The sequence below is a fragment of the Carassius auratus genome, chromosome 16 (assembly GCF_003368295.1).
Source record: "Carassius auratus strain Wakin chromosome 16, ASM336829v1, whole genome shotgun sequence".
NCBI classification, from domain to species: domain Eukaryota; kingdom Metazoa; phylum Chordata; class Actinopteri; order Cypriniformes; family Cyprinidae; genus Carassius; species Carassius auratus.
Window position 1 is genome coordinate 6,336,832 of NC_039258.1, and position 144,179 is coordinate 6,481,010.

At 36.2% G+C, this 144,179-nt stretch overlaps 9 protein-coding genes, 1 long non-coding RNA gene and 1 other non-coding gene across 16 annotated transcripts; 3 read left to right on the forward strand and 8 right to left on the reverse strand.

Annotated features, from left to right (window-relative positions):
- Positions 1-4,054: 4,054 nt before the first annotated feature.
- Positions 4,055-11,443, reverse strand: tp53inp1 (tumor protein p53 inducible nuclear protein 1). Its single transcript, XM_026283659.1, has 4 exons — positions 11,207-11,443; positions 9,091-9,399; positions 6,845-7,196; positions 4,055-6,283 (listed from the first exon to the last, which is right to left on the reverse strand). The coding sequence occupies exons 2-4, from the start codon at positions 9,212-9,214 to the stop codon at positions 6,031-6,033; spliced, it is 729 nt and encodes a 242-aa protein (XP_026139444.1). The 5' UTR covers positions 9,215-9,399; positions 11,207-11,443; the 3' UTR covers positions 4,055-6,030.
- Positions 11,444-14,999: 3,556 nt separating this feature from the next.
- nagpa (N-acetylglucosamine-1-phosphodiester alpha-N-acetylglucosaminidase) lies at positions 15,000-29,058 on the reverse strand. Its single transcript, XM_026283660.1, has 11 exons — positions 28,884-29,058; positions 27,380-27,862; positions 25,656-25,795; positions 25,383-25,491; positions 24,371-24,499; positions 24,086-24,285; positions 23,472-23,519; positions 23,149-23,277; positions 22,461-22,592; positions 19,098-19,179; positions 15,000-17,973 (listed from the first exon to the last, which is right to left on the reverse strand). Exons 1-11 carry the CDS (start codon positions 28,952-28,954, stop codon positions 17,742-17,744), a joined length of 1,755 nt encoding a protein of 584 aa, XP_026139445.1. The 5' UTR covers positions 28,955-29,058; the 3' UTR covers positions 15,000-17,741.
- A 106-nt stretch (positions 29,059-29,164) lies between these two features.
- Positions 29,165-38,207, forward strand: LOC113115930 (NADH dehydrogenase (ubiquinone) complex I, assembly factor 6-like). Of its 2 annotated transcripts, XM_026283661.1 has the most exons (9): positions 29,165-29,521; positions 30,129-30,228; positions 30,395-30,517; positions 31,918-31,974; positions 32,165-32,267; positions 33,126-33,259; positions 35,035-35,136; positions 36,055-36,111; positions 37,591-38,207. In XM_026283661.1, exons 1-9 carry the CDS (start codon positions 29,358-29,360, stop codon positions 37,717-37,719), a joined length of 969 nt encoding a protein of 322 aa, XP_026139446.1. In that variant the 5' UTR covers positions 29,165-29,357; the 3' UTR covers positions 37,720-38,207. The 2 variants fall into 2 exon arrangements, with proteins under 2 accessions (XP_026139446.1, XP_026139447.1); XM_026283662.1 differs by lacking the exon at positions 29,165-29,521 and having other exon boundaries at positions 30,129-30,232.
- Positions 38,208-43,813: 5,606 nt separating this feature from the next.
- Positions 43,814-47,047, reverse strand: LOC113116813 (beta-2 adrenergic receptor). Its single transcript, XM_026285133.1, has 2 exons — positions 46,524-47,047; positions 43,814-45,817 (listed from the first exon to the last, which is right to left on the reverse strand). The coding sequence occupies exon 2, from the start codon at positions 45,697-45,699 to the stop codon at positions 44,638-44,640; it is 1,062 nt and encodes a 353-aa protein (XP_026140918.1). The 5' UTR covers positions 45,700-45,817; positions 46,524-47,047; the 3' UTR covers positions 43,814-44,637.
- Positions 47,048-47,843: 796 nt separating this feature from the next.
- LOC113115931 (uncharacterized) lies at positions 47,844-49,713 on the reverse strand. Its single transcript, XR_003293958.1, has 4 exons — positions 49,642-49,713; positions 49,369-49,436; positions 48,555-48,572; positions 47,844-48,018 (listed from the first exon to the last, which is right to left on the reverse strand). It is a non-coding gene; the product is annotated as an uncharacterized LOC113115931 (long non-coding RNA).
- A 2,225-nt stretch (positions 49,714-51,938) lies between these two features.
- On the forward strand, positions 51,939-81,017 carry plekhf2 (pleckstrin homology domain containing, family F (with FYVE domain) member 2). The gene is made up of 2 exons (XM_026283664.1): positions 51,939-52,136; positions 78,149-81,017. The coding sequence occupies exon 2, from the start codon at positions 78,160-78,162 to the stop codon at positions 78,883-78,885; it is 726 nt and encodes a 241-aa protein (XP_026139449.1). The 5' UTR covers positions 51,939-52,136; positions 78,149-78,159; the 3' UTR covers positions 78,886-81,017.
- Positions 81,018-92,296: 11,279 nt separating this feature from the next.
- On the forward strand, positions 92,297-104,633 carry LOC113115933 (T-cell differentiation antigen CD6-like). 4 transcript variants are annotated; one of them, XM_026283665.1, is made up of 17 exons: positions 92,299-92,617; positions 94,417-94,485; positions 96,457-96,747; positions 96,848-97,156; positions 97,962-98,024; positions 98,111-98,248; positions 98,861-98,977; positions 99,353-99,502; positions 100,673-100,762; positions 101,144-101,230; positions 102,017-102,103; positions 102,209-102,295; positions 102,424-102,510; positions 102,623-102,736; positions 102,825-102,905; positions 104,076-104,168; positions 104,325-104,633. In XM_026283665.1, the coding sequence occupies exons 1-17, from the start codon at positions 92,566-92,568 to the stop codon at positions 104,444-104,446; spliced, it is 2,037 nt and encodes a 678-aa protein (XP_026139450.1). In that variant the 5' UTR covers positions 92,299-92,565; the 3' UTR covers positions 104,447-104,633. The 4 variants fall into 4 exon arrangements, with proteins under 4 accessions (XP_026139452.1, XP_026139453.1, XP_026139450.1 ...); XM_026283666.1 differs by having other exon boundaries at positions 100,676-100,762; XM_026283667.1 differs by lacking the exon at positions 101,144-101,230 and having other exon boundaries at positions 92,297-92,617.
- Positions 104,634-104,820: 187 nt separating this feature from the next.
- Positions 104,821-108,522, reverse strand: cfap418 (cilia and flagella associated protein 418). Of its 2 annotated transcripts, XM_026283670.1 has the most exons (7): positions 108,171-108,522; positions 107,793-107,886; positions 107,602-107,660; positions 107,420-107,485; positions 107,125-107,220; positions 105,408-105,539; positions 104,821-104,946 (listed from the first exon to the last, which is right to left on the reverse strand). In XM_026283670.1, exons 1-7 carry the CDS (start codon positions 108,308-108,310, stop codon positions 104,934-104,936), a joined length of 600 nt encoding a protein of 199 aa, XP_026139455.1. In that variant the 5' UTR covers positions 108,311-108,522; the 3' UTR covers positions 104,821-104,933. The 2 variants fall into 2 exon arrangements, with proteins under 2 accessions (XP_026139455.1, XP_026139454.1); XM_026283669.1 differs by having other exon boundaries at positions 104,824-105,539; positions 108,171-108,520.
- On the reverse strand, positions 108,499-108,580 carry trnas-aga (transfer RNA serine (anticodon AGA)). The gene has a single exon. It is a non-coding gene; the product is annotated as a tRNA-Ser (tRNA).
- Positions 108,581-109,633: 1,053 nt separating this feature from the next.
- mettl6 (methyltransferase 6, methylcytidine) lies at positions 109,634-111,318 on the reverse strand. The gene is made up of 5 exons (XM_026283672.1): positions 110,810-111,318; positions 110,597-110,731; positions 110,309-110,479; positions 110,010-110,151; positions 109,634-109,909 (listed from the first exon to the last, which is right to left on the reverse strand). The coding sequence occupies exons 1-5, from the start codon at positions 111,047-111,049 to the stop codon at positions 109,752-109,754; spliced, it is 846 nt and encodes a 281-aa protein (XP_026139457.1). The 5' UTR covers positions 111,050-111,318; the 3' UTR covers positions 109,634-109,751.
- Positions 111,319-112,282: 964 nt separating this feature from the next.
- rspo3 (R-spondin 3) lies at positions 112,283-131,039 on the reverse strand. Its single transcript, XM_026283673.1, has 6 exons — positions 130,311-131,039; positions 123,969-124,163; positions 123,664-123,807; positions 121,223-121,366; positions 120,962-121,141; positions 112,283-113,165 (listed from the first exon to the last, which is right to left on the reverse strand). The coding sequence occupies exons 1-6, from the start codon at positions 130,402-130,404 to the stop codon at positions 112,972-112,974; spliced, it is 951 nt and encodes a 316-aa protein (XP_026139458.1). The 5' UTR covers positions 130,405-131,039; the 3' UTR covers positions 112,283-112,971.
- Positions 131,040-144,179: the final 13,140 nt, after the last annotated feature.

The window sequence follows — 144,179 nt, forward strand, 5'->3', positions numbered from 1 at the left end:
AATGGTGCAACAGATAGAATAAACTTTGATTTTGGCATGATTTTGCCAATGATTTTTTCCAAAACTATACAGTAAAAATAATTGAAAATTAACGCAGTAATGGTCAGAGTGACTGTGAATAGGAATCAAGTGAAAGAATGAGCAAACCTATAAAGCAAAGATTTTTGTAAATGTTTGAAAATGGGACATGGTGTTAAAAAGCTTATGTGATTAGATTCTTGGAGTTGAATTTGGCTTTAGTTTTCTCCAAAACTATACAGTAGAAATATTTGAAAATTAATATATCAATGGTAAGAGTGACTGTGAATAGGAATCCACTGAAAGAAAGAGCAAACCCATGAAGCAAAGATTTTTATGAGTGTGTGAAGATGGGTAACGGTGCAGGTGCTAAAATGCACTTTTCTGGAGTTATTTTGCCATTAATTTTCTCCAACGCTATACAGTAAAATAACTTAAAAAATTAATTCAGTAATATTCTGGGTCACTGTTAAAAGTTATCAATTGGAAAAAGGAGCAAACCTTTTAAGGAAAGCATTTTATGAGTAAGTGCTTTTTATGAGAAAAGAGTGAAAATGCACATTGACTTTTGGAGTGATTTGCCTTTAAATTGTACAAAAATTGTATAATAGTTTTAACTTGAAAAAAAATACAGCAATAGTCAGGATCACTATTAGTTGAAAGGTATACACACACAAACAACACACACATACGCATTACATATTGTATCAATGTTGATATATATATATATATATATATATATATATATATATATATATATATATATATATATATATATATATATATATAAAATGTATATTTAAAATATATATTTATAAAATGTATATATAAAATATATATATAATATATATAATATATGTATATATATATATATATATAAAATATATAATATATATATATATATATATATATATATATAAAATATATAATATATATATATATATATATATATATATATATATATATATATATATAATATATATATATTATACACACACACACACACACATATATATATATATATATATATATATATATATTTAAAATATATATTTATAAAATGTATATATAATATATATATATATATATATATATATATATATATATAATATATAATATATATATATAAAATATATATATATATATATATATATTATACACACACACACCCACACACATATATATATACATTGATAAATTATGTATATTAATGTAAAATAAAAATGTTAATGTACAAAAATAATGTATTCAGAAACATTAATTCAATGTTCAAGTCATTTAAAAAAATGCATTATTTATATCATGACATGAAATAGCAATACATAAATATTCTGATGTCCCTTTAAGTTCTTTTTATGGGTTAAATGACGTTTTATGCAGATTTTATTTCATTTATTTTTTTTGGGAGGGGGTGGGCACCCGTGAACTATTGAAAATATCAGAAAAAGTATAAAGGAAACGCCGTTACGACAGCTTCTTTACATCTATTTTGACCGCTCCCTGCACCCGTACCGTCAGTGCACGATTAGACGCACAAACAAAAAAAAAAGTGCGGCTGGCTTGACCGTGTACTTTCAAACCGCGGCTGGCTTGACCGCAGTGACTACAGCTGCCCCCCAAAAAACCCATCGAAGACGTATTTAAAGCGCATTAAGCACCAGTTTAACAGAAAATACAGTTAAAGCAACTCTTTGGTTACCCATAACGTTACCATTTGTCACAATAGCAGTTATTTTGACAATTTCAGAAGGTTACAAACGCACGTCCACGTACATACGAGGATCTAATCTGGCGCCTAAGGTTAGCAGAGCTGGCTAACTTTCAGCAACATCCCCCTCCGAGGTCGACATTACATTCAACTTTTGCTTACGAGATACTTCTAAACACATTCATTGCGCTTTCTGTCTGAACAATCTAGCTAAAACAGCTGCTTTAAGGGGTCTTCAACTTAAGTCGTAACTTGACCAAGTTAAAAGGCACAAATTTACGTTTTAAAGCAAAAGCAACATAAAACAACAGCACTTTGTCTGCTAAAACATGTTTACCAAACGATTTCAACTAAGTGAAATTTAAATAAAAAAAGATTACAGGTGAAAGAAGACTAAAGTAAGTGTCCTTACCGCAGTGTTCAGTGCAAATGAATGAAAGGATGGCGCCAAGCATTATATACCAGCGGTTCGCGGCTACTGCGCATGCGTCTCTTTTCAGCCTTTAAAAACAACCCGAAATATACATATAGCACTGTGTTTGGGGGCTAAAAATGACCGGACAGTCTCATGTGTGATGGTTTAAAAAACATCTGCATGGATTTAGAAACGACTATATTGATTGTTTGCGAGAAACCTACAGAAATGTCTGTGGTTTGTAGACTTGCTTTTAGCCGCGTCGACCTTTGGTTTAAATATGTAAAAAAACGCGCTTTCCTGCTTTCCCGGTTAAACGAATCCGGGGCTCGAGGAGCTAATGCATCATATGCGAATAGGTCTGTGTGTTAAAAGTCGCGTTTATATTAAATAATTACGGAGTTTTTGACTTTGAGGAGACGCTTCCTAGTTTGACAGCTTCTAGTGGGCGGGGATTCCAATCGGTTTGACCAATCCGGTTATTCTGTGAGAAACAACGTGCTCTTGTAAACAAACCCATGAGAGGATTCTTATTCTGACAGGCGTATTAAATAAGATACTTAACATTAATCTTATCATAATATTATTTGCATTTCACAAGCATAGATGTCAATTTATCAACCAAAACACTTGTTTGTTGTTGTTGTTCTTAAATTAATTATCTTGATTCTGTAATTATCATGTACAATTTTTTTGTGCCAAGGCGTTTGTATGTATTCTAGACCCTGGTTACATTGTTATATTTATCTGAGCATGAAAACAAAAATGACATGAATAGGCTAACATACATTTTACCGCTTTTGCACCCGGCAAGATAAACACTAAATAACACACAAGGGAAATACAGTTATATCGATACAAGATCAGTGTATCAGCTCTACTTAAACACGTAAAAAAAACTGATTGTTTTAACCTTTTAAAAAACTACAAAACTCCAGGAATAGTTTTTTTTGGAAAAGCGGAGCTTCAAACAGTAATCCCGCTCACTCTTTTGTTTTGTGTATGTTAAAATACGTCACATCCGGGGTGAGGGGAAATATTGCTACGTGGAATATGGAAATAAATAACTTCTTCTTAACGTTCTACGTCTTCAGAATGCAGACACCCTCAACATTCTATTTTCCATTAACTTTTTCAAACCAAAGTTATGAAAATTCTGAGGAACTCCAGTACAAAAGCTACTGCCACATTCAGAAATTAACTTTCTTATTAAGAATGTATTAAAATGCATTTTAACTTGTGAGGAAATAACATTACGTTTCCCTGGTCATATAAAACAGTATTAAGTACTAACTAAAATATTATATATCAAAATCAAGTCAAAAGCAAATATGGTATATTCTGATTTATATATCTGATTTTAGTCAATCAAAGCCATCATATTAACTGCACGTTCAGCATTGTTGAGAGACTATAAGACTATACATGCTACAGGTCACTAGGCACAAGAGGATTAGGAATCAATATAAAAAATATATCAAATGTTCCATAACAGAACAACAAAATGTATTATACTGACATTTTTACTCTAGCATTTTAAATATATTGGGCATTTTTGACCCTATGAGTAACCTTTAAAAGTACCAATGCATTAAGGAGAATAATGAGGAGGGCATGATTAAACTGGTACAGTTAGAAATCTTCTCTATTAAGGTTAATACCCACACTGGTACAATGAATAACAGGCTTGCAGTAATCATGGCTCGGGATTCTTTAGAGATTAGCTGAGTTGAGTTACAGGTTGGGATGAGTTATTGTAACGCTCAACTTTTCATTATAATTTGGTGTGGTGATTAAGTTAAAGTATAACTTACACATGATGCCTGAACATGCAAACATCGACCTAGTCTTTAAGACGTATGTCATTATATTTTAACATTCCTGTTCACTAAAAGAAAAGGCAGAAACCTTAATTTTATATTAAAATGTTTATTGAGAATGGAGTTTACATAATGACAATGCTACTCATATAAAACAGTCTGTGTATGACATTTATTCAAAACACATCAGTTCAAGAAAAAGATAAATAAACAATTGTAAATAATGCTAAACCCTACACTTTTGGCAAAGTGCTGTATTATTCCAGTAAACTCAAAAAAAAAGAAGAAAAAGAAAAAAGAAAATTCAACCAAAGCATAGTCTAAAACTTAGCAATGCCACAAAGAATTTTCTTCACACATTAAACATAGAAAACATTTGCTACATTTTGTGTAAAAGTTGACAGAGCAAGTGGCTCACAGAGACAAGGTAATCCTCTGTGCATAGTAAAATTACATTTGTTTGTGTCCCTTTGGACAAATTTCAAGTTCTTCACGGATGCATTGTCATACTGTTCACCTGGAAGGCACATGATCCCCAAATGCAATTCAAGGCTAAATCAAATCCCTGTTATGAATACCAAATACCAGGCATCTACTGACATAGTGAAAGAGGGCCTCTCCACTATTACTCAAGGAATCTGAAGAGAACCTTACGTCCCTTCCATTCCCTTCGTCCACAGAGAAAAATGTCAGAATACAATATACTGCTCAACACAGAATGCAGCAAGCGAAAGAAGAAAAGCTGTAGGTTTCCTTGAGTTGCTAATGCATGTAATATGCATTCAACTGAATGTCAAGAGTAACTGATTTCAGTTTCATTCATTAAGGGGAGACATTTACCTTGGCAGTGTCACTGGAAATTTACAACACCAGGTCACACGAGATGAAGGAATAAAGAGTAACAAACATAACCTACATAGAATTTTAAGTTTGTTGCTACTTTAAATATTTTGTTTAGCAAATACAATGTGTAACTAATCAAATAAAACATGAAAAAGGCATATAACACAAGAAGTCACTACATTGAAAAAAAAATGCTAACAGTTTCACTCCATTGTCAAAGGCTTTAACAGTCAGTTAAGAGAGTTTGTTTTCACAGTCCTTGGGGGAGCAAGCTTTCATTCAAAGTGTGAGACACGCATTATGTTAAAGATTTACATCAATCACAAATATTTCCACTAGGTAACATACACAAGTAAGAGGTTCTCCAGTATGTACAGAGACAATTTATTGTCTGCAAGTAATCTGCATTTTTAGCAAAGAGCAAAGGTGAACAGTGATGACCCTGAGACATGTACTGCAGATATAGAGCAAACATGAAAATTAGCATTACAACACTTGATGTCTTTTTTGTTTGTTTTTAACCTGTTGGAAAATTACCACTACACAGTCATACATCAAATCAGTCACTACAAATAGGAAAAACTGCTTACATACACATCTATGCAGATTACATACACTCTTATCAACTTCATACTGATATGTAATATATTCAATATTTTTTTCTTTTGAAAATATTTTGGAAGTTTTTTTTAAATATATTTTACATATTTTTATATCTACTGTGGAAACAAGGCTTTTAGTGATAATAAACCCAGTATATTTACAATTATTTAAAAGAGAAAAAAAAACTAAAGAGGAAGAAAGCACTGATCTACAGAATCACAGGCAGGTTCCTTCCTAACCAGAAAAGTGCTGCTGATGATTTCATCACTGATGTGACTGAACTTAGTATGGCTTTAAAAAAAGAAAATGCAAAGACAAGTTAAAGGCACTGAAAGTGCCAAGCTGCCTACACATGCTCCAACAGAGCACTACAACACCGTGCTCACTATAACAAGACACTTGGTTATTCAACCTTCATCACATATAACATAAGACAGAACCAGATGGAGCTTATAAAGGAAACAAGATGCAGACACATTCAGGTCAACCGGAACCTGCCGTGAAGTAAAGTGACCTATGGCATTGATTCTAAAGGACTCCGTTCCTTCTGGCGAAAAACTAAGTCTCCCAGTGTGGAAGGGGTGTCATGCAGGGGAGGACGGGGGAGTGCAGTGGGGACGGTCTCAGTAGTTGTACTGCCTCTGGCCCGGCTGGTGAACGTAGCCTCCAGTGGCTTTGGCCTGTCTGGCTCCGCCATCACGCAGCAGGTTGAGGCGGCGGAGGGCGTTGCGGGAAAGCTGCTGGCGCTCCATGTTTTCACGGATGCGCTGGGCCAAGCAGCCGTTCTTGGTCTGCTCCAGAAACCCAGCGTGAGCAGCAACCAGAGCAGCTGTGTAGCACCCAGAAGGGTGACTGGGCCGGCGCTGAACCTCAGATCTGCAAAGCCAAACAGGATCTCTAAGATTCAACTATTTCAGATTGTTATATAACAATTTAACACGTCCTCCTGACATTTTTGATTCTGGTGGGTCAGACGCAAGATTTTGAGTTCTGGTGGTTATGAGGAAGATTTGTTTTGTGTGTGTGTGAAGATTGTAATGAATTATAACAAGGACAGTTTCAATTTACATCAATACTTCATGTCCACATAATTATTTATTTGGTGAAATGCCATGTTATAAGTTGTCTGATTGAACATGACCCCAATTTTTTGTCTTGGCTCAATAAGTCTTAAGTAATTTTTGACCATTTATTCACTTATATGGCAAGTAGCCATTAATAAGCAAAATAATGTACAGCTAGAGCATAAACCCCTTCAGAGTGACAAAAATAAAAAATAAAAGGGGGGGGGGGCACAACGTTTTCCCTAAATGAGACACGTATAACAGTTTTTCTGAGTGTACAGCGGAATAATCTCCTGACAGGTTTTATTCTGCGATAACAACCAGTTGGATGTACATTAACACTCACAAGCAAAGATCTCAATCTGCCCTTTACCTTAAAATCGATGGCTCACGGGTGCTGTCCTTGGCAGGTCGTTGACGTGGGCTGTGAACAGCGTACACAGACATGCTGGGATGCTCGATCAGAAGGTTCTCCAGAGGACTGGTCTCCAACAGGACCGGAGCTCTGCCACCAGCCATGAAACACGGCGGAGGGGTGATGAACCAGCTCTCTTCCAGCCCACATGTCGCCTCTAGACTCAAGAAGTTGCCGTCCTCTGCGTCAGTGTCTGCCACCGAATCCAGAGAGGAGCAGGAGGAGCAGCGCACGGGAGAGTCCAGGGGAGCGACATCGTCAGAGCACACCTCCACCAGATCATCTCCACACGCACCGGAGCAGGCCTTTGCTACAGGAGCAGAGAGAATGTTATTACAGTAAAAAAACGGCTTCTATAGTAATCAGTTCATTAGATTTGAACAAAATACTGTCTGTAACATTTAAACATCAGTGTTCAACTTTTTTTGCATGGTTCACACTTTTTATAAAACCCCAAATTCAGCATGAAATGAAAATTGTGATAATTTTTTTCCACTATTGTGATGTTTATTCGGGTGAAAAAGCTTCTTGAGCGAGAAAAAATGTTGACGAGGGTACATGAAAAAAAAAAAAAAAAAAAAAAAAAAGAAGGAATGTACCCAGATAAATGTTTTACTATAATGAATTACTCACTCTGGAAGACAAAGCAATGAGGGGAAAAGTCCCATTGACACTGAAATAGTACTAGGCCTATATTTAATCCAAATCATATGTAGAGTGTAGAATATCACAACTTGGAATGCTGAGAAACCATAATTCCTCACTGTTTAACACTGAAAACATCTGAACACTTTCGAGATATCTGCATATATAATTTAAGTATCACCAGTTCTATCGAAAACAACTCCTATGTTTAGACAGAAACCGAGAGAGTAAATATTTTGCACACACTCCACTTCTGTTTGTCCTCTTCGTAGCTCCTGGCAGGGAACCAGAAATGGTGTAAACAGCTGGCTTTTTTGAGACGCTACACATTTAGTGGCCTCTAGAGGGCAGTGTAATCGAACTTTAAGTGAACTAACACTGCAGATCCTTGTCAGCCTTCACATGGAGTTTATGTGACAAATTTGAAATTACAGTGATAACACCTAATATTTACACTAAATGTAACACGACCAACTAGTGATTGGAGGGTCCCACACCCATAACATGGTGTTATAGAACACACAGAACTTCCCTTTCACAGAGCCACACCTTGTTTATCAGTAGCCTTGCAGCGTCCTGCCAGATGACATCAAACATATTCTCAACTCAGCTGCTTGAGAAAGCTTTTAACCCTCTTATGGCACTCTTCAATGTCCCTGAGTAGCCAGTTATCCTTTAGCCCTCTGACCATGACTTCCGTCAAGCTATATGGCTATGAAACAAGAGAAATGTTTTTAATATCCATTCCCTTCTTGTCTACCTCAGCCTTCAGGCAACGACTGATGCTTGTAATCGTTCCGTGTTCAAGGACGACAGACTTTATGTTCATAAAAGGTAACTTAATCTGTTCTATTTTTGTCGTAGACCCCATCATAGACACTTTTGTCTGACAGGCTAAAAGCGTTGTTGCCCATAAACATGTCTGTCCTAAAACAGGGAACTGGACCATCTAGACTGCCTTGCACCTGAAATATTCACACACATACACAATATGAGAAGGCCTGTATTTGGGCAGGCAGCTTATGAGAGGCATCATGTTAATGAGGGCATTGCGTCTGTGCCAGAGGTTACAGAATCTGTAATATGGCTCCTGCAGACCAAGTCATCAGTATCAACCGAGGTGATCTAGGGTCGTCTATTGGGAGAAATTAAGTGGAATTCTGTTTTTTAATGCATGTAAATTGATGCAGGTTGCAACCCCTTTTATGTACATAATAAGATAAATTTGAGAGTAAAATTGGATCTTCTATGCATGGTAAAAGTTGGCTATATAACTGGAAATTGATCTGATCCATTTCATGCAGACTTCAACATTATGATGGTATAGTAACATCAGCAGAAAATGAAAGTTGATTCAGAGAAAGAGCAAGTACATTTTAATTAGATTCTGAAGACACTTGTGAAGGACAATTAGACTAGCAAGCACCAATGTTCACAAACACCGTAGTTCTTTTGATGCAAACATCTTGTTCATTTCTGCATTTAGGGAGAAACTCTTACACAAGATCCATATTTCAGTTCACAAATCAGAAACAGGAAATGCAAGAAAGATCTCTCACCTAGATAATCTACCAAAATCCACTCATCATCTTCCTCCTTCTCGTTGAAGTCTGGATCCACAGGACATCCATTGTCCTCTTCCAGGGAGTCTCCAAACAAGATGCTGGTGAACCTCTGGAACATGATATTGCGCGAGGCTGGATAGTCCTGCTCGGTGTGGGCGAAGGCCGGGCTCTTTGGTCATCAGCTGCGGGAGCCGCTCACTGAGATCTTAGTAAAGGCGCTGAAGTGCATTTGTTACACCTTCTCAGCCGAGGAACACCTGATGAAGATCAGCCATAGCTCTTGTTGATTGTGCAAAACAGGCCCTGGAGGACAAGCAAGAAGATAACCGTGTTGTTAACGAAAATGTACACAAAAACTCACCAGCCTTCAAGTACAGAACATTTCCTGGTTCTGTCATGTTCTGCTGCGATTAGCCATAAATTACAGGTCATAAAATACAGACAGATATTCCTGAGAACAGACCAGCCAAAACAAAGCGGTCTAAAGTGTCTCTGCTGTCACAGATACTCTTCACACGAAGCTGATGCCTATGAAATCTGATCTTTGTACAGACTACAGATACACCCAGCCTCATTCAGGACTATGACTCATTAGGGTACCCTTATCCATTGTTTTGCTTCCAGCAACAAAGAGAGTCAGCTGTGAAGTGAAGGGCTACAAGCTGTTCTTCACCCCACTACATCATTAAAACAAGACAAACAATTCATACTCCCTTCCACCTGCTCATATAGTCATGGCAGCACTCTTTGTTTGTGTGTTTAGGGGGAGGGGGGCTATTATAGGGTCACATACATATAATAAGCACCCTTCTGAAGCCCAAAATGAGGATTATAGACTGACAAGCAGAGATAAGCAGGGCAGGGATGGCTTTTGTGTCAGCAGCCCAGAGGAAAACTGTATTGCTGAGAGGTCAATCTTTTATAGCTAAGGAGATATACATTAAACACACCAAGAACTCCATTATGTGTCTACTTGGTTTTCCATTAGATAGGAGATCTTCACTAAATACACATTTCTCAAAGGAAAAGCATTGAAGAGTATCATTTAATCTATCTGTTGCGATACACAACAAAAAAGCTCTAAATATAAATCATTAAAGATGTTAACAAAATTGAAATTGAACAAAAACCGTCTATGTATTTCATGTAGTAATAATAAAAATAAAAAAAATGCAAAGTGCAAATTAAGCTGCACTTGATGCTCATGCACATGACAATTAAAAACAATAAATAAATACAACTAAAGCAGAATATATTGGAACTGCACTTCCTTTTAAATAATCATCTAAATCCAAACCAGGTGGGATTCTACCCTGACCAAAATTGTATTCTGCTGATTTAGCTGGCTGAAAACTGGCCACCAATGAAAACAAGCTAACCATCTTAGACTACTGGTTTAAGCAGATATTTTAATATGCTATGTTTATTATTATTATTATTTATTTATTTATTTTTTCAGGCCCAAAACTGACCACTGACTGCACACATTTCAATATCCATTCACTGATATTGTTCAAATTTCTGGTCCAAAATATATATAAAATGGGAACAACATTTATTGTGGAAGCAAAGAACAAAACAAGGTACCTTACACTCAAGGTAATACAGTTAACTATCATCTTAGACTGTTAAAATAAAATTAATAACGCACCCATGCATTAAGAAAGCATGCACTGTCTCGCTTACTACAATCTGAATAACTGTACAGGTGCAAACATACATGAAAGCTGTATTTGCTTGTCATATATGATGGTTTGCTGACCCGCAGACAGAGCCTGGCCGGGGAGGGATGAGCGTAACCCTACACCGAGCGACTGGGCGGACCGTAAAATCCGAACATGCTCACATTGCAGAAACAAATAATCAACATATCAAATCGCCTGCAGGCTTTGACAGGTTGTGATATGCAGAATGTCTAATATATGCAAATACATTTTTCTTCCATTTTTAACACTGATCCTACATGTTCGATGAAAATGTCTAAATTTCTATTTTTTCCCCTACAACCTATATTAAGTAAATTGTGATAATACATTCATAGTATTCTTTAAGTCCATACGTTTCTATAACGTATTAATGCAGAATGTTCGTCGATGAGGTTTTAACTCACCTGCGGCAAAAAGTGATGTAAACAGGAAGAGGGTTGACTTCCAGAACAAAAACAGATCGCTTCAAGTGCTTGAGGTAGATTATTTGACGTGCGATATATAAAAATATATAAATACAATTCTTCCCGGAAGAAATTTAAAGTTTCTGGACCCTTCAGTTCGGAGTTTTGCAGTCGGTTCTTTTTTTCGTTTCTTCTCCGAGGTCTCAACTGCTCCCTTTGTTATTGTTGTGGAAAATTAACAGCTGATCGGTCGTTACGTAGCTGAGGACGGCCTATGGGCGGGGCATATCAGAACCCCCTCAGCCAATGAAATGTCGCCCCTGAGTATGACTGACTGTCACCAACGCACGTGACCTCATCCCGGGAAAGGCAAGACCGGGCAGAGCACTCCATGTTAAGGAGTGTCACTCGTTTAATGAGTTGTACTAAATTTCTGAAAATATTATTTAAAAATATAATGGTTTAATAAACCTTACATGTTGCCACCTTAACTTTTGAACCATTATTGGCAGAGCAGGATCAGGTCAGTGATAAACTAAGCATTTGGGACAATCCACTCACATTACATAACTGAAATGACTGGAATTTTTTCATGAAGTTTATCTTCAACCAGACAGTGCTAAAACATCCTGATGGCTCTAAAAACTTTTAACTATGTTAATGTGTACCTTAGTTTTCATCCAACTAAACAAACTGTTAAAAGAAAACAGCATAAGATTATGTACCGTCAGCTGGTAACCATAAACCATGACATAGCATCCTAAAAATGCATTTATTTACTTTAACAAATAAATAAATGCACATAAAATATAGAATTGATTATTGGAAAAGAAGATTACACAGCTTTAAAACTGGCCTATCTGACCACAGAACGCATGACTGACCAATCAGAATCAAGTGCATCTAATAATGATTAAAATACTTGAGTAAAACTGACGTTTTGGGGTAAATTGTAAGTAGTATCTTCTTTTTAGCTCTTTATTGAGTGAAATGTTTAGAACAAAACATTGAAATCCTCCCTATTGTAGATGTAGGTCACCAGTTTTTTGGGAACAAAGCACTCCACCCCCCTCAACCCAGCTCAGATGGATGTATTCAAGAAGGCTGTTTTGCTGAGAGGCCTGTAAAGATTTAGCCATGGCCCATTTTCTGCCCCCGCTAAGACACTATAGTTTGAACAAAAGGACTTGCCCTGGTGAGATCCAATAAAGCAAGCCAAACATGTTATTGCATCGTCCATATATTCAGATATTAATCTATATAGATAATTTATAAAATATTATAATTATTAATAGCTAATGATATTAAAATACATTTTAGGCTTAATGTTTAGAAATATTCATTTTACAATAAAGAAACAACAAATGAGAGTGATATGTAAGTGTTAAAGGATTTGAAGTATACTTAGTATGAATGTATTTTAAATAAATTATGAGATTTTTTAATTACTGTATATACTGCATAATTGAGGATAGAAATTCCAGCCCTACTCAATGCCGAATAGCATTTGTACCCTTTGTCCCCTCTTCCCTTGAAATGAAACAGATCACCTTTTCATCAATATTGAAAAAAAAGTAACTTTCTTTCCTGGTTTGGAATGATGTCTCTGACACTTTTTCTAGTTTACTATCTAATCAGGCAACTTTTTCAGACCACAACACTTGTCCCGATTATGTACATGAGGGAAATTTTCCTGTTGGATAAATATGTTATAACCCTTCATTTTCCCCCTGTTGGATGACATGAGAGTGAATCAACATTTCTTCTGTATCTGGATATTTCCTTTATTTACTCTCCAAAACAAGGTCGCACCTGCTCACTCTGGGTTAAACCAAAAAGATAAGCCACAATCCACCCTGACCTCGGCAGGCCTTGTCTGAAGTGCTGTCAGAACATCCAGTCATTTAACTAACTGATTAAAATGTCAGTCAAGAGTTTGACTAGTTGGAAAAGTAACTTTTTGGATGAAGTAAGAGTTTATTGCATGCTATTTATTATTTGAGCATTTTTTAAATAAAATACATTATTGTATTATAAATTATTTAAAAAAGCTCAAAAAATCTGAACAAAACAGATGCCTAATTGCACCCTAACTAGGCTTAAGATTTCTAATCTATTGTCTGAACTGATTTTTATCAAACCCTGCCATAACAGAACATATTGTCCATTATGATTTCACAGCATTCCTGATATAAACAACATATTATCCACCATCCACCGTTCAGAGGTCCACACTCTGATGTAATTCTGTTAATGTTTAGGGCATGTACCAAACCTGTTGTGCAACAAACCATAGTCAAGTTATTTAATTTGACGTAAAATGAGCGAATGAAAACAAGGCTGTGAGGGATAGTAATGCAATATAATAGTTTTTGTGGTGGTCTTTATACAGGTCCACACATATATTATCAGTGGTAACTTTTGTGAGTCATTCTTTGATGTAATTAATACAAGTGTCCATGGATGACGAAACTCATATGTCATCGAATCCTTGTGGCATTTCCAGAGCCTCTTTTTCTGACGCAGCTTGATGTCAAAAAAGGAGTATGACGTAAGAGTTTATTCACGAAAAGCACTATATACACAGACATAATCTCCGAAATGACCTGGTTTACTACCTGACACTTAGGTTAAACAAAGCAGTCTGAAAAATCAAACACATTGCATAAACTTACAATGGCCCCAAAATGTATTTGGAGGATATGTGACGCATGCATTAGATATATATTTAAAAAAAGACATTTACTTTCAAGAAATACTATCACCATCGCACCAAATCCATTTCAAATAATAATAAACCAACATGGAAAACCAGATTTGGGCACTTTCTGGCCATGTCAAATGTCATGAGCTACACCTGTGAACTTGAATTTAACTCAAAATGTACATGATTTAAACTGTGCCTTGAAAATTGTATCTACATTTTTAGTATACAGCAATTTGAAATTCTAATGCCATCCATGTAGACACAAATGTTACAAGAAAGCACTACAGTGAAGGAAAAATCTTCTGGAATGCATTTGTAATTGTAAACATACTTGCATGGCCACAGATGTCAATCTTTTGACTCCATTAACAAAGTTCACTTGAAAGCAAACTGGTCTTATACCATCCGTAATCACATTGCAACACATTAGATTTATATAATATGAAAAGGCAGAGTGAAACTTAAAGCACATAAGGCCCATGTGTGACTGTTAGGGTGGAGGGATATTGGGAGTAGGGATGATGATGCAAAGAAGCATAGTGTGACATCTGGATAGAGGATTGCATCATGTAAAGAGGACAGACATGCAGGTGGAGGCACGAGCGTGTTTGTCAGTGAGATGTCAATTATGATATCCTGTCAGTCAGAACCTGTATGTCTTGTGGTTGTGTGAGACTGCATTAATAATGAGGCTTGCAAAGAAACTGCAGTTAAAATGCCGTAGGAATCTTGTGCCTCTAGAAATATTCCTCTGCATACCAAACACCTTAAAGCATGTATAAAAAAGTGAACGCATCAAGTTAATGTCTGAAACAACGACTGAAAAGCCCTGAACAATTTTTTATATATGTCAAATGGAGAAAGATATACTTTGTCATTGAATATAATGTATTATATCACACTAGCATGCCTTGAGGTGTACAGTATTCCACTTTTACTGTTGTTAAGATCGTGTCGTATTTTAGAGCTGGAGAGGAAGGGATGATCCCATCCTTAATGCTAAATATGTCAGACAGATGAGTTGAGTAATGTAGTGGGAAAAAAGGGAAAATTCCAGACAATCATGAAAAACAATGACAAAGCACATGCACAAATGGCTTTTATTAGTTGTTTTGTTGGTTGGTAAAGTGACCTGTTTTGGGACCCATGGACTCGAAAAGACAGTCTCACATTTGCATTATGTTAAGAATAATGTTCCAAACATAATGCAAGGAGTTTAATAGAATAGCAAGTGACAAACAATGCTACTGACATGGCATTTAAATACTACTGACAAAGCAGCATAAAATTAAATGAAACCTGAAGAAGCACAAATATGTTCCTGAACACAATTTTCTATTGAACACACCCAGGAGAAACAGGCTTTTAACTTCTCTGGAAGAACACACCTTCCATTTGCAGTCTGTGCAATGACAACCAATTGTGTGTCCTTTAGTGACCTGACACATTCATTATCAATTCTATCTCAAAACAGATAAATCAGCAGCTGTGTTTGTTTAGCAGCCTGACATGTATGAAGCAGTCACTCTTTGTATATCCTCATATAACCTATAAAGTCAAATTTTAGTAACTAATTCAGTGTATAGAAAATATACATTAGGACTGTGAATGTATTTTGGGAGGGTGCTCAGTGGAAAACCAGCCATTTTCTGCACTAACATACATGCAATATAAAAAATAATTGCCATTTCTTATAGAAAAATCTCATAGTTCATATTTTTTTAGAATTTTATTTCATACATTCATTGAAATTCGAAAGGGTATCCACCAATGATCCTGCATGAACCCAAGACCAGAAATGGGTGAAAGTAATTAACAGGTCAAGAACATAGGTGAGGCTGTAACTAACCTCAATGTCAAGCCAACCTGAGAGCAACCAGACGATCTGAATTAGAGCGATCTAACATAACTTTAAATCAATCAAATACTTAATTGCACAAGGAATTGTGCAAACAAACTAGATGTACCATTATTCATTATTCACATGTTCTTTTTATAGCAATTACTATTGTTTAACAAAAAGACATGCAACATAAAATCACTCAGAAGAAGTCAGCAGCCTCAGACACTGATCAGCATAATCACCGAACAGTGGACAAACAAGTAACCTTTTTAACCTGAGCGGCATCTGCCTTGATTAGATTGAAATAAAATAAAAAATGTATTAAAAACCTGGATTAAAGTCTTTGTAACTGTCAATGCGATCAGCATGGAGGTTGCTCACAGTGAAGAAGATATGCAAAGCATGCAGTGAGCTAGGTGGAAGTCAATAAACGGTCAAATGTTTCACACCGCTGACAAACACCTTTCACTATTATATATGAAATTATATTTCTGTAATTCTGTAACTAAAGACATCACTTTGTGGGTGATTTACAAGCTATATTTCACCTCAGAATATCAACTAGAAAAATATATTTCGCAGAATAACATTATTTTTTAATTACAAGTGAGCAAATTTACCCCAAAATTCTCATTATCGTAATGTATCTAGGTGTTTTGCTTTCACTGTATTTTATTTAAATAAGCATATATTAAAGAAAGTACAAGCACTACCAAATTGAATAAATAATTACATTTTTAAGGGGAAAAATATGATTCTTTATTCGGCTGATTTGGGAATTTAATAAGATCTGGAACGTTTTGACAGGTTTAATGAAATTCATCCGTCCACATGTCTCTGTGTTTGCCAATGAAACTTTGAAACTCTTAAAACAAGACAAGCCTAGATCTATTTGAATGCTAAACAGGAAACAACAGAGGAACTACACACTCGAGTAAATGTTCCTCTTCCATAATATTCATGTCATGTTTCAGAGTGAAAACAGAACCTGAACAAAATACTTTACTCAAATCTCTTCCCAAAGCCTAGATTCACTGCTTTAGAATAGAGAAGGAGATAGAAGAAAAAAAGAGCATCTTTGAGCAAGGCATAAAATAAATGTCCTTCTCTTGCTTTTCTAGTGAGGGTGAGAAAACAGTCCAGGCCTTGATATATATATATATATATATATATATACACACATAGAAACACGATATGAAATATATATATATATATTTCATATCGTGTTTCTATAGCTGGTTCTAAGTGCCTAAGACAACACACAAAACTGGCAGGAGTTGGCAAGGCGTTTACAGAAACAAAAGGGCTGAGGGCTAGAAATCTAAATAAACTGAATGACCTCTAGAGCCACAGGAGGAAGAAAAATCATTCAATAAAACGGTTTCAAAATAGCAGTATGGCAAGTTCCTGCAGGAAGGATTTTTTCAAAATGAGTCCATAGTTCAAAACACGTCTGTTGCTACGGCAACAGGTGGGACAACTGGGCCATTCTGTCAATAAAAAGGCTTTGTGGTGATATTGCTTCTCTTCTCATCTGAAGACCAAAATAAAAGTCTCCAATGAGGTCAGTGAAATAGTATTTTAAATTATGAAGGATGTCACTTGAGGAACTGGTTCTTACATTGCTAGCAGCTAATATGAAAGTGTACAAAAAAACCCAAACAAACCAAAAAATTTGCAAACTGCACAATCAGGGCATTTGGCATGCGTGAGAACTGCCTTCTACATGTGAACGCATTGAGCCGCGCAGACAGCTGTTTGGATGCTAACACCCATCCCATTGTCCATCATCGCCAATTTGGGCGCCCCAATCCAAAGACGAAGAGGCGCTTCCAAAAGCTCATCGATTCACAGCAGGGGGAAAAAAAAACCCTGTCCTCATCTTCAGACTAATGAGGGCTTGTTCTGGCTAGCTAGCTCGCTTGCTCTCTGCTGGATGGCACACTTGCATAACCCTGCACAAATGCATACATTTTGAAACATGGTTATGAGGAGTCTTGCGAGTCAGAGTCTTCTTGCTGAAAAAGAACTTTCCCAGACTTCATCCCCTGTCCTCTGCTTCGCTCCATGGACCCGTTAATCTCACCAAGTGGCAAGTACGAGTAGTCTGCCTTTTGCCCGCGCGCTTTGCATTTTCTGCACGTCTGGATAAGATTACCGGCCAGGCTGGCCAGCAGCAACGTTGCCAGGATAGCGGAAACAACCAACCAATTTTGTCTGCAAACATAAACAAAACACTCTCAGGGGGAGGAGTTGCACTTTGACCTCTGACTCCACCGCTGCTGCCCGCAGCCTCCACAAAGCACTTGACTGCAACCAAGGCCACACTGTACAGTCCCTTTCTTACATGTGAAAGGCCGAGCTGACTATTAAATTAATCTGTGCCACTCCGCTGCTACAGAGCTGTTTAACAGTACAGTCGGGGGGAACTTGGTTCAGATTTGTCAGAAAGCCCGTTCTGTTAAACAAGGGCCAGGAATTTGTCAGAGTGAATTTCCATGGCAATAGTCAAGTTACTCAAACACGCAGATAGAGAATGGTATAAATGACAAGTTGTTTGAGTCTCATGTTGTGGAAACTGTGGCTTTAAGTCATAGGAAAAACATGTCCTATAATTGTATCCAACATTTAGTTTTTAAAATAGCAATATTCCCCCTATGAAAATTTACCAGAGAGGATCACTAGAATGTTCTAAACACAAACGCACCACTGTGATTTTATCAAAACCACCTGTCCTCAATCCACAATTCAATGCATTTCACATAGATTAACATATTTATATTAGGGTAAATGTATACATTATTTATAATATATATAAATATATATTTTATAAATATATATTATTTAGTATTATATATAGTAACAACATTATATATTACTAAATATAATATTATTTTGATAAATATTTTAGTCTTATCAAATACTGAGTTAGTCTTAAATTATATTTTCTGTTTCATATCATATCATAGCTCTATTTCAGAAGTTATTTTGGATTTTTAGACACATTGTCTCATTTAGACAAGGACTGATTATAAACAAGAAACACCAGAAAAACAAAACAGCTTCTGGATTCAATATACAATTGCTATGTAAAATTAGTCATATATTAATTCTATTTTTTTATTATAATTGCATACATGCTACACCTATAAATATTCATAAAAAGTTTTTTGCTCATGAAAGTACACATGGTTTTTGTATCTGACCGTACTGACTCAAAGTAAGTAATTAAGGTTGACAAAATTTTATGTTTTGTCTTATTGCTCATGAAGTGGTGAGAGGACACGTTGGCTGCTGTTATGGTGTGTGTGTGTGTGTCTGTGTGTGTTTGGAGCTCTTACTCAGATAAATATGGTTTTGGAGCATGAGCCTTCTCCTCTTGTCTCCATTCCGTCCACATCTGGGTAGCCAGGCAGTGACCAGCTGAAAGATTGTGGGAAAAAAACAACAACAACAACGTTTTTGACTCAAATCCCTTGTTAGGACAATAACCCTCCATTACAGGCATATTTCACCTCTCCCCCTTTCCTAACTTCAGCTCTAATTGTGGGAAACAGAAGCGCAAGTGCAACTAATTTTTTCTGTGTGTGTTGGTAAATCAGTGTAGTGTCTATTACAGTCAATAAAAAATATTTTTTTATTTTCGATAAACATCCAAATGTGGCTGTAAAGTGAAGCTGCAGTCACACTGATGATAATTCAGAGAAGAAAATTTGCAGATAAGAAAAATGTCCATCGTCTATGGCCAAGAGTGTAGTGATGTTTAGTGATGTAGCACAGCTCACACGGAAGACAGTTTCAAAACAAGCAGCTTTATGTTGGTCAACCCCCAAATTTAAGTGACCAACTTGAATAGGTTTCAAAATCTGCGAAGGGAAATCTTTCGCACACACATTAAAACCTGTTTTTATACAGGTCTATGATTAAAAAACACATGGATTCCTATTGGAATGACTTCATTTTGCCTGTTAAAATTTGCGGAAAGAGGCAAATGTGACCGCAAAGTAATTCATAATGGACACTGATTTTTAATATATAATATGATTTAAGATGTATCAAGAAAATATTAAGATCTATCATATATACTTTTTCTTTTAAAGTTCAATTATAATATCAGTCAAGCTTTTTGCACAACAACTATCTAAATGAAGCTTTTACGACCATTTGCAACATATTCGCAGAACCTTAAAATTAAACAGGTTTTCTGCACCCATTACTCTCTAATACAGGTCTAATACAGCCATGCACTGCCCTATTATTCACTTAGAGATTTTGGAAAGCCTGTGTTAGATTGTGCAAGACTGCAAAGATCAGAGACCTTGCTAAAAATAAAGATTCCTTTTTGCAGTTCCAAATTCCAAAATTTGTATTTACATTTGGAGTTCAGAAAATTATAGTACAGAACGCAACATTTTTTAAATGAAACATCAAGGAAAGATCCAACTGGATTTCAAATCTTTCACTTAGAGCAAACAATGGAGAAGGCGATCACCTAGAAGACCTAGAAGAGAATGATAAGCAGAAAGCGGTTCACGTGCACAGCAGATGGGATCGTTATGAGCCCGTGGTGTCAACGGATGGCCTGTTCCTGAACTCCAGTGAACCGGGGTTTGGGGTTTATTATTTCTCTGCAGGGAAGTCTGAGAATGCAGCTTCTTCTCATTTTAAAAATGACAGAGGTCAGAGAGTTGGGCTAGAATGAGTTGACAAGGTTTTTTTTCTGGTCTTGACACAAAAAGTTTCTCTATGGCACGGGTCATCAGTAACACGAGGGGCTGCTGGGTAGACTGCAAGGTCTCTTTTCTCAACACTCCCTCAGCAAACACCCGGCAGCTTTGTTTATCACAGACTGTTTGAGGATGTGAGTGAGCAAGAGAGGTTGCAATCATGTGAGAGTGAATGAGCAAAGAGAGAGAGAGAGAGAGAGAGAGAGAGAGAGAGAGAGAGAGTAATCATCAGATACTTTGGCTGAATAAACCTTTGGATAAATTAATTGGAAATAACTTCTTATTAAATAAAGAAAAACCCTGACAGTGTGTGCATATGTTACTATATACATGTTCCAAAATACAAATATAACTTGAAAAACTGAAGCCTAAATTTTTTTTATTGTGAATTATATTGTTATAAAAATGACATATCAAAATTGCCAATATATTCTTTTCAGGTTCAATTTTATCGGATTGTAGGAACAATTGGTTTTATGGAATTTGCATTCCGTATTTAAGCTTTTTTATTATATATATATATATATATATATATATATATATAAATATATAAAAATTCCAACGAAATCAGCCCAAAGTTAAGTGGAAAAAGGCTGGTGAGAAATTGAGATCCATTATAGGTCCCCATATTGTAAAATGTTCTTGAGTTTTATTTTAGATTTTGAGATTATATATTTGCAGTATAATTACATTTTTATATATATTTTACAGCTCCTTTCTCAGGAGGTCTGCTAAGAACAGGTCGATTTTAGACGGTCTAATTAATATTCATGCGCCTTTCTTCTGATTGGCCTGTTGTTTTCTGAGTGACACACGGCCAGGCCAACCACAGGTAACTAAAGTCAGCCGACATCACAGTGCAAACCAGCACAGATTCAGCTACGTAACGAGCTTAACATTATATTGTTGTGATGTTGGGTGCCAGAATTGACGTAATACAGCCTCAAATTAGAAATTTGATTGCATATCTGCTGCCACTGCCAGACAAACAAACCAATGACAGCTATGGTTAAAAGCGATAAAACCAGCGGACAGGACATAAACGTTCATCAAAAATGCTCGTGTTTGCAGTGCACACTTACTGAAAAGGTTCAATAAAGTATTGTCTTGTTGTTATGGACGAGTCTATAGATTTCTTGCCATATGTTTTTTTTGCATCTCACGATGTCGTGTATGACAAAATGTCTGTGAATGTGAATAAAACAACAAACTGACGATTAGCTGTAAAAATAGTTGCCTGCTGAAATTGAAATGTATATACATTTTCAACATGACGTGCTAGATAGACACGATGAGTTTGTCTTTACTATACACATCGTGATGTGATCTACCTCATAGTAACAATCCTGTCAGATCATCCATCCCTTGAGTGAGAGAGTAACGTTACGCTCGGCCAATCAGGTTTTGCTGTTAAAGTTAACCTTTTCGACATGTTTAGGTGCTGTTGTTGCTCAGTGCTCAGCAATGGCACGAACGCAATGTTGTCTGAGAGTTTGACAAAAGGAGGGTGGGACGGTGGGCGGTGCTCGGGATGGTGACTGAAGGAGGCGACTGTGTAGTTCTGACGTCAACTTTTTACAGAAATCACAACGGTTCATGAAAAATCACAGCTACTTTAAGCAGGCTGTGTGCATTTTACTGTGGACTGAATGTTTTGAAATTTATATGGTAGTTAAATAGCCCCTAGACCTCAGTTATCATGAAAAAAAGCCAGGAAATTTCAACTTTGAAAATATGGGACCTTCAAGGCTACTATTTCAGGCAACTTGCATGCAATGTTCTACAGTAGAGAACTGTGGACCGACACTAGCATACACACACATATAGAAAAACAGTGAGGAATGCTGATGGCCGAAGCTTGAAGCAGATAGAGTTATGTGCTGAGAAAGTGTGAACATTAAACGGATCTATAGAGACGTCACACGGGGTATGTGTTGTTTACATGTCGTGTGAGTGCTAATAGGGGCTGTCCGGCACCTCTGTGCAGGCTGATGTTTCTCTCTCCTTGGTATGTGGTGTTGCAGCTTCCTGTGACCGCATCACATGGGCACATGTCATGGCATTGGCACGGCTGCTTGCAGTTCAGCCCGTAGAATCCAAGAGGGCATTCTGGGACGACAAAGAGAGCAGAGACACAGTCAAGATAATTATATTCTAAAACAGCAATCTATGCATAATTCTAGAAGGCATTGAAAGAAAGAAAGGTTCCGGAAACATCACTTAATATTTGTGTGTGTGTGTGAAGTATTTTTTGAGCGTATTTGAGTATGTTTTAAGTTTTGTGCTAAAGTCAAACTGTTGGACTCAATGAAGAGCATTAGTTAAGTATTTGCTGAGATTAAGTTCCTGCCAATGAACAGCGTTTCAAAGCATTGCAGCAAAAGCAATATAATTTACATTCAACTGACACTTTCATCCAAAATATATAATTTATATATTATCTGTGTTTTATTTTACTTCTATGTATTGGAAGCTTGTGACACTCTAACACAAATTCCTTTTATGTGCAAATATACTTGGCAATAAAGCTCTTTCTGACGTACGTTTTATGACATAAGTTTAGGCAACTCTTAAACATACATTTGGAAACATAATCGCCCATGTTAAAATATCAAATGTGCATCTGTTGATATTTCCCGAAAACATTTGAGATTAGACTGCATACCTTTCTCACAGAAATCTCCATGGAAACCAGCAGGACAGGTGCACCGTCCGTGAACAGAATCACATGAGCCTCCGTGTGCGCATGCACATGTTTGATTGCAGTCATCGCCATAGAAACCTGCTGCACATACTGTGAGGATACAGACAGATGTTATTCATTGTAGAAGTATAAGCATTTTGGTTAAAAATAACCAATCACTGCTGATTTTAATAAATTCATATATAAGAGTAAATTACTAAATGTAATGATCTCCCAAGTAAAGAACCACTCAGATAGTTTGATCTTTAGAATCTGCATGACAGCCAAGCTGATTTTGCCCTTACCTTGGCTACAGTTTGAACCCATCCATCCAGCATCACACACACATCCATCTGTTCAGAGAGAGGAAAAACAGAGAGAGAATTGTAGTTAAAAAAAATTATACTACCTTAAATACAAGATAATTTTTACTGTTAAAAACATTAACTACAAACAATATGTATGTTTTCAGCAATAAATTTAATCTAGTGTAAAGGATGTAGTTTAAGCTATCAAATGTCAAAATCAAATGTCACCTTTATGTATCAATCATTAGAAAGGTATTCATCGTAATGCATTATAGATTTACTTAACTGTAACCAAAGTTAGAATGAATTATAATATTTGCAGATTCCTGGTTACATTTAAAATAGATCAATTTATGTGGCTACTTAGTCATGTATTTAGAGAAGCAGACAATGAATTTGTTATGATGAATAATTCTTAATGCGTTATATTTTCTCAAGATGTAACAATGAATAGAGGTGTTGAACTGTGGTTAGAATTATTCATGAGATCATAAAATGCATAACAGGGTGCATTACAAGGCTCAATCAATGTATTAGAAAAAGCTTCAAGTAAAGTGTGACCATAATGTCCTTTTGTGATATAAAGGAGTGTATGAGATAGAGCAACTCACTCTCAGTGCAGATTCCATGCTCTCCACATTCAGTCTGGCATGTGAGATTGGCACATCCTGGGCTGCTCCAGTCCTGCTGGCAGACACACCGGCCCTCCACGCAGTGCCCATGTCCGCTGCAGTCCTCCGGCTGGCACAGCCCCTCATGAACACACAACACGGTGGAAACCGGCCGTGGACAGCGCCACTCCGGAGTTTTGCTGAAAATGAAATGAGAATATTGTAACAAAAAAGCCAAACTCAGCACGCTGTTGTTGGCAAATGTGTAGTTTTGCATTTACACACCAGTGGTCTGAAGGGTAATTGGCCAGGGACCCGTTGAGGATATAAGTGGCCGAGCCGCCTCCATCCAGATTGATGGCGTTAATGACATTCTGTTCCTTCAAAAACTTTGCCACTTGCCAGAGGTTCATACTGCAAAGATAGCAGTTTAGTAAACATGTGTAAAAATAAACTGAACTAAACTGTACCTGAACTTCTGGTATGCATTAGTATGATGGATTTTAGATGGCCCACAGTGGTTTAAATAAAGGTTTTAAAACTAAGCTGAAACCCAAGTATTCTTATTAAAGTGACGTGACATTCAGCCAAGAATGGTGACCAATACTCGGAATTCGTGCTTTGCATTTAACCCATTCAAAGTGCACACACACACACTGTGAACACACACCCGATGCAGTGGGCAGCCATTTATGGTGGAGCACCCGGGGAGCGGTTGGGGGTTCGATGCCTTGCTCAAGGGCACCTAAGTCGTGGTATTGCCGGCCCAAGATTCGAATCCACAACCCTAGGGTTAGGAGTCAAACTCTCTAACCACTAGACCACGACTTCCCCGTGCATTGCAATAAGAAATGCTGAAAACAGCCGTGCTTATTAATGTTTGTGTGGAATCCATTATACATTTTTTTCTAGGATTCATTAATGAATAAAATGTTCATAAGAACAGCATTCATTTGAAACTGAAATCTTTTGTAACCTTATACAATTCTTTACTGTCAATCAATTAACATATCTTCACCCCAAACCTTAGAATTTTATTGTATATTATGATGTTTTATTGCAAGAGACATTGAGTTTCATTACAAGTGAACTCAAAGAAACCAAAAAAAGCTTGATTATGATTATACCCTCCCTGAATGAAAAAAAAAAAAACATTCTGCTTTTGCATTGTCTTCTTGAGCAAGGTTCATTTTGGGTTACTTAGTGTTGTAGCATGCACAGACAGACAGAAGGGGAGGAATCAATGTTTACAGTGTTAAACAGCTGAGATCGGCTCCGGTTTAAAGTCTATTCTCACCCTCTTACACCAGTTTGACCATCGACGTGGAAGAGGATGAGTTTGCCCTCTGCATCGTGACCCACTGCCGTACGGGCAGATATCACGTTCACAAAGTACTGGAATTGTCCTGCAATAGAAGATTAAGGACCTATTGAATGTTATAATATAATCTTGGAGCATAGATGAATTCAAAAACAACAGGACAAGTGCCTGAACTGCTGTTGAAAATACAGTTTTTTATGATATGGGGTGTATAACACTTTAGGGAGCCAGAATCTTGTCTAATCTTACCGGTCTCCTGTGTCTTGTCACATTCTGCCTGGATGCTCTCACTGATGTAGATCTCACCATTTCTCAGCAGCCACACCACCCCACTGATCAACTGCACGAAAGGGTTTACCTGATCCAGGATGTCATCCTCAGACAGGTAGCTAAGAAAATACACAAGAAAGAGATATAGCCTAAATAATGGTTACAAATCTAGGCTGGTAACTGAAAAGCTGTAGGTTCAGAGTCAAAGCATATAACGGGGTTGCTTTTAAATATGTTTTGGGAACAATTTTCTTTTCTGAGTTGATGCATCTCCTGGTGGGGTGGGATATAAGCTGCATTCATTTAATCAAAAGAAAGTAGTGTTTACTTAAAATAAGTGTTTTCTATTTAAATATTTTTAAAGCATAATTGATTCTTGTGGTGGCAAATTTTTAGCAGCAAATACTCAGTATCAAAGGCCACATGGTCCTTTAGAAATCATCAGAAATCATATTATGATTGCCGGACAGTTCTGCATAATTTCATGATGCGTTGAAGAACATGATTTTTTTCCCCATGTAACATTATGAATGTATTGTTAATATAAAACTGTATTTTGATTTAAAAAAAAAAAAAAAAACACACCTTACTGACTCAAGCTTTTGATTGGTTGTGTCCACTACACTAGATAGACTGCATGATGGACTAAAGCAATGAAAGGCACTTTCAAAACAAATACATTCTAGCAACTTCCTTTACAGAAGAAGCTGTCTGTTTGGAAAGGTAACGAAGTATAAATATTATCACAACCAAAGGCACACAAACCATGATTTGCTACTTACTACTGCTAGCCAGACACTATTTTGGTGTTAGAGAAAGAGCATTTCCTTTCTACTGCCAACTAAAAGCCACAAAAAATTTCTTTAACACCAGGCTGGTCCACAAGGTTTTACCTAATAATACCCATATTGTATTTCACACTGGATAAAAGTGAGAACTAAAGGAAAAATAGTAATTAGCAAAAAGCAAACATTAATAACCTCTTACTAAACTGGCTTACCAAGTGCACTATTTTATTCTCTATTGACTATAGACTGCTTTGAATTCCTTAAAGCTCATCAAGGTGAATGTCAACATATGCAATATAAACACCTTATCTAACGTCAGAATATTCCGGTTAAAGGCCTTTAACGTCATAATGAATGACTGACCATACACTCTGGGTACATAGTGTTCCAAAGTACTGCCTATTATTAAGCGCACTGGTGCATTGTGCAATATTGCCATGTTTTTGTAAAGTTTCTATTTTAGGAAACAGATGTTCTAGGGGCCCTGTATTCCCACGAACACTTCCTCCAAATTCTGCACCCATATTTAGGCTGAGGTTTGTTACAGCACCCTGCAGTGCAGGAAACCACTTTGTGCTTAAAGATGTAAGCTAACTTAAAATGTAGCAGTGCACTCAAGTAAACTCTACAAAATATCTTCTTTTGCATTCCACAGATGAAAATAAGTATCATATGGCTTCAAAAAAAAGATATTCAGAGAATTTTAATTTTAGGATGACCGATCTCTTTAAGGTTGTGATACAGATATAAAAGCACAGCTTAATTGTAGACAGGTCAAAAGTACACCAGCACCCAACCAGGAAAAGCCTATTGTTTCTTCAGTCTCCACACAAAAACAAACCATGTGGTATTGCAAAACATCACTCAAGCCAGGAGAAAGACTGTAGAGGATGAGACCTTTGGCTGTGTCCTTACCCAAACACTAGCGTCCCATCCTTTCGGATGCCAAACTGAGCATTTTGAATTCCTCCACTGTTCCTCACCAGTTTCCCATCACTTATGACATTCCCCAAACACTGTCCGTTTGCAGTGTCAAAGAAGCCTCCATTCTGGGCGACGAGGCACTTTCTAGTTTTGGCAGTGAGCTCCACCAGTTCTCTGTGACTCCACCTGCACCCTCCAGGGCCTCCTGGTTCCAGAACGGACACGGATCTCAATGGGTCATGAACCTCTGTGATGTGGCCGCTCGCCCATCTGTGAACACCAGAGTCATCGGTGATGTCGGAGATGAATATATTTGACTTGAACACTGGAGAGTTAGAGTGTTTGCTTGCTGCCCAGGTTTCGTGGGTTACATTTCCATGAGAGACGGGCTGACAGTCCCTCACATGGCGGTGGGAATGAGATGGGCCGTGGGATTTGGAGTAGGGTAACAAGAGATCGTCATCCGAAGAATGTCTGTGGAAAATAAACATGCTTATATCAGAGAAATATAGAGCAAATTGTGTTTGTTAAGCTAGTTAGGTTAATTTGGAGCATGTGTAACTGATTCCGAGAAAATGAATCCCTCTTCTAGATCTCAGCATGTGGATGTGGTTCATTGTTCTGTTGAGTAAGGACATTTTTATGTGTTCATGTTTCTTTCATAGACACCTGTTGTGTTGCATACTTCTCCATCTAAACCCAACACAATTATCGGAGAAAAAAGGAGGTTGAGGAGCAGCAGATGTTTGATTGTGCAATCCTTATGCAAGTCTAGGTTCAGAATGTGATTGCTGGGATCCTCTTACACTAATGCAAATTCAATATGCAAATTAACTGTAGATTCAGTTGGGAGTGCTGTACTGTACTGCAAGTGTGTGTACACAAGAACTAATGAAAACTGCAGTTAAGACAATAATGCTTAAAATAACCATTTACTATTCTGCAAATTTATCTCAAAGTTTCTATATTAGGAGAATTAATTTAAAAAATAGACAGCAGGAGACGCTGTTGTTAAAGTCTTATTTTGGTAACTTTAAAATAATGTTAATTGACAAAATAAACAACATATATATATATATAAACTTGTACACAAATAAAATTAAAACTTTAGCGACTCCTGGACCACTAGGGTCATCAAGATTTTTTCTTATATCCGTTTGCAAACCCTAGGTCTGTCAAAGAGACAGGTAATATATAATGTTAAATACTACAGTTTATGAATGGCACTCCAAAACTGACATCATCTTTAAGAGAAGCAGCAACCATATATTTTTCTTTCACGTGCAATAATTAGGCAACTAATGAAGAATGAAACTGAAACCTAATTATAAAGTCTTTTAGAATAAAAAGTCAATTGCAATAGATTTTCAAAATAAGTCAAAACTGCTGAACTCGAGAAAAACAGGCCACAAAATCATTCTAAATCTCCATCCAAGCCAGGGGTTTGCAGACATTCAACTTCAAGAGTTTTGATCATCAACATACACGTCCTTACCGGAGGTCTTTGCATTGAGACAAACATACTCCTATATATATAAGAACGAAATTCACATACGATGTTGCCATAAGACATACGTATTATACAATCAAACAAAATGCAATAGAATAAAGTTACTGTCCCGTTTATAATCCGTCTTCTTCGACGAAGGACTTTCACATGTGCTGGTCATGTGATGCGATTCACGTGATCAACAGATTTTATCTGTCATTCATTTTTGTCATTCATGTAAGCGCAAACAACTGTACAAAAACAATGAATGTATCTAAAGTGCATCTAAATGCTAAATGAAGAATTATTAAATTTTAAATGTCACGAAAGTAGTATGGTTCACTCCGAAACGAAGCTTCGATTTGCTTTTGAGCGGAACGTACTATCAGAAGTGCTTGCTTACGGGGGAGTTGTGATGTGACGCACACGCAAGAGGAGATCAGAACGTACAGCTCAAGGATACCCAGATGCAAGTTTGCAATGGCATCCAGTATAAACATAAAGAATGGACTTTTAACAACCAAAAATTCTCTCCACATAAAGATTCCCTATCCCACATTTATACAGAGGCCAGCAGAGATCAAATGCTCAAGAGCATTAACAACAGGACAGCACAATGAACAGTACTGTATTGATGTTGTAAGGTAAGTTATTGGGTTAGTAGATTTACTTTTAGTAGTTTCATCATGTATCCCAGAATACCTTTCTGTCTTTATGTTAAATTGAATAAGAATATGGCGTGACGCTTTTTAAGTAATAATGTAAAATGCATTACATTTTGTTGTGATTAAAGTTCATGGATAAAATGGATGTCAGTTTTTAAAACCAATGCTAGACGTGTCTAGTTAATGTCTCTGTACAGATATTGAAAAAAGAGAAAACTTTTCATAAAAAATCTGAAATGCATTATGCATAAATAATGTATGAATTCATGTTCTGGGACTTTTTTAAATGAGGAAAGCGATTAATTTATGTCATAAGTGTGTAAATTCAGTGTACAAGGAAACCATTTCAGTACTTTTAAGACATTAAATCATTTGAATCTTTAAGAACTTGGCAAATATGCTTTAGGCTAGATAATCTCTTTTTTTTTATCATTTGAGAACTCTTTTTGTCACTGACCCTTATAAAGTGGTTTATATGTAATAATTGCCATGCCTACAAAAATGTCAGTCTCTATTTAGGCTTATTTAGTTTTGTAAATGTAGGTTGTTGACACTAGAGTGAATAACACTGGACTGTCATCAACAGGAAGAGGGACTATGAGGGATTTTTGTGTTCATTGCTTTTTCCTGAGGCTGTTCGTCGATCTGCACTGGCACTGAGGGCGTTCAATGTAGAACTGGCACAGGCAGGTATTCCAGATAATGAGTGCAGCAATGCACAAACTCATTTAGTCAGTTTGGTTTAAGCTAATTTACTTTTTGTACAGATATAAGAATCATAGTTTGAAAACCAACTTGTGAGACATAGAAGTGCCTGAAAAACTCATATATATTTGCGGCTTCTTTTTTCAGATTAAGGACTCTGTTTCTCAGAAAACCATTGGTTTAATGCGAATGCAGTTCTGGAAGAGTGCTGTAGAGGATATTTACAGAGATGACCATTCAGCCCAGCCCATCAGTGCAGAACTGTGGAGGGTGTGTCTTCTTTCTATAAAAGAAAATTTGTCATAATTTACATTAAAACTATCATTCAATAGTTTGGAGTCATTACGTTTTTTCCCCCCAAGACTTTAAAGGGTTAGTTCACCCAAAAATCTAAATTATATCATAAATAACTTGTTCCAAACCCGTAAGACCTCCGTTCATCTTCGGAACACAGTTTAAGATATTTTAGATTTAGTCCGAGAGCTCTCAGTCCCTCCATTGAAGCTGTGTGTATGGTATACTGTCCATGTCCAGAAAGGTAAGAAAAACATCATCAAAGTAGTCCATGTGACATCAGAGGGTCAGTTAGAATTTTTTGAAGCATCGAAAATACATTTTGGTCCAAAAATAGCAAAAACTATGAATTTATTCAGCATTGTCTTCTCTTCCGTGTCTGTTGTGAGATTTCAAAACACTGCAGTTAAGTGATATCCGGTTCGCGAACGAATCATTCGATGTAACCAGATCTTCTTGAACCAGTTCACCAAAATGAACTGAATCGTTTGAAACGGTTCGAGTCTCCAATAAGCAATAATCCACAAATGACTTAAGCTGTTAACTTTTTTTATGTGGCTGACACTCCCTCATTTGTGGATTAATGCTTATTGGAAACGTGAACCGTTTCAAACGATTCAGTTCGATTTGGTGAACTGGTTTAATTTGTGAACCGGATATCACAAACTGCAGTGTTTTGAAATCTCACAACAGACACGGAAGAGAAGACAATACTGAATAAATTCATAGTTTTTGCTATTTTTGGACCAAAATGTATTTTCGATGCTTTAAAAAATTCTAACTGACCCTCTGATGTCACATTGACTACTTTGATGATGTTTTTCTTATCTTTCTGGACATGGACAGTATACCGTGCACACAGCTTCAATGGAGGGACTGACAGCTCTCGGACTAAATCTAAAATATCTTAAACTGTGTTCCAAAGATGAACGGAGGTCTTACTGGTTTGGAATGACATAAGGGTTAGCCATTAATGACATCATTTTGATTTTTGGGGGAACTACCCCTTTAATGCATTAAATGGCTCAAAATAGACAGTTAAGACATTTCTATTGTTACAAAAGATTTTTAATAACGCTTCAAATTAATGCTGTTTTTTAAACTCTCTTTTTATCAAAGATTTGAGGAAAAAAGCTATATTTGTATTGCTGTATCTTATGTCAAGTAAACGGAGACTGCTTTCAAAAACATTGGGAAAAAAACGAAACTTGGCAATCTCCAATCTTGGCAACAGTAATGATGCCCTTTGAACTTGTATGACTTTCTTTTTTCTGTCTAATTGAAAAATGTATCTATACAATGTCCAATGCTGTTTGGATCAAAGTCTTCTTCAAAACATTGGGCACTGATATACTATAACTGTTCTGTGTTCTCAGGCAGTGAGGAAACACACATTAACAAGGAGGTGGATGTTAAGAATTATATCTGAAAGAGTAAGTACTTAGATGTCTCCTAATATACGAGTCAAGAACATACTGGAAAGTTCTCTTTAAATAACTTTGACAGCTGTCGGAGACATGCGTTTCTAATTCTAGACATTAATCTGTCTTTCAGTGAGTCGGCATATTATGCACATTATACTGTCCTCTGGCAATTGTATTAAAAACATTATGTTTTGAAAAGGAGAAAGATCTAGAGGACAAAGCATACAGGAACCTTCGGGAGCTGGAGGACTATGGCGAAAACACACAATCCTCTCTTCTTTACCTGCTTCTGGAGACACTTGGTGAGCAGACGCAGATCTCCAATTTAAAAAAATAGTTCTTTCAAAAATTAAAATTCTATCATTTACACATCCTCACATTATGGATTTGCTTTCCTCTGTGAAACACCGTTATCACCCTGATAAGTCAATTCATTGCTTAAATTTTGAAAGGAACTATTAAAATGTTATTATAGCTTAGTTTTATCATTTGTTGATTTGCACTGTGGGTTTGCAAGAATATTTCCAATGTACACTACCACTCAAAGTTTAAAGGTAAGAATTTTGAATTTTGAACTTTCTATTTTAATATATTTTAAAATGCTATTTATTTATTTATATATTTATATGAAATTATTCTAATATGCTAATTAACAGCTCAAGAAACATTATTATTATCAATGTTTAATAAAAACATTATTATTATTATTATTTTTAAATGTGGTAAATTATTTTTAGGATTCTTTAACGAATGGACAGTTCAGAAGAACAGCATGTATTTGATTAAGAAATCTTTTGAAATATTATATTTATATTATGCCTTTACTTCACTTAACTTTTCATCAATATTTGTTTGGTTTTTTTTGACCCCAAACTTTTAAACTGTTGTGTAGTTTACATTACCCCATCCTTCAAAAAGTCATAATCAGAAATTAGGCCACTGGTAATATGCTGCAGAAACTAAACTAAGGAATTCCTCAGACTAAGGAATTTTTGACTTCTGAGATGTTATTGTTTGAAAGGTGGGATATTAGATTTTTCATGATATAACTCGAAATATAATTTAAGAACGCATTTTTTTGATTAGCAAGACTATTTTACGCCAATCTGTTTTAAATTGGTCTCAAAGTTGTATGCATTGTGGATCTTTTTTTAATGTAGGTGTGAAAAATGTCCATGCAGACCATGCCGCAAGCCACATTGGCAAAGCCCAGGGCATCCTGACCTGCCTTCGGGCAACTCCCTACAACAGCAGCAGACGCAAGGTCTACCTGCCCATGGACATCTGCATGCTGGTGAGTAAATCTGCTATCAACCTGTCATCTCTGTTCCTGTCTGTAACTCCATGCTTTTCTAACATCAGAGGCGCTAGTGAAGGACTAGAGACAATCCATGTGCCAGTCAGTATATATGTGGGTGAAGCTGTCCACTCCAGTGCCCTCTCATCTGCTAAACCCAAACCCATTGGCTTTGTTTCAGCCATCTGTCACCATTTCAGCATGAACGAGCCATTAGTACTGGGATTTAGAAGATCTTGCCCTTAATGTAACTAAAGAAAAGAATATCATCTGTTGTTTATCCTCAACTAATCTCTGCTAGAGCCAGTGTACAGTATTAAAATCTAATTATGTTATGTATTGTTTGCCCTGTGATTCCACATTCACCAAAAGGGGGCACTGTTGCTTCACCATAAACAACGTAGGCATGTTTCTGAGCTTCTGAGGTTAAAACATAATTCGTTTTAAATAAATACTTCTTTATTTGTAGGTTTTTAAAGTTTTTGCTTCTTCATAGGTAATTATTTGATTGTAGCATGCGGACGTTCCTTAATAATTGTCTTTACTTATTGTTTTTTTAAACTTCCTTTCTTGAGGCAATAATGTACTTTTAAGTACACTTGTACTTTTAAACCTGTTATTGATGTCTTTAATATTGAATTGGATTATGTTGAATTAAAAAAGTCAGCAGAACTTTGAAGGTTTATCTAATTTGCAGTTGTTTAGAGAATATTTGCTCTAGGAATTGTAAACAATATTAATGTGCAACCTGTCGAGATTAGCCAAATATGTTTGTAAAACAATGAAAGGGGTATTTGTGGGTGCTTCTTTGTTAGGTAGACTGTAAATACAAGCCTCTGGGTGTATGCAAGCCATTTTTGTCAGTTTAAGGGCTCTGTTTGACGTGAAACCCCTGTTCAAGAATCAGAACAGATCAATGATAGCCTCCCGCCAGTTACACAGCCTGGTTATTCCTGATGTTGATTGTCTTGCCAATGCTTTATTCTGCCATACAGCTTTTGTTTGAGGAACAATTGGCTTTTAAATCAAAGCTTCTGCAGTATGTGTTTATTGATCACTTCACTTGCTATCGTGGATTTATTCGTGTTTGTTCATATGATCACAGTTGAGGCAGTGCAATCCAGGGGACACTTGAGTGATGAAAGTATGTCACACTTGTTTGTTTATGTCTTCGTTTGAATCTGTAGTTTCTCACATATAACTAAGTGCAATTTCAGTAAACATTTATTCTGAAGAAGTCTTGGGATGCAGAATCGTAAACGGTTCACCTCATGTTCTGCATACAGATTGTCACGTTTTCATCCAGCATACTAATTTCTTCTGCTGTTCAAGTATTTTTGTTGAATGCTGGAAAATCTATAAAGATGAATCTCATGAAAACTCAAGAAATGCCTGGGTCGTATATCACCCCAAAAGCCCAAAGAACATTATGTATGTGTATGTATATGTATGTGTATATATAGATATGTATGCATATGTATGTATGTGTGTATGTATGTATGTATAGATATATATGCATATAAGTGTATGTGTGTGTATATATATATATATATATATATATATATATATATATATATATATATATATATATATACACACACAGAGTGCAGTCTTTTTTTTCTTTTACATTTTCGGTGTGTAATACAGGTGTATTGTTGTGATGGTGCCTGAAATATGGAGCGATGAAGAAAAGATTGTGGTATCATCAAGCTCATTTTTCTATCAATCAAGAGATGGTTACTGATAATGCATTTTCACTGTTTCTCATCCAGCATGGAGCATCTCAAGAGGACTTCATCCGTGGCAGCAGGGACCAAAACGTCAGGGATGTCATTTATGACATCGCCAGCCAAGCCCATGTCCATCTCCAGCACGTATGCAAAGCTCTTTACTTTAATATCTGTTGGTAGATGGGAGATGTTGACTGTGTGTTTGTTCCCTAGTAATTTTCAATTTGCATACTAACTTCATTAGATTTCTCAAGCGAAATCACCCCTCCTCCACCAGCAGCTCTGATGACCCTTGATTGTTGCCCTCTCCTCATTAATGAATGTATTAAAAGTCCAGTGTAACCACAGGGAATATCTCCAGGAAATGCTAATCGGAGAATTCGTCAGATATTGCTCACCCTGCTTTGCATATCTGGTCAGATGGTATGAATCAAGGTTAGCGCCACATGACCTTGGTGAGGACCACTTTTAAATCACAAACAAGGGCCAAACTGAAATTTGATACTTTTAATCAAACTTTTGATGAAACTGTGTGGGTTAGAATTTGTGTGAGTCATAAAAACATGTCTGAGTCACATTTCACCTCAGAATACCATATTTTAGATTTTTGTGATAGTTAAGCATGTTGCCCAATAATACTGAAATGCATTCAGATCTGTTTTTTGCGATTCCTATAATTCTGTGTGATGATTCTCGTTACTATACCACAGTAAAAAAAAAAAAAAATCTGTATTAATAAAATGAAAACAGTTATATATACTATATTTTATACAATTCAGTAATTCTTACAAAATAATAGAACATTTATCCAGATTCAGATCAGAAAATGTACAACATATACTACCATTGGGAGTGATTATGGAACTGTCATGAAAATAAGTGCTACATTTTCAATGAAAATTTGACTTAAAAATATGATGTGAAATATGATCTGGACATGTCCAGGTTTGTTTGACCTAATTTGATTCACTTAGTAAGGCTTGTGTAGTGTAGGGTACTATACAGCTCAGCTGTGAGAATCTTGTTTTTGGTATCTTGACGCATTACTGCGCTGTCTTCCAGGCTAGATCATTCAGCGAGAACGTTCCACATGCGGCCATGCCCGCCTTCCTGCAAACGGTGAGTAATTTCATCTCTTTCAGCTCCTCTCCCCTCCCTACGCCTCACTAATGTGATGTGACACAGAGAAGCTCATGGCTTATCCTCATTCTGCCTCCAAAAGAGGCGGAGCCCCATTGAGCCTCATGACTCCTGCCCCCTAGAGGCACCACTACCAGCTCACGGTCTGATTGCACATCTTAAGCCTTTTTTTACTCTTTTACAGTCATTTCTCTGTAAGGGAGCCCGCCTCGGAGGAGGAGAGGGAATAACTCTTAGTGTATTACGAGGCAAAGCATTGGGAGGCAGGCTGTAATTTTCAGGCCAATTTCAGCCTGTTTGCAGACTCTTCAGTGTTTCAATTGCTTCGGCCAATGAAATGCTTTCTGTGAACTAAATGGCCTGTAAAGCATTGTTATATCACTTTATATTACTGTAATGTTCTGCTCTTACTTTCCATTTCCACATCCCTGTGTTTAACTGTCAGTCGCATTCTTTAAAGCCATCGTTTCCCTGCGGGCCATTTAGTGACACATTGCGCTCCACTTGCTTTGGCTGGTGTTATTCGTAACTGTGTTCTCATGAAAGGACTTTACTGTAAGCTTTGGCATTTGAGGATAGTATTTTTGTATTTGGGTTCATTTACAGTCGCAGGAAAAAGCATGTGAACACTTAGGTATTCTTCTTTTAAATTGTGAACTTAAAAATATTTTTATTGAGCTGGTCGGTTAAGTCAGTAGCCTAGGGATTCACATGTGTTTTTTTTTCAGATGTGAATTTTTGTGGTAATTTTTTTTTTTTTTTTGAAGAAATTGAATGATTTTATTCAGCATTTTAGCAAGGAATAATAAAATGACACAAAAAAATGCTGTCCTTATGACCTTTCTGTTTAATTAAGAATCCTGGAAAAATATTATTTCAACAAAAATATTCAACTTTTTGCAACATTAATAATAACAAGACATATTTCTTGATAACCAAATAATCATATTAGTATGATTTTTGAAGGATCATGTGAAATTGAAGACTGGAGTAATGGCTGCTGAATATTCAGCTTGTCATTACAGAAATAAATAACATTTTAATGTATATTAAAATAGAATTTGGTTATTTTAAATTGTAATAATATTTGACTAATATTTCACTACTGTTTTGCTGTATTACAGTTTTAGTTAGCATAATAGACTCAAAAACATTTATAAGTCTAACTGACCCCAAATTGTTCAACAGTTATGTTCAATGAAGACAAGAAAATAAAACAAATTGTGTATATATTATGACTTTTTCCTGCAGCTGAATCTCAACCCCACAATATCAAGATGATTGAAATAATTTTTTGTTGCTAGATTTTAAAAACGCATTGCTGTGTTTTGTCACCGTGTGTTACTTCCATTTTTGCCTTTGGTTCTATTTCTTTATACTTTTACGTTCTTTCAAAAATGTATTATCGTCCAGGCTTGCACAAAAGAAATGAAATGAATAGTGTGTTCGGTCCCTCAGGTTGTTTTGGAGGACTACCTGCAGAGAGTGAGGAAAGCAGACTTTGATGTGTTTCACCCCAGCCTACAAAAGAGGAATCCAATGCTGCCCCTTCAGCTCTATCTACGATCATGGAGGAAGATCTATTAATTCGTTTGATTAAATCATCCTCTGATTGTTGACAGATGAGGAAAACAAACCAAGCAGTTGTAATAAATCATCTAGCTTCTATATGATCAGAATGTTATAGTATTCCTGTCTTTTCCATGTCTGAAAGTAAAGTGTTTGATTACTCAATTTCCAAGCTTCACAGAAAATAACCACAATCAAAACAGACAAATTTAAATGTGTCTTAACTCAACAAATATAGAGATAGTACAAACTATGTCAAACTTAGTTAGTGCTGGTGGCATGAATCAAAGCAAATATTTTCCCAACTTGGTCTGTGGAACTCGTTTGGAATAAATTCAATTATTTAAGACATTTGCGAAACAAATTGGCAACAATTTTACATATTTATAGGTGAGGAATGTGTCACATGCCCTTTCTGATAGGTAAGGTCAACCAAATATTTTTCATGCTGCAAATGTGATGCAAGGTGGCATATTTTAGTGGCACAATCATGATTTTATATAGTATAGTAGCCCTCCCACTGCCACAAAAGCTCTTATCTGATCGACAAGAAAACAACTCCAGGCTGTTTGTGACTGCTCTTGAACTGCAGAGAATATTTTGCTGGGAGCGAGGTCCACTGTGTTGCTTTTCTTAACTCATTCAGGCGCTTTGATAGAAGACTGAAGGCAATACAGTGGCATGCCAAAGTTTGGGAACCCCTTGCAGAATCTGTGTTAATAATTTTAACAAAATAAGAGAGATCATACAAAATGCATGCTATTTTTTATTTAGTACTGTCCTTAGTAGGGAATTTTACATAACAGTCGTGAATCATTCCAGGTATCCACAGATGTTATTAAGAACCAAGGGTTTCCAAAGTCTTTATTTTATTTTTATTATTTTTTTCGTCTTGTCGACTATATGTAAACATTGTTTATGTAAAATATCTTACTCAGGGCGGTACTAAATAAAAAATAACATGCATTTTGTATGATCTCTCTTATTTAGTTAAAATTATTGACAGATTCTGCAAGTGGTTATCAGACTTTTTCATGCCGCTGTATATATGTATTTGTAAGCGTTATTTATTATTATATTTTATTTTTTTTCAGTAATATGTGTATTCATAGCTTAATATGTGCTTGCTGACTAGCTGAAGTAGCTTGTCCAGGCTGAAAGACCAGCTTAGACTGGTTTAGGATGCTTTTTTTTAAAAAAGGTTCATTTAAGTTGTTTTAAACAAGTTGGCGTTTTCAGTTGAGTTTAGTTTCAGAAATAACACATGTGACACATGTTCTCTCAATAATTAAACAAATCGAATAGAAACACTTTTCAATTGCATAGATAATATGCATTATAGCGTTCATCTGGTAAAATGTATAAATGGTTACTGAGCTCCTATAAGGTTCAAATGATTTGGTTTAAAGCACATACCTTTAAGACAATGAATCATCACATATTGTAAAGCACACACACAAAATGTATCAGGAGCTCATTAGTCTACTTCTCATAGATAATAAGCACATTTAAAGCTAATTTCTGTTCCCAAATCTTATCTAGTCAGTTGGGGGTCAGTGATTAAGTTCTGGCCCTTTGAATGGAGGTGCTGAAATGAAAGGAGACAAATTACAAGTAATTATCACAGTAAAACGGGCAAATAATTGCCTCCTTCACTGAGATATGTCAAGGTCATACCGAATCTTTTTTTTTTATTATTATTAAAAGTGAGCATAGACTCTTTGATCCTGACATGTACTTTTAAGGGCATTTCTTTATGTTATCTCATCCAATGCTTTATAGCATTATGCACTGTTTCCACGTTTAGATGTTTAGCATCACATTTGAATGGAAGCCTGTTTTCACTACACAATAAAAAAAATATACATTTGCAATTCTGAGAAATTTTTCGAGATATAAACTATATAAATAGATATGTAAACTAACAATTGTAAGAAAAAAAAATGTCATACACTGCTTTTATTTTTTGATTCTTTGTCAGAAACAATTTACAAAACAAAAAAACGAACACAGAATTCTGAGGGGGGAAAGTCAGAATTGTGAGGTGAAAAAAAAAGTTCTGAATTCTAATGTTATATTTTGCAATTCTGATACTCTGAACTGTGATATATAAACTCAGCATTATGAGGAAAACAATTCACATATTGTATTATTTTTGTTTTATTATTCTGTGGCATAAATGGTCTTCCATATTTCCCTCTAAGACTGAATTAGGAGAGGATGGAGAGGTTGTTTTCAGAAAGTTAGAACAGGTTTACCTTTCATTTGTTTAAGTTGTTCTTTCTGGCCGGTGGAGATGTGATGCATTTTGAAAACAGTTTCTAATTGCTGCACTGCACCTCTGCAATGGAACTGACAGCTTCTGTTGGCCCATCACGATCCTCGTATTCACATTCGAATCTTGAGATCAACTGCCTCGGTTCCCAAGGTGAAATGCTTTTCATTTCTTGACCCGAAGCAAATACCATGTCTTAATTTTTTTTTTTTTAAGTGACAACTACAATCCATCAAATTAGAAGATAACTGGCAACAAATGAAACACCTGTCATTACAAAACATGTCCAAATTATTAAATACCCATCCATACCCGTTTACAGCTGATTGCCAGTTTGATCTCTGTTCAAACTGTTTGTGATCTCGGTGTTTCATTGAAATTCCATTTATCCCTTTGAAATACTGGCTACAAGTGAACACCACACTCTTTGAATGAATGGAAACACATTTCTTTGTCCTCTGATTTACTTCATTGTTGGTCTTTCAGAACAAGAGTGCATGGAGTTAGAAGCGGTTTTGATTGTTTGAACAGTCTTTCTGCTCTGAAAAACCACACAAACATGAAAAGAACAAATTATAATTAGCATCTAAGCTCTCGTTGGCCATTTAAATACTATAGAACTAAATAGCAGTGTACAAAGATTTGAGTATAGCAATAGCACCAGATCTGCTAGATAAAACCTCTCATCTATCATTTCTGAAGACACTTAAGACAGCGAATCTTAGGACAGATAGTGAGAGCTATCTGAAAGGCCTAAAGTGTTTTCCCACAGGTTTTCATCTGCACATTTAGAAAAAAATCCCAATGTATTGTAAGTCAGTATGAGGATGAGTAAACCATTTCAGAATCGTATTTTATATATGGCTAAATCGTCTCTTTAAAAGAGAAAAGGAGCAGTTTATTAAGAAATTAAAGAAATGAAAAAAGGTGAATCTTTTAAAAGTCTTGCCACTCTTTTCCACATAATAAAGGTGAATAAGAAATTACAAAAGGACAAAAAAAAAAAAAGCACCATAAAAGGTTGTTCAAATGGATTGAAGTCTTCTGAAGTCAAATGTGTGAGGAAATTAAGGACAACAGAAGAATACATTTTGAATTTTGGATGAACTATTTCTTTGAGAAATTAATTTTAAGCCTGTACGAAGTATAAATGCACTCAAAATATGAAACTACATTTTTGGTCATTTTTAATGCTTTAAGTAATTATGCAGCACATGAACTCTTTGATACTATCTACATTATTATCAGTCTGAATCAGTGCTGAAAATCATCACTTTAGTTCTTTTATTCTTTCAGACACAATTATCATGTTAGATCACTGGCATATGAAGTCATTGAATGCATTTCATCCTTTGCATCTGTGCCATGCATAATGAGGGGTATTGTGTCTCTGATCAACTGTTCTGCCATTTCTCATTTTCGCATGGATTCCACCAAAGTGATATATTTAGGGTCATTTTCTTTAAGCACAGACAGACCTGTAAAAACGGCATACTGATTGCCAAATAGAACAGAATCTGAAGTGGAGTAAAATAACTGCTGCTGGACTTAAGTCATTGCTCATTTTATAGCACACAATACATGTAGAACTTTTTCTCCCAATGTTTTCTAAGGTCTTAATTTAAAAACTTTAATGAATGTAACCATCACAAATGAAACCAATACATCAAATGTGACTTTCACATGTTCCATGCAAGCAAACAGCCACCAGCAAAGGCAAATTAGAGTAATGCGACCTTCCTCCTAGTATGATGTGCCAGTTTTATGGAGGCAATTCCGGGTCATATTTGTTATGGATGCCAGACACACATCCTTCATTATGACCTTATAAATGTCAGATTAAATTGGCTTGTTTTGCAGGGCATAAATGGACAAACAAGAACTCTGGAGTAATGAAAACCACTTTCTCCAAACACTTCTAGAAATGTAGCATTTCATGAACTCTATTAGGACAAAATATGGGATGACTAAGATGAAATATAGTGCTACAATACCAGCACTAAATTCAATTACATTTATGGCACAGAATTGTGTATTTTAGATATTCTATGGTCTCAAAGTGAGGTGAACGTACATACACATATGTCCTGTCCTCCTGCACATACACGTGACTGGTGCACTCTCCAGAAGGTTACAACGTGTAGAGAAAAAAAAAAGAAAGAAAATGAAACATTATTTACCAGAGGTCCTATGAGTAAGCAGCTGCCATATTTTGTTGTGATAAATAACAATCTTGCTATTGCTCCACTGGAATGACATTGAAATAAAAAAAAATAAAAAAAGCTAAAGCCAAGCCATCTGCCCTCCTCCCAAGGTCTTATGGGAATTGGACAGCCCCCGGGTTCAGAACTGGACCCTCCAGGCTTGTCACATCTATGAGGGGACGAATGATTGGAGATTCACCAGACACTAATCTCCGAAACAAGATTAAAGACAGTTTAGCAAAATTCTGATTTGAGATTAACATGGCTGACATTTGCCTACTCTGCTGGATCTTCAGATGCATCATGTAGTTGCATCACATCTGTGTGAGGGTATTTGCAAGAAGAGGGATAAGAGGTTTTGACGGGTAAGTTGTCCATTTGAGCTGTTAAGGCATGTGTAAAGCACAGAGATTGAGCTGTTGATGACAGATTTTACATTTTTGGGGCGGACTATTCCTGTAATCAGTATAGTCTATTTAGATATTAGAGGATAAGTTGCTTATAAAATTTAAAAGTAAACGTTTTAAATGCACTGTCATTGTCAGATCTATATATATATATATATATATATATATATATATACAGTACAGACCAAAGTTTGGAAACATTACTATTTTTAATTTTTTTGAAAGAAGTTTCTTCTGCTCATCAAGCCTGCATTTATTTGATCAAAAATACAGAAAAAAACAGTAATATTGTGAAATATTATTACAACTTAAAATAATAGTTTTCTATTTGAATATTTATTTAAAAAAATGTATTCCTGTGATGCAAAGCTGAATTTTCACCATCATTACTCCAGCCTTCAGTGACACATGTAACATCCAGTCTATCACATGATCATTCAAAAATCATTCTAATATTCTGATTTATTATGAGTGTTGGAAACAGTTCTGCTGTCTAATATATTTGATGAATAAAAGGGTAAAAAGAACTGCATTTATTAAAAAAAAAATTATAATAATATATTCTCTTCACTTTTTATCAATTTAACACATCCTTGATGAATAAAAGTATTGATTTTATTTTTAAAAAAGAAGGAAAAATAATTACTGACCCCAAATTACTGACCAGTAGTGTATATTGTTATTACAAAATATTTATATTTTAAAAACATTTTTTTTTTACTTTTTATTCATCAATGTATCCTAAAAAAGTATCACATGTTCTGAAAAAATATTTAGCAACAGATCTGTTTCCAACTTTGATAATGATTCATCATATTAGAATGATTTCTAAAGGATCATGTGATAATGATCCTAAAAATTCAGCTTTGCATCACAGAAATAAATGATAATTTAAAGTATAATAAATTTTAAAACAATTATTTTAAATTGTAATAATATATCACAATATTACATTTTTTATCTGTATTTTTGATCAAATAAATGCAGGCTTGATGAGCAGAAGAAACTTATTTCAAAAACATTAAAAATAGTAATGTTTCCAAACTTTTGGTCTGGACTGTATATATGACAGGAATTTAAAGTATATTTATAGTAATAATTCAATACAGAACAGACTTTTAATGAAGAATACTTTATTGTTTATAGTACAAAACTGTGCAAAAGAATAATGGTCTAAATAAATAATAAGCATCAACCATGGGGTTTTTGGTATAATGTTTTGGCCCTTGACAAGAGTTACAAATTACACATTTGATATGAATACACTGATGAGAAAATGCATTTGTCTTTTATGACACAGCCTTCTAACACTAACCTAGGTTTTTATTATAAAAATTACACAAGCCAATAAACAATGAACCCTATAATAATGTATACTTTTTATGTTTTTACATTAATCCTTATAAGTGTCAGTTATTGACCAGTGTATATCCACACATTTAATTTAAGCCACAATGTCTCAAAATATCAGTTCTCCACAATGAAAAAAAGATGTCAAATTAAAATTCTAGAGGAGCATCCATGTAATGTGTATGATGACCCCACCACTTTTTTTTTTTCGTGGGACTGTCATGATCCATGTTTATGGATATATTCAAGTACAAGGTGAAATCATGTGACATAATGCTATGAGTCATGCAAAGTTTAGAATAAATCAAAAGAGGGGACCTGAGAATAGTGACATATGCCAGGTGGTTATGAAGGCCTTAAATTCCACTGGCTTCAATAGGCATCTTGTGGCCTAACGGTTGCAAATCTAGGCTAGGATAATAATCATAACATTTGATTACAAGGAATGGCCCATGTCCTCAATGTGTCTACAAGAAAGCCAGTAAGCCTCAAGTTGATCCAGGGGGACTAAAAAAGCTGGCAGGTTAAGCTGGAAACTGTTTCTAGCTGGTCTGGACCCAGGAGCAGCAACAAACCAGCTATAAGCCATTTTAACCAGCTTGGTCCATCTAATGCCCAGCTAGAAACCAGATACTAAGGGGTCTGTAATAAATATAATAAGCACCACCTGAATCGGGCTACTGCTCAGTTATATCATTAATTAGGTTTGCTTGACTATTTCTTCATTGTCTTTCCCTCCATTTACAGTGTTTTCATACTCAGTCTTCTTAGGCGCAGTGTTAAATTGAGCGGATATGAGCAGCTGATACGCGCGACTTCTAAACTTCTGGTCCCTCGCGCCGTATATAATAACATTACAGCAGCTGTTTGAGGTCAAAATCCAAAAGGCAAAAAACGCAAAATTGCACCATTCATTTCCCAGCACATTTCCAACTACAAACACGGCGATGGGAGTGAAAGAAGCGGTGAAAGCCAGCGTCAGAGTGCCTATCGTCTTGGCAGCCTTGATGTCGGAGAAGGTTGGTTTCGTTGAGCTTTGACTCTCGTTCTCTGCAAGATGTTTTCTTCTTTTTGAATGCTGGCGGATTGTGGTGAGGGATATGATATTGATGACAATAGTACCTCCGAGTAGCGTAAAATCAAAGGCAGGGAAAAGTAAGAGAATGTTCCATGCTTGGGAAGGGAAGTCTGCGCTTCCAAGCGCGTAATTGCACATGCGACTGCAAGGATTGTACTCCAGCGCGATTTGATCGCTGAAAACCAATGGAGATATTGCCAGGAAAAAACTGCCCATCCAGGAAAAGACTATTAGTATGCTTGTTCTTTTTTTAGTTATGACTGATTCCTTGTGCAGTGGCCTCAAAACGGCAATGCTCCTTTCAATAGTCAGGAGGAAAATTGTTGTAATGGAAACTAAAGTGCATCCCGCAAACACAGGTCCGATAAAATTGCACGGGTGGAGAGGTGTGGCTTGGGAATTGCGCGCTGTCCACTCTGGCATTGAATTGTAGATCATGAGAGATACTTCTGCGTAAACGGAGACGGGCACCACAAAAATCCCCACAGCTAGGTCTGCCACGGCCAGTGAGGCTTTTAAATAACCCTGTGGAGTGTGGAAGTGTTTCGTTCCAACGACCACTGCTAATGTCAGGAGGTTCCCGAAGAGTATAGCAAGTATCAGTGATATCATGAAGACCACCATGAGTATCTTACTGGTCGTGGTACAGCAACACACGCTGCAGTTTGCGAGCTCCTCTGGCATCCTTGTTCAGCTGCGCGTAAAATTCCTGTCAGTAGCACAGTGGTATTTCTCCTTCTGGCTCGGAGGCAAGGCACAGCAACCTGCTCATGGTGGTCTTTCCAAATTGAGAAATTCACTCCTGCCAAGAATGATATAATGATGAAAATGAATGTGTGAGTAGGTTAATGGTCACACTTTTTCAGGGAAAGGATATTCCACGAAAATGGTGCCATAATATTTGTACCCAAAGATATCAGCCACGAAATACTGACACCAGACACAATAATTGGTATTAATTGGCATTTTGGGCACATCGAGAAAAAAATAATAATAATAAAAAATAAATAAACTGTATTAGGAATAATATACATTGTGATTGAAATTGTACAAGCTACATTGTATTTTTTTCAGTCTAGATTTTATTAAAAAAAAAATTTTTTTTTATCTTTTCTCATTTTAGTGTACATTTTATTAGAACGAACTTAAGTAGCCTAAGTTATAGATTAGGTGCATCAACCCTATTGTAACTAGCAATTATTAAAACAACACAATTCCATAAAATAAATATTTTAAGCATGCTAACTTTTCATGGATAAAGCTATCACACATCTGTTTATGCATATTATTAAAAAATGTACCCGTGAGTATGTTTAAAATCTTGAATAACTTTAAAACCACGTTTTCAAATGGAAAAGACTCACAAAATGACACTGGGAAATGTCACTAAACACCTCAATATTAGAACAAAAGGCTAAAGGAAAACCATTTGAGTTACCAATTAGGCTACTACATGTGGATAGTGTAAAGCATCTAATTGTAATGCGGTACAACTGATGTGGACGTACCTTGAAATGAAAATCCATATCTCCAACTTCTCGGCGCCTTCTAGCACATCTGAAAAAATATTGTCTACGAGTAAGGGCTATTCTGCCAAGATTCTTTATATATATGTATACAGTTTATAAGCAAACACCTTGACAAACTTTGCACCAGTTATGCATTTGGAGGAATGGGGAAATGTCCACTAGAAGCCCCTGTGTCTGACTGCTCTTTACATTACGCGTGTGCACGAACAGCCTTGAGCGCGAGGAGTGATGCCAGTCTGACGTGCGCTGCAGCAGTCACTGGATTCCCCAGAGGCTATTGTTTACTTTTCCTTCAATTACTACACAGGCATAATCATTAGAGATTATCAATCACGAGTAGTTATCAACCAGTGGCTCCGTTATAAGAGCACCGCATCATGCTTAAAAAGCAATTGTGTGTATCATTGATATGCAACATTCAACGAACAAAGTCAGAGCTAAAATACCTGATAAAAGAAAAAAATTGCAGTTGCCTGAATCCTTTGTGTGTGTGCACACACAGGCACCTGGGGGCAGCAGAGAGTTATACTGTTTACACATTTGTCTCACAATTTCTAACTAGAAAGTAGAATAACAACGCTGCTGTCAACGTAATTGTAATTAGAAAAAAAAAAAAAACATTTACAGTTTTAGTTTTAGTGTGGTGCATGGATATCATGTTCAGATGACAAGGCTGTTCTCTGCAGAAACAAGAAATACAGTTAGTGAGCCAAATATACATGTGCTGAATCATCAATGGGCGCTTCCTTCACACAACAGGAAAACACTTTTAGGATTCTTTGACTAAGAAAACAGTGAAATGCATGCTGGCACTTTTAGTATTTACTAGAGTACTTACATGAAGTGTCAGACGATATTATTTGATACAACATTTATGCTTTTCATCTTTAAAAAAAAAGCAATATGGCAACAGCTAGATAAGACCCAGATAGCAAACAGTCATTGAAACTATGCTGAATCAACATCCCGTTGTCAACATTAAGTCATTGAATCAACATCGAACTCTGATGTTGATTCAACATCATTTTGCACCCTGATTTAATATTGAAACAATGTTGAAATTCTGTCCATAGATCAACGGAATTTCAATGCTATTTCAATTATCAGGAATATTGAAACAATGTTGAAATTTCAACTGAACCAAGGATCAACGTGATTTCAATGGAATTTCAATCGTTTTAAAATGTTAATTTTAAATGTAATGCCATAAATTAAATAGCCTGCTTTATCTACAGCCAGGATGTAAAAAATTAATGGAACATTTAAAATCTTGTATAAAACACAGAACACACCACACTATTTAAAATCAAATTTATGTTTATTAGCCTCTCTACTCTTTATTTACACTTCATTGTCATCTGATGCCTGCATAAGTTGTCGTCCAGTCCCTCCTGCCCGGTCTGGCGAATAGCGCAACCACTTTTGGGTGAAAATTGGGTGATGGTAGCTGTCCCCATCTGCTGAGTAAGAGCATCTAAAACAGAAAATAAAATCACAATGCAAAACAAATATAGCATTTAAGTTAAACAGAACATATATTTGAACAAATTCAGTAGCCTAGGCCTATGATTTTTCAATGATCGGATAAGGCAATAAGTCCTCGTGTTGTAGGCTAGATCATATTTCCCCTATATTCAAAGCACTTTTCAAAACTGCCTGTTCATGGATGTATTCGAATTAAAGGGAGGCAAAAAGGATTAGCTTGCAGTGACCTCTTTCATAAGGAAAATGTATGAGGCCAATTGACTCAAAAATGTTTATGTTTATTATTTCATTGGTTCAGAAGTAGTTGTTAACTCCACAAATTTAATATAAATAACTGGATACTAATTAAATAGTTAATGTAGATTAGAGTTACCATAGACAAAAGATGTTTTGACAAAATAATCATAGACAAAAACCGTTGCATTCAGTTTTTGATGAGGTTTTGGGCTGGAAAACCAATTGCAAGTGGTGCAAGTTGTTTGCAGAAATAAAATAAAATGAAATCAAAAATGTTGTTTTGCTTACTTGGTGTGCAATAGTGATCTGTAAAAGAACAGAAAAGACAAAAATCTCTGTTAAAAACAGCAATTAAAATTCACAATCATACAGTGTGACTGTACTTTATACATATGTACTCAGGTAACCAATCTGTTATTAAAAAAATTTAAAAAAAGAATATAAACAACATAATATACAAATTAAATATACAGTGGTTTATTCTTTTCAGCTACAGTTGATGTAATAGTAGCATTCAAGAAATAAATGTAAAATATAAAAAACGAAATACACTTTAATGTAGGCCTATAAAATATACAATTCTCATTAAAGCTAATGAATTACGCCCCATTAACTGGACTCCCCCGGCATCTCAGATCACCATAAATGTTAAAGGGATTTGAATGCTAAAATATTTTATTTTTTTATGCTGCACTTTCTTCCTATAGTGAATATCAAGCTACAATATATCTGTTTGTCAGCTCAAATGTTTCAGTGGTAGAACTTTTGCCTGGTGTGTCAGAGGTCTGGGTTTAGGTATTAAAATGAAGTACAATAGTTGTGCAAGTACAATGCTGTATCACTTGCGACGCAAACATCCAAAAGCAAATGAAAGCCGATGAGTACAACTGATGAGTAGTTTACACTTTAGATTAGGGGGTGCAGAAAGCTTTGTAAATTATTTATAATGTTTATTGAGATAATAGTACAATGTTGACATTTCAATGGTTTATAAGTGATTAATAATATATTAACTAGTAAATATTAACCATTAAGGATTTTGTTTGACTCAGTTGTTTACTGAAGGCCCTGACTGAAACCCCAGGGTACTCAGGGTACTTACTGTCTGACAGGAGGTTCACTCAGACTCTGCTCATCATCACTGAAGAGTCCAGGAACAAAACAAGCAATCTGACACAGAGACAACAATATTTACTCTGCAGTTCCAGGTTCATTAGAAGGAAACAAGATAAAGCAGAGGTAAAATGCAGATAAAAGACAGAATAATATATATAACAACAATAATAACATATGTAATATACAAATTCTACTACTAATAATATAATCTTAAAATAACAGAATCTATATTTTTAATTTTAGGATGAGTGTGACTTACGTTTTGATGTCAGGGACTTCTTAAATTTGGTGAAATATATTCTGAAAAAGGCATATTAATGTATTTCATGAGCTTCTTTTCATGAGTTCACCTGTATTTCTAAGTCAGTATCTCCCGTCAGCAACATTTCTGAAGGGAGATACTGACTTAGAAATACAGATTTACTGAAGAAGCTCATGAAATACATTAATATGCCTTTTTCAGAATATATTTCACCAATTTTCTTTTCAAAAATCTTGGAGTTTCACTTTGTTCTGTATAGTTTCTTTCTGTCCTCCTGAAATCACAGAACAATTTGTATTAATATCTGTTTATCATGAAATATCAAAACTCATGTGAACTTGTTTTCAGCCGATTAACGTTACACTCTCAGTGTAAGTGACGTCATCGATTCAGTAAATCAGCCTTTTCTAAAAAAAAAAAAAAAAAACCAGACAAATCACCAGCAAAACATTCACAGAGCCATCAAAATATCTCACACACACGACGATTTGATGAAAAGCCCAGAGTTTCATCAACAAGAGCTCAAAATTAGCCTAACATTACCTGAAAACTGCTAAGATAGATGCTAACGGACTTTTTCGAAGACACTAAACCATTTTTATAAAATAAATTTAATTGAAACATGTCAATAACAAGTAAGAAACGTGTCAGAAACATTTGTATATCATATTTGTATGATTTTAGCGACTAAACTTACCTAAAACAGCGTAAACCGCAGCGAGAGACGGAGATTACTGTTTGCCAGTAACGTTTTTTTTGTTGACGCCCCGCCGTTTCCATGGCAACTCTGCTCCCCGCTCGCGCAGAACTCACCGCACACACAGCATTCACACAAACAAACATCTCGAGTTAAAACATTACATTTATAATGTACAGCCTCATTCAATAATCACTCACTATAGAGACGGATTCTTTCTGGCAGCCTGTAAAAGAGTGAAAAACACGACGATAAAGGAGTCAGGACTTCTCTTTAATAAACCGCTTTTACATTTTCCCTCTGAGAAACTGCTGGACACGAAAGGCTTTAACATTAATTTACCGTGACCGTTGTCTAAACAAGTTAACGGTAACATTATTTGAAAATGAGCCAGTCTCTTCAGCTGCCCACAGACTGTATAAAAACACACCGCGTGCCTGTGCTGTCTGGGTTCATATCGAACATTAAGCAAGCTTACCTGTACGCTTGTGCCAAGGGTCCAGAAATGAGCTGTGTCCGGTGCAGTACGTTGGGTATACCACCCGTTGATCTCCCGGTCAACCAAAAATCGATGGATTTTCAATCATATTTCCCGGTCAACTATATTTCGATGCAATTTCTATCATATTTCCTGGTCAACTATATTTCGATGCACTTTCTATCATATTTCCCGGTCAACTATATTTCGATGCATTTTCAATCATATTTCCTGGTCAACTATATTTCGATGCATTTTCTATCATATTTCCCGGTCAACTATATTTCGATGACTTTTCAACAACCGCATCCTTTCTCTGTCCACTATAAATCAATTACTTTTCAACACATTCAGGGACCCGGTAACCAAATATCAATGCTTAATCAATCATAAAGATAACTATGGATCAATGTTGTTCCAATATTGTTGCCATCAACATTAATAACATCAGGTTTTCATCGATATGATAATGGTGATTCAACATTTATTTTGCATTGAAATTTCAATATCAACCATAATGATGATTCAGATGGAAAAACAATGTTTATTCAATGTTGGCTTGCTGTCTGGGGAGGCTCATATTTACGGTATAGGATGGGGTCTTTATATGTCAGTGGGTTACAAAATTATGCTGATAGGCCGAAGGTGAAAGGTTACTTCTTCCTCAAATTTGATAATGTGATATTCATAACGTATCCTCTACAAAGATAGTCAAAGACAATAGAATATTTGAAAACAGAATTACCCACATTTTGTGTCATGCATAGTCATCATAGCTATGTCTCAACTTAACCGAGAAAGACAAATGTCATTTGTGTTGGCTGCAGACCTTAATCATTGACCAGTAAAACGAAAGATTATGTCTTAAAACTACACTAACCCTTTAACTACTCGATTGAGTTATTAAACCTGCTGATAACCTCACACACTAATTCTCATGACTCATTTTATGGCAATTATAAAGGCGGTTATAAACGTGGGCTCTTTCCAAAAAAACATGCAAGTGCATGTTCCCAACGAGAAGGAAAAGCGAAAGGCATTACATGATCGCCAGTCTACGGTAAATACAAGGATCAGTGTTTATCCAGATTAGTCCCTGCCCCTTCTCCCACACCACCCCGACCCAGAGTCACGCTAGTGACGCTTACATTCCCTGCTCCTGCCCTCAGCCATATTGAAAGTGCAGTTTCCGAGTTTGGCTGCCCGGGAAAGTGGCAAAAAACTTCCATCTAACGCTTTTTGATTTTGGAATTTAAGTATTTTGCCCGTTGGAAAACTTACAAGAGATTGTGGCTCCGCGTCTACAGCCGTCGATCGGTAAGTGCGCGCGTGTCTGTCTAAATTTACCAAGCGCTGGTTTCCATTCGCGCCTGTCAGAGCAAGTCTGCGTTGTAATTGTTTAACTACTGCTTGTGTACCGTGGTTCGCTTTATTATTTTGCTACATTAGTTTAAGTGAAATGTGTTTCAGTCAGGTAAGTTTGAAAGCTGTAGGAAGAAGTTAAGGAACTATTCGTGCGTTATGGGACAGTCCGAGCGCCTTGCTAGCTTGTAGCATGCTAACTTGAGGAAAAAGTTAAGTCAACGATGAAATGTAAAACTAACTTCACAACAATAACAACATATGTCGTTTGCTATTTAGATATGTTCATCTAATTCATAACTCATGTTAGCCAGCCAGTACTAAGTTCTTGTGCAAACTCTGTGAAAGTAGCTTCTCTTTTAGTTGTTTTAGTTGTCAGTGTCAAAACAAGAAACCCAAAAACGTTAAAGTTGGAGCTATATGACAAAGTAGCGTTACCTTAAATCTGTTTGGTTTAAATATTTGCGTTTTTGACTTGACAAAACATCAGAACTTTTCCTATTACTATCTGCCTGTGTGACAGCCACATCTGCCTGGGTGACTCATCGAAACTAACGTTACATAGTGCAAACCACCCAACTCTGCTCCTTGCTTCACAGCGTGGTTTCAGTCATATAGTGATGGGAAAATCGAGGAGTAGCAGATTCTCTTCTCTCAAATCGCTTGTCAACGAGACTATTTGCAATTGCTTTAGATTTAAGGTTACATCAGTTCACTAGTTACAAGTTGCGGTGGTTAACTTGGCGGAAAAACTTGATCGACATGCCATGGGTAATATTAATATTATACACAGCATGCAACTGTGCACGATCAGGATGAAATTAAATTAACACATGAATCCAAACATATTTTAGCAGTAGAGGCATTATGAAACTTTAATTTAGTTGCTGTTAAACCATGAATTAAGGAAGCAGTCTTAGTCTGATACTTTTGCTTCCCCTACAAAATTTATAAAGATATATACATATACGTATTATATATATATATATATATATATATATATATATATATATATATATATATATATATATGTATGTTTTTTTTTATGACCTCACACTGAGCATTAATTTTAGAATGATTTAAGATGAGGTCCTCAGAAATGTTTCATATATTCTATCGTCACAGTTTCACTTCTGCATTCATATGGCTGTTTGATTCACACCTGCACTTTTAAAAAGGGCTCTGCAGTTGGGTGTTTTTATTTGTGAAGATAGATGCTGTCATATATTCATGGATGTATTTTAATGGACTTTTCTTGTAATTTTGGCTTTGCTGTTCCTTCCTTTTGTGACTTTGTGCAAAGTTCTTGAAAGTAGAGACTGATCTCTCTCTTCAGTATCTCTATGTATACATTCATGCATGCGTTTATGTATGGTCAGTACTAGGGATGCACGATAATATCGGCACAATATCGGTATCGGCCGATAAAAGCTCAAAATGACAATTATCGGTATCGGCCGATATGAATATTTCTGCCGATGAGCCAAACCGATATTCTCCAAGTGAAATAATTGACCTGTTTTTCAGATGTGAATGTCAGTCTACATTTGTAAAATAATACATTTATGGTAGAATCAGTACAGAAGAGATACATGGATTTCTCTTCAGTAAAATTAAAGTTTAAATATATCAGTATATATTTGTATATATATCGATATCGGTATCGGCATCGGCCAAAATTATTTTGAAAATATCGGCATATCGAATATCGGCCAAAATCCAATATCGTGCATCCCTAGTCAGTACTAATAAATAAAAAAAATATTTTCAACTTTGAGTGTTTGACACTTGATATGCAAAACGAGAACCTATTCTAAAATGTAAATTCCTGCATTTCAGTGCAGAGATAATAATTGGACTGCATAAATAAAAAACATTTTATTATGAATGTTTTAAAGGTGACATATCATGAAAATCTGACTGTTTTTAACAGGTTTTAAGTGCTATAATCAGGTCCCGGGTCAATCTACCAACCAAGGAAATACAGAACTATTTGCACTGTATTTATCAGTGGGACAATATTTATACAATACTACAACCTAGAAATAATTTGCAGGTCTCAGCAGCACGAATTATGTGCCCAGCTACATCTGATTCAAATATTATGCTAATTAACAGTGAGCGGTGGTTTCAGACATTACGGTGCTTCACTCGCACTGTCTCTTATTCTGTCTGAAAGAATGAAAGAGCTGTGGTGAAGGTGGAGCGATTCGAGCAATCAGATGAAAGCAGCGTTTAAGCTCCACCCACAAGTGCGAATGAAATATTGAAGCCATAAACCGAAATGATCAAAACGTACATGGACCAACTGTCTTGTCCATGTACTCTTACTTGAATCCTCTTCTTGAGACTTCAGTCTCTTGATCTTCTGCAAGCCCCGCCTTGTTCACGCAGTGATTGACGTGGCATGAGGGGGCGGAGACATGATCGACTCGGAATGCATTTTCAATGTGCACATTGAATTTTTCTACATTCATTGTGGGACATTGAATGAAAATGCAATCGTAAGTGTCTTGACTGTGAGTGTTAATGCAATTAAGAAAAATAGCATTTGAATGATAATTTTGCCACAGTTGTTATACATATCTAATCATTTCTGTAATACATTTTAATTTTAATTTTGCAACTTATAAAGTGTTAAAATTAGTATTCATTTTACATATTAAAACTAGTGTGTGAAATGGCAAATGAAAATTATGTAATTTAATTTTAATTTTCATTTTGCACCAAACGTTGCACAAATGTATTGGAAAATGTAAATGTAACACAAATGCATTGCCATTTTACATATTGCATTGTCATTTTGCATATTACATTCCAAATTGAATATTGCTACCCATATGCTTCCATACCCTCGCAACTGTAGACGGTAATGTTTTCTCTTGTCTTCTTGGTTCTAAATAAATGCGACTTTTAGTCCAGTGCGACTTATATATGTTTTTTTCCTCATCATGACGTATTTTTGGACTGATGCGATTTATACTCAGGTGTGACTTATAGTACGAAAAATACGGTAAGTGTTCTGTCTTTGGCTGCACAGACGAGAACAGAACACTAGATTCCTGGCCTCAGAGGAGACAACAGAGCAGTAGATTTATTGATTTATTTACTGTATATTGCTGCTTCCACACAGATCTAAAATCTTAACAGACATAACAAAAAACTGTTTAACATAAACTTGTGTGAATAAGAACTGAGTTCAGTACTCCCATGCTGTGACCGTGCTTTCTGTCCATGTGCTTCAGATGTGTGCACTCAGAAAGCCATATATCAGAAGCATGGTTTCGATAAACATGATAATCAGATGTTTTTAGCAGGTCCAAGCTGTAATGATGCAGCTCTAATCTGCAAAAGGGGCAGGGAGCAGCAGCTTTTTCGCATTTAAAGAGACAGGCACGAAAAAAAAAGCGTGTTTCTGCTTCCACTAAAAATTTCAAATTTTCAAAATGGTGTATTAAATGATCTATGGAGAACTGTGAGTTGAAACTTCACAGTCGCATTCTGGGGACACCAGAGACTTATGCCCCTTTTTACATTATGTGATATAATATATTACCTTTAATTATTTTAAATGTGTTATTGTAAATTATGATTGTTATTCATATGCTTAAAATTAATAGTTTATATATTAATAAACTATTTTATATATAAAAAGTACGTGAAAAAAAGTAAGTAGTGACCCCCCCCCACCCCAAAAAAAAGCATCTTTACCAACTTTGCTTAATACTTCCACTTCATTACTTGTTGCTCACATTGAATACAATTGGTCTCATTTCCCTAATAAAGTAAAAATAGTATTTTTTCTGAAAAAAAAATATTATTAATGGACATGTCAAGATTAGCTCTTTAAAGTTTCATTCTGTTAGACTTTGAGTTGATTTAGTTTCTACATTACATTCTAGTCATTACTCTGCCATTGACCTTAGCGTGTTTGCTGTGATTTAGTGCAATGATTATTTTAAGCAAACATCTTAATTGTGCAATATATCTCTTGAAGATATTGAGTCAACCAATTATAATGCTTTAAATTAATCTTATGTAATAATATTATTATTTTCATATTATTACATCCAACAAGAAGTCTGTGCTTATGCAAGTCTGTCTTAGTTGTCAAAGTAGAGGTTTTTTTAAATTGTTCTACCTTCCTCATGTCTGTAATGTACAGACATATGGCCATGCAGTGTCAGCAAGACAGACAGCAGGGTCAAAGCTGAAATGTTGTCCAGTGTAATGAGGGAAAAGCAGTTATTCAACAAAGATTATGTCCTATTAAGAGGCCCTCGAATGACCTGCTTGAATCCCTCTTGTCTTAAAAGCTGTGCACAGTTTAAAGGGTTATTTAACCTCAAAATTAAATTTATGTCTTTAATTACTCACCCTAATGTCATTCCAAAATCTTCGGAACACAATTAAAAATATTTTTTATGAAATCGGAGAGCTACCTGACCCTCTATAGACAGCAGCACAACAGAAATCCAGAAACTTAGTGGATACATCGGTAAAACAATCCATGTGACATCCATGGCTCAACTTCAGTTACCGGATTTTTCGGACTATAAGTCGCACCTGAATATATGTCGCATCAGTCCAAAAATACGTCATGACGAGAAAAAAAAACATATATAAGTCGCACCGGACTATAAGTCGCATTTATTTAGACTCAAGAACCAAGAGGTAACATTACCATCTACAGCTGCGAGAGGGCGCTCTATGCTGCTTAGTGTAGGCTACAGGAGCACTGAGCAGCATCTCTGGCAGGATAATGTGTGTGCTACGGTGCTCAGACGGTAATGTTTTCTGTTAGTTCATTTCTCTTGGTCCATGTCAAATTAATTTTGATAAATAAGTCGCACCTGACTATAAGTCGCAGGACCAAACAAACTATGAAAAAAAGTGTGACTTATAGTCTGGAAAATACGTTATGTGATGCTATGAGAAAAACTTTTTTTTTTTTTTTTTGTGCAAAGAAAAATAAAAACAATTTACTCAATCATTCTTCTCCCCCTTGTTATGTCTACTGCCATTTTAAAAAGTATTACAATGCATACACACGCTTTCCCCTTAGCTTAAACAGTGCTAATTACACAAATGATTGATGCACTCATCTTACCCCTGAACGTAAACAATGCTGATTACGTCCAATACGTTCTTGGGTACCCTCCAAGATGGTGGAAGATGCACCTTGGAGGAGAAGAATGGTTGACTATATTGTTATTTTTGTTTTCTTTACACAAAAAAAAGTATTGCGAAGCTGAAGTTGAGCCACTGATGTCACATGGATTGTTTTACCGATGAATCTACTATTTGGGGACATTTCAGTTGAGTTGGTGTCTTTGGAGGGTCAGGTAGCTCTACAGTTTTATAAAAAAATATCTTAATTTGTGTTCCGAAGGTGAACGAAGGTCTTACAGATTTGGAACGACATGAGGGTGAGTAATTAATGACATAATTTTCATTTTGGTGTGAACGAACCCTTTAAGGACAATTTTATAGAGGGCATTGTCAAATTGAGCATTGCCTATAATCAAAGCTCTACTCATCACAAAGTCCAATACACCATTGGAGGCCGAATCAATTCTGCATCACATTTTTCACATTTTCTTTTCTGTCTCTGAATCGCCAGCACAGTACCTTTAAATAGCTAAAAGGCTAAAGTAATGCAGTCGTCTTTTGTTTTTCATGTTATTTTCATATCTAAGAATATTTGTTGCACAAATTTAATATTTTTTGTACCTGAACTGCACATCTAATATATTGGTTCAGTGACTGATAATTAATAATTGGCCTTTGCCCCCCACTTTATTGTCAGCATCAACTATTTATCAGCCAGTGAGGAATTTGGAATCAAATGGTGACTCCCAGATCACAATTAAATTGAATCGTGAGGTGCCTAAATATTCCCACCCCTTGCCATGCTATCAAAACAACCTTAGACCGAAAGTTTCTGTTGTTTAATCCATAGAACAGATCCAGCTGTGATTTTATTAGGGAATTGGCTTATGTCTGCCACCTAACCAAGTACCTGGAAAGTCAATTTCTGAACACAGCATATTGAGATGTATTCTGAACGCACTCCAGTAAACCTTGTGTAAGCCGCACAAAGGTTGTGAACTTTACCCTTCAGTAGTCTTAACATGTTGTTTGGCCAGAGATAATCTGTGGCTTATTACGATGCAAGTTGTTTGAGTTATATCACTAAGCAGCACATACTTTGTTAGGTTTAAAACAAAATATTTCATTCAGATTAACAGACTGGCACACAGATGTTTTTGTGAATTTAAGGCAAAGTCACTGATTCCATGTATAGGCCATGCTGGATGATGCTCTGACAGAATGAGAATTAGTTTTTAACCTATACTGCAGAAGGCAAAATGCTTTTAAATGCACATTTACTAATAGCTGTAAACCGCAAGACCTTAAATTTTGATCTTAACTGATCTGTTACCTGTGGGTTATTTATGCATAGTGATGTGACAGGATGTATGGTTAGATTTTGTGTGTGAATGTCACAAAATCTAATTTTGTGGGCTGAAATGCTTGAGAAGTTTAAAAAGGGTTTACTTTGAAGATCTTGTTTATGTCTTGAGTTGAAGGAGAAACCAAAAGATCTGAATGTAGTTAAGGTTTAACGGTTAAAAATATCCTTTGGTGTTGCTGAGAATACTTTAGCTGTACTTCCTTAATCTTGACTTACCGGAAGGAACCGTGCTGTCATCAGTTGACTGTGTTTAATTTGCCCCGAATGGTTTATTGGCTTCATTAAGGTCAGATATTTACTGTACAAAGCTGCTGATTACAGTTACTTTTGACAGGTTTGTTGAGTTAACTTGCTCTGGGACAAAGCCAGAAGTGCAGTCATGCAAGTTTACAGGTCATCACCTACTACTCTTTTACAGTGCTGACTTACATGCTGGTTTTAAAATAAAATAACTATTTGATCACAAAAATGTAAACTTCAGTAGGGGTCAGTATGTCTTATCCTTTTACTTAAAGGATATTGAATAGCTTCATAGGACTGCACAATTAATTAAAAGAAAAATGGGGCTGTGACATGGCTCAGTGAGATTGGTTAACCGAAAAGACTGCATTTTAATGAAATATTTGCTGCTTGTTTTTTAGAGAGAAGTTTGGCACTGTGTTTTTAAACGTGAGCTGCTTTTACTCCGAGTGCCTCGAATCGCAATAAATGCTTCTCACAAACTCCATCTTTGCAGCCGAGTGCATTTGACAATCACAGATTCTGGCCATTGAGAAATTACTGTTTAATGTGTAATGTCATGAAATTTTAGAATGTTTTGGATGATTAAATAGAGGACTGAAATTCCTAAAAGGGTCTTAACTTCAACCCGCCAAAATAAAAGTTTAACTTGAAGAAATTGACAGATATATATTATTGTTGTACAGGGATATCGCACAATTTTTCATCTATGATTTAATTTAAACAGTAGAGTAAAACTTTGTTATGCAGCAAATAGGCCTGGGCGAAAAATCGATTGAATGAATTAATTCAAATTTTTTGTTACAGGCGATTTAAAAAATAAGTAAATCGAGTTTTTGTGTAATGGCGCATTTTTGGCTCCCCGGAGCTTCCGTAGCGTTAGTTTCACATGGCAGTATGGCAAGCAGCAACAACGAAACAGCACGAAACAGCAAGCTACAACATGGCTACCGGTGAGAGTTGGAAGTTTGTTCCCAAGAAAGGAATAAAATCATCTGTTGTTTGGAACTGGTATGGGTTTGCTGCGACAGACGTGGAGCAAGAGACCCCACGCTGCCTAAAGCCCATCGCAGTCAAAAGCAGCAGCACCAGCCGAATATGAAAATGGGGGTTACATTTTTCTTGCTTTTGATTAGGGCTGCTCCGATCACGATCGGCCGATCGTTAATGCGCATCTCGTCAGTAAAGCCGGTTTTCTAATCCGCTGTAAATTCCCTCAGGTGCGTGATTACACATCGAGCAAATCACGCACCTGAGGGAATTTACCGCAGATTAGAAAACCGGCTTTACTGACGAGCAGTCCCGCCGCGACAAGGCAGGCAAACCAAGCAATTGCTTGGGGCCCTGAGCTGGCCTGGGGCCCCAAGACAACGACTGGTTAAGAATGAAATGCAACGACACTGTGTGAGCGCCCCTTTGATCGTCAATGGGCTAGATGCATATCTCCGCCATCTTGGATTTCCGGTCTTGCGAGTGTGTGCGTAGGTATTTCCGGTTGTGCCTAAAGTCAGTGCAGAGAACCAGAGAAGTCCAAATATTACCTTCTATATGTTTACAGGATTTATAATATCACTTCATATGCAAATAAGATATACACTGCTATTATCACTATACTACAAATGTTAACTGAGCCAGTGGATTTGAAACCTGTGTATGTTTCGGTCCGGTGAATGAATTAAATACACTAATGTTCACTATTGTTCACGAGATGAAAGTTTAACTCATGGTGTATATACACAGCTATATAATGTATTTTATCTTACCAAATATGTAAATGTACAAATTACTTATTTCTCGAAGATGTTTGCATTGTTATTATTATTTTTTATATTAAATATTTACCTCGTGAGACGTGGGCTGCGATTTATCTTCAGAAGTATCCATTTCTCAATTGTACACATACATCAGTCTGTTTCATCGTTATTTTCACAAGATTATTTTACACAGTAAAAAATACGTGACTAATTTTAATATCTGTTTAATCTGATAATTAATGCAAAACAATAACAATGGCTACTTGTAGACAGATAATGATTTATGCTGCAGATCTTTCACAAAACAAATAACCAGATAAAAACACACATGAATGCAAACAGCGATCTTTTATTTAAGGCAAACCTACCATAATTATATTACGTTTAATTGTACAGTTAGTTATAAATTATGTTATCAAATAAAGTTAATAAAACGCTTTATCAGAAATCTCTGTGCGTCTTGTTTGACAGTCAGAAACATTTATCTTACATAACAGAACAGCTCTTCGAAAATAAAAAGTATTGCATATTTGAGAGGTTTGTGTTTGAAAAAAGAAATCCCTGTGGACCTGAACTGACGCTGATCCACATAATCAACAGAAGAATAAAGCAATCTCCGCGTTGTATCTTGATGAATTTCCACACAGAGGTATGCAAAATATAGGGAGGATGTTTCCCCATGTTTTTGATATACCACTATCGGCTGTTAAATTTGAAAATCTTTAATTATATACATCTAGCCAAGTTTCATATGTAAGTTTCCCTTACAGTCAATGCGAGCGTCGCAAGACCGGAAATAAGTACGCACACACTCGCATCGCTGAAGCTCACCGGCGCCATCTTGTGCACCTAGCCCATACATAACGTGTAATGACACTGTTATCGGGATCCCCCTCAAGGGGGCCCCTCTCAGTAGTTGCTGACAACAGCCAGCCAACCACGTGATCTCACGTGATGGACTAATATCTGTAAATATTAAGCCGGAACAGTCTATTTAAATATGAATCTTGCATGTTCTGCGTGTCTCTGTTAATGAATGGAGCTGAAGCTCGACTTCCTTTATTAACACACACTGAAGCGCGCGTGACGCTCGCGGTAATTTCAGCATCTGCTGTCTCACTAAATAAGAGGAGAACACATGAACAACATCTCCAGAACTGTTCTGACAGTCACTTCATGAGCATTTGACCGTTTGATTTGAATTAAACTAGCGTCACATCACATACACAGAACTGTAAAGGTTTTTTTTTTTAAGGTTTAATGACACAAAATTTCTTCCATGTTTTATTTTTAATAGTAAATCCCCATTGTTTACCAAAAAGCTAAGTTTACTTAATTTTCAATAATTAAAATATAAATTAAATTAATGTTTTGTATTCAATGTTTAATGTGCATCTCAGAAAATGCTTTATTTAAAACCCCAACTGAATGGCACTTAAATGCACTTAATTCATCTGTCAACTTTATTGTCATTGTGCACAGTACAAGTACAGACAGAAAAACAATGGATAACAATTAAATGTTTATTTCTGATGTATGCATTGCATTCTATGCATTTAAAAATAAAAAAATACAAATTTTCTAAAAAAAGGAAACCTAGTAGTTCATTTTAAGAGACCCAGGAGTCTTATTTTCTCTTGCATAATTAATATTAATAATCAAAAACACATTTTATCCGATTAATCGATGGAATTTTTGGTAGAATACTCGATTACTAACAAATTTGATAGCTACAGCCCTAGATGAAAGTGGCATAGCAAATAGCATGCTATACTATTCCACCGTGATAATCTATTTAACAAATGGGGTTTAGGAAAACCACACAATAAATTCCATGCATCAAACATTAGCTTGGGATGTTTTTAAGCATCGGTAGTGAAAGCAGCTGTCTGCATCCCTTCCCTTCTAATATCAAAATATGGAAATACTAACATATCTTAAATTTTTCAGTAAACTTTATAATAAGTAAAAATACTGTTTGATAACAGTTAAATGACAAAGATTAAAGATTAATTAACTATCAATTTACCATCTATTAATGATTGTTATTACAAAGGGTCTACCATCTAACTTATCAACTATGATTTTGGGAAACGCACCCCTGAGCTGTTAATAGTGACCTCTGTCAATATGCTAACAGTGAAATGGTAAGACGTACTTCACAGGTAATTTCAGATTTTTTTTTTCAATTATTTTCCCAGCTACACCATCAACTTCATCCTCAACATCAACAGATGCATCACTTCTCAGTGCTGATGTTTCCTCTATATAGCACAAGGTACCACAAGCTCTGTAATTATAGCTGATATCCTGCAAAGCCCAGAGTTTAAACTGATAAGTGTGTGCTGTCATATTATTAGAAAAAAAACCCAGTGCAAATCACTATTGAATTCCCACCAAACTATTTTTTGCACTGTAAACCTTTTTTATTTATATAAAGTGTGGGTGAACTTAAACTGTATGGCTATGTTGTGGTTTCTGTAGGCTTTGCGTGCGTGCGGGGGTCGGGGGGCCTCTATGTCCATTTTGCTTGGGGCAAAATCAGAGATTTTTTTTTTGGCCATATCGCCCAGCCCCAGCAGCAAACAATAATAAATATTAGTATTGTAATTTTACAAATGTGCTAATATAAAATAAGATTAACACTTGTGAAATGTTACAATAGTAGACTAGTATTTCTAAATTTTTTATATTTTTATTTAGTAATGATGATAAACATAATAAAAATAATCGTAGATTTAACAAAATGGTAGGCTGAATTGTGCAGACCTACAAGCAAAGCAAACCTGTAGTACTTTAAACTGCTATTTTTTATCAGAGAAATCAATTAGATTTTTTACCTTAAAGTGTCAGCGCTAGCTTCAGTCCTGAGTGTTTCTTTCTTTCTTTCTTTCTTTCTTTGAGGAAAGACAGTGTTTACCATCAGCATCCCAGAACTTACACAGGTTGAAGTATAGAGATGTATGAATTAGGGCTGTGTAGAGTATCAAACCTGAACCAATCAAATTAAAGAGTCGATCAGGACCATAGTTGAAACTAGGGCTGAAACGATTCCTCGAGTAACTCGAGTTACTCGATTACAAAAAATGATCGAGGCAAATTCCTCTGCCTCGAAGCCTCTTTTAATTTATTTTAAATCTCACGTCAGGTTCTTTCGCAATGATTTTTTAATGTGACACATTGCGTTTACGTCACCCACAAAGTGGAAGGAGACGCAAGCGCTGCATCCGAGATCGTATACTGCAAGGAGTCAGCAGTGTTTTGATTAGAGCGCGCGGGCAAACGTGAAGAGAACGTCGTGGCGTGTGTCCATTGCAAGATAGAGCTGGCATACAACAACTAGGGCCATATGATTTCCGCGATGCAGAAAACGCGGAGGGAATCGCGGAATCCAGTCATAAAAACGGAGTTTAACAGTTTAATGCGGAATGGCACGAAATTTGACAAATTGTGAATGAATTAATCAAAAATAGGTCATTGCACTTACATCAAATCAAATATGGACTAATATCTGTAAATATTAAGCCGGAACAGTCTATTTAAATATGAATCCTGCATGTTCTGTGTGTCTCTGTTAATGAATGGAGCAGAAGCGCGAGTTCCTTTATCACACACACTGAAGCGCGCGTGCTGTCTCACTAAATAAGGATGTGAACACATGAACAACATCTCCAGAACTGCACTGACAGAGTCACTTGATGAGCATTTGACCGTTGTCACATCACAATACAAAGAACTGTAAAGGTACGTCGACCCGTCAAAATAAAAGTCCGTTTTTTTTTAAGGTTTAATCACACAACATTTCTTCCATGTTTTATTTTTAATAGTAAATCCCCTTTGTTTACCAAAAAGTTAAGGTTGCTTAATTTTTAATAATTAAAAGATAAATTAAATTAATGTTTTATGTGTTTAATGTTTAATGTGCATCTCAGAAAATGCTTTATTTTAAACCCCAACTGAATGGCACTTAAATGAACTTAATTCATCTGTCAACTTTATTGTCATTGTTCACATTACGAGTACAGACAGAGAAACAATGGGTAATAATTAAATGTTTATTTTTGATGTATGCAATGCATTTTATGCATTTAAAAAGTAAAAAAAAAATTCTAAAAAAGGAAACTTATTTGTTCATTTTAAGAGCCCCAGGAGTCTTATTTTCTCTCGCATAAATAATATTGCACTTTAATTAAGCAAAAACACATTTTATCCGATTACTCGTTTAATCGATGGAATTTTTGGTAGAATACTCGATTACTAAAATATTCGATAGCTACAGCCCTAGTTGAAACAGCCAAATTCCTCAGAAAGGCAACAGGAGGTTGTAAATTAATTCCTAGTGCCACAAGTCAGAAGCAAGATAACCAACTAACTCTTTCACAGAACAGCTTTCAACATTAACACCATTAGGGGCCGTTCACATATCGTGTCTTTTGCGCGCTTAAGCTCGTTATTTTCAATGTAGGTGCGCAGTATGCGTGCTCATAATGGAAGCGACGTGGTCGCGACGTTCCCGTTTTTTCCAGAAGTGTCCGCAACGCATTGAGTTAAAAACATCTCAACTTTTCAGAATGCCGCAAGTGCACCACGGGTCATGTGACAAGAACTAACCAATCAGCTTTATCCTTTCCCGTAACAACGTTGAAAGCTCAGCCAAGATGAAGGAACAGCTGATCATAGATGTATATGGATTTGCCATTTTGAAATAAATTTAGTAGCAGAGTTACTGCGAGCGATTTTAGTGCTGCAAATCCATTTATACTTTGCTGAAATTTCCGCTTCTTCATGGAGAGAGCACGTCATTGTTGCTTAGCAACGGCAGACGCCTCAGGAGCGCTTCTGCCCGAGCACTTTGGAAAGAAGAAAGCAGTGCGCCTAGCATTTTCCACGCGTTATTAGGCGCGATATGTGAACGGCCCCTTAGAACAATTATTGTAACAATTATGTATGAGTGCGTGTGCTTATGTGTTAGATTAGATTATATGTCTTAAAGAAGTATCTTGTGTTTTGTGCTTACAAGTTAATGTCTTAAACTGCCGATCTTGTTACTGTGCTAATTAATAGTGTTTTCACTATACTTCGGATATTAATATCCAGTGCAGATTTGATGTTAAACAGCTCGTTCAGTGAATCGCAGGGCGTCTCAATGATCAGCTGTGAAACAGTGATTCCGTTCAAATTCCCTTTAAAATCTTAAATGATTCCCTTTGAGCTAAATGGACCTGTTTACCTTACAGCTGGGACGATAAAGTGATGCAGAATCGATTCGTGGTTTTAACAGCAGATGGTGCTCTAATCTACTTTTTATCATGAAGAAGAGTGCTAAAGAGTGCATTCAACTGAGGCATGTAACTTCACTTCATCTTAGAATGCTTTTATGATGCAAGAGTAATGTAAACTAGGGCTGTCAATGAATATTCTAAATTCGAATATATATTCGAATAGTTTTTAAAAAACGAATTTTGAAGGTGAAAATTAATATTCAAATAAAAAAAAAATGTGGAAAAAATGCCCACGGTAGTAGAGGCGTAGCTGCTTGATTTGCGAGTGGGCGCTAGCACACATGAGGGTTCAAGGACAGGTCACAGGAGTCGCACTGTCTGGCACAGCATCACTGCTGAAAGTTGACGCGTCTTCATGGAAGATGCCAGCAATAGCAGAGCCCAACTCGACCGCAGCAGAGAAAGCGAGGTAAAATTGTTGACACGCGAGATAAAGTTGTATGCAAGCTATTCAAGTTACAGTTAGCATACCATTCGACCACTAGCAACATGAGGTCACATCTCAAAAATGTGCACCCAAATGAGCATTGCATAATGTGTGGAACTCCAGCTAAACAGTCACGTCTTGACATTTAACGTTACTTTGCATCGCCCGCCACAAGCTCTTTGTCTGCAACATGACAAGAGGCCATAACGGATAAATTAATTTCGTTCATTTGTAAGGACGTGAGACCGATCAGTGTCATGGATGGGGCAGGCTTCGGGGAGTTCTGTCAAGCAATGGATCCGAGGTTTGATTATTTATTGTTTCATGTCACGGAAAAGTTCCATGTTTACCACAGCACAGCTCGCTCGGAGCATTCAATGCCAGTTCTATATGCTGTAAAACTTAAATTAATAGTCATAATATTTGTTTCAATCACTGAATGAAGCCTGCTATATTTGGGACAGAATTCGCGACCTTAAATTGCTTGCCCAAACTCTTGATCAGCACGAAAAAATTTGTTTGTTCATTTAAACCGTTATGCACAGAGAGGGTGAGAGAGCGTGAGGTCTGCAGTCTTGGCCATTAGTTGATTTCCTTGTTTTTTGTGTAGGTAATACGTTGTCAAATATGTTTAAACTTAAATAAACTACCTATACAAGTAGTTATGTCTCTTTGTATTATTTTGTCCTGTTATTGACGTAATGCGCGTCATTGACAAGATGCGCCACCAGATGTTCAAATAGTTGAATATTCGTGTTTTTTAGAGGGAATATTCGAACATCATTTTTGAGCAATTTTGACAGCCCTAATGTAAACACAGCCCACTGTGAACACCTTTGTAATTCGCTTCAACCTTTTTGAATTTTATGAATTATTATTTTTGGTTCAAGTGTCTGTAATGATTTGGAAACGAGCAGAGTACAGGTGTTTCTAAAGCATGCAGTGCCATCTGCTGTTCAAAACTAATCTCAGAATCGATTCAAGAAAGAATCGCGCAGCATACAATGTGTCTGGTTTTGTGAACTGCATTTTATATGATCATTAAATCATTTGATTTGACGACACCCATGAGATGGCTGTCTGTACAATAACAAATACTTTTTTAGAAGCTGATAGCAGACATTGTGGTTTAAAGGGGATTCTTTGGTTTTTCTAAATGTAAACACATCCTTATTTTGGCAGTAAGGTTGTTTTGGAAATAATACTTTTAAGGACCATTTTACAGTTTTTCATTTCTCAAGGTGTCAGGTTTGTGCTTCTTGTAGTGGATTTTCTTTGTTTTTATGTGCATTGGACTTGGACTTTAGACATATGGTTTCCAAATAGCAGCCCTGCCATAAATTCCAGATTTATGAAGCACATAATATGCAGTTTTTGTTGAGACTTGGTGACTTTCTTGGGCTCTTTCTTTCTTAGATTTATTAAAAACATTTTGAATTGATTTTAAAGTACCTTTACTTGTCTATAAATCACTCAATGACCAAGGACCGAAATATATTGCAGATTTGTTCACTAAATATAAACCTAACAGAGCACTCAGATCTTTAGGATCGAGTCAGTTAGAAATACCAAGGGTTCACACAAAACAAGGGGAGTCCGCCTTTAGTTACTATGTCGTCCGCAGTTGGAATCAGCTTCCAGAAGAGATCAGATGTGCTAAAACACTAGTCACATTTAAATCTAGACTCAAAACCCATCTGTTCAGCTGTGCATTTATTAATTGAGCACTGTGCAATGTCTGAACCGATTGCACTGTATTTTATTTATTCACTGTATTTTATGTAAAATCATTTTTTATTTTTAACTTTTAAATTAATTTTAAATAAGGCGATTTTTAAATCATTTCCAAAGTTTTAAAATTGCTTGTTTTTATTTATGTATTATTTTTCTTAATTTATGTTAAGCACTTTGAATTACCATTGTATGAAATGTGCTATATAAATAATCTTGCCTTGCCTTAGATTTATTATTTATACTGTGCCTCTTTATACTAGGTGTGATGCAATAAAGCATTACATAATTACAATCACTTTCAGTGTGGACTGGACAGTCTGGAAAGACTGTGATTTGTATAAAAATGTTCAACATATAGCCTTATTTGCATAGCCAATATGCTGATGGTTTTGAGTGCATTTATATGTAGTATGCAAGGTTATATTAGACTGTTTTGCAGGATCATTTCATTGTTGTTAGTATGCTCTAGACATGCTTGAACAAACATGGAAACTAGGCACGGGCCGGTATGAGATTTTGACGGTATGATCACCTTAAGCAAAATTTTCACTGTATCACGGTATTGTTGTTACAGCTCTGAAATGTTTTAGAGGTGCTCCGATCACGATCGGCCGATCGTTAATGCGCATCTCGTCAGTAAAGCCGGTTCTCTAATCAGCTGTTAATTCCATCAGGTGCGTGATTTCACATAGAGCAGCTGTTACTACACAGAGCCGTTGTTAACTGAGAAGATGCGCCAAAAAATGCTGAAAATGAAGTGGATTTGCGCATCTTCTCTATTAACAACGGCTCTGTGTAGTAACAGCTGCTCTATGTGAAATCATGCACCTGATGGAATTAACCGCTGATTAGAAAACCGGCTTTAATGACGAGATACGCATAACGATCGGCCGATCGTGATCGGAGCACCCCTAAAATGTTTTATTTTTAAATATCTGGGTAAAAAAAACTTTTTTTTTTTTTGTCCCGCTGGACACCATATACTTTTTTTTTTTCTGAGCAACATACAGAATATTAGAAACAGTAGAATTATTAGAATTATAATTCAGTTTATTTTTTTTCTTTGATTTGTTTCCTAAAAAAGGACTGACATCTTTATTGAACCTAAAGATATAATTGCAGTTATTTAATTTTAGATATATAATTCATATGCATATAATTTATATCATTTCATATAATTTAGTTATATAATAATAATCGTACACATCATTTGATTTAATAACCCAATTTGAAGCAAAAACTGAATTTTCTGACAAGCTTTGTGAAATCATACCACGTAAAATTTTAGAAGGCTGTCAGCTTCCCTCAGAGATACTTTCATATAATTTCATATTTTCTTTAAAACAAAACTTAATTAAGTCGTCAAAATCATGTTTTACCAAAAACAGCACGGTTGCTCCCCAGTCTTCACCTTTTCTCTTGCCGCCTCCATCTCTACCTGCAGACTGAGCTTGTGCGTCATCTTCGCGCCAGTCATTCAGCCAATAAAGTGTATTTAAAAATTGTGTCTAGTACTATATAAATTACAAAGGTTTATTGGCATCTTTGTTTCAAACGACCCGACCGACCGCCACCAGAATATCATGAAAAATATTTTTGGATGACTCGTAACCGTGGGGGACGGCTGTGCGTGAGACAGAAAGAAACACTGAATGTGAAAGTGTACAGCACATACCGCAGGAACGGTATCATGGAAAATATTAGTGGTTTTGAAACCGTGAAATTTTCTGTATCGTGGTATACCTTGAAACCGGTAATCAGCCCATGCCTAATGGAAACTAAGCATGTCATTAATTAGTTGGTGTAGTCTGAGCCTTCAGTTTTCTTCTCATCTCTGAGATGTTATTTTTCACAGCCTCTCCCATCTCTCTTCCACCTCATGTCACCTTCCTGACACAATTGAGGAGGCTGGGGACTGAGGTCATATCAAGCTCCTTCACTCTCATGATACATTGAACTCATATTTCATATAATTGTGATTTGCCAGTAAGCTGACTCAGTATTGACTCACGCCTCTCACAATCACATAATTCTGCATCAGAGAAAGCAGTTAATTCCTGTTATGACCATTTGTGCATTGTATTTGATTGACGTGTCCGCCAGCTCCTGCTTTCCTCCAGCAGATGGACTATCAAGTTGCTTGGCTTCTGGAGGGCCAGGTGCTGGCTGTTAGACCTGCAATGTGTTTGCGTTCTGCAGAGAAAGAGAGGTCTGGTCTGCACCTGCTGCTCTTCTCCCACCTCCAGCTGTCTTTGATCTCCCATACAAGTGTCCAAAAGCACCAGGATGACTGGAGTAATGGATGCAGAAAATTCAGCTTTGCTGTCACAGGAATACGCTTTAAAATAGGAAACAGTTATTATAACTTGTAGTAATGTTTCACAATATCACTGTTACTGTATTTTTGATCAAAGAAATATAGACTCGCATTTGCATACAGTATTTCTTTTAAAAATCTTGCAATAATACATTTTTATTACCATCCCGAAACAAACACATGTAATGTAATATATAACTAAAGTACATATGTACATGTAAGACAATCTGTTCTTGGACATTTTAGCTGCACAAGAATAAAAAAAATTGTTTATAAAAGAATCAAACTCTATTTACTATTTACACATAATTTCTGGGAAAAAAGTGTATTTTAGTGAATAAGTAAACTTGATGGCCAGATAGAAGCAGATTACAATCATTGTGACATTCCCTACATTGCCTAATTTTAATTTCATTTATATATTGCAACATCCAGTAAAAAAAATATTATCTTTGGTTACTGTGTGTTGCATGATGAAAGCGTTTTTGGAGGACTTGAGAACCTGTGAAATAGATGCTGTGGCTAATATAGATGCTGTAGTGAGTCATGCCAGAGAGAGTCTAATTATGGAGACAGGCACCCATCCATCAGCCTTTGTCATGAAGGCTGGCAGAATTAGGATGACATCTCTCTGCATGGCCAGTGTGTCCAGCGCAGGCCTCCTAGGCCTCTTTTCCAGATCAGATTCACTTAATCATTGCCAGCAGCCCATCTAAGCAAATTCGGTCAGGGACTTAATAGCTAGACCCATGCGCTTCAGCAAAGGAAATTAGTGCTTGAGCAATCTAGTGAAGCAGGCAAGAAATGTGACTCTATCTGTCATGCTCTGAGGGACTACAGTAATTAATATCAAATTCCAAGCATGTTTGTAATTATCTGCAACCACTACTTTTCACTGTTACTATTCAAATGAAATCAGTATCAACAAACTCCATCTGTCCAAATGCATAAATAATGTTATTAGATTTGACATACAAATATGTAGGGCTGTAGATATCGATTAATCGTCTTTTTGCTTAAAGTCCAGTATTAAATATGCAAGAGAAAATAAGACTCTTGGGTCTCTTAAAAGAAGTTTCCTTTTTTAGAATTTTTTTTGTTTGTTTTTTAAATGCATAGAATACAATGCATACATCAAAAATAAACATTTAATTATTACCCATTGTTTCTCTGTACTTGTACTGTGAACAATGACAATAAAGCTGACAAATGAATTAAGTGCATTTAAGTGCCATCCATTTGGGGTTTTAAATAAAGCATTTTCTGAGATGCAAAAACAAATAAAATTAATTATTTTTAAATTACTTTTTTTAAGTATCAAAACTAAGCCATACATTAATTAATAATACAAAAACACTGCCTTTTAGTCATGCAACTTAATTTACAGAACTAAAAGTAAACAAAGTTCTGAACATAAGCCTTTACTGTCTTGGAATGCGCTGTAGCATTTAGGAGGCAAAAACACATGGACAGGAACTTGGAACAAGAGAATCATGTTTAAAATGCTCTCTGAAAACTCAACTGCTTGCTCAGTGGATCATGAAGTAGCTCTCCGCACATATCTGTCCATACGAAGCTGTGATGATTTACTGTAAAAGAGGTGAAAAGATAATTATTGATATTTATTACTAAGTTAAAATATCTTTATCATACAGTAAGTTCAAGCCTGTGCATTTATAAATCCTATTCATGGCAATCAAACTAAAATTAACAAAGACTCAAAATGTAGCACATAAGGCTTTAGGGACATGATTATAACATGTATTCAACGTTCAGTATTCAAACGAAAGTATCAACTGAGTATTCAGAGGCTTGGTATAAAGAAAGTATCAAAAAAGTTGTGAATAATAGAATAACTTGTATTATGGCTGTACGATATTAAAGAAAAATGTGATATGCGATAACTTGCAAGATGCAGTGTTCGATATACAATCATGGGCTAAACTGTGTAAAATAAATTTAAATGTGTAAAGTTATCTTAAAACTAAAAATTATAAACCAACATACGTTTTCACATTCTTTCACATTATAAAGAAAGTATCTAGTATATTTAATCATAAAAAGCCATTCGCAACTTTTTGGGGCAGTAAATTAGCTCCTTTGGTAGCCGTGGTATAAACTATGTGTGGTATATTTTCACATAATTGTACTGCCTGTCGTGGGTTGTCCCTTACATAGTTAACATACTTAATTTGGGCGGCAGTGGCCCAGTGGTTCATGTAGGTTGTCTACAAACCGGAAGGTTGGTGGCTCCACCTGACCAAGTGTCTATGTCCTTGAGCAAGACACCTAACCCCAGCTGCTCCCGACGAGCTGGATGGCGCCTTGAATGGCAGACACTGCAGTCATTGTGTGAATTTGTGTGTGAATGGGTGAATGTGAGGCAAACTGTAAAGCGCTTTGGATGGCCATGTGGTCTGTTGAAAGCTCTATATAAATGTAGTCCATTTACCATTTTAATTTAACAGCCTTCATCTCGACTAGCAATCACATTGAGTTAATGCTACATTAAATTACCTTGTCCCGGGTGACGGTCCTCTGAGTAGAGTGGATGTTTTCTGCTGCAGCATGGAAGATGTGCTTTTGTGTTAGGCCCTATGAAATCATATTTATTTTTTTCCAAATTCCATTTTTTCCATGTTAATTTTTCTGGATTCCATTTTTTATTATTATTAAAAGCATGTCTAATTAATTAAAATCATAAAACTTATAAATTTTCTCATCAATTTATTAAAAGTTTTTAAAAAATAACATGTTTAGGGACCTATGAAATGTTTTATTATTTATTCACCATATGTTTTTATTTTTTACCTTATTCTGTGTTTTAGCATGTATAATTATTTAAATGCATAAAAACAACTTAATTTATTAGATTTTTTTCTTAAAATACCCTTATGAAATTTTTTTCCCCCTCGGACATTCAGGTGTGTATTTGCATTTTTCTTGTTATCCAAGAATGCATAAAACATTAATTTATCTTTTAATTATTGAAAATTAAGCAAACCTAATTTTTTGGTAAACAAAGGGGATTTACTATTAAAAATAAAACATGGAAGATTTTTTTTTTTTTTTTAGTAGTAGTAGGCTATGTACATTCTGTTGAAAATTTCTGGTAAACTCTTGGCTTTAAATTAAACCAGACTTTTATTTTGACGGGTTGACATACCTTTACAGCTCTGTGTATGTGATGTCTATGGATGTGAAGCTAGTTTTACTCAAATCAAACGGTCAAATGCTCATGAAGTGACTCTCAAAACCGTTCTGGAGATGTTGTACATGTGTTCACGTCCTCATTTAGTGAGACGACAGAAGCTGAAATAACTGCAAGTGTCACGTGCATTTCCGTGTGTGTAATAAACAAAGTTATTGTCCGAGTTACTCAAGGAAACGTTTCGGCCCTACAAATATGAAATGATGGAAAAATGCAATAATACTTTTAAATATGAAATTAAACCACCAGTAGGTAGTGGCAAGTCACTTTCTTAATGAGTGAATCATTGATTCAACTGATTCATTCAAACGGCTGATTCATTCAATAAATGAAGCAAGTAACTGTTTTTATAAATGGCTCACTGAATCATTGACTCGTTCAAAAATTCATTATTTAGTAACAAAAGAGTTGTGTGTTGCTTGGAGATGCGTGACTCTTGTGGATTTGCTTAATCCATAATGTGTCTAAAATGTAAGTCAGTTAATATTACTTGTTTATTTAACTAAAGCCGTATAAGCGAGCTGAAAGTTGGGAAAACATCACTCCTGGTTGTGAGATGTTGCATATATTATATAGAATATTTATAGATTTTTCTACCGCAGTATGTTTGCTCATTTTAATTTCTTTGTGTGCTGTTGTATGCATTATCTTTTGCTGTTTTTCTGATCCTCCCATTTCTGATTTGTCATTACTTCTTTGAATCAAGATGAAGAATTTATCTGATTTATCTCTCATAAATGCCTGAAAGAAACGAAATCGAGTTGCTCAGTGTGTCATTGCTAAGAGTTGCTAAGTGCTCATCGCTGACCTTTTTGTCACTCAGCAACATGAGAGCGAATCTTTTACAAGGCAGATATTTAGGCACGTTGTGCTTCACAGTTTTCAACCAGAGGCTGTATTAGGGGAAACCTCTGAAAGGAGTTTTTTTCATGTTCATGAAAGTCAGTGGGGTCCAGTGTTGTTTGAACTGCATGTATTAAAATATCTGCTTTTGTGTTTCTTTGCAGAAGAAAGTCATATATTCTCAACAGAGAAAGTGAAAGTTTTTAGTGTTTTGTCTACAATATTTACATTTTGCTATGATTCAGTTGCACTTTAGTTAAAAAAACCTACACAGCATTAGTTCACTGAGAAACTACGCAAACAGCGGTCATTAACGTGAATGATTTCTTCAAATTCATAATCGTACGATTATATATCGGCAGGGTTTTTTTTTTTTTTTTTGTGCAGCTTTTCAGAGAATACTCTGTGTAGTAAATGCAAGCAGGTGATGGAGATTTACTACTTATCTCAGAACCAGCTTTACTGACAAGATGTGCATGACAATCACATTCGATTAATCCTGCAGCCCTAGTCTAGAATTTGTATTTGTCTGTTGCATTGCTGTACAGTACTGATTCTAGATAGGTTAATGTTGCTAATACTGCATAGTGCTTATAATATTCAGAGCACAACTGGTTTTCACTAACTTAAAATGCTAACTAAAAAGGAACTTTTTTAGCTATTCTGAACATGTAGTATTGCCCACAGCATGTGTGGAATAGAATACGCTTGCATCAGTTTTCATTTTTTATAAGAAGGAGGAAGTGAGTCAGGAAAGTGCATCTGTGTAGGAGGCCATAGTGTCCTTTCACTGAGTTTCAGATACACAGAGCTTCTCTACTGCCCGTCGTCTTACTTCAAAATGATTGCTGAGGTCGTCTGAGTGTCCATGTGAAAGACCATGTGAAATTGGTCACATTTTTGTCTTTTCATTTTTGGTTTGATTAACCAAACATCGGATGTTGTTTCCCAGATGCCTAGTCGATTAGTGAGTTGTGTTAAAACCCTCTCAGAAAATTCATCTTCTTTAAAGCACTATTCTGACAAATGTCTTTGGCTGCTGCATCATTGTGTTCTGTTCTGTTATTTGGGCATCCTGCCACACGCGATGTGTTTTAAGACACTTGTGTTAAAAATAGTCTTAACATTTGAAAATGTGTCTTGAGACCCATGCATTGTGTTCAAGTGACTCTTTTTTTTGGCACTTGGCGAGATACTGTCTGATATGGTGTCACTGTAGCATTTTAAACGTACATATTTGCTGACATTAAAGGAATATCATTCTGTCAACATTTACTCATTTCATGTTCCAATGACTTCCTTGATGCTGTAAAGCACAAAATACTTCTGTGGTATTTTGTAGAATACTTTTATTAAGTCTTGAGCTTACAATTGAAATCCAATATTGTTTTGGACGCCATTAAGTTTGCATGGACAGAAACACTTTTGTGTAGCATCTTGAAGAAAGAAGTCATACAGGTTTGGAACAAGAGACACCTTTCATTTATTAGCAAACTGTCCATAGTCTATCAGTAGTATTAACTCTAGCCGGGGAAGATTAGTTGTGTGGTGAAGTTTCCTGTTTAGGGGGTGGTGCGATTGGAGGAGACAGCATTTGATAAATATGTGGTTTGTGTGCGAAGTTTGAAGTTGTACATGGGCAAGCTTGCTTTTTCAACATCGAGGTCAACGTGTAGGATGTATTAAATGTCATGGCGTTCCTCTCTTGGTGAAGGGGCTTGTTTGGTGTGCCTTCTCAATGGATTACAATATGATAGTCATAACCGAGGCAGAACTGGGGTTTATCTTAGAATTTGAGTTGTTTCTGGTCTCTTAATCCTCTTCATCTTCAAGTGACTTATGAGTTCACCAAGCGTCACAATTCACATTATACACTTTTTTCCCTTAGGCGTCTACAAACCTCAGATTTCTCTTTTTTTCCAAACACTCTGCATCTTAGAAACCCAGCTGGCGTGACAACGAGATTGTGTTTGATCATTTCTAATTCACAAAGAGGAAACGAGTTGATACCAGAGATGTGAAGAGTAGCTTTTGTATGAGACTAAACCAGTTTGTGTTCGCCATCTGAAGCAGCCTGGTAAGCTCTGGACTATGTCACTTGTTTACGTCGAAAGGCAAGTTGGATAAACAAGGGTGACGCTACTGTATTACACACTTGCGAGATTTAGCACCTGCTTATTAAATGAACCATAGCATTATGAGATTTGTTTGTCATTTGCTGCAACATGTTGTTTATTTATATTTAGTGCAGTTCATTTCTCAGACCTGCACAGATGCGACTCGGGCAGACAGGATGTAATGTGAGAATGATCAGATCCTGTTGTCCTTGAAAAGGTCATGTAGCTCTGTTTCTCTCCAGCCCTGTGAAAAGAAGATACTCTGTAATAATGTGGTGATCAAAAAAGCAGTTTGATTGGAAGATTACTATTAGAGCTGCAGCTAATTTTGATAATCTGTTCTTATCTACGGTTTCCTGTGATAAACTGGATAAACATTTTATTGTGAAAGCATGTCATTATACATCTTGACTCGTGATCTCTGTCAAACAATCTGCAGATTGAAGGCTATTTCAAACAAAAAAAAAAAATGAAAAAAGTAGCTCACAATGATGGATATTGTTCTGGAGGAACACTCATTTTTTCCTTTAAACAGACTTGTCTTTCTGGTGATGTATGAGACCACTCTTTATTTCTAGTATCTTATATAAGTCACTATTAGTCGCAAAAAAATTCTTCTCGCAATACTTTATTTTCACCAGAAATATTTCACAATTCTTGTTACCATGGTAAAAAAAAATATATATAAACTGTCCTGGAAGTGTGTTTGCATGTATATTTTATATTATAAATATTAATAAAATGTATTTATTATTTGATGGCAAAATATACATTTCAGCTTCAGTCTTCGGTGTCATATGATCCTTAAGGAATCGTTTTAATATGCAGATTATTTTATTATTATTTTACATTTTTGCAGATTCTGCAAATAGAAATTTTGTAATATTATTAATGCCTTTTATTGTCATTTTTTGATCAATTTAATTTATCCTTGCTGAATCAGTGCTATTTTGTCAAATAAATAAAATAAAAAATGAATTGCTTATCCCAAACTTGAATGGTATTTTAAATGAGCATTATGTTTGCTTCAAGTGTTTGTTAACTAAGTAATATGAAACAAATATGGTCAGTAACATGGAACAAAATGGTTGGACACACTATTTTTGCTATAGGTTTAATAATGATATCAGTTACATGCATTGATAATACTTATATTATAATGAAATGTTGTTCTTAAGAAAAAGTCTTACAAAGCATTTTGCAACCTGACTGAAAATATGATGATGATTTTCTTGGAGGCATTGAATATAGAGAATTTCAAACGATAAAATGCAAAACAGAAGCTTTTTTGCTAGCAGTCTATGACATCCTGACCTCTTTGTGTGTATAAAACAAAAGCATTTTCTTTTATATAAGCCTAAGTAGCTTCAAAATGAACTAGATACTGGGAACTATTTAAATGCCAAAAAGAATTGGTACAGATTTGATAAACCACAAGTGTTCCTTCTTAAAGTCTGTGTGGTATCATCTCTTTATGTGTGCTGATATTGTCTGAGCCATGATATTTGCTTTCTGTTCCTGCTCCAATCGTAACCTCTTATTTTTTTTCCCTTCTCTTTCTCAGGCGTGTGAAAGATGGTGGACCGCTTGGCGAACAGTGAGGCCAACTCTAAGCGCATCGGAGTCGTGGAAACATGCTTCGGCACAGCAGGTCAACCGCTGGCCATCCCAGGTCGAGTGCTGATCGGAGAGGGCGTTCTCACAAAGCTGTGCCGCAAAAGGCCCAAAGCCCGGCAGTTCTTCCTCTTCAATGACATCCTGGTGTACGGCAACATCGTCATCCAGAAGAAGAAGTACAATAAGCAGCACATCATCCCTCTGGAGAGCGTCACCATAGACACGGTGGAGGACGAGGGCGAGCTGCGCAACGGCTGGCTCATTAAAACGCCCACCAAATCCTTCGCCGTCTACGCTGCCACAGCTACGGAGAAGTCTGAGTGGATGAGCCACATAAGCAAGTGCGTCTCGGACCTACTGGAAAAAAGTGGGAAATCTCCCACCGGCGAGCACGCGGCCGTCTGGGTGCCCGACTCTGAGGCGACCGTGTGCATGCGCTGCCAGAAGATCAAATTCAACCCCGTCAACCGCCGCCACCACTGCCGGAAATGCGGCTTCGTCGTGTGCGGCCCGTGTTCGGAGAAGAAGTTCCTGCTACCCAGTCAGTCAACCAAACCGGTGCGGGTGTGCGAGTTCTGTTACAAACAGCTCTCCACGGGCGGCACCCTCCCGTCCCGCTCAGACTCCTTGTTATCCAGCAACAATATCTCAGACGACGACGACGACGATGACAGCAGTGACTGAGGGTCGCAGATCATATCCCATAATTTTAGTCTAATTTTCATTCAGGTTTGCAAAGGTTCCTGTGGCAATAACACCTTCCCAAAACAATTAAACGCCCCTGTGCATATGAACAAAAGATTTGATGGGAATTGTTCCTGTGTATTAATGAACACTACTTGTCGGTTCGCTCTACTTTCACATTAAAGTCACTCTCATAATCCATTTTATTTTATTAATGCATTTCTTGGCAATGGTGCTCTTTCATCTTATTTCCCCCCTTTTCCTTTTTAGCTACCATATTCTTACTGAGCAATGCTGCTATCCGCTGGAGGAAGAGAATGTTGGGTAATGTGATTGCGGGCTGTTCCTAGGCAAACACTCCCTCAGGTGAAACCGTGTAGTGCATTGTAACTAGGTTTTTAAACAAGGAACTGCATTTAGTGCTTTGAACAACCAACCACTAACAAAACATGAAAGTGTGCGTTCAGGTGAAGGTCTTCTGTTTCTCACTTTGCTCAGTTTCTAGTAATTGCAAATGACATATCAGATAGACGCTACTAAGCTTGTAAATGCGTGTATATAATGCTGTGGTGTAGGAAGTCTGTTGGAAATTTCATCTGACAAGGTCGTCGCTGCCTTAGTGCCTTCTTATTTATCCTCAGGATCCTCGAAATGAGAAACTATTTATGACTGATTTCTTCGCTTTGAGACACCTGCCTTCATTTGATGGCACATCACACGACAGGTGCACATTCAGTGAACATTTTTATTCATATGACTGTAGTTATGGTCAAAACTAGACCGACAGTTTCAGTTGAGGACAGTCGATTATATTCTCTCAGTCCGAATAGCTTTTTGACATTCCCATGAATCCAGCTGAAGTATTTTCTGGCATCTTGTGTCTATCGTCCACATGCCCTACACTATGTTGACATATCTCTCCAGCCCTGATTTCACACATTAGCATGCAGTCCACAGGAATAGCATGTAAATAAGGTGAAGGACGTGCTTTCCTTTTGGCCTGCCCTCTCTCATTGGGGTCTTTGTGTTAGAGAAGTCACATGTCGGGCCTTGACAGTCAATCCTACACGCTTTGAACGGGAATCGAAAGCATTATGAGGAAGAGATTGTCACACAGCCACCTTGTTTCCAAAAAAGCTGCTAAGCGGGTAATTCGAAAAGCTTTTTTTTTTACTTCTACAGAAGTCAAGCTAGTGGGAGTATCAGCATACTTCTTGAGAACTGTACTGTCTCAGTACTGAATACTTGATCACCTGTGAAGATGGCATATTTTTGTTTGTGTCAGAATAAGAAAACTGACAGTGAAAAGGGATATTTAATTAACCTAACTCTGGCTAAAGAGCCTTCTCATATGTCTAGTTCATATGCAGTGACAGATACACTCAAGTCAAAAGTATTTTTTTGCTTTTAGACATTTATGTGAGACTTATTTGAGACTTAGAAACAGGTTTACAGTGACTCGAGGTAATTCTCTAATCTTGCTTTCGGAATATAACGTTAGATTCCAGGATAGTTATATTTGGCATAATGTATGATTTAATGAATTGTTTTAATCGTTCCAAATCTAACCTGAGATGATTTGTATTCATTTGACTTGTATGTTGTAACATTCTGAGATGATTGTTTTGATTTAGCATGTTGTAAACTTTTGTACAGTTGTTTTTTTTTTGTATATATACTCTTAGTTGGGCTTGCTGCTTTTTTTTCTTCTTCTTCATAGCGTTTCCGCGTGGTTCATGTGTGCGTTTCCTGAACACTTCTGGATCAGCTACCAGCACTTTACTCTCTCTTCAAACCACAAGAGAGGGGCGGGGCCTGCTTGGGGGAGTGGCTTGGGTAGGATGTGGGCGGGGACTACATGTCTTTACAAATCTGGCCTTCAAATACAAGAGAATAGATTGGAGTAGAGGATAAACAGGACTGGCATTTTGTTTTCTTTTGTGATTTCTTGAACATGTAATTTCTGATTCTCTTGTTCTTTGATGGATTTTGGGGTATTTTCTGTTTCTTTTACATTTTTTGCCATTTAAAAATTCTCATTTAAAATTCTGAAAGGGCTGAAAACTGAATGTAATCCATCATATCATCATTATTTGATACTAATTCTGAGGAAAATATATGCATTGCTAAAACTCTTGTGTCTTGTCTTCTGTAATAATTGCCAAAAACAAGTACCCGCGGCTCAGCATATGCAACAGAGAGTATTAATGTCACTAGAAGGACTCGGAACCAAACTGAAGGCTTGCACCCTGCCGGGCTAGCCTGTCATTGTGATGGATAATCTGTCTGCTGCAGTTTAGTCTATTTGTGTCAGCCTTTATATGGTAATCCATGCCACGTGCTGTAGTTAATGTGCCTTGGGTTAATGTGCCATTGAAATTCTTTATATGACATGATTTTTTTAGTTTATGTTTGATTAGCATTTGTTCTGAAACTTTTGGCTTATAATGGTCACAGAGGTCCTATATTTAGAATAACCAGCTTTAAGGAGTCAGACTTTTATGGCGTTAATGGCATGCTCTTGGAAACAACCACTGAAGCCTGAAATTCAAAAATCATACATTTCTATGATGCTGATGGACAAGCATGGAAATAAATGGGTTGTTTAATCCATTCATTTGTGCTGTCTGTAATATTCAGTCATTTGCCACTGTAAATTACTTCATCAAACTGACAGTCTGGATTTTTAATAGGCGTTAGAGGTGTGGTGCGCTTTAATCCCTGAAACCTTGTCAGATTTATGGGAAATGTAAAATTACTCTGACCACCAGACCGTATGATCTTTGGGTGTGTCTATATTTCTAAAAGGTTTCACTGCAGCTCGTTTTGCTGGTTAATAACCTGTTGGGACTGTTTCTCAGAGGGCCCACCGCTGCAGATGTTGAACCCTTCTGCTCCGCACATGTGGATTATACTGCTGATATAAGCGATTAAATATCACGTGCATGTCACGATGCAACAAAAATCTCCGTAATACAGTTATCAGTCTGGGGATATCTAGGGTTAAAACGAGTTCAACCAGGACATTTTATATGCTAATATGACCTTTAAACACTTGGAAAACAAAATCAATGGCTTAATCCTGCACAATATTTGTCTTCTGTGCTAATACACAAGTAAAATGTAATTATAATCACATTTAAGACTAAACAAGATGTGCACACTCTGCAGGTGTTGAACTTATACTGAAGGATCATTAAGAATATGAAGCACTCTAGGTTATCATGGCTAATGTGGGGAATGTTGTATCTGTATTCTGCAGTCACATGGTCTTCTCTCATAAATCATTTGCCTTTTGCTTTTCAGTCATATGGTGATTAAAGTTTTCAGCCTTATGCTCAGAGAAAGTGCCATTGTGAAGAGAGAAGGCAAACAAAAGGAACGACAAGTGCTTCGTTTTTGTAAACAGATGATGTCAATGTGTTCGAAGTAAAGTTCATTTAACTCTAATATTCTGTTTTGAGAGTAGCTTAAAGAAATAGTTTGCCATAGAATGAAAATTCTCTCATTATAGAACAGAACTCGAAGGTAACCAACATATTTTGGTTTCCAACATGCATCAAATTATCATCATTTGTGTTCCGAAGAAAAAAGTAAGTCAGATAGGTTTGAGATGACATGATGATGGTGTGTAAACGATGACAAAATTGTAAAGTTTCTTTAAACAGTTCATGTGAATTGAAAATTCTGTTATTGTTTACTCGCCCAGATGTATGACTTTCTTCCATATCAAATGACTTTTCTTCCATATATATATAACTTTCTTATGACTTTCTTACATCAAACACAAAAGATGTTTTGAGGTCAACGGTCACATTTTTAATCATGTTTCAAGAGGACAAAAGCATTAGAAGAGCAGTTTCTTCTGCAAGTATTCATGTGACTACATTGATATGGCAGACTATATTCAAAATTTTGAATAGACTGAAATGTAATACGTCCCAATTGTGTTTTTCTGTATTCAGAATTGTCCTGTGTTTTGACGTCATGGCAACAGAAGATTTGTAATCATGTGAACTGCTTTTACTTTTTTTTGTCCTGCGGGGCGGCTTGAAGGCACCTGGTTTTTTAATATACTTCGTTAAAGAAGCATGAACATTCTTTAAAATGTGAAGTTTTTGTTCCATGGATGAAAGTGATACAGAATTAAATTAGCTTGTAGGATGAGTAGGCCTAAAACGATGACAAAATTGGTGAGCTGTCTCTTTAAGGACTGAATCCCTGGAGGAAAAATAGACCTATATGCAATTCAAGCAGCTTCCAAATTGTTAGTTATTGCAAACATGCAAAATCACGCAGTGTATAATGATATTTTAAGTCGAAGTTCGAATCTAAATTTAATTTAGTCCATGAGCTGAAAAATCCAAATTGAATTTTTTTTTTTTTTTTGATACGCCTGCATAAGTCTATCGAGCATCAGTTATTAAGATTGACAGAATGCGCTTCCGGTATCAGATGAATTTCAATGAGTTTGAGTTCAGTCGTGTGTAGTTGTGGTGGGTGGGACCGTGGGAGGATAGAAACTCGTGCAGAATGTCAGAATGGCTGAGATTCATCATGAGAGTTCTACTGTGCGCTCATAATGACAGCTAACGTGCGCCCCCTGCTGGCACCGGACAGCGGCTTGCATTTTCTACTTCAATAACGGTGTGGCATTCAACAATCGTACAGAACATATCACATAAAAATATGGTAAAATGTGTAATCATATTTTCTGCTTGTCCGAGAGTTATAGAAACAGACTATGCCAGAGAACTATTGGTCATGCATATCTAAACTTAAAAAAAGAAAGTTTTCAAATAAGGGTTTCTGCCATGGAAGAAACATGTTGGGTTTCCCAAAGAACCATTAAGTGAAAAGTTCTTAACCAAGTGGCTGAATTTGTCAGCACACTGGAAAAATACAATCAGACCGAAAAAAAAGGTATATCAAATATATCTATAATATCAATATGTCTTAAAAACAGACCAAGGAGTAGATGTTTCAGCCCATGCTTTCTTCAGTGCTCATGTGCATCGATGCTTATAGAGGAAAACTTTTTCTTCTCTCTCTCTCTCTCTCTATATATACATATACATATAAAACCTTTGTGCAATAAAACATGTACAAGGATGTTAAAGATTCTTTATGGAATCACAGATGCCAATAAAAACCTTTATTTTTAGGAGTTTGTTGTTGTGATGGAGATATTGCTTTTCCACTGGTACAGCAGAAAACTGCTCATTTATTTTACTTCACCTATACTTCTGTTTTTATTTCTCAGTGAATGTGTTACTTGGTAGTAGCAACTGCCCAATAGGATGTTAGATGTATTTTAAAGCAACATTGGTTCTTATAGGAGGAGTGGAGCCCTGTGCTTTAAGCTATAATGATCAGAAGGAAAGCACCCACACACTGCAGGATATGAGGCTTTCATCTGTGTGTTCTTGTTTAAAAATGCTGGATGTGCTTTTGCCCTTTGTGTCTGATAGCATAATGCATGAGAGTAGGAGGAAGATCTTTTTTCCATTCCTTAACACCCATCATTACTATGCAATAGTCTGCTTTGTGACCGCACGATTTCGAACTGGCTGGGCTTTCAGATATTACTTTGCTTTGTGTAACACACGACCCCCTACAGCACTGCACAGGAGGCGTCATTTTTTTATTTTGATTGTGCCTTTATGGGGTTTTTGGCCCTTTTTGGAGCATGACAGCGATGTGAACCGTCATTATATGTCAAAAGCTGTGTAACGATTGTTCAGAAATGTCGACTTTTGTGTTCCACAGAAAATAACAGCATATAGCCTTGGAAGCACGATTTTAAATTTTAGCTGAACTATTTCTTTACCGGACAGGGACAATGCTTAGCAAGAGAAATATTCTTGACTGAATGTAGTTTTTTTTTTTTTTTTATCTTCTAACAGATAATGTAATTGGATGTGGAGAATGTCAATTATTTCAGTGCTCTAGAAAATATTAATCCATTTTAAAATAGATTCATGTGTTTTCTGAAGAAAAATAAGTGCTTGTGTGCAAACCTCACCATATAGAAAAAGCTCATAAGTTATTTGTATGAGTAAATAAATATTAATGGAATTATACTTGAGCCACTTATATATTATGCAATTCAGTGTACATATTCAATGCAATATGCAAAAACAGTAATCTTATTACTATGTCTTCTCATTCACCATCCACCACAGCAATCACTCAAGTTATTCCATTTCCCAAAACCAAACTGTCTTATTTTGAAAGAACAAACACAATTTTAAAGCAATTAACTTTCATGTAAAGCGGAAACCACTGAAACCTGTAGATAATGATGTGGAAATTGCTTTTCCTCAAGAAAATTTGATTGACTGCGTCACAACGTGGCCCCGCTGTGTGGCTTTTTCTTTTTTAGAGATGGAAAAAAAAGCTGCACAGCTGCAGCTTTATGAATGCCATCTTATTAAAAGCAACACGTTTGTAAGAGAAATAGTATTTACAGAAATCTAAGGGGTTGGAAGTGTGAGAAGTGTTGCATTGCTGTCATTCTCACGCATTATGCATCCTAACCCTGGCTTTACGATTGTGCACCTGTTACCTTTCTGATCTAAACTCTCTCTGCGCTTTGAACCAACGAAATAATGAAAATGTATTGCTCCATAAATGTGGGACTTGAATTTGAAGGAGACATCTGTGATATTACTCATCCTGTCTTTTTGTCAGGTTGCACTGTTCAAATTGGCACAATGCATCATTTATTTTTTAAAGACAAAGTCTGCTTTAGACAGGGTTAAACAGAGAATCCCTCCCAAGAGTCTAAATCAAACTGACAGTGTGAGATGTTAACAAAAGGTTTTCGCAGCATTTGTCAGTTCACCAAATCCATGTTAACATTAAGGCCTAATCGCTGGGAGATTAAACTTGTACGGTAATTAGTAGGTCAGGAATGTGTTGTATGTGACAGGCAGAAGAGGAGTGCGTGACTGGTGTAATTGTGCGTGTTTCTGGAAGAGTGCAAAGGATGTACTTCATATCAGCTCAAGCGATGTCAGGTGGTGGGTGGAACGATCTCGCTCTCTGTCTAAAAGCTGTGAGATAACACCTAATTAGTGGTTACAACATTAACACACACCCTCTATAGACTACACAGAGCAGCTAGGGATGTTTACATTCACAACACAAACAGCTCAGTTGGTATCTTTAAGAAAAAAAAAAATCCTGTTCTCATTACAGCTTATTGTATTGGTATAGGAATGAATATAAATGAATTTAAATCATGTTTTCAAGTTTCATTAGAAAGACACTTTGGTTTATTGGAAGCCCAGTTTTGATGATCTTAAATTCATCATGTGTTGCCACCTGTATTATTATGGGGATTATCAGTATATTCTCATTTAAAAAAAAGTAATATATATATATAATAATAATAATAATAATGTATATATGTGTACACACACACACACACACACACACATATTTAAAGGAGTTTTGGGGATTTATTTTCTGTAAAATTTTGTTTTTATAAAAACAGTTTTTTTTCTTTTTTCAAGATTGATTTGTTTTATTTATGGTGTGACCATAGACCTGTATGTATTTGGGATATTCCTCCATAAAAACAAACTTTTTTTTTTTTAGTTAAGTTTAAAACTGACCCATGTTTCTTTGTATCTGCTAGATATCTCTTAAAAAAATACTTAGTGGTATTTTAAGAAAAACGCCATATCTAAATGGCCCATTCCTCAAGCCAGGCTCTTGGATATGTCTTTTCAAACTGAAATAAGATTTTTCTCCTCTCCTTTATTGAAAAAGCCCATAAAAATGTTTTCAAAATCAGTAAAACCCAGAAGTTATTCACACTCCTCTTTTGTATGGATATCTGAAATCTGTGTAAAAATGCCCACTCTGTCATTACAACTGCTCACTTACCTTTACACATACTCACGCAGCAACTCAACAATAAGTGCACATCTCTCACAGAACGTGCAAAAGCTTTCAGGAGATGCCGAAATACAGCTAACAGAGAATAAATAGTTGTCATTTGTCCTTCATAATCTATATCCCCGTCTGTGGTCTAATGCACTTTGAAGCCTTGGACGATAAATAGGTTTTCATCCTGTTTCCACTTCTGGTCTCTTTAAAACTCTAGTCTCAAGGTTGTCTATTAAAAGCCGCCTGACTGCTGCATTTGCTAGTGAATTCTTTTCTCCTCTTTCTGTTTCATCGTTCAGAAAACATAAAGGCAAAGCTGCTATTATGATGAACCAAATGAAATTATTTATTTCATCTGTTTTCTAAATTCCCCTGCCATTGCAGGGAGGTTTTGTGAGGAAAATAGCCATTGTGATGTGAGCCTGTCCAAAAAGATAATGGTGCAGCTGACATGCTGAGTGGGTGAAGTTGGATCCTCAGCAGTGAATGGGTGCCATCAAAATGAGTCCAAACAGCTGAAAAACAACACAATAATTGTGAAGCAAGAGGCTCTTGTGGTTTATTGTGATGTATTTATCAACTGTTTGGACACTCATTCTAATGGCACCCATCTACTGTAGAGGACCCATTGGTGAGCAACTGATGTAATGCTTTATTCCTTCATGTCTCTTGTGATGAAAAAAACTAAATCATCTACAACTCGGATGGCCTGATGGTGAGTACATTTTCAGCAAATGTTCCTTTTTGGAGAAATGATTCATTTAAAGACATAGGGAGTTCAGTCTCACATATGTGACCGTTCTGGAGGCAAGAAGAATTTTCTTTGAGCGTCATACGGGGTTGCCAGGGGAACTGTGTCGTACATACAAGATTTACTAAACAAGTAAATAGCATTACAGTTTGAAAGCTATAAAGAAGTGGGGCACAGAAATGCCATGTTAACATCAAGTGCCCTTGAACAAAAACAAAGAGATTCACAATTACGGTGTTGTAGCGTTCATCTTCATCTCCCTGAGACACCAGGGGAATAAAACGGTAATTACGGTCTAAATTGAACATAATGCAACAAGGTAAGAAAAGCAAATTAATTAAATTATTGTAAGGAGTCTGCTGTGCTTCTTTCACGTTGTGTAGTAATTATTTTTCTTTTGCTGCAGTTGAGAAAAGGCTTGAGTCAGTATATAATAGAAGAAAATAGAAAGAAGCAAAACCTTTGAATACATTCAAGACATCGTCAAAACTGTACTTTCAAAGCATTAACAAGATTCTCCATATCCTGCTTTTTTCTGACACTGATGCCAATAGATCTTCCTTATAACAAGGTTATTCAGGCAGTTTTTGTTTTTAATTGCTGTGCTTTATATGTCAGTTCCAGTTGTGATATGACCTTTCTGAAACCCCTTTCTAATGCTTAAGTTCACATGCCTTCTACTTACGGGTCAAGTTGGTTAAATGGACCATTTTTTTGCAACCATGATGCAGTGAGTACCAACTGAAAAAGCATGGCAATTGAAAGTACAGTGTATCTAGCATTAAAATGCTGAAGTACAAATAATAGATCAATAAAGAGGAATAGGACAATGGACAGTGCAGTGTTGTGGCAGCTGATGTTGAAATAGATGATTGTGCAATGAATTGAAGCATAAGTGCATGATGGGAAGGTAGGTTGTGCAAAGCAGACTGCATGCGTAGGATGTCAAAAGGAGCTGTTCAGATCAGACAGCATTCAGAAACAGACAGTTCCTGAACCCTTTTCACTTCTCAGCCTTTAGTTAAGATTAATTATTGTTAGTTCCAACTTAATTTGTAATGATGTCATTCTAGTCTAGTATCCATGCTATTTGTGTATTAAATATTTTCTACAGAAATAATAAAAGCAGTTTGGTTATGTGCTATTCCTAATTGTACAAAGATGTAATTACACATTTGCCATGCAAACACCGTTCAATGAAATGAAGGTAAAAAAGATCATCTAATCCCTCCAATATTGGTCAGGGACTTTCTCTCTATACACTTGTGTGTGAATAATTTATTAAATGATTAAATCATCTTTAATTAATGCTTTGTGGTAGACAGCTCTTTGGCATGTGAGTGTTGGAGGAACTCTTGAGGAATCTCAAGAGCCTTTTATGTTTATACTGTGTTCTGGTTTAATTACTGTCACTAACATGCTAATTGTCATGATAACTAAGAATGAAGCATTACCGTTTGCATAAGTCATGGACTGTCCATGGAGATGCATCATCACTCTATGACAGCAAAGTCTCTAGATGGACGGTTTAAATGACACAAAAAATATATCCCACTGGACAGTGGCTGATTTGATTTGTGCTTTATTTTAATTTAGAGTTGTAAGGATTAATAAGCAGGTTGCAAAGTGACATAATAGCCAACATAACATATAGATGTTGTATGACATAAATTTCATTGACATTGACATTTCAAATGCCAAATATCTCAAACACACACATGTAAACACAAAACTCTTCGGATATTTTGTAGGAACATTGATTCTAGCACGATACTATGGGTCAAGGTGTGTTTCCTGACTCGGATCTCAGAAAGTAGCAAGATTACAGCGGTTCCCTGTGAAGAGAGACATGATTGAACTCAGCATTTTGTCTCAAATGAGGTCAGAGAACTGAAAGGTGTAAAATAGCACATACTGTCTTTATGATTATTGTGAATTTGCTTGGTCGCTGAGGGGGTCTGAGTAAAAATAATAGTCTGTTAACAAAATTTTACCTGAATGACCTGAGCTTTAACTGTATTGAAAAAAAAAAGCTACTGCCACTGATTTTCACAAAGTGTTGAGCTTTACTCAGAAAAAGGATTTCTGCATTTCCAATAAAATATTGTGTTTCTGTGGCTCTTTTATTTAAACCAGATTCACTTTTGATAATAACAGAGCTGTTTCTTGGTGTGATGTGGAGCATATGAACATGGTTGTTCCATCAGTTACAGAGGGACATTTTTGCCCTATGCTTTAGAGACCATTTATACAAGAGATTCATGAGTCAGTCAGATAATTTTCCAGTCAGCCGTTAACCTGTGATCCTTAATTTGTTGATGAAAATAACCTGCAATTTCAGCTCAGTCAGTGTGACAATAATTGTTTCACACCCTGAAAATAATTAGTTGTTTGGTAGCTGTACTGTGAACGGCCAGGTCTCCTTGTCCCCTGATGTCTCTGCTAAAATAAACAATGGAAAATAACGTGGCATGACCTCCAGTGAGTGGATTTACTGAAGATGTCACCAGGACAATGAGTTCCATAAGGGACCCATCAAATCTGGTAAGCTAAACCATGCCTGTAGGACTAATATTTTCATCTTCACAGCAAGACGTTTTTACTGAATTATTAAAGATGTGATTTTATTAAGGAAACACTTTAATTATACACCGAATAATTAATTCTGATTGGTTAGTAAACTCGATATTTGACCGTTGTCCGTGGTAACATCCCCGTCCCCGGGAACACGTCATGAAAATGTCATTTAGAAAAACTCAATGATGCCACCTTGTGGATGAAAATTGTTAGCAACCAACTGAAGTAAAATGGCATTGGAGGGCGTTAGTATTAATTATTAAAACAACAAATCCGTTATTGGTTGTATTATACAAAGTGGATAGCATGCCACTTTGTAAAATAATCTTATCCACCAAAATTAAATTTTTTCAGTAAGAATGCAGTTGATCACAAGTGACAGTAAAGCCATTTATAATGCTATACAACATTTAAATTACAATTAAATGCAGTTCTTTTGAACCTTGAAGTCACCAATAGTATTCTGAAAAATTACATTTTCATCCAAAATCACATCCAGAAACTGACAGGAGAAAAACAGATTATTTGCACTAAGACCGAGAGGATAGTGACTTTAGTGTTGTCCCTGAACAGCTGTTAGGCATGTGTGCTGTTAGCATGAAAACTACCTGAGAGGGCCATAATGGTGGGAAAGCCATAACCTGTGGTGTCTTCTATTAGGAGAGATGAGAGAGAGACCTCAGTGCATTTGTGCTGTGGAGATGTGAATCTTTTTATACTTAGAAGTGTTTTGGCCATCAAAACATCTTTCCTCTGGCTGACAATGCAGCCACAGCAGTCTACCTGAAATCACATGCCAACATGAAACAGATGTTGAAATATACACACACATTTAAAGAAGATAAATAATGGTTGGTGAATACTACTCCTATTTTCACATCTCAGCTGTATTTCAAGATAAAACTAGAGCTTCCCCTTGTGGCTGTGCACAGAAATGCTGCTAGCTAAAGAGAACTAAAGAACAGGTGAACGAGGTTTTTACATTTTTCTCCTACACATGCTCACTGGCTGGCTCTGGTTCCTCTTTCAATTAAATGTATTTTCATGACTTTAAGTCGCCCTTGTTAAGTTTAAGGTATAATCTTCACCCTTCGTGCGGCTATGTGTGGCTAACCGGCTCCGGTTTTTAACCACTAGCTGATTCTGTGGGTAGAAACTGCATTATATCTGCAACAACTGACCGAGTCTCAGTTTGAGTAATCCCCAAAAATATGGTAAGATCACCACACTTAAAGTCCACATGAAAGAAAGCTCAAGTTATTTTACATTGACATTTCGACAGTCAATATAAAGCATTTGCTACAGTTTTTCAGAGATATATATATATATATTCATAACAGTGGTTCTAAACTGGTTTTACATTGGAAAGGTTGGAAGTTGGAAAAGTGAAGACTCGACACAATACTGTTGTCAAGCATAGGACCGACAATATGCTAAATAAATGGGGAATTAATTGAACAATTCAACAATTGCTCCTGGCAGCCAATAATTTACCAGAACATATTGCTAGATGGATTTTATTATTTGCATTTGGCTTTTTCCCCCCTGCTCCCATGTTGGCTCAAACATGGTTATTTTCAGTGCAAATGAACCCATACTTAATGTAGTCTCGGTCATATTTTCCTTTCACCTTGCACTGTCTTATTCTTGGATTTAAAGATGAAGGTATGTTATGCAACTTCTCCATGTTGCATCTCTGCATAAATTGCCTGGCGTGTCCCAGATTTCTGTCAAATGTGTCCATTTGATTGGACACATGGCCTTTGATGTTGACAACAAAAGATATGGGAAGCCTTTTCTCTTCCACTGTAAAAGCTTGTTTATTTTGCTAGATGGATTTTATTATTTGCATTTGGCTTCCCCCTGCTCCCATATCAGAGAGAGAGAGAAAAAAAGTTGGGGTCATACCCACCAGTTTCTAAGGTAATCTAACTGAAATTCTGGGCACTGCAGTGAGGGTGGAAATTTTCTTTGACGTCTTAAACTTATAATTAAGGCTAGAAGATAATAACAGACAATTTATCTACAGAAAGATGTTTTCATTGTCCCTTCAATTCATTAATTGCATGCCAGGCCAATGAAGAATTGGGCTTCATGATGAATTCTTAATCGATTCTGCCTAGCTTGAGCGTTTTGTGTAACTACTCATAGAATCTCAATAAAAGTCTGTAATGAACTGGAGAGAAATTAAAATGACTTCAAAACTATTGCCAGAATCGAAACAACTCCATTAGCCACTAACAGTCCAAAATAAAGTGAAATATGAAGTGAAAGTTGACCTGTAGCGGTAGCAAAATAGGATGCACGTTTGTGTAGGGAGTGCAAATGTGCTCAGATTCGCCCCGTAGTGGAAACCACATGCAGCAACTGCACAGAAACCAAAACCTGAACGTGCAGGGTCAGGCTTTTCTCTGTCAGGGATGAACAGAAAGCTTTGGCTGACTGACTGAGAGATGCTTCTTCTGCTGCTGTGTGTTGTTCTCCAGACTTTGTCCTTGTCTCAAGGTAAAATAGTTTTGGTGTATGGTTTGTGTAGGCAGACTGGGTCTTTCATCTAGAGAGCTTGAGTTCAACTGCTATTAATATTCAATATTCTGGCAAAATAAAAAAAATAACAAAACATTTTAATATTTAATAAAGGACCTAGTGGTTTCTCTATTAATTTGATGATACTCGATGCTGCAGAATTCTCAAAGGGTATTGCACAATCTTACTAGCTCTTGAGAGACAATCACTATCATAAATGGAAAATCAAATGTGCACTTTCAACAAAAGACTTGGTGTAAGACACGCTTTGTGGTTGAACAAAGCTCAGTTTAACTAATGCAGCACAATGCTATCTGAAGGCTTTTTAAAAAAGTGACAAAAGAAAGTTTTGCCTCGGCTCATTACGTCGCTTAAGTAAAGTGCTGTTAGAACAAAGTGCAACCGGAGATTCGTTTATGCACTTCAGTGCACTATGAAACACTCCGCAAATAATAAGCTGATCTTCACAGGAGATTGAATGAAGAAAGATGACTTCATTTGTAAGACAAATGCATATGATGGCTAAAAATAAAGAAAAACACCTTATCGCTGACGGGTCCATTTTTAGACTACACCGAGTTCATTTAGATTGAAGGAAAAAAAAAAAAGCTACGGATCTTATTAACATGATAATGTGGTATTTGTGGTATGTGGACTCTGCATTTGTAGAAAAGTGTTTCAATAATAGTGAAATGTTCTGCTATAAAGAATGCATGGAACTTGAGAGACATAGAGTGTGCTACAAATTGTATTTTGATGAATAAGACCGTACATATGCCTGGTCTGAATAAAATAACTGTTAATCTGAGGAAGATTACATATTGCAAATAATCGTAAAAAGACAATCCTTGAAAATGTTTTTGTTTTGTTTTGATCTTAATTAATGATCTCATTTTGTAATACAACAAATGTATTGTTATAGAGAATATTAATTATAAAACTAGTAACTTGCATTTTATGTTTAACTCTCAGAAATTGCATGAATTATTAGAACGTTGTGAGGTTACGCTGAATTTTATGTAAGCAATTTTTAATTTTTTTTTAAGTTAAATGTATTTGGCTCAAAGCGGTATTATACATGTATTTCATTCTGTAATTATAAATATATAAAATATGTAAATATACATACATACATACATACATACATACACACACATATATACATATATATATATATATATATATATATATATATATATATATATATATATATATATATATATATATATATAATTTTTTTTAATGTACTAAGTACACATAGACATCATACCATTTTTGTAATAAAAATTAATATTTTTAGATTCTCTGAGGATGTCTAAAGAGAGTGAGAATGTAATGGTTATTAAAAAATGCAATCATCATTTTCCTGAATGAATTTTATACTGTGCCTTTTTTAGAGTATGCTTTAATGGCCAAGCCGAGTGTTGGCTCGGAGTGAGGCAGATGGAGAAAAACTCATTTAGAGGACCACGCTGTGTTAAAATACAAGATCAGCAACCCTTTTATCTACAGTAGTTTGCGTTAACACAGCAGGTTTTCAAGAAATAGTCCTATAGTTATAAATAACTACAACTTTGATATATGATTTATACGTTCTCTTTACACTAGAAGCCACTCAAACCTATTCCATGTTGTAAATGTTCTTGTTCAACAGTCTCATTGGTACTGTCTTTAAAAAAATACAAAATTGGAAGACTGTTTAAGTGCTTTGTTCTACTTTTACGCTTTAGACTTAAATGACAGTTCATGATGTTTTTTTGTTTTTTTTTAATCTTCAGGGCTAAATCTTACAGATGAGCGACCTTCCAAGAGTGTGAAAAAGCATGCGGATCATAAAGACAAACAGAGTGAGTTTGAATGATTACTGCTACTCATGCTTATTTAAAAGAGGACTGCAAAATCAAGCAGTTAATCAAGATGTTGAAGAATATGCACGAGAACTTGTTTGAGGTAGTAACTCCTATCATCAAACTGAACAGAGAAAAGACCACCGCAAGATTGCACAGAACTGATAGAGCAATCTACCACCCCAGAGTCAACTGCCTCCATTGATTGCACGCTAGAGTTTATTTTAAAATTATTAATCACTGTGTGAACGAATGCTGTAATGATCATGTAAATGCTGTACGCAATCACACAGGAAAAGTCCTTGCAATCATTTGGGAGAGTCTCAACCGTATCCGACAATTAAGCACAATGTCATCATTTTGAATTTATGTAATTACTGATTAATTTGAATTACCAAAAACATAATTTTATATTAAAAAAAATAAAAAAATAAATATTGAGTCTTCTCTGCAGCGTTACAGGAAGATGCTTAAATGATCACCATCTTCCAAATTTGTATGAATATTGTATATTCATCGCATTTATCAACCCTGTTATTCAAGTCAAAAAAAGATCAAACTGATATTTTTTTCATCTTATTAAAAATGTATTTTACAAACATTTACTTTCAAACTAGCACGCCCCTTTTTTTTGTAGAAAATTTTTATTACACATATTTTGTCTATTACACTTTGATGGTTATTCAGTATTTAGCGTTAGAATGAAATTACACAGATTCTTCCCAAATTGTTAACAGGGTAGTAAAAAAATATATTATAATATTAATATGACAAATCGTGGTTTATCTGTATAAACTTCCCAGACTGTTAACAGGGTAGTAAAAAATATTATAATATTATATTTAATATGATCTTTTCGGTAGATTAAGCACCTTCTTCCACCAACCGTGTTGGAAAAAAAACTAAAGGTCTTTGTTTTTTATGTTTCAAGCTATGTTATATATCGTGTTTCCATGCTTCATCAACTACACTATCATTCAAATGTTTCAGCGTCTGTAAAATCTTTTCATGTTTTTACAAGAGGTATTTTACGCTCAACATAAAACACAGAGTACAAAACATTAATATTGTGAAATTACAATTTCATTAAATGTTTTGTATTTTAATATGTTATAAAAAGTGATTTACTACTGTCACCCGATCTTTTAGAAATCATTCTAACATGCTGATTTTGTGCTTAAGAAACCTTTCTTACTATTGTCAATGTTGAAAACAGTTTGTGGAAACTTTTCAGGATTATTTGATTAATAGAAAGTTCAAAGGAACAGTATTTATTTGGAACATTTCTTGAAACAATTTCAAAGAATTTACTGTCCCTTTTGATAAATTAAAATACACTTAATTAAAATACACATTTAAAAAAAAAAAAAAAAAAAAAAAAAAAAAAACAGACTCCAAACTTTTGAATAGTAGTGTTTTTCACCACCACAATGGAACATCAGACCAGTGACCTCTGACCCTGTTCCCCCAAAGCAAGGCCTTTAGAATGAGTCACAGTTCCACTGATCTGCATCCTGTAGTCATAAATCAGGAGAACTTCACGAGCTCAAACCACACTGCGGAGGCAATGTCATAAACTTTCAATATAAAAAAAGTTCTTTCCCCAGTGTCCTCCATGCTACAATATGACATTTCCACAGGAAGTGACTCACGGGATGTGGCTGTGTTGCAGTGTAGTGCTACAATGCTTTGCAACACAAAACAATGCCCCACGGTTTAGATATACACTTTGCTGTTTGGGTCTAAATAAGAGTCTAGTGTCTGATGTACTAGAAATACACACTCACACATATAGATCACATAAGACATACATATAGAATACACATAAGATCAGTGTCTGGATGCAATGTTGGAAAATGTTCTGACTCAACACAGCATGCTGTAAAGATAACAAAGTGAATACATTCATGAGAAAGAAAGAAACTTTGAATGAAATAACTGAATGACTTGTTTTTTGTCTTTCTGAGCTAGTTGAGCTCTCCACCCTGAGTTTGTCCGAAGGCTGCTCTGGTGTGCCTAGGGCTCTTTACAAGAACACTACACTCGATGTGACTCTCAACCTTTTGGATGCTGAGCAAAAGAAAGAACTTGCTCTCCAAATCTGTGAACGTTTAAGTTGTGGCCGGGTTCTCAAGCACAACGTTACTGCAACGGTGCACAATGGCACTTGTCTTGCAGACTGCATCCTGAGAGACTCAAAACTGCACAACTGCACTACAGCTGCAAAAGGGGACTGCGTGAATGCAACTGAAGTTATTTGCGGTGAGTCATCTGAGGTCTTCTCAGAGACCTTTTGATAAGTGTTCTACTTTTGTTTCATTGTTGTAATTGTGCTATGTCCGGGCTGACCACTGTGTTCCAGAGCACCATGAGGTCCGGTTGGTTGGAGGACGTGATCACTGTGCTGGTCGCGTGCAGCTGCTGCATTCTGAGAACTGGGGAACAGTGTGTGATGATGATTTTGACATCAGTAGTGGACATGTAGTTTGTGCCCAGCTGAGATGTGGACATGCGATAAGCCTGGAGTTTTTTGGGCCTGGAACAGGTACCATCTACATCAGCCAAATGAAATGCAATGGCTCTGAGAGAAGCTTATGGGAGTGCAGCTCAGTCAACACCACTCTCATCAACTATTGTGGACATAAGGAAGATGCTGGCGTTGTGTGTTCAGGTACTATACACATTCTGATTCTGTGCACTTTACTGGAAAGTAGTGTTTTCAAATGAAAAATATATAGATATAAAGTGGAGCGTCAGTGAATAAAATTTTAGTTTTGCATTTTGATGTTAAAACGCCAGCGCATAGCCTAGATTTATGCTTTATGTTTGAATGGAAATCTTATACAGTATTACAGTTAGTTGATCTAAAGGTTGATTGTGCATTAGGAGCTGTCAGTCATGTTGGTATGCAAATGAACAGTTTATTTTTCTATCGCGCATGAGCCCCTGGATGCACCACTAATGTGCAACCGAATATGGTAATGTTAGCAATGCGGTTAATTAACATTTCTTATAAATATACTGTTACAAGGACACCTTAAAATTAAGAGTAATCCATTTTTGTTTGAAATAACAAACACTGTTGAATCGTTCAGTAAAAACAGGACATAAATATGGCCAGCATGAACTTTGTGTTGAGACACCAGACATCTGAGGTGTAGACACCAACTCTTTTTGTGCTAAATGTATTACTTAGCAACCAAATTTCCTGTGTGTACCTGAGGTCCTAGCACATGTCCTCTTGAGGTGGAACCTTAACCACAATTTCACTGAAATGTGGGTCAGAATTAATTTTTAGGTTGGTGGGAAAGAATTTCCATGTCAGTTGGTCTAAAAAAATAGCTAAAAAAGTAGGGCAGGCTTATAACATTATTCCTGAAATGTCAAAACAAGCATATATAAGCTTTAGATTTGCAAGTGTATTGTTGTGAAATGTATTTCTTTGTATCCAAATGGATTAATTGTCTTTCCTATAGAAAGTGTTCAGATCGAACTCATAGGCAACACAACCGAGCTGAACTTGACAACTCTGGTGGCAGGTGATGCTTCAGCTCCTTCAGTTTAATAAATGATTAACATCAACCTGCATGATTTCTGTTACTATAAACCTCTCTGTTTCTTTTAGTGTCAACTACAATGGTATCTGCACAAAGCAGCAGTGGAGTTTCAGCAGCAGCGATCGGCTGCATCATCTTATCTATCGCTCTGCTTATGTTTATTGTTTTAAATGCTGCTGCCTATGTGCATTTCAAAAGAGCAAAGGGCAAGTATAAGCATGTTTAACATGTAAAAGCACTACTCACTCATACCTTCTGAAGCAGTGGAAACAGTGGCATCGGGGTGTTGCAGTAGGGTTAGGAACTAAATAATATCCACTGCACATTAAATAACTGACTGTGAAAATAAAGTGGCACCAAAAAATATTCAAACCATTTTAGACTGCATGAAACAGTGGCATCTGAAAAAAAAAAAAAAAAAAAAAAACACACACGTCTTCTTAGAACTAAATAACATTGAACCGAGCAAGTATAGAGCTGAGCTACAACAAACAGACTTGTATTTTTTTTTTTTTTTTTAGCATTGTCTAACTCTGAGAGCATCTATGCATACAAATACACCACTGATGTTACTGCTACTGTATTGTTATGATCTTCAAAGGAATTTACTGACTTCTTGGCCAATTTCTGTGAGCATTCAGTGTATTCAAATAACAGGAAATTCTTTTTTATAGAACATGATTAGCGACAAACCTTTTGTGAACTATTAGCGCATTCTTTTGATTTTAGTTAATAGGACAATACAAAAAGATTAAGGCAATGGTTTATGGCTGCATGGGGAAGTTTAAGCCATTTGTTTCGATCCTCTTCTCCAACAGAATGTGTGATTAACCCACAACACAGTAATTCTCACACAAGCCTGGGGAACCAGTACACTGCACAGATAGGAGTCTACAACACACAATCTTTCCTCACTGCTCGGGGGGATCAGTATGGTTTGTATTGCTATTGTTTTTATTTTATATTTTCATTTTCTATGTCCTCACTGATTTTTTATTTATAGTATTTATTATAAATATTCTTAAATATATTTCAGAGTACGGTCTGCTGTTATATGGAATTTTAACCCATATTTGTTAGTTTTTAATTTCACAGAATGTGAATTCAATCTGTTATTTTTCTGAATATTAATCATGTGAAATAATACTATAATTACAATATTTAAAATTTATTGAAATAAGTGATTACATTTTAATTTTACCATTGGTCTTCAATTATAATATAGATAAAATGATGACTTCACAACTATCTATTTTGTCATTTCTGTAATGGTCAAACTTAAAATTTTGCAATGTTTTTTCACTCTTCAGGAAATCTTGACCCGGGAACGAGCTCAAACAGTAGCCGCAGATTTACCAAGAGAACAAACCGAGCCACTCACATCTCGGACAGCTCCAATGATTCAAACTATGAACATCTCAACAGCAGTCGACCACAAAGACTGCATCTAAACCCATCAAGTATGCTGGTTTTAGCAGACGACACATCTATTGCAGATGACCACAATCATCAGCTAAAATAGATATTATCACTCCTCATTTAAAATTACACACATCAGAGAAATATAGTTTTAAACAAAGTCCTATATTATTGCTTTTATTGCCATTTTTACATAAAACAGTGTCAGTGAGTGTTGATGGAGGAAAATAGTTTCCTTTTATACTTTAATTCAAATTAAATTGAAACTCATCTACATTATAGAGAGCTTTCAGACTACACTGCAATCATTGAACACAATTATTCAGCTTTTGACATCTCCCTTATTAAAGTTGAAAGCTATTTTAAATGGTGCAAAATGTCAAGATACACTACTATTCTAAATGTTAGGGGTTGATAAGATTTTTGTTTTTGAATTTAGTGTGTTATGCTCACCAAAGCATTGATACAAAATACAGTAAAACAGACATATTGTGAAATCTTTGCAATTTTAAATAGCCTGTTTTTGAATTAAACATATTGTAACATGTAATTTATTTCTGTATTGGCAAAGATGATCTTTAGCATTATTATTTCAGTCTTTAGTGTCTTCACAAATCATTCTAATATGCTAATTTGATGCTCAGAAAACATTTCTTATAAGTAGTAGTAAATACAATTGTGCTGCTTAATATTTTTGTGGAAACTGATGCATTTTATTATTTTTTATGCACAATTTTGTTTTTGAAACAATGTAAAGTTTTTACTTTAGATTAATTTTACACATCCTTGCTGAATAAAGAATTATCTTATTGGCTTCAAACTTTTGACAAGTAGTGTACAGATTAAAATAATACGGTAGCACTTTATTTTACAGTCCTATTCCTCATGTACATACTATGTACCTATTATAGTAATTACAATAACTATGTAATAACTATTTACTAACCCTGAACCTAACCCTAAACCTAACCCTACCCCATGTACTTAACTTGTATTACCAGAACTTTCTTATATAAATATACTGTAAGTACACTATAAGTACATGTTAGTACACGTACTGTAAAATAAAGTGCAACCAATAATACACTAGTTTCTCTGTTTTAACATTATGGACATATCATGTATTCTTGTTTAAGAAGTCAATGCTGTGCATTGAATAATAAGCAGGGACTTGTGAGCAACCACATTTAAAATGTTTGAATTCTGTCTAGCAGGAGATGTGAATGACATAGACAGCGCATGCTCGAGAGAAAGAAGTGTACACAATGTGGAAATCAACATGGACACCTTCCAAAAGTCAGGTATGCACAAATAAATCATATTCAAATTAATGGGAAATGTTTACACTTGCCTATTGATTGTTTTATTCAAAAGAAAAATCCAATGATATTTTGTATCTTTGCTATAAAGTTGATAACCCCTCACTGACACCACTGTCCTTTGGTGCTCCTGATACCCACAGGAAACGTATGCAGATTTCATGTGACAGTATTCATTCAGCTTTTAATGAGGAAAAACTATTTTTCTTTTCCCTGTACATAGGAGTATATAAGAGTGAAACAAGCAACATTTTCATCTCACATATGCTGAAATAAATCATACATCAGATTAATTTGATTAATCCAGAGAGAACATGTTTAGGTGTATCTACTTATATTGGATTTTTCTTTCCCCCAATGAAGGTGAGAAAAGTCCATCATTGCATGAAAAGTCACCATTTGTACCCCTTTCTTACGGTGACCATCACTTATCAAACCCCGACAGTCAAGGTAAAGATTAGATGTAAAACTCTTGATGAAATCGCAGATTGTACAAACTTTTTCCACCTCTGGGTTTCCGCAGTTCCTTAAAAAGTCTTACATTTAGATGTAGCATTTAAGATATTTTATGGCCTTCAATTTGATAAAAAAATTGTTAAATATGATTTCAAGACGTCTTAAATTTGGGGACAGAAAGACAAGAATTGCGGTATGTCTCAATGTAATGAATAAACTTTAAAAAGACTATGATTTCTTAGAATAAATATGATCGCTGCACATTTTAAAGTGTGCTGCCGCTACCGGGAAAAAACACTGTATTTCTGCCATTCCGAAAGTGCCACCTGCTGGCAGAGAAAGAATTGCATTTTCATTAAGCACGTCTGCTGTTTTTGTTCAGACTAATGTGAAAAGCAACCTTTTATTTTTTTCACACTGCAAAGGAGTAAATGTGAACTGGTGGATTGTTGAAAAAATAAATAACTTAATGATTGACAGTTGTTTAAATTTATATAAAAGTTGATACTTTGTCATCCATTTTCTTAAAAATGGTTTAAAGGCTTAAATGTGAAGTTTATCATTTAATAATCTTTTATGCTTTTATGGTCATTTTACAGTTTAATATGTTTGCATAGACATTGCCCTACCCTGCTTATATGGTATTAATTTGATTTGTGCAGGTATCAAGCATTATATTTGAGCTTTAAAATCCTGCAGATATCCTGCACCTTTAAGGTTAAACAGTATCTTGTGGTAGGGAAATAAATTTCAGATTTATGAATGATCTTTTGTCTTCAGCGTTGGATGTGAATGATTCAAGCAGTACATCTTCTGGCGAGTGCTATCAAATCACAGAGATTGACACGGACAACAATTTCATGTCGCGTATGTAAAAATAAATCATACATTGGGATAATTTAATAAATTTAATTCAGAGTGAACATGTTTATGTTTGTCCACTGATATTTCCTATTTTTTCCCTTAATGAAGGTGAGGAAAGACCATTGTTGCATAAAAAGTCATCATTTGTACCCCTGTCTTACGGTGACCATCACTTATCAAACCTTGACAGTCAAGGTAAAGCTCTGATGTAAACCTACTGATGAAATCCCAGACTGTAAAAACTTCTTCCACCTTTAAGGTTAAACAGTATCTTGTAGTAGGGAAATACAATTTCGGATTTATGAATTCTCTTTTAACTTTAGCGGTGGATGTGAATGATTCAGACAGTACATCTTCTGGTGAGTGCTATCAAAACACAGAGATCGACATGGACAACAGTCTCCAGTGCGGTAGGTTCACATAAATCATTTAATATTGAGGCTTGAAGAAGGGTTTTTTTCACTTAGCATTCTGAGGATTCATTCTGTCAGTTAAAAGTTCATGTACTGTTTATTCTAAAAGATGAGGAAAGCCCATCACTTCCTGAGAAGTCACTACAGACACCACACAGCACTCAGATGACAGGAAGCACTGCTGGTTACAGCGGTTCTCATGCACCTGTATCCCACAGTCAAAGTACATATTTGATTTAACAATGTGACAGTATTGACAACCATGTATTTTGATAGGGATATGTGTGAAAAAATGTTTTTGTGCTTGGCAGATGGGAATGATTCAGACAGTACTTCATCAGAAGAGTGTTATCAGAACACAGAGATTGATGAAAACGCCTTTGACCATTATGGTATGAATGAAACGTACAGTATATATATACTTTACATTTAGCCATTTAGCAGATGCTTTTATCCAAAGCGACTTTCAAATGAGGAAAATAGATGCAATCAAAATCAACAAAAGGGCAATGATATGCAAGTGCTATAACAGGTCTCAGTTAGCTTAACGCAGTACACAGAGCAAGTGTTTTTTAATTATATAATAAATTAAGAAAAAGAAGACCGATAGAATAAAGAATAGAGCAAGCTAGTGTTAGTGCCATTTTTTGTTTTTGTTAATTGTATAATAAATAAAAGGAATAGATACAACAGAAAGAAAAAAGAAGCTGGTGTGTGTGTTTTTTAAGAATACAAGCATGTTAATGAATAGAGTGCAAATCTACAGTATATATACAGTATAGTATAAAAAAGTAGTATGTACAGTATATAGTACAATATATAAATGTGATTTTGTTTTTTAAGACCACAAATTAATTTTTCTAATTAAATGCAAATATTTTATAACTATATCACCAGCAGAACAATTTGAGAAGTTTAATGCAAAAATTACAAGTTTCATTAGTAACCCAGTAATGGTGCAGCATCTTTAATATTGTTTTCTTCATTTTGTTGTAATGTTTTCTTTGTTTTAAATTATTATTATTTCTAGGTTTAAATTACAGTAATGCACCACTCAAGTTTGGGTTCAGCAAGAATTTAATTAAAAAATAATAATAATGAGGTTATGCTGTTTTAATTATTTTTTTCCCTCATAATAATGAGATGTTATCTTTAAAACAACAATCTTTTTTTGTAATAATGAAATCAGTGGTTTAATTAGATACTTTTTCAAATTTCATTTTAAGAAACAAAAAGCTATCCATCTATATGTGTATATATCTATGTGTGTGTGTGTTTATATACATATATATGTATATACATATATAAATAATGTAAAACAATATGGTACAAAATATTTGTTCAAAATAAATGCTGAAAAAATATGCATTGTTTTCCAAAAGTGCAGCAAATTAGCAATAATTTCTCGAGGATCATGTCACCTTAAAATTTATTAAAACAAAAATAAAAAATGATTGCAATATTACACATTATTAGTGTTATTGTATTTTTAATCAAATACTATGTTTCAAGGAATTATCTAAAAACTTAACAAAAATTTGTGTTTTTTGTTTTTTTGGAAGGTGAGGAAAGCCCATCACTTCCTGAGATGTCACAGATGACAGAAAGTACTGATGGTTACGGGGACCATCATGTACCTAGAAACCTCAGTCAAGGTACTTAACCATGTGGCAGTCCTTCTTCACTCAGAGAATCCTTTCTGAAACTCCTTTAAACCTAGATGTTTTGTACAGCAAACTTGAATCTTAGTGCAAGCAGTATTAGTTTGCAAGTAAAACACAAAACTGATTAATTTTTTTTTTATCTTTTAGAAACCGATAACAGCAGCACAGCATCAGAGGCATCATATGTTAATGTACCACCTAAAAATGAGAGGGAGGACCATTCTGCTGAATCTTCAGAGAGCGACTATGATGAAATTGGAACCTGGTGAAATCAGCATGACAACTGCAAGAGATAACCCATGCAAAAACACAAATGATTATTTTTATTATTGATTCTATTTATTCTGTGGACAATGGAGCTGTGGCCTAATGGTTAGAGAGTTGGACTTGTAACAAGCAGGTTTGAGTCTCGGTGCCGACAGGAGTTGTAGGTGGAGGGAGTGAATGAACAGCGCTCTCTTCCACCCTCAATACCCATGGCTGAAGTGCCCTTGAGCAAGACAGTGAACCCCTAGTTGCTCCCCGGGCGCTGGATCTATAGCTGCCCACTGCTCCGGGTGTGTGTTCACAGTGTGTGCACTTGGATGGGTTAAAGGTAGAGCACCAATTCAGAGTATGGGTAACCACACTTGGCAAATGTCACGACTTTCCCTTTCATTATGTGCTTTTATTATTTAGGACAGATGATTCACAACATCACGTTCCTGTAAACCATGGAATGTAACACAGTCGTGCCCTTGCAATACCTGAGTGTTTCTAAAGGAATATTCTGGAAGAACAGAAAAAAAGAAAAAAAAAAACATTGACGTTCTCTATTTTAGAATAAACAATCTATAAACAACCATTTTATTATTAACATCCAATCTCATTCTTTTTACATTTCTAACTGTGTAAAATATCTAACAATTTGCATGTGTATTTAGAATATTTGTATATGTTATCAGCCTTCCTTTTTCAAAATAAGAGTCTACATAATATAAACCAGCCACAGTGCTTCATCATTCTAAATGAGAATGTAGCGTCATTAAAGAGTTTTACAATTATATCACACATAAACAACTTCTTTTTGTTATCCAGCCCCACAAACTGCACGAAGCAAATTTTGAAAATGGCCAGCATTCTCTTTTGTGAGGAGCAGAGCATGCAACACTCGCTGGTGGACAAAGATAAGATTTCAGAGGAGAACTGTTGCAGACTCGTGCTCATACTTTGTGTTTGCCACAAACCCACTTTAGCTGCTGTTGTTCCCTCAGGTCAGAGAGTGACACGGCTGAGTGCCAGCTACACTGACAGGCGTACGCTCGCCCATTCTTTTTCCTTCTCAGTTTGGCTTTTAGTTTGTGATGGTCCGGCATGTTATTCCTAAAGCAGGGGACAGAAGAGAAGCAATTCAACCTGGAGCGATCAATTGCACAGCTGACTCACCGCTTTAGTTTATCGACTGAACTTTATCACCAACTGCAAACCTTATTTTTTCAGTATTTACAACCCATTTATAGAACCAATTGCAAAAACGTATCTTGTGTGTGAGTGCTTCTCCCAAATTTGCGTATTTAGAAATGTCAAACTGGTGCAGGATGTTGTCAACGAGCAAACATAAGTCATCTGGATATTATGGACTAATTTTACCGTAGTAATAATAATAATAATAATAATAAGATATTGTAATGCATCCTATAAAATATAATAATAAAAATGAAAATAATTATAAAAATGGAAGGCTTTTTAAGGACCGTTTTCTAATTTATATTTTTTTTATGATTTAGATTTAATTTAGAATTTCTTCCGCAATAAAAGCACATTTCTGCCCTGTTTCAAGGATCAAATAGAAAGCTGTTTTTCATAAACAAGCCTGGATTTTAATAGAATAACCATTAGAATGGAACCCAATGCACATAATAATGCTGTATGGTCCTGTGGTGCCGTTTCACAAAAAAATCCTAATGATAATAATAATAATAATATAAAAAAAAAAAAAAAATAATAAAAAAATAGTTTCTATTTTACACAAAAATCGGAAGCCTATCTTAAAGACAACTTTATCTACATGTGTAGGCTTTTTATTATTATCATTATTATTATTATATTTTTATTATTATTATTATATAATCTGAATCTTAAATGCAAGAACCAATTATTTGAATACCTAAAGATCACATGGTGCAAAACAGCATTACAGAGTTACAATTTTCAAGCTTACCAAATCTCCTTGGAATTTCTACGTCTATTCTAAGTTGTTAAAACTCCAGATATGGATTATGAACCATAAAGTATCCATATTTCAGAAGTTTAATGGTTTCATTCTATGCTATTCTATCTTGTACTTTAAACTATAGCAAGTAATACAAGCAATATACGCAGCTACAATCTTGAACCGGAACCTGTTTCAAAGGGGAAGCCTCAAGTTCAAGTTTCTAAAGCTTAACTGACAAATTCCAAAAACATTCTCTCCTAATTAAAGATGCAAGCTTGAATATCATTAAAACACAAAGACGCTTCAACTTAACGACTTCAACGTGTCGGAGCACGCAGCGAAGTGCATCATGGCCTAAATACAGAAGATAACAGCATAAAAGACATGGTTCGAATGATTCACTGTCTGTTTGATGCAAACGTTGAGTGAGTCGCTGCAAGACACTGCACTGAAGATAATAAGGAAATGACGCAGTCTGGAGGAAAAAATAGTTCAAGCTAAAAGGGTGGCGTGTTGCGTTGTTGAACACTAGTCCAAAAGTGTTTCTTTATCAGCATGTGCAGATTTAATAAAGCTTTTCTGGAAGAGGGCAAAATGATGACTTCAACAAAGATATCATTAAACGACATGCTGGTGCTGTGCAAAAAAGCCTACCTGTGGCAGAATATAAATGAATTGATAATCTATGAGTAAAGTGTTGCATCTGCTACAGTGGGACACATGGATCAATGCTGCCCCCTCCTGATACCTTACCTGAAAAATAAATAGTCACAGGAAGAGTCCCATTCCTGATCCTCAAACATGATTACACTGAAATCGCAAGATGTGCATCTTAAACGGTTGCAGGCCCTTCAAAAACAAGATGATTTTTGTTACAGACCACAGTTAGAATACATTTGCACATGTCTAAGTAAATCTATCATACAATTTAAATGGGGGAAATATGTATAGTGATAGTGGTTGGTAATACTGAGCTCATTGGAAAATTCTTTAAATATGCATGAGGCCTTGAAGTCCATGCAAGATCTGATTCTGATGTAATTTTCACCTTTGAGAAACGCTGGTTCCAATTCCGTGTGGTACAGAACTTCCCCCAAGAAACACAGGACAACATCTGTTCGAGGAAAAAGGTGAATGTTAATCAGTAACAACAAGCCTTAAGTCTTGAATCTAGTTGCTTCATGTTTGAAAGGCTCCATTGCTCCATGTTTATGAAAACTAAAAACTTACTTCTTGGACATTGTCTGTGAACATGCATCACTTCTGGAAGTCTTTGCTGCATTGGATTCCTGTTAGTACATAAATGATTTTACAAATGCTTGAGATGCTCTGCTAACAACAACTTGCAATATTAAACTTGAAAAAGTATGTTTACTTTGTTCACTGATCATAGCAAGGTTTTGTGGAGTTATTTGACTTACATGAGTGCTGGTGGGCTGATCATCATCCAGTATTTCCTGCAGCATAGCATCAATATCATCATTATCATGTCGAGCTTTTTTGTATCCTTGTTTTCTGGAAACCGTAAAAATACGTCGAAACGTTATAGTTTTGTCTCGGAAGAATCAGATTTTGTCCAAGTCTTGGAAATCATGTAAACATTATCGCCATGTGAGGCTGTTTTGTTAGCCTCGTGGTAAACCTTTTATCTTTTCACTCAGACTGGTAACTCATTATTTGTGTCAAAAAGTGTGTGGTAATGACTGTATAAGTAAAGGGTTTAACGTTAGTTTTAAATTATCTGCAGTAGTTTGTTTGTAGCTACGTTAGCTCAGGTGCTAATGTCGCTAGCCAAATACCTGGACTGTTTCTTTTCCTCGGGGTTCGCACATTTTTGGTCCTTTTGTTTTAAAGCACAAGTTGATTGTTTAGACGCAGACGTGCTGCAACAAAACTTTGATTCGACTTCATCAAGTAAATCATCCAGATCATCCGCCATGATTATCCGGTGGAGTTTGTTATCATAGAAACGCGTGGATCATTTCGTTGCTATCCTGTCAATGCATAATATAACTAGTCAAATTCTACTAAATTAAAATTACCGATCTGTTAAACATTAGTTTCTGTGCTCTGGAAGTTGGTCTAACACTTCCGGTTTGCTGGTTGGTTTCCAGAACGGAAAAGATTCGTTGTCGGCAGGATTCGAACCTGCGCGGGGAGACCCCAATGGATTTCTAGTCCATCGCCTTAACCACTCGGCCACGACAACTGACAAAATAGTATTTTTAGAGATACAATTTTTTCAATAATTTTTATGAGATGGCTTATTGCAGTATTAAAACGACATTACTAAATATTCCAACGTGCTTTCTTGTGTGCATTTAAAATTATATATTCGTTTGCTAATTTATTGTTTTACGTTTAACCTGACGTAAATAGTTTTAAATGTGTACTTATTTTCTATTTAAATTATTTTATTTAAAATAAAAATAAAAAACAAACAATAAAATGAAAATAAAATCACAATAATTACAATAACGAGATTTACCACTGGGACTTTTTACAAACCTTACTGCAGGGGGCTCCAAAACATAAAATAAAAAAACCAAACTACACAGTTCCTTAAAGGGTACATAACATACACAGTTTCACCTAATCTCATGTTAATCTTAAGTAGAGTAGTACTGCATCCTTCATATCTCCAAAAAAAGCCTTTAGTTTTATCATATATACATAAAAGAAAAATACAGCTTTCCGAATCTCCCCGGAAAAAGCCGAGCTCCTGGAGGCGTGCAGTGGGCGGAGCTATAATACTGACGTTTCGTTTTGTTTCCATTAACATAACGTAATCACTTATGTGCTTATTTCCAACAAAAGACAGAAATCGGATGCAGTTGTACTTACGTGAATGTGGTCTTTTATCACTGGGACCACTCCATGTTTTAATAGCAAACGATGTGCAAATCCAGCGTCGACTTAGGCCTTGTTTATAAAACATCTGTCACTGAGACGAGAGAACACACAAACGCACTTGCTACACTCCATTGCTGCCCCGGAAAAAACAAACTGCATCCAATGTTCGTCTAACGCTGGGTTCATTGGGAAGTGGAAAACGATTAATTCCTAACCACTTGACTAGAACAACAATGATCGGATCATATGTATGATCAAATATGTATATATAAATATAAAAAATACATTCTACTTACATACATATCTATGGGTATAATTACATACAACTCTGCACCCTACAATAAACATTAGAAAGTGTCCAGCACACAACGTTATTCTCAAACCTGAAATAAAGAAATCCACCAAACAATTGAAAAATATACAGATTTTATTTCAGTATGAGAAAGTACAAAAACAACATGTAATTGGAAATTGTATTTATCTGAAATACAATAAATGAATGAATGACACTTGACACAAAAATACATTTATGTTGGTGATGATGATGGGACAGGTTTGAGAAATTTACTCTGCAGGAACACTCGGGGAACACACAGACCTTCTTTTTTATTCACAGTTTCTCTCAACACATACTCGTTCACTAGAGTCTCAAATCCTGCCTGTTGGAACAAACCAGCCAAGTACTCTATGAGAAAAAAAACAGATGGAAAACAAACATTAGAAACAAAACACTAACTTCAATTCGGTAAAACAAATGATTTAGAACAAATTAATGCTATACTGACCTCTAGAGAAGAAAAAGGAACGAGTCCCATCCTGTCTTACATAGAAGTTCTCGCCCAGCTTATTGCCAGACTTAAACCTCAACATGGCATGATCATAAAGACCATAGTCTCTGAAGAGGACAATACCTCCTGGTCTTAATACCTGTCAGTTTGATTAAAAAATAAATTACTTCATAATATTAAGAATATATATTATGCAAAAACATGAAAAATCACTTTCAGTTTTAAGTTTACATGTGTTTAAAAAAATGTTTATGCACTGTGATAGTTTCAGTCTTACAACATGTGATCAGCAGTACCTTATAAATCTGTTCCAGGGCTTTCAGCATCTTGTCAGGATGAATTGCAGACAGAACAAATATCAGTGTGGCTACATCCACTGTCTCCACTTGTATGGTGGCCTGGAGATCATCTTTAGTGAGGTCACACTGAAACGCAAGGCATCGCTCGGTGCTATACAAGGCATTTTGCTGCAATCATAAAGAATAATCATGCATGTAAACAATTAGCTTATATATGCAACATTATAAAACTGAAAAAGGTTGAACAGATGTGAGTGAAAAAAAACATAACTTGGTTACTTTTACCTTCACAAACTCAACAGCTCGTGGAGAAAAGTCACAAGCATAAATGAAGATACCGAGATCCTCTTCCAGAAGAGGGAAAATACAGTTTCCAACCCCACAGCCAGCCTCTAATAACACCAGCTTCTGGCCCTGAGACTGAGAGAATAGATGTAAGTTACAATCATCTACACAAACTCAAACATGTTACAGCAAATGCATGCATATCTCTCTGACCTCTCTGCAGTTTTTCAGTTCTTCAAACTCTCTGGTAGTCCAGTGCCTGTCTTTGAAAAAGTTCGTCGTGTTTCTTTTATAAAACAAGTCCCAGTTTTTCTGAGCGTCCATTTCGAGTTTCTGCTGTTTAAAGTCGGACACTAAGACGCGGTCATTCCTGAGTTTGTCCAGCTCTTCTGGTGTCAGGGTCCTTTCACTCAGAGCACTGGACTGATGGAGAGACTCACCTGTCACTGACATGACTGTCTGAGCTCCCGACCTCTACGATTAAAGCTAAAACAACTTATACGATAGTAAAAGACAGAGCACTTTGTGTTTAATAAAATGACAAAAGCACAAACAACAGCGGTTTCGGCTACCCGCATGTACTTAATATACCAGTATATTAAGCAAGGTAAATTATTAAAAGTAAAATCTTCACATGTTTAATAAGAAAGTCATTGTTCTAAAACGCAGCATGTTGTCGTTCAACTCGGCAATCGGCATCTGTCTCACTCGCGCAAGCGCTATTGCGGTGATAAAGGAAGAAAATATCAGTCACTGCCACCTACTGGACTGGATGAGACGCGCACAGCAGGTACAAACGGGCAGATTCTTGCGTGTGGAGACATTTCAAAATGTGTTAGCTTCTTGTGGTCACATTTCAAACATATAATGATAACATTATTTTAATCTTCTAAACAAAACAATAAGATAGGGAAATTTTTACATCAGAACAGGCATTCATAACACAGGATGGTTAAAAACAGCCAATTTCTCCTATTATTGCATTTGTTTCTTTTGTGAATTTATGTAGGCTGTTTATACAACTGAAGCTCCCACAAAACTAATTTATCCTTTAATTGTATTCTTAATGGCCTATTGTTAAGGTAATTCTGCAAAAAATGCTGTATAAACATGAATCATAATTTTGGTATTCATGTATACACTATATTATATGGAATAAGATTTGCTTATGTTTTTAAAAGAAGCCTTGTATGTTCACCAAGGCTGCATTTAACTGACAGAGATAATAAGGTAAATATTGGTGAAGTATTATTATATCAAATAACTGTTTTCTATGTGAATATGCTTTAGAATGTAATTTATTGATGGCAAAGCTTGATTTTCAGCAGTCAGTACTCTTCAATCACATCCTTCACCAATTATTTGAATAATATAAAAAGTTATTTTAAATTGTATTAACGTTTTACAATAATAGCTGTTACAATAATTACTGTATTTTCATCAATATGAGACTTTGAATAAGTAAAATAAAAACTTTATTCCAAACTATCTTTTTAATTGTGTATTAATTCTATTATTCACAGAGAAACTGAAGTGCAGGTGTTACTGTCTTTAAATATGGATCAATGACAAATCATGCAAAATAAGACAGATTCGTATCTTGATTATATGTATCACCAAACATTTAAGGCTACTGTTGTGTTTGTTGTATATTTATGCTGGTTGAGGCAATAAATTACAAACGAATACAAACTCAGTACTGTTTATTTGACATACAGGTGCTTTTGATTTCTGGTCAGCTGGCCTCAATGGAAAGCTCGGATCCTGTTTATACAGACAGGCAAATCAACACTTGTTCAGAGAAAACTGAACAAAAGTTACTAAAACGTTGCAGCGAGAGTGTTGTTGCTCACCCAGAATGAAGAAAGCCATTTACACCAATCAACATGCAGTCTCTCAGCCCCTGGCGGAAGGAAATGTCCTCGGTGGCAGTAAGCATGCTCATTTTTAATTTACTCAGCCCCCCCCCCCCCAAAAAAAAAAAAAACAGATGTTATACAAGTCTACTTTAATGTCTCAAAAACCTACATTCAAACCATGATACAGCGCTGTACCTGGACCCCCTTTAGAAAAAAAAAAAAAAAAAACATAAAACATTCCACGGAAACATCCCCACATTACACAGTTCAGCCTCAATCCAGCACCTGACAGGCCGCAAAGGGGGCTGAAGGGTGCCCTCTGAAGTTTACGTGGCGTCCTCAACGTCTGCAATGGTGTGGATGACGAGCGCCCCCTCTCTCATATGCATATACAGTATACGTTTAAATTATACAGGTAGCAGCAACACCCCCACGGCGAGGGGTTAAGAGGGTGAGGGGGTGACATGGACTGATAGGGGAAAGAAAGGCAGAGGAGCAGTGAGGAGCAGCATCTCTCTATACTGTTCCAGCGTCTCTGCTCTGGTCCCTCCGGGGACGGTGCTCTGTTTTGTTCCGGCTTTCTGAATCCTCTCGGTCGACCGTCTCCTTCTCTCGTTCTCTCTTCCTCTCTCGACGGGACTCAGTGTTCTCTTTCTCCTGCAGGTTGAAGCGTTTCTTCTTCTCTCCCCGCCGCTGACCTTTTGGCTTACCTGAGAGGACAAATGGTGACAGCATGAGGCATTGTGCAACAATTATTGAGGCAAATATAAAGTGTTTTTTTTTTCACCAGGTAAAAATCTGTTCACTTAGAGAAGTAATTAAATAAAAATAAAATAAAAATAAAATTCTAAGTATATTAGTTTTTGAAAGAAATTAATACTTTTATTCAGCAAGGTTGTATTAAATTGATTTATATTTTAACAAAAGATTTATCATTCTTCTAAATGATCTATTCATCAAAGAAAAAATAAAAATAAATTGCCATATCACAAGAACAAATTATGTTTCAAGAAAAAGGAAAATAAATTACAAATACATAACAACATATATTCAAATAGAAAATTAGTTCTTTAAATTGTAATATTTCGAAATATTACTGATTATACTGTATTTTCTAGCAAATAAATGCAGCCTTGCTGAACATAAGACTTATCATTCATATCTACAGAACAAACAATTCAGATTTTAATGCTTACATTTTGGTTTGGGATGTTTATGAGTAATGTTTTTCAAGCACCACAATGTTTACAGTTTTTAGGAAAATTGCTTTCAGTGTTTTTGCATATTAATCTGGGAAAAAGAGAAAGTATTGTAACAGGAAGAAGTATACACACACACAATATGAATATCGCGCTGACCAGACAGAGTTTGGCGTGCATCTGGGCTGATTTATTAGCAATGCAGGCATGTTGAATTATTCTGTCATTCTATTAATCAGTCTTTAATCAGATTTCCCATCATCCCTCATCTCTCCCCAGCTCCAGATGGCACTACTCATTCAACCTAAGATGACCATTGTTCTTAATTTTCAGCAGTTTTGCTTGGGAGACATCCCTTCTGCAATCATCACTTATATTTAAAAGTGTTTTTCATAGATTATTAAGAGTTTGATGGAATCCAGGTTGAAGACCAATTTATACAGTTGTGCAACAGCAGAGCCATCTGGTGCATTGTGTGATTGGTTGTGTCTGGTCTACCACAAGATGACAGTCTTGTGCAGCATCTTTTTCCATTTCATTCTTTCTTTTACACTGTCAAGTTTTAAAGAGGCGGTTCGCCTACAAATGACATTTGTCTTAATTTGTGTCATGTTTTTTTCAGTGACCTTTAAATCTAAAACAATAAAAAGTAAAGTATTACAGAAACAAAAAATATATGGCCTATATAAAAAAATAATTATATAATTATAAAATTATATAAAAAAATTATATAAAATAATTATAAAAATTAATAATTTATTATGTGCTTTTATCATTTTATATATATATATATATATAAAATGATAAAAGCACATAATAAATTATTAATTTTTTTTATGAAAACAACGATAAAAGTGAATTAAAAATATTTCCATATACTATAATAGTATATATTAATAATATTAAAATAATAATATTGTTTCTGAAGTCATATGATGGATGACAATGAATCAAAATTTCACATTCACACAAGATAAAAACTTGAGAAACTATATGGTTCGAATCACTTTCAGAACTATTTTGTTTCCAGCTGATGAGCGATAAAAACATTGACAGCCAATCAGAATGCATCCTGCTTAAAAGGGCTCAAGCAGTGTGCGCTTATAATAAAACAGAATGTTATTGTGTGTTGGTGTGGACACTAGTAGTTATCATTAGTTACCATTCTTGGTGTTAACTAACTAGTCTTTATTATTTTAGAAAGAAGCATTTTTGGCCCTTCCCCCAAGTTGGTCACTTTAAGTGTCATTATACAGAAAGATTCTTCAAATATTCGCCAAACAATAACAGCGTATGGTTTCAGAACAACATGAGAGTGAGTGAATTATGACAGCATTTTCATGTCTGTGTGAATAAGACAGTGGATATGCAAAAAGGTGGGGGCGACCCATCAATTTTATCAGCTCTGCGCTGTTGAGCAACCGGTCCGGGTTCTTCCAGGAACACGATTCCTGAGATTAGCGTACGTCTCTTTGGAATACAACTGTCAAGATGAACAACCAAGGTGAAGCCGCTCAGTTGAACGTTTGACACCAGAATAACCGATAAGCTCATCGAAAATAGAAAGACTTAAAATAAAAATTCTGTTAATATGACTTTATCTCGCTGTTGCTCAATGCTCACAGCTAGCCAATTTCCATTATTGTCAGAGGCTTATCGGTGGGGCACGGATCAGGATCGGAAAAGCGCTGAGGTGGACAAGCACCTCTCCCCCGCTTCCCCCTCCCGAAGCGGGGCTCTATTTATCAGCCGGACTCCCTGCCCACTGCAACTCACACTGACCCACACATTCCTGGGATCCAGCCAGGGCGATTGGGGGCCATTGCAGTCCCGACTCTTGAAATAAACTCGCCCCTGAGGATGCACGACTCTTATTTTGCCACTGAAACTGGAGTAGGAACTAACCTTCCGCTGGCTCCAATCTGTTTTGATTGTATGGTGCATCATGAACTCATGTACGGTGTCTGACCGAGCGAAGCACACACACACACACATTTCACTCACTGTCATCATCTCCCCTCTCGCCGTCCCGTCTCTTTAAACACAGGAAGTTCCCTCTGCGTACACTGTTGTCTTTGTCGTAATGATTTGGAGATCAATGGATTAGGCGTAATCCTCTGCCTTTCCCATAAACCAAGGCATGACATGACCAGAGCTCTGCGGTGATTATTTTGGATATGTTTACTGCCACTCTCTCAGAGCTGGAAGGCTGTCAAGTTTTTCAGTAAACTGTCATGCGATGATTTGGATACAAGCGATTTCTTCAGGGATGGAACATGTTCTTGAGCATCTGCTCACCAATGCTGAAGCAGATTCAGTCCTTGAGGAAAACGTCATGGCTCTTTCAAAGCGCAGGCACAAGACCCATTGGAGATTTTGAATCGAATGTGACAATTAATGTCATACAGTATAAACAGTGTAAAGTTATTATGGGTAGCATTGCTCAGATAATTTGGTTTTGCAGGAATAATGTGATAAAAAGCTTAGACTTTTGAGCACATTGAGCAGTGTTTGAGACATTGTTCTTTCTTTTATTTTTTTAAGGGGCAACTGAAAAAATGGAAAGTCTCCATTTGTTCTCCATTTAATCTTATTGCTATCCAGGAGAAACAATTTTCTTTTGTGATCTTTCGGTGACATATCGTTTTAGTTATGGAAGGCTGTTTCTGCCTCAGGGTAAAACTATATGTAAAATAATTTAATAATTTAAAATCAAAAGTCACATTGTAAGATATAAACTCATAATTGTGAGATATGCACAATACTGTTCAGAAGTCTGGGGTCAGAAAGATTCTCAATGTTTATGTTCACCAAGGCTGTATTTATTTGATCAAAAAAACAATTAAAATAGTACTACTGTGAAACATTATTGAAATAAATTTAATTAAAATAACTGGTCTATATTTCAATATAATATATTTTTTATTTATTTCTGTGATGGCAAAGCTGAATTAATCCAGTCCTCAGTGTCACATGATTCCTCAGAAATCATTTTAATATGCTGACTTGGTGTTCGTGAAACATTTCTTATTATTATCAAGGTTGGAAATAGTGGTGGTACTTGACATTTTTGAGGGAACTTTTTTGATGAATAGAAATAGTTATAATTGAAATATTTTGTAATTATACATTTCATTACTGTCACTTTTGTTCAATTGAAAGATTAAAATTGTATGTGCTTGTTTAATTTAATTAGTATTCATGTTGTTTAAACACTCTATAGTTTTTGCCACTTTTAGTATTTTTGTCTTATTTTTGAACAGCTAAACATTCTCAAATCAAGATGCTTTTTTTTTACAAGTAAAATTACTTTTTTTAATAGATATTGTCTTTTTTCTAAAAAAATAAAAAAATAAAATTGTTAGCTTTTACTTAAAACAAGCAAAAATGTCTGCCAATGGGGCAAGAAAAATAATCTTATTTAGCCTTAATACACCCTGCTGAATAAAAGTAGTAATTTATTTAAGAAAATCTTACTAACCTTTAACATTTGAGTGATAGAATAAAGTGCAATTATGAGTATAACATTTTAAAATAAATAGTTTTGCTCTGTGACGATAAAAAATGTCAAATCCATGCACAAGTTTACAGGTGTTCTATCTACAGCTAAAAGTAGCCACACAATAATGGATCTATTCATTATCAATGGATTGCAGTTCTATCCTCCTCTAACATGTGTTGCAAGCCTGAAATGGTTTGGAACAAATTTTGTCTCATAGTTGTGTCTATTTCAACATAGATGAAATGGGGAGTCATCTGGCTCTGATTATACATTATTCTTGAAAGAGTGATTGAGAGGGGAGAAAAGGAGGGAGATGAGAGGGTGAAGATTGTGTCAGGACAGATTGAAGAGTAGGGGGGGGGGGTGTAACTGCTGCACAGTCACTAAAAGGTGAAACCCTCTAAAATCAACCCTGACAACCCAAATCGTCCCAGTCTGCTGCTGTTAAGGACTCTGAGGTGGGGATTGTTGAAAGGGGATATGATGTGGTGCAGTGGGGCACAATTTAATTAATGAGCCCTGGGTGTGGGGTAGGGAAGGGTGGAGGGGGTCACATCCTCCCTTGCAGGCATGCTGTCGTCCGGGGGGCTTTTGGCAGGAGCCAGGCTGGGATTAAGGGCTCTGGCCTGTCCCACAGGAGGAATGCCCGGGCTTTGAAGGCCCAGTATAGCTGCACTCCCTTAGGGAGGTTGGTGCTGCTGAGCAGGGCAGAGCTGCATACAGAGGCTAAGAGTTCAGTGAACAATTGAGCTACACACACACACACACACACACACAACTGATGCTGGGATGCCATATTTGTTAATCTACTATATGTGACCCTGGACCACAAAACCAGTCTTAAGTCGCTGGGGTATTCAAGTTTATCTGTATAGCGCTTTTTACAATACAAATCGTTACAAAGCAACTTTACAGAAAATTATGTTTCTAAAATATTTAGTAGTAGCTTATATGTGGTGACTGTCAGTTTGTGCACGTTTGACAGGATTTTTAGAAAAATGAATACAAGACGTAGTCAGCCAGACGATGAACATTATTAATATTATTAATTAACAATTATTATATGATGCAGTCACACTTGTAGCAATATTTGTTAGTTCTGTTTGTTGATTCAGGGTTAGCATCATCTGTAGCAATATATATATAGTATATAGTGTATATATATATATATATATATATATATAGCTATATATATATATATATATATATATATATATATATATATATATATATATATATATATATATATAGTATATTTGTAGCAATAGCCAAAAATACATTGTATGGGTCAAAATTATTGAACTGAATTATTGAAAAATAATTTTCAGTAATGTTCCATGAAGCTATTTTGTAAATTTCCTACTGTAAATATATCAAAATGTAATTTTTGATTAGTAAAATGCATTGCTTAGAACTTTTTTCTCAGTATTTAGATTTTTTGCACCCTCGGATTCCAGTTTTTCAAATAGTTGTATATCGGCCAAAAATCATCACATCCTAACAATGTAAAGCTTATGTATTCAGCTTTCATGTGATGCATAAATCTTAATTTTGAAAAATTTACCCTTATGTCTGGTTTTGTGGTCCAGGGTCACATACTGTATAGGTAAAACATGTACACACAGGCATACACAGTATATGTATGCTATCATTCAAAAGTTTGGTGTCAGTAAAATTCTTTAATTTTTTTTTTTTAAGTCTCAACAATGTGGTATTTATTTGATCAAAAATACAGTATAAAACAGTAATATTGTCAAAATGTGTTACAATTTAAAATATTTTTTTCTATTTTAAAAATTACTGTAATATGCTGATTTGGTGTACAAGCAACAATTATTTACTTATATATTTTAAATTAATTTTTATTTATTTTATTACTGTTATTATTATTATTATTATTATTATGTTTTTTTTATTATTGATTGATTGATATATTATTATTATTATTTTAAGAAGACAGGTGTGCTGCTTAATGTTTTTGTGGAAACGATAAATAAAATTAAAAAAAATTGTTGTTTTTAAAAAAAAAAAACATCAAAGGAACATTTTTGCAACATTACATTACATTGTAACATTTGCTGTCATTCAGTTTAATCCATCAACAAAAAAATGGAAGAAAAAAGATCACTTGTTGACACAAGGAGTTGCATTTAGAGTCATGAAGCCTGAAAGTGAAAGGACAGGGGCAAGACACAGGGCTGCTTTTGGACAAGCCGTGTAAGAAAAAGGTCAGGATTAGTCAGCGGGAGAACACGAAAGAAAAACAAATGACAAGTAACGGGAGAAGAATGGAGAGGGATTTGGCTGGGGTAACAACAAGTAAAACAGTTGTGTGTGTGTGTGTGTGTGTGTATCAGGAGCGGGGGGTGGACAAGGAGGATGTATCAGTGTCAGTGGGCGGCTTGGGATTACTTTGTGTTGGCGGGAGTCAGACCACTGACCCTGCTGGTGTATGTGGAACATAAACACGGACAGGACAGAACCCCAGCAGATAATTAGTGTGCAGTTGATGTTCCAGGAGTTGGGGCAGCTGGGTAATCACAAGCAGGGGCGAGGTCGATAACCGAGCCTGAAGTGTATAAAATACACCCCTCACTCGTGGCCCCCAGCGGATCAATACAACACTCCTCACTTTGTCTTAACATGGAACAAAACGTTTTTCTGGGCACAAGCAATGAGTTGGGGAATAAGAGAATACATGTCCATCTATCTGTCTGTCTGTCCGTCCGTCTGTCTATGTGGTTTTGTGTTTAGTGCACCATCTTTTATCATAGATTGTTTTACAGTGCATTATGGGATTCCTTCTCTGCAAACTAAATATGCAATGCTATAGAATTTGGAGGGGCCTCATAATTTAATGAGCATAAATATATGTGTAATTTTGTGTAATGTAATATGTGTAATGTGTAATTTTTATTAAATTATTACAATTTTTATTTTTTATTTTTTACAATTTTGAATTCTATTTTATGCTAATTATGCTAAATTCTACTTTATTAAATACACTAAAACAACCCAATGAGTGTTTCACGCTGGAAATTCAGAAAAAAATAAATTGATAATGCACTTAATTAATGTGGTATGTTGGACACTTCATGTATATATGCATTGCTATCCTCTTGAAATATATCTGCATCATAAATGTGCCTATGATTCTTTAAAGATTTATTGGAACAGAGAGACATTTGCAAAGTTTTTTTTTGAACTTGTGTGTGAGATCAATCTATGTCATTGTTCTTTGGAGTCTGAAAAGTTCACATGCAGATCTCCACCCCCTTATATTTTCCTCTGTTCCCTCTCTCTGCGCTGAGGCCCTGAGTGTTTATGAGGTGGAGAGCAATGGAGCGTCGAGTTGGCCTGCTGTCTGTCATAAAGCAGCAATGTCCCACAAATACCACTATACAAATAAACATTCAAAACAAACCAAATATGGTTAAGCTTACAACTGGACAGATCCTTGAATCTGCTCCATGTATTTGTTTTGCATTAGTTGGGAAATATTTCTGGCTCTTATATTTATAATTATAATCCTGACGATACAAAACAAGCATTTATACGATAATAAAAAGAGAAAATGTTTTTTGTACTATAAAAGTGGAAACTGTACAGCAGCCCACTAGTAATTCCATTCACTAAATCAAGCATTACTATTATTATTGCTCATATAGGGTTTTAAGCTTTTGGTGCAAACCTCATCCTCAACCTCATAGTACCTCAAATTAGGCAGCTTTTTACTCCTGTGATCAGGCTTACAATTTTCTGTGATGACTGGGTCTATTTATCAATAATTATATTAGTGACTTACATCTTCTTCTTTTGACAAGGCATTCCCTCTTTTCAGAAGTAGCTGGGCACGGGGTCCCCATTGGAGAGGGATTCTGTAGGACCTGCCTGGTCCTTGTTTCTTCGCCCCATCTGAAGCCGCAGGTTTTACCTGAGCGTGAGCAGGGTCCCCATTCACTCCACTCGCCCACTTCACAGTGCACTAAAACACAGTTAACAAGTTAGTGAAGCCACGCACATATAGCACTGTGTCTTGACAGCAGGTGTTATGTCAGATTCTAACCTGTCGGGATGCACTCCATTGAGTCATTGGGCTCAAACTCGTCTGGGCAGACGTGATGACATTGTCCATGCAGTAAGAAGTGTCCCGGCCCACACCTTGTACACACGTCACCGTTCTGACAGGAGTCGCAGTCTGCAGGACATGCTGTATAACCAACACACACACATACTGTTAGTTGCATTAGATGGGGAATAAATAACAAAAAGTAACCATGCTACTAACTTTTTAAAGGGTTATTCTTAAAGGGTTACTTGACCCAAAAATTAAAATTGGTCTGCATTTTACTCACCCCCGAGGCATCCTAGTTGTATATGACTTTCTTCTTTCAGATGAATCCAGTCAGAGTTATATTAAAAAATTGTCTTTGATCTTTCAAGCTACTTCATGGCACTCAATGGGGGTGTTGCATTGCTTCAGTCCAAAAGTTGTGAAAAAAAAAGTGCCCTTCCATAACAAAAAAAGTGTCTCACAAGGCTCCGGGGTTGAACAAAGGCCTCCTGTAGTGAATTGATGCGTTTTTGTAAGAAAAATAACCATATTCAAAACGTAATAATCACTTTAATCTGGCATGTTCTCACTGTAGTAAACTAAGTGGTTCCAGGGAAGTGACGCATACGCCACTCAGAAGTGACGCACGCGGAAACGCAGCAGAGAGATCAAAACAAAACAACGGTCACTTATTAGAAATACAAAACAAGGATTTGTAAAGAAGAATGTTGGAGGATTTCGAAATAAGCAAAGAGGAGACTGATTTTCCTTTGCTAAAGTAAGGAAACTTTGCTTCCTTTGACCCTGTAAACAAACATTGGTTTTCACGAGACTCACAATGCCAACCTCATAGTTTACAAGCAGTTTTCGATTCGAAGGGCGCTTTTTATTTCACGTCTTTTGGACTGAAGCAATGCAACACCCGTTGAGTGCCATGAAACAGCTTGAAAGATCAAAGACAATTTTTTATATCACTCCGACTGGATTCGTCTGAAAGAAGAAAGCTTTTTTTCTGAGAGTGTTCAGCTATTGCAGCTTTTAACAAACTACTTTTTCCATTGAGTATTAGTGTCACAATCCCTGTCTGTGTTTCCTGTGTCTGTGTTCAAAGACTTATAGTTTGTAGTTTTGTGTCCCTATTGTTGCCTTGTTTCTATCCTGTTTCCCTGCTGCTCTGCTCCCTTGTTTGTTGTGATGGACACTCATTGAACCACACCCTTGTTAGTTGCTCTGGTTACTGATTAGTTAATTGCTTCAGCACTTCAGTCATACAATCATAATCAATTATCTGATATGTAGCTTCTAAAAGTCTGATTCTTTCTAGTGAATCAGTTATTTTAGACAGCCCTCTGTTTAATACAGGGGTTTCAAACTCTCCATGAAGTACCCCCAGTGGGACACACATACTTGAGGTCTTGCAGTCTCTACTGATGAGTTGAATCAGGTGTGATAAATGAGGGGGTCATACAAAATGTGCAGGGCTGGGGGTACTCCAGGACAGGTTTGAGAACCACAGAAATGATTCAGTTAATTATGATTGTCCTCTCTTTAATATGTACCTTTCGGGAAGTCTGGCTCGTTTTAATGAATTGGTTCTTTCAGATGGCACCCTCTCCAACGTGTAGCTTTTAATAATTTGATTAATTCCAGTCAACTGGTTAATTTAGTTGATCCTCTTTCTAATATGTAGCTTTTGAAAGTCTTATTCATTTTAAAGAATCGGTTCATTTGCATGGTCAACTCTTTAATATGTAGCTTTGGATTAATTCTAGTGAATTGGCTCATCAGGACTGTCCTCTCTCTCATATGTAGATTCTGAAAGTCTGATTCATATTAATGAATCATTTTATTCAGATGACCCTTCTCTGATTCAAATGGTCTTCGTTCTAGTGAACTGGTTCATTCAGTTGATTATCTCTTTCATATATACATTTTGACAGGCATTTTAATTCATTCTAATGAATAGTTTAATTCGGATTTAATAAATTGATGAAAATGATGACAATTGAAAATGATTTACAGATTCATATCTCAGTACAATGTACTAAATTGTCACCTAAATTGTGTAAATGAAGGTTTCTAGTAGATTTACTATGCATTTATATGTTCAAGTTTGATTCTGTCACCATAATTAATTTAATTCAACCAAAACCCCTAATAGTTTTTGTGCCATAAAACTACAGCTCTAATTAAATGCTAAATTATATCACTGAGATATTTTATAATATATCACACCTTTTAATCAGTAACTTGTATTTAACTGCTTTTTGTCTGTAGCTTGTATTGTAGCTAACTTTGCAAAACAGTAGCTTGGCTGTAGTTTTGCTACTTGAAATTAAGTTTAGCTTCTTACAGTTTGGCCAGCTACAGTTTCAAAGTAGCTTCCCCAGCACTGGAGGAAAGGATGCTAAAAACTAGTCCATCATATCTGTAACTGTGAACTGGGCACTCACCAGGCACACACTCTTTCATGGTATCGCTGGGCACCAGCCCATCTGGACAGCTCTCCGTGCACTTGCCCTTGTGCAAGTAGGAGCCTGCTCTGCAGCGCAGGCAGAAGTTCCTGTTAAAGCATGAGTCGCACTCTGACCCACACTCTGCAAGACAGGATACGCACACATTACCACATTGCCTGAGCTCAGAAGGGAATGCTATAGTATACACACAATGCCCGTAGCTTTATTACTGTACCTAAGACATAAAGACGTCGGTAGTGTAAATATTTCAAGGAGAAGCTGAGACAAAACATGTGCCTTACTTATGCAGTCATTCCGGTCAGGGGAACGGGTGCCGTAGAAACCATTAGGGCAGGAGGCCAGGCACACTCCGAACTGCCTCATCCCGTCCCTCTCCAGGTGAATAAAAAGCTTGGGCTTGCAGGTCAGACAGCCATTGTAAACCGAGCAGGTCTGACAGCCTCCCTGGCATCCCTGGGAGCTCACCCCTGTAACCTCTGTGGTAGAAACATCAATTTTTTTTTTATGATCAATCAACGTGTGCTCAACAAAAGATTTATGCAAATGTACAGATCTGTATGTATTATTTATGTTAGGGTGACCATATATTCTCTTTTTTTCTGTGCATATCCTGTTTGGGATTTCTAGATTGCCTAAATTTTTTGAATTTTGATGCTCCATACAGTCCTTATACATTATATCTAAGTGTAATTTGCATTGCTTGGACTGTTCTCTGTAGAATGCACAATGCTTGCACACTATTGTGCAAACTACTTTTCATTTGTTAACTTCAGGAAGCATGAAAACAACTGGAAAACAGCCACAATCCAGACATTTTAGGCCAGGATTTTCCCAGGACATTAAAAAGAGGGTGCATATTAACCTTATTTATGTATTGTCTGGAGTGTGAAACCACTGGTGTAAGTCTCTTTTTCATTGCAATAGTTATACATATACAAAGCTACAATATTATTTATAACTTGGAAAACTTGCAGTTCTGGGTAGTTACAACCTGACTATATATACATGTATATAGTTACCAATCCTATCCTATATATATCTTATATATATAATTTTGGGATCAGTACAACTGTATTTTTTTTTTTTTAATCTTTGGTTATAATTACAAGTATACCAAAATTCTTGAGTGACAAATCTGTATTTTAGAATGATATCTGAAGGATCATGTGACACTGAAGACTGGAGTAACGGCTGCTGAAAATTCTATCATGGATGAGTAGAGACACAAGCAAAAATGTAATCATTAAAAAGTTTCAGCTAGTTACAAAAAACATATTCTGCATTTATTTGGACATTCTCAACATTTATAAGAGCATACAGGACAGGATTGGTGGGTACAACTAAATGGTTCCAGGTTCTTCAAGAAAAGAACAGAGCCATCATTTAAGGCTACAACAGTGACCATAATGTAGTTTAATAATAAACAAGACAGGAAGCACAGTCATCTGTGGATTCTCCCGCCAGAGAAACTAATCAACAGAGACATGTTGCATACCGGGGTTTGCACGCGAATGGCAGCACAGTAGCCATTGTGTTCATAAGCGCGCAAACAGAGCGGACTCACTCTGACAAAAAAAGTTGACAGAATCAACTCGTCTCCACTGGAGACCTCCAGCTGCGAATACACAGTGAAACTGCCCACCACAAATGCATGATAAAGAGGTTTCTCAATAGTGATCCCTTAAGACAAGATTTACTTTTAAATTATAGATCTGATCGCTGACCTGTTATACGCCCTCACAAAGTTCCGACAGAAGATTTGATATTTTTGAGAAATAGGCCTGACTGTATTCAAAGGGATTTGAGAGAATATTTACTTCAGTTTTTTGCTCAAGGGATTGTGAATAATATCTATGCACTAAGGCCTCATTGTTTTGGCTCGGGAACTGAAGAAGTCAAAAGTGATTGAGTTCACAGTTACTGTGAGAAGAACAGACGTTCACTGATCTAATTGCATCACACTGTAAACTACAGTGCAGTACCTCACTAAATACGGCAGGGTAAAAAAAATGGAAGGTGCTCCTCAGCTGCTTCAAGGAACATCTTTGATTGAAGTCAATGGCTTCCAGGTGTCTCTCAAAGGTCACATTCAGATGGTTAAAGGCTCTGCATTTTAGAAGGGACTGACCCGGTCTCAGAGCATCTGGGGTGAGGCAGGGTAAAATAAAGAGTTGTCTAGCTCAATTTCAAAGGGGTTAAATAAAGCTTAAACTTTCACTTTTATGCAATTTGAAATGATATGGCTTGAAAGGATGGAACATATTGAGGACTTCTAACCATCAGCAAGCCTGAACAATAAGGAAGCAGTTTAAAAAGCACAAAAAATGACTTACAAAGCAGCTTTTTGCAATTTTTAACCCACTATGAGCCAATACAAGGCAGAAATGCAATAGACAACAATGTTCAATATATATAGATACAGTATATACACACACAATACCATTTCAATGTTCGTGGTCGGTAAGTCTCATATATTCACCAGGACTGCATTTAGATGATAAAAATAGAATTAAACCGGTAATATTCTGAATATCAGTATTTATGGTTACACTTTTTTTTTGTGGTAACAGTTTTCATAATTTAAATAAACAATATTTGTTTTAAATGTATTTTTTACCTTTTGCAAAATGTTTTTCCTATCACTTTTTGTTTCCTTGCTGATTATAAGACAGACAGACAGACAGACAGACAGACAGATAGATACTGTATGTAGACAAAGAGACAGACAAACAAATGGATGGACAGACAGATATATAGATAGATGGACACAGAGACAGACAAACCGATGGACGGAGAGACAGACAACCTGCTCTTACATGCCATACTACTGAACTTGGTCTAGGGCATTGTTGTTGTTTTTTTCAGTCTCCTTCCCCTGATTCCCAGAGTTCACTCTTGGCCGCCAGATTGCCATAGATCAAGGATATTCTGTTTGACATATCTAAGCAATCTTTACAACTGCTGTCCATTTGCCCACATGTGTTCCTGCCAAAGCTCTCTAATTCACAGAACCCTTTACACGGAGGAATTCTGCCTGCCCTTGCACTGCCACAGCCCTCGGGTCGACTTGCATAACAACCGCACAAGCACTCCTGAAATCCGAACATTCGAAATCACTTCGCCACGCTTCAAACTCGACGACCGCAAAAGCAAGCATTCCCAGAAACTAACAGTAAAGCGGGACAGTTAAAACGTAATTAAATAAAATGTCAGACGTCTACATTAAACAAATGCATTTGCTTATTGCCTAAAGTCTTGTGGTTTGAGTCGGTGAAGCAGGCCGACACAATTAATTTCCTGCGATATTTGCAACATGGGGAGGCCACACACAAGCAAACATAACTGTTTACTAAAAAACACAGCCAGTTTAGTTATTCAAAAGGAAATTACTTACCATATACTGTCACTGACTTGTAAAGCTCCTTTTAAAAACTAAATCTCAACCTCACATTTTCTGTCCTCTGTGACACATCACACACAAAAAAAGCGTATACTACAATTAAATTCACTTCACAAAACATTCTTGCAAAACAGTCATATGCACAAGATATTCCAATGTTATAAGTATCAGATGTTACAAATTCTTTGGCATTTAAAAGGTGTCTATTTTACATGCAAATCAAAGCCTTGTGGCTTCTACTTGTCAACGCAGAGACACAGAGACGCGCACTCACAGAAGACAGGAAATGTCTGAGGTCAGGCGACCGTTTGGTCACTCTCTGTGAACTGATAAATTAGTCATAGGTCATTCACCCAAGTTTCTGTCCATCACAAACGTTTCAAAGTACCTTAATTAGCAGCATCTGAAGATGGCTGGTGCTTTCAAAAGGATGGCGGTCATCACGTTTGTCACACTTCACTATTGCAGTGTCTGCCAAAGTACACCACTAGCATTGATATGACCACCCTGCTCACCTGTATCTATTAATATCATCTCTTAATATTTTGAAATATGTGAATTGATCAAAAATATGCTGAAAATAGTGAAAGATTTCTACTCTTTAAGGATAATCTCAAACGGTCCCCTCTTTAAATTCAAAATGACAGTTGTGTACTGAACTAATTAGCTGTCAAAGTCTGATTAAACACATATTTTTCTCATATGCCACATGAGAGCACATACTTAGTATGCTGAGGACAATGTCCTGACCACAGTCCACAATTCTAGCGTCATCTAAGTTTTGAACAGAAAAGATGGATAATGGTTTTGTATTTTTAATTCCGTAATATAATTTTTTTTGAAACATCCCAGTAAGTGCCACAAAGCCACAATGGCATTTCTGTGGCTCCCTGATACCAAAAGTCATTCTGGTGCATCTAACTGGCTTTGTCACCAACTAATTGAGTCTAGGTTTATACAGTCATTCTAATCATGCCTTTCAAGTCATATTCCCCTATTACATTGCTTATTAAAATAAAAATCATGCTCAAACACATTTCTGGAGTCTGTCATGCATGAATTACTTATTTCAGAGCTCAGCTTCCCAAATTTTGTTTTTCTCTGTGTAAACCAAAAATATTCATATAAACACATCCAGGGCCATAACCACCATAGACAGATGGGGACATGACCCCCAAATTACACATGGCCCCCACAATCCTCAGTATTTGGTTACAGTCTTGACTTCATCAGTAATCCATTTGATTTAAACTGTCTTTTGAATGAAATTAGCAATTTCTTATCATGTTACCTTTAACTGAACTATAAAACTTTTTAAAGTGTAGGAGCTCAGCTGAACATAAAGATGGTCCTGGTTCGGCGTCAGAAACCTTTTTTTTTTTTTGCTAGGATATACTCAACTTGCAAACTTGAAGAAAATAAGAAACGCGCTGTGCTTCTGGTAGTACTGAATTTACAGAGATATCTCAGCGAGTAAGTAACAAGTCAACAAGCGCGAGACGGTCTACAAAGGGTTTCTAATGCAGTGGCCGCTAGAGAGCGATCCAAACAAGACGTAGGACTGGCCAATGATGCTAGAGACGAGCAGTGCACAATGTATAAGCTCATAATGGTGTAGCTAGTCTGCAAATTCATACTCTCATATTCGCACTTATTACAACAATGATAGCACGATACATTGAAGTAAAACGTTAGGCTACTCGTTAATGGAAGGTAACATCAGAATTGCAACGTGAACCTAAAACAGAACTTAAATCACAAAAACCAGCAGCGTGTCCCTTGCCGATATAAATTATGTTTCAGAATCAAACCACACAAGTGTCTGGTAAAAAGAAACACTTTTCACGCGTCTTCTAGGCTTTTAACTTAACGGAACATTTCCCATCAAGTTCATCAAGGATGCCTAAGCAGCTGTTTTTTTTTTATCTTCCTGAACTCACTGTGGGGGGGGGCACATGTAAAATGTTCTTCAAACTAAGCCATCAAAACAAAACCATGAGGAACACAATCACGATTTTGTGACGGGCGCAGTTTCACCGAGACTGGCTCATCTCAAGCAACACTACACTGTTTGCAGGGTTGCCAGGTCGTTGTGCCAAAAACAGTCCAATCACCAATAAGACCGAACCCCTTAAAAAAAAGAAAACATTTTAAACCGGTATAAAAGTCGTTTTAAAAGTATTAAGTTTATATAGTTTGAGTCTATTTACTGTAGACTATTAGCCTATTTAAAAAAAAAGTTAGCTATAGCCTACACTTTTAACTAGACAGTGGGTTTCTTGGACAATGTACAACTGTGTTTTAACATAATTTGCTTTTATTTCATATATGGATCTTATTCAGGGTACAGACTTTTTTATTTTATTTTTTGTTTTACTTTATTTATTTTTGCTAATGAAAATAAGGCTGTGGGGGACAGATGTATATGAATAAATGAATAAAAAAAATAATAAAAAATAAAGGTTATTTATATATATATATATATATATATATATATATATATATATATATATATATATATATATATATATATATATATATATATATATATATATATATATATATATATATATATATAGGCTACCTGTTATCCACCTTAACTGTTACTGGATGGTAAAAATAAAATAACCTATTTAAATACAATTGATGAGATTAGTCAAACCCTCACACCATATACAAAATTCTACTCACTGCTAGTTTTAAAGTAGAGATTTCTGAGGGCAATAGCACACTTGGCAACCCAGGATTGGTACAACATATAAACGGGGAAAACAGCGATATGGTTGTCATAATAAGAACATAGCATATACCCTACATTTCAATAACAATAGTGAGATCTTCCAGCTGCTGAGAAATACTTAACTCCTTTGGTTCTCTGTTACATATGGTTATATGCTAAACCAAGTGAGAGATTGCGAGTTTTAGATATAGTGACGCATACTATCAGACAATAAATAAATGTTAAAAATATTAAAATGTAAAAAATTCCCATAGTAAACCTTAACCATGTCCTGTCACAAGATCAATATCCCGTATCAAACAATATCCCAAAAGAGACTTTAACTTAAAAAAAAAAAATTAACTTAAAATCTTTTAAAATTACAAAAGTATGATACATTATGTATTTAAAAACACAATGAAAGAAAAAAAAAATCAGTGCACACAAATAAACAGTATAAGTCACGGTGCAGGTGTGCATCAGTCAGCAGCGCGCTGAACTTACGTTTGTGTTGCCGGTGCCTGGAGCCTTGATGCTGACAGTTTGTGTATTCCATACAATGCAAGATCAAAACAATGGAGATCAGTTGTAATTGCATAGTAATCAGGGGAATGATGCTTGTCCTGTCAATTTCAATGTCCCTTATCGCACTTTGATCTGTGCAATATTCAATAGGTTATTCCTAGACCGGGCAGAAGCCCCAGCTGTGCTCACGCGCAAGAGAAACAGAATTTTCAATGGCCCAAATGCACCTGGGCCGATTCGGCAGTAACATATTGGAGGCAATCCACATATGTGCCACTGTGCGATATCCAAAGAGAGAGCCACTCATTCCATGGAAACAATGAAAGTGTTAGTTCTCCATCCAGTGCACTGTAAGCAAAACTTAAAGATGGGGAGGAGGGAATCAAATTAAATTGGCATGGCGATAAAGTTGGATTGTCTTCTTGAATGACTGTACTCCCCACTGTGATTCCGCACGACACGTCCAGGTGTGAAGGTTACTTTATTTATTGAGCTTGACATGTAGGAGGTCCTCGCGTCATCCACAGCATCTCGTGGAACTTCCAGTGAAACTTTGGCGCTATATTTCTAAACAGTCGCCGAAACGTAGCTCTTCTCAATTCAATCTCGATAGCTCACAGTTTCACGGTTGAGCACTTCACTATCTCTCCCTTTCTCTCGCCTGCTCTCAGCTCGAGTGCTCGTCTGGTAACTGATGACTTCAGCTCTCTGCCGTCTCTTTCCCCTCTCTGAACTCCAAAGTTTATTTAGAGGGCGAGCCCCCCACGGGCCACCAGCACTCGTTTTTTTTTCATCACGTTTTCCAAAAGTCGAGAACTCGATGAATGGAAAAATTCGACTGACAGACAGATAGATAGATCACATTTATATATCAGATAACTCAACCAAGATATTAGGCTACTCAACACCAAATTAATTAATTTCTTTATTATAAGTATGTTAGTTACATCTAATCTGACTTGTAATACATTATATTACATTTCAGATTTCCTATATTATCCAGATATGAATCATATTTTTAAAATTCACCTCTGTAAAACGAACTGCTCTGTGAGGCTGTACATATGTTTGCCATAATAGAGGAAGTTCCATTGCGATCCTCTAGAGGGGGTCAGTGCTATAAGAGCCACAAACGACACACAGGCAAATACACTGCCTGACTTTTGTTTTAGCCCGTCTGAGATTTGCATTTTTAGTCGATATGCAGCACTGGCCACATAAAGACAAATCCTTGCATTTTTGTGTGTGCGCTGTTGAGCATAAACAATAGTGGTGATTACTGGTGTACGTGAGAGCGCTGCATGGCGCAGTGGTTCCCTCTTCTCCCAGAGGGAAGCTTATTTACACGTCTGGCAGTGGGACGGGGAGGCCTGCTTTTCTTAACCAGCGTGTTGATGTTTATAAGAATATGAGGTGGACCAATGTTTCCCCTGTTGTGGCTCCTCCATCAATCACAATGGCTGCAGAGGGGAAAAATGCTCTAACTTTTAAAGCACTCCTTTTAGTAAAGCACAGTTTTTTTTGCCGCTGGAAAGGGAGTTTGCTTTTCAGATTAGAGGGATTTAATGGCCATTTTTAGTTCCTGATTATTCATTAACGAGTAGTCTTTGGTAAATTTAGCTGTAAGGGATAAAACATGGTTAAGTCTGTGGTTGTCGATGTGGGGGGTGGACATTCCAAGGGAGTTGATCTTCATATGGGAAGGGGGACAGAATAAAGCCCCTCTTTGTGCCCCCTAGTTCTCTGATAAATTAGTCCCAGCGACAAGCCCTAACGGGGAGCGGGGAAGAGGAGGTGAGGTCATTTGGTCACTCTATGCGACTGCCGATGAGGGAAGCCGTCAGCAACCTGAAATGAAGCCGGGCAGGTGCACCAAGGAGCAAAGGTAACTGAAAATGTGTGAGGTCTGCTATATCACACATGGAGGTAGTCAGCGTAAATGGCTGCATGGATGCTAACTGTGCTACATTTGTCTAATCCTGTCTGGGAAGACTGGACATGGTACATTTTTATTACAGGACTTTGTTGCTCCATGAGGCATTAGAATTTGGACCACATGGCTCCACATGCTCTCATCCATCCTGATCCCATCACATTCTCCACCCATAAACCTCACAGACGAGAGATGAAATACTCTTGTTTGGAGTCGAGGGGATTAAAACACCAGTGCACGAGGTAGTTAGTGGGACTGGAGCAGGAAGGATCAGGTTTGGTGGTGGAGACAGGAGAGGATGAAGATTATGCCATGTGCTAAGGACAGATAATCAAGGGTTTGGGCCTGTCAGCTGCATAAGCAAAACAAACACTGGGAATTGGTGAGTGATGTGCAAACTCACGTGTACATGTGCAATGCGGTCTGCAGACTCACTTTAACCTGCTCCCCGAATCCTATAAGAATTTAAGGTCTTCTGGCAGAAGTTCCCAGAACAGCAGGCTGCATGTAATTCAGAACTGAGCATGCCTTTTAAACTGCAATTCAATTGCTAAATTTAAATTTTATTTAAAATAGAAAACCGGATGCAGAATTCAGATTTAAATTTCAATACAAAGTAGAATACAATAAACTAAAATTCAAAGTAAAAAATGAACTAGAAAAGCTAGGTTTGTTATCTTTTCCTTTATTCAAAAGAGAAAGAATGACAGACAGACAGATAGATATACGAGTAAGGCCATACAAATGTGTACAAATTAGCCACACGTAAAAAAATATGTACAAATTGATCATGAGATAGTGTTGCTATGATAGATAGATGACCACCCTTAACCCTGCCCCTAAACCTACCCCTAACAGAAATTGTACAAAAGTTGTACGAAAATCGTAATTCATATGAGTGAGTTCTTACAAATTAGCTAACTCATAAAATCCTTATGAAATGGTCGTGAGATAGCGCTACAACGATAGATAGATGACATAATTTTCATTTTTGGGTGAACTATCCCTTTCAGTGGGCCAGAACTGCCTAAAATCTAAATAAACAAGAATCTTGTTCATACAACTCCACGTGGTGCACTGCTTCTTTAAGCCTGACCGCTGCCACATGAAACACATGTACCTAATAAAAGTGTGAAAGCTCTTTGAAATCGATCTAATCTGAGACAACAGACTGAGCAAAGCCTACAACATACGCAGACTTGAGCGGGATTTGCAGGCTGCTGAATTCCTTTGGGGAGACAGCTGCTCGCTACAGCGCAGTCGAACCCACGGCGCTCTAGAGCTTTAATCACGGCAGTTCCAACACTTCATTCAGTCTCACTGTTGCTGAGCAACCCGTGAGCCAACCTGGGCCGTTCCGAGTGAGGGGATCGGCTGTCTATAAAGGGTCTGGCGGTTTATAATAATCAGCATGATGCCGTTAGATTCTTTCATTTTGATTAAGGTTCCTCCCCACCTCCTGACAGGTGGTCTGTCTGTCCCAGGCTGCCCTTTTGTCCCACAGTAATCACTCTCTGCCCTGGACATTCCAGGGAGGAATGGGGAACCGTCACCCCGGTGTGTGAAAGTCTGCGGTTTTCTGCCAGGCCACCACGGGTGATGCATTCCGGCCGCCCTTGACCTCTCTCGCGTTTGTTTGTTTGCACTTAGACACTCATTATAGTGGGGATTTTATGATGCCACCCCCCAACTTTTTTCAGGCTCTTAATGAGGCGGGTTGAGAGAGAGCAGGGACATCTGGAAGCACAGCCGACATCCACTGAGATTAAAATGGAGTTAAAGAATCAGACATCACCCAACTGAAGGAAGTCAATAAGTCCAAACATATCCACTAGCTCATAACAGATGTTCTATATAGTTGTCAGTAATTCAACCATTTGAAATCTGTTTGCTCTGATAATACTGAACTACTGAAGCTTTATAAGCCATACACTTTATTTATAAACTATTTATTAATATTTTAATTTTAAATGTAACCTGGTATACATAAAGTCGATGGGTTTCAGTGTCCAGTGACATTCTTCAGAGTATCTTTTTTGTGTGCGAAAGAAAAAAGAAACCCATACATGTTTGGAATGACATGAGGGTAAGCAAGTGATGACAAAAGTCAAATTTTTGGTTGAACTTAAGTCTTAAGTTTATCAGTGCATCAGCAAACTGAATAACAGCAAATCCAGTTTTGCTTTAATGATGCTTTAACTAAATAGCTAACATTGTACTTTGTTATACATTGGTATCAAAGGAAATGGCATAAATGTACACAAACATGCAGAAGCAAGTGCATAGGCACATGAATGTACACACAGAGCCAATGTTGTGTGTACGTGCAGTTGTTGCGTTCCTCGGCCAGAAATGTTATATTTTCCACTTTCTCAGCATGAAGTTCATACTGTGGAATGACTCTCTTTGGTGCTATTAGCTTACTTTATTTGACTGGGAATCATTCTAGCATAGAGAATACTGACAGGATACTTAAACACAGAACTCTATAGAGGACAGAACTTCAGAAAAGGTCATGGAGGACAAAAAAAAAAGAAAAAAAAAAAAAAATTCTGAAAGCACTGCCCCGATCTGAAGATTAAAGGGATAGTTCTCTTAAAACTCTGTCATCATCTATTTACTGTTATGTTGTTCCATGTTCCTACGACTTGAATATGACTCATTCAGACTAGTTTTGTGAATTGGACAAACTGATTAGTTCAGATCCAACTCAAAAGAACAATTCATGAATATGGTATTGCATTGCTTTTCAAGAACTCTCATAAATGTAAGAGATTTTCTTCAAAAGTTCACCTTTTGTGTTCCATGGAAAGCATCATATTGGTTTGAAACGACATGAGGGTGAGTAAATGACGACAGATTTTTTTCTTTCTTGAGTGTACTATTCCTTTAAAGAAGAAAATATGTTCCAGCCTTAATGTTACAGACCTTATCATTGTTATATAAACAATGGAACATGAACTTTATATATAAAAAAAAAATAATAGTAATAAAAAAAATTTGGTTTTGCAATGGAAACTTGTGAAATGAAAAACAGTCTGATTTCACCTCTTTGAATGTGTTGTGGCCGAACCATGTTTAATAATACCACATGATTGAGTGGAATGGAAATTTTCTGTCCCTAAAATGTCCATAAAACGAGCCCCCTGCCCATTACAAAGGAAAATACACTGGGCACACTTTTTTTTCCATTCTATTTTTCATTTTTTTTTTTTAAGAAGTGAGTTTCTCACTTCTTAAAGTTGTGCCCGGATGCCCTGTGAAAGCATGCTAATTAGGGTAAGTTGCTCTGCTCTGATTTTGTTTGGGTCAGTAACATCTTAAAGCCTCCAACGCCACATTGTAAACCCACTTACTCAAGGTATTTCATAAAACCATGCAACTAATTGTGGCATGAAGCACTTTGCTACAAAGGCTAATGATACAAAAATGAATTACATAACTATGAGGTTTAAATAAATAGAAGGTGGATGTAAAAGTAAATTGGACATTGAATGACACATTAAATATTATATTATGATAAACCTAATAATTGCTTGTTATTCATAGCACTTGAACAAAAATAAATTCCTTGCTATGTCAATAATCAGCACCTTAAACTAAATTAAACTTGAATCAATATTCATTCTCAAACAATGCAGGACCCTAAAGATTCCTGTTTTAAATTAAGTCAGGACTTTTGGCCATTAAGTTACAAGATCTTTGTATTTCATAATTTGAAAGAAAAATAAAAGTGTTCAAAGTTGTTAAAACTCAGTGGCGCTAATTACATTCTTAAAAGCCCATCATATAAAACCATACCAAAGACCTATAAAACAGTGTGATTCAAGGAATGGGTTTTTATTATAAAAACCTACCGAACAATTAAGAGCAACATTGTTGGAAACTAATGGCCACAAGACTGGCCTCTCTAGGACTGAATGTCATGACAGGGTGCTAATCGATTGCGGCAGCACAAGGAAACACATGCGTGCCGTGTGTTGGATACAAGAGGCCCTGTAAAAAGCCCCTGCCTGACTGCTGGGGTGGAGAATGGCGACTTTTGACTGTTTATGGCGAGTGATAATAGCCCCTCCATAAAACAAACCCTGTGCTAATTATGCTGGTGGTCGCACAACAGAACCTCAGCAGTAGCTCTAATGACTTACACTGTGTAAAAAAAGTAGACATATGAAAAAATATGTAACACTGCTTATAACGAAAAACTACCTTCAGGAATACATTTCAGGGATAGTTTATATATACAATATCTGGCCACTTTATCAGATACACCTTGCTAGTACCAGGTTGGACTCCCTTTTGCCTTCAGAACGGCCTTAATTCTTCGTGGCATAGATTCAACAAGGTGTTGGAAACATTCCTCAGAGATTTTGGTCCATATTTTCATGATATCATCACACAGTTGCTGCAGATTTGTCGGCTGCACATTCAAGATGCAAATCTCCCGTTCCACCACATCCCAAAACTGCTCTATTGGATTGAGATCTGGTGACTGTGGAGGTCATTTGAGTAAAGTGAACTCATTGTCATGTTCAAGAGACCAGTCTGAGATGATTTGAGCTTTGTGACATGGTGCATTATCCTGCTGGAAGTAGCCATCAGAAGATGGGTACACTGTAGTCATAAAAGGATGGACATAGTCAGCAACAATACTCAGGTAGACTGTAGCATTTAAACAATGCTCAGTTGGTACTAAGGGGCCCAAAGTGTGCCAAGAAAATATCCCCCACACCATTACACCACCACCACAAGCCTTAAGACATGGCAGGATGGATCCATGCTTTCATGTTCTTTACACCAAATTCTGACCCTATGATCTGAATGTCACAGCAAAATCAAGACTCATCAGACCAGACAATGTTTTTCCAGTCTTCTATTGTCAAATTTTGGTGAGCCTGTGTATATTGTAGCCTTCCATAAGCTTCTGCTGCTGTAGCCCATCTGCTTCAGGGTTTGACCTGTTGTGCATTCAGAGATGGTATTCTATTCATATCTTGGTTGTAATGAGTAGTTATTTGAGTTACGGTTACCTTTATATCATCTCTAAACAGTCTGCGCATTCTCTTCTGACCTCTGACATCAACAAGGCATTATCGTTCACTTACTGAATATTTTCTCTTTTTCTGACCATTTTTTGTAAACCCTAGAGATGTTTGTGCGTAAAAATCCCAGTAGATCAGCAGTTTTTGAAATATTCAGATGGGCTGGTCTGCTGTTAACAGTAAGTTGAGTGGAAGCAAAAAGTGTGGAAGAAAAAGATGCACAGCCAACCGAGAGAACCGCAGCCTTATGAGGATTGTCAAGCAAAATTGATTCAAGAATTTTAGTGAACTTCACGAGGAATAGACTGAGGCTGGGGTCAAGGCATACAGATGTGTCAAGGAATTTGGCTACAGTTGTCGTATTCCTCTTATTAAGCCACACACAGACCACGTCAGAAGCATCTTACCTGGGCTAAGGAGAAGAAGAACCAGTGGTCCCACGTCTCTCAGCCCCTCCCCACTCGTCACAATGACGTATCCCTGAAATGTATTCCTGAAGGTATCGTTGTTGTAATATGCAGAGTGCAGAGAATTTTCAAAGTGCAGATGATCTGGATTCAGATGGAAGGAAATATCTGCTGACTCTGCTGAAGAGAAAACAGCTCTGATGTTCTTACAGCATAATCTAGAAGATGGGGGCACTCACCCGGAGATTAGCAGTTTCCACTATAGATGACTCATGTTTATCTTATTCTGAAATTTACTGGAATTTTGTAATGGCCAACAGGTGGCAAAAAAAAAAAAAAATGTGAGGGAAGAAAAGAGAGAGAAATACATCCGCTTATATACAAGTTTGTGTGTGTGTGTGTGTGTGTGAGTGTGTGTGACTGTGAAATCTAGCAAACAATTTTTTTTCTGTGAAAAATACATTTAAAATATACATAGACAATGTTTGTAAAAATATATCATAAAAATGTATTTATATAAATGTGATAAATTATATAAATTATATATATAAAAATGTGTGTGTATGTGTATATATATTTATATATATATATATATATATATATATATATTAGGGGTGTAACGGTTCACAAAATTCACGGTTCGGTTCGATACGATACACTGATGTCACGGTTCGGTTCGGTTCGGTTCGATACGTTTTAGATACAGCAAAATGTAAAAACATCTCAACTTTTCAGAATGCCGCAAGCGCACCGCGGGTCATGTGACAAGAACCAACCAATCAGCTTCATCCTTTCTCGTAACAAGGTTGAGAGCTCAGCCAAGATGAAGGAACAGCTGATCATAGTTGTATATGGATTGCAATTTTGAAATAAATTTAGTAGCAGAGCTACTGCAAGCGATTTTTAGAGCTGCAAATCCATTTATCCTTCGCTGAAATTTCCGCGTCTCATGGAGAGAGCACGTCATTGTTGCTTAGCAAAGACAGACGCCTCATGAGCGCTTCTGCCCGAGCGCTTTGGAAAGGAGGAGAAAGACGTGCTTAGCGTTTTCCACGCGTTTTTAGGAGCGATATGTGAACGGCCCCTAAGGCGCTCGCTCACTCAGCACGCGCTGAAGGCTCGTTGCAAAATGTCTAATGCATTTAACAGACCAGAAATATAAGATCCTAAAATAACCAACAGGTCTGGTGTTTGGGTTGGATTCCCTGTAAGCTATAGTGTCTAAATGCTGCAGGGATAGTTTGCTGCGTGCATGTTTCTCCTTTTTTTCGTCTTTTCCCAGATAGTACTGACGCATATATCCCAGATATTCCCGCTGGTGTTTTTTTTTTTTTTTTTTTTTTTTGTATTCCCGCTGGTGTACCCTGTGTTGCAGATGCGACATACCGTTGTTTTTTTATCCACCACTCTCTTGCCATCACCATTATAGCTTAAAGGGAATCCAAAGTGCACCCAAACACCAGACCTGTTGGTTATTGGGGGATCTTCTCATTTCTAGTCTGTTAAACGCATTGGCTATTTTGCAACGAGCCTTCAGCGCGTACTGAGTGAGCGAGCGCCTGCTGAGTAGCCTAACATAAACATATAAGATGGTGTTTTCTTCTTCTTCGGGAGTGTCAGGGGCGTTGCCTGTTACGTTGTTTGGGTTATTGGGCTACCTTGTTGAACGCATATCATTATATTTCTATCTCTCTCTTTTTTTTTTTTTTTTTCCAAATATAATTAATTACTCCAACGAACCGTTCGGTATACATAATGCGTACCGCGTACCGAACCGAAAGCGTCGTACCGAACGGTTCAATACGAATACGCGTATCGTTACACCCCTAATATATATATATATATATATATATATATATATATATATATATATATATATATATATATATATATATATATATATATAATAGAAGGTTTCAATTATAATAATATATTTATGTATTCTTGAAATGTTTTGGCCAGAAATTAATGTATTGAATTTTATGCAATACACCATAGAGATGTACTATATATAGACCCCCTTGAGGTTCAGGCCAGTGTTATATCTGTTGCTGAGGAAGATGAATAAGAGCAAGGAAACATAAATATGCAGTTATATGCAGGTGGTCCTGGATCTAACTCCAGAACAAAAGTATCCCTCTCGTTTTATCAAACACACAACTAACAAATTAACTGTGCTTGCCAGACTTCTCGAGTTTCTTGTTCACTCATTTCAATTTTACCAACAATACAGTTCAGACCATCGCCTATAGCCCTAATATGAGAGCTGTTCCTTATTTGGTTAGATGATCTCTTTTTCCATCCCTTATCCTGACGGGTGCTTGGACCTCAGGACATTGCAGATAAAAGCCTGACTGGCTATAAAGACTTATTTATATTTTCTAGCATCAATAAAGTAATCATCCTCCAACTATTTAATCTACTAGATTTTAATGCCGGCTGTTAGGAGAAAGAGATTTATGAGCACTGTGAGGTGTTTCGTGAGAACGGAAAAACACAGGCTTAACAGAGACCTGGCACGCTGCTCGTCCAAACCCTCAACTAAAGTCCTCTCTTTTCAATTTTATTGTGCACACAAAGCCCCAACAGGAATATTAGTCTATCCATCCATGATCTGCTCCTCCCAGATGTCCTCTTCCTGCCACACTCGCTTGTTATGAGTTGTAAAAGGCAGGCCTGTAAATATACTGTCAACGGTTACAGCTACAAAAACAAGAGAGCTTTTACAGTGATGGAATAAAATACTGACACACCATCTCCATCCACATGCTGCCCTGCATTTCAGAGTGCAAATACATACAACAACAAAAATGCTCTTGATATGGAGACATTATTTTTGCTCATTACTATTGCACATCATCTCACTGTTTGTACTCTTTCTGCGTTAATAACATCATGAATAGCACACCAGACATTCTGAATGCATATTGAATAATTGGCAGAAAATGTACAGTAAGACATTTTTGGCATGAAAGAAAAATCGAAGAAAGTAACACGGTTTTAACAAAAATATTAACACAAAAATATAAACACTTCTGCTTTCAACATTGATAATTATACAACAATTTGCATCAATTCATAAAATTAAAATGATGTCTGGAAAGATCACGTGACACTAAAGACTGGAGTAATGGCTGCAGGAATAAATATCATTTTATAATATATTAAAATAGATTATAATAAACTTTAATAATATTTACTGTGTATTTGATCAAATAATAGATAAACATAGTTAAATATAATAAATGCATTTGAAATTATTCTCTCTTGTTATTATAACTTGTGTTCCAGTAATGAAGGCAGTACTCATTGTTATGCAAGCAAAAAAGCATGCAAGAGGGAATCATATTAAATGCATTGTTTTATTTCATGAATGCTGAATTCCCTTACATTTGCATCTGCTTTAGGTTGCAAACCCCTAATACAGAAAATCAAAGTTTGGTAAGGTTGGTGAGCTGAAGCATTGCACATTATAGTAATGTATTCTGAGGTGCCAAAACATAACATACTGGTTAAATCAGTATCCTGAAAACAGCATGAGATTCTAAAGGGTAAGATGCACACTTCAGGTGGCGGGATGCAAAGCCTTCTGAGCTGAGCCTGTGGCAAGCTGCAGTTTGCCCTTGTGGCATCTTGTATTTCAAACACTATTTGAAGAACTTTAGAGTGAAAACAAGTCAACAAACACCACAGCCCTACTGAATGACCACAAACACACACATTCTCTGTGCTGCAGCTCGCCAACACTTTGCACAAAGGCAGACAATGCTGTCTCAGAGCTCCCATTGAGAACTGTCATCGGTCGGAAGCCCTGGTGATGACATTTACTCGGTGCAGAGAGAAAACTCACTGTTCCCCAGAGAAAGATGATAGAGAGAGAGAGAGAGAGAGAGAGGATGAGAAAGTTAAGGATGCGGAGTGAGGAGAGGGTGAAAAGCAAAGGGAGCAAGAGAAGTGTATAGAACAGATAATGAAGGAGAAATCAAAAGGGGACAAATAGGGATCAGCAGCTTTTCCCTGCTCACCTGTGTTCAAAGGCCAGGCGCCCTGCCCAGTCTCCCAGGGTCATGCCTCATTGGAACACAAACATCCTGCCCGGCCCATGTGGCTTTTTATCTGCTCTCTTCCCTGCCTTCCCTTCCACCAGCGCAACCTGTAACCATATCCTACCTGCAGCGTATCCCTTACAGGCATTCATCAACATCAGCCATTAAGGCCTGTTCTGGGGAAAGAAAAAACTAAATAGAGTTTTGAGGTGTAGGAACCTATTTTTACATTAGCTAATAGATAATTTTTTAACAGTGCTTCTACTTTTAAGAAATTAATGTTAGGGGGGCGGCAAATGCAATTCATCAATTGATATCAATTAATATCATTGCAACAATCTATGTGCGAAATCATTTTTTTTTTTTTTAAATCTCTTAGGCTTACCAAGACTGTCTTTATTTTATACAAAATATAATAAATCAGTAATATTATGTATTATTTATACAATTTAAAATAACTATTTTCTGTGTTAATATATTTTAAATGTAATGTGATTTTTTTGTAAACATTAATCTTCAGTGTCACGTTGTCCTTCAGAAATAATTTTAATATGATGATATGGTGTTCAAATTATTATTATCAATGTTGATAATGTGATCTATGGGATTCATCTTTTCAGGAGTTTTTGATAATTAGAAAGTTCAAAAACCACATTAATTCGTAATAGAAATTACCGATAATATTATTAATAATCCTTCACTTCTGATCAATTTTGTGCATTCTTGATGAACAAAAGTAATAATTTATTTAAAAAAAAGAGCACAGGGCTGTATCAGAACTAGACGCCACCAGCACCCTGCATTTAGCCAATTTCCGGAGAGACTTCCTAACTTTTACCTTGAATGAACAGCACTTACATGCCGGCTGGCACATCAGATAGAGAACCTCCTTGGGCAATGGAGAAGTGTCAGTCAGACTATATACAGAGAGAGAGAGAGAGAGAGAGAGAGAGAGAGAGAGAGAGAGAGAGAGAGAGAGAGAGAGAGAGAGAGAGAGAGAGAGAGAGAGAGAGAGAGAGAGAGAGAGAGAGAGAGAGAGAGAGAGAGAGAGAGAGAGATGTTGGTACGAGAGGAACCAACTCTTCCTTTGTCCTTTTGCTAATTGGAGACTATTTTTATCTGACAAAAAAAAAAAATTTGTGAACATATTCTGCTCCTACAACATCTGGTTAACAATAAATCTTTACATCTTGAAAGAAACTATTACAAACTTGAAAAGGTGTTATGATTAGTTAGTGATAAGATGTTTGGAAGCAATTGTAGTAAGAAATTTTCAAAGGATGCCTATATATGTAGTTGATCATCAGAAAAATGTTACTTTAATTAGATAATTAAAACAGGCTGCCTGATGCAATTATGCTGGATATATATCTTGATAGAAAGGTTCAGTGTTTTCATCTCTTTCTACAATAGTGTAAAACATTTTTTACTGCCCATGTATTTAAAAAAAATCTGTTTGTGACTGTAGATGTAAGAGCATTCATTCTTTGTTATTTCTTGTTGGTTATTCACGGTCACATGGGCTCATGTGATCACTTTTGTTTTCTTTATTATTTCCTTTGTCAGATTGTTTGTTAGGTTGGAAGGGGCGAGGAGGGGGAACCAACTTTCTGTAGATCGTATTGCATTGATCTAATCATGTTTTCATATGCTTTAAAGAGATACTCCGCCCCAAAATGAAAATGTTGTCATTAATCACTTACCCCCATGTTGTTATAAAAACCCATAAAAGCTCCATTCATCTTCGTGACACAATTTAAGATATTTTGGATGAAAACTGGGAGGTTTGTGACTGTCCCATAGACTGCCAAAGTAAAATAGACTGTAAAGGTCCAGAAAAGTATGAAAAGCATCGTCAGAATAGTCCATCTGCCATCAGTGGTTCAACCGTAACGTTATGAAGCGACAAGAATACTTTTTGTCCATGAAGAAAACAAAAATAACAACTTTATTCAACAATTCCTCTCCTCTGTCTCTCCCCACATCACCATAGCCCCATTTTGGAGAATCTAAGCAGTATGCTGGCAGTTTACGGTGTGGGAGAGAATTGTTGAATAAAGTTGGTATTTTTGTTTTCTTTGTGTACAAATAGTATTCTCGTCGCTTCATAACATTTCGGTTGATCGATTGGTGGCAGATGGATTATTCTGATGATGCTTTTCATACTTTTCTGGACCACGACAGTGTATTTTACTTGGCAGTCTATGGAACAGTCTCAAGCCTCCTGTTTTCATTCGAAAACAAACTAAGCTTTTATGGGTTTAGAACAACATGGGGGTTAGTGATTAATGACAAAATTTTAATTCAAATTTCAATAAATTTATTGATAAAATTACTGAATTCTTAAATCTTACAGACCCCAATCTTTTGAAAGATAGCCGTATATGGCAGCTGTTTTGATAGATAGCATTAGCCATATT

Excerpts from the sequence above, each read along its gene's own strand:
- LOC113115933 (XM_026283665.1), top strand. The coding sequence starts at position 92,566 with ATGCTTCTTCTGCTGCTGTGTGTTGTTCTCCAGACTTTGTCCTTGTCT. Across the intron at positions 92,618-94,416 it reads GACTTTGTCCTTGTCTCAAG|GGCTAAATCTTACAGATGAG; the intron begins GTAAAATAGTTT and ends TTTAATCTTCAG. Across the intron at positions 98,978-99,352 it reads TGCTCGGGGGGATCAGTATG|GAAATCTTGACCCGGGAACG; the intron begins GTTTGTATTGCT and ends TTCACTCTTCAG.
- cfap418 (XM_026283669.1), bottom strand. The coding sequence starts at position 108,310 with ATGGCGGATGATCTGGATGATTTACTTGATGAAGTCGAATCAAAGTTT. Across the intron at positions 107,887-108,170 it reads GAGGAAAAGAAACAGTCCAG|AAAACAAGGATACAAAAAAG; the intron begins GTATTTGGCTAG and ends TACGGTTTCCAG. Across the intron at positions 107,486-107,601 it reads TCACAGACAATGTCCAAGAA|ATGTTGTCCTGTGTTTCTTG; the intron begins GTAAGTTTTTAG and ends TTCCTCGAACAG.
- LOC113116813 (XM_026285133.1), bottom strand. The coding sequence starts at position 45,699 with ATGCCAGAGGAGCTCGCAAACTGCAGCGTGTGTTGCTGTACCACGACC.
- mettl6 (XM_026283672.1), bottom strand. The coding sequence starts at position 111,049 with ATGTCAGTGACAGGTGAGTCTCTCCATCAGTCCAGTGCTCTGAGTGAA. Across the intron at positions 110,480-110,596 it reads GAGCTGTTGAGTTTGTGAAG|CAAAATGCCTTGTATAGCAC; the intron begins GTAAAAGTAACC and ends TTATGATTGCAG. Across the intron at positions 110,152-110,308 it reads CCCTGGAACAGATTTATAAG|GTATTAAGACCAGGAGGTAT; the intron begins GTACTGCTGATC and ends TCAAACTGACAG.
- nagpa (XM_026283660.1), bottom strand. The coding sequence starts at position 28,954 with ATGGCAACATCGTATGTGAATTTCGTTCTTATATATATAGGAGTATGT. Across the intron at positions 25,796-27,379 it reads GATGGGACGCTAGTGTTTGG|CTACCTGTCTGAGGATGACA; the intron begins GTAAGGACACAG and ends GTATTTTCTTAG. Across the intron at positions 17,974-19,097 it reads CCAAAACCATATTTATCTGA|ACAAAATTGGTTGGTTGTTT; the intron begins GTAAGAGCTCCA and ends TTATGTTTGCAG.
- tp53inp1 (XM_026283659.1), bottom strand. The coding sequence starts at position 9,214 with ATGTTCCAGAGGTTCACCAGCATCTTGTTTGGAGACTCCCTGGAAGAG. Across the intron at positions 7,197-9,090 it reads GATTTTGGTAGATTATCTAG|CAAAGGCCTGCTCCGGTGCG; the intron begins GTGAGAGATCTT and ends CTGCTCCTGTAG. Across the intron at positions 6,284-6,844 it reads CGTGAGCCATCGATTTTAAG|ATCTGAGGTTCAGCGCCGGC; the intron begins GTAAAGGGCAGA and ends TTGGCTTTGCAG.
- plekhf2 (XM_026283664.1), top strand. The coding sequence starts at position 78,160 with ATGGTGGACCGCTTGGCGAACAGTGAGGCCAACTCTAAGCGCATCGGA.
- LOC113115930 (XM_026283661.1), top strand. The coding sequence starts at position 29,358 with ATGGCATCCAGTATAAACATAAAGAATGGACTTTTAACAACCAAAAAT. Across the intron at positions 30,518-31,917 it reads TCAGTGCAGAACTGTGGAGG|GCAGTGAGGAAACACACATT; the intron begins GTGTGTCTTCTT and ends CTGTGTTCTCAG. Across the intron at positions 36,112-37,590 it reads TGCCCGCCTTCCTGCAAACG|GTTGTTTTGGAGGACTACCT; the intron begins GTGAGTAATTTC and ends TCGGTCCCTCAG.
- rspo3 (XM_026283673.1), bottom strand. The coding sequence starts at position 130,404 with ATGCAATTACAACTGATCTCCATTGTTTTGATCTTGCATTGTATGGAA. Across the intron at positions 121,367-123,663 it reads CATGAAAGAGTGTGTGCCTG|CATGTCCTGCAGACTGCGAC; the intron begins GTGAGTGCCCAG and ends TTGGTTATACAG. Across the intron at positions 121,142-121,222 it reads AATGGAGTGCATCCCGACAG|TGCACTGTGAAGTGGGCGAG; the intron begins GTTAGAATCTGA and ends ACTGTGTTTTAG.